At 43.4% G+C, this 121,896-nt stretch overlaps 1 protein-coding gene across 1 annotated transcript; it reads left to right on the top strand.

Annotated features, from left to right (window-relative positions):
* The first annotated feature begins 1,666 nt into the window (after nt 1–1,666).
* On the top strand, nt 1,667–116,576 carry LOC124801512 (caspase-1-like). The gene is made up of 5 exons (XM_047263079.1): nt 1,667–1,719; nt 64,999–65,267; nt 80,331–80,509; nt 91,415–91,556; nt 116,228–116,576. The coding sequence occupies exons 2-5, from the start codon at nt 65,000–65,002 to the stop codon at nt 116,497–116,499; spliced, it is 861 nt and encodes a 286-aa protein (XP_047119035.1). The 5' UTR covers nt 1,667–1,719; nt 64,999; the 3' UTR covers nt 116,500–116,576.
* The last annotated feature ends 5,320 nt before the right edge of the window (nt 116,577–121,896 follow it).

The raw sequence follows: 121,896 nt of genomic DNA, 5'->3' as shown, positions 1-121,896 counted from the left end.
AGCTTCGTCCTATAAATGATTAATAGGCATTAATTACCTTGACTGATGATACAACTGAGTCAATAAATTTTTTTAAGACTTGTCCAACACTTTTGATTTTGGGAATTGCGATATAGTCGTGCATAAGAAAAATATTAAGGAATAGTAGACACTACATGTTAATGATTGACAGAGTGCACCCATTCCATTTCGATCACATACCAACAGACACACTGAATTTGTATCATCCAGAATTTCCGACCTGGATTATAGATAAATTATGGCAAGATTCAGTTGGTTGTGTACAAATCAATAGTGCTCATTAACCTCTACAGAAATTAAAAGTAATTTACTCAGTGAGGCACCAGGGTAGAAAGCGTAAAGTATGTGGGATCCAGCTCATGAAACTGCGAAGCACACGCTACAGAACCAATTAAGTGCCGTAGATGAAATAAATTCACCGTACGTATAATTACCGCTTTAGATATTTAAAAATTAAGGAAGTAGTTTATCTGGCGTAATTCCGTTCACTGATGAGTTACAGAACCATTTCCTGGGAAAAGTCACAGCTACTAGACATAGCATTTTCGTATTACAGAAGCCTGATATTATCTGGCGTTTGATCATAATGCAGAATCTTCTACAAAAAGACCTTGCTATTTTGACAGTTGCTTCACAATAAATATATTTATGAGTTTTATCTCCCGTTACGAAAAATATCTATTTTTCCCGTATATAGAACAACGCGTAAAATAATAGTAGGACCAACCACTACAAAAAATGCAAGGTGTTAACATTCGTACAGATGGGCGGGAGCTATAAGGAAGCACATGTATTCAGCGACCTGCCAGAGCGTATTACATGTCTTACAGTTGGTGTGAAGTTTAGGACCGCAATAAACAACTGTATTTGGTGCAACTCATTATACTCTATTGAAATATAGAAATTAATAGTTTACATTATTTTATAATTAAACACTTGTGATACTTTAAAAAATACATTATAAGACACAATTTTAAGTCATTTCATTGTATTTCAGTTCAATAAAACGTACGTTTTCAATTTTTTTCTACACCTCACCTCTTCTTTCCACACCATACCACTTCGTGATCTTTGGAATACTAGTGTAACATAATAATGCTAATTTTTTACAACTGTCAGCACTGCGCCCGTATTTAAAAAGAAATTGATTTCGTCTAACAATCGATTTTTTTCTCTGCGGGGGCTTGAAGACTGGACGGATGAAGGGGTGGTACCGTGTCCGGGAAAACCAATGAAAGAGTTTTCGCAGTCTGGTTTTATCATCGAACGTCTCTGTCGAGTAAGGAAGTGACATTTGTGTGCTGTCTATCAAACTTGCATTTCATCAAATATCGTGAAGAATGAGTACGAGTATATTTTTGATTTACATACTTCATATTATCACGACCGGTATTTTTAATTTGTGTGACTTAGATAGCATCTGCTGGCCGTTTCGCACACCACACATAAGCACTCCCGAGCGTTTCTACGCCGTCAACAGGAAACTTCGCATCCTGAGTCAGCGGGCATTTTCTGTATTCTCCAAGACGGGAACTGGAAATCTGCTGCCGTCTGATTCGCGAACTCGACAACCAGTAATGAGTCGGGGACAAATGATACGTCATTCGCGGAACTCATGTCTCCTAGAATGAGATAACTTCTATCTTGTGCAAGTCGCAGCACCAGACACAGCCCAGACGCGACAGCGCTCTTAATAACGTAAGTACAGTGCATATTCTCATTTCTTTTTCGCTTGTATTATTCGTTTTCTCAAACTTGCTGAATGTTTTCTTGTGTACAACTCAATCTTGTGTGTAGAATTACATTGACGACAAATTCCAATAGGAAAAATATGTTCTCCAGAATTGGAAAAGGTCACTAAAATTCTTTTCTAGCAGAATATCAGAGACCGTACTGTGAGTTTCTACATTAAGACTTCCATGGGAGAAAAACGTCCTCCATTAATAGCAATGCGTGTTTTCTTTTAGTTATCAGTCTTCTGACTGGATTGATGCGACCCACCAAGAATTCCTCTTCTGCGCGAACCATTTCAAAGTAGTATTTCCATCGTACGTCCTCAATTATTTATTTTAGCCGCTCAGACATCTGCTGTATGTATTCCAATCTCTATCTTCCCCTGCAGACCTTACCCTCGACAGTCCCTCTAGACCTTAACAGATGTACTATCATGCTCTCTGCTTTTCATGTCAGTGTTTTCCATGTGTTCCTTTTTTCGCCGTTTCTGCGGACAACCTAATGACCTGTCTTTCAAGTCATCTGGTTTTCAATGTTATTCTGTAGCAACCCATCTCAAATACTTCGATTCTCTTCTTTTCCGATTTCTCCACAGTCTGTGTTTCACTACCACACAATGCTGTGCTCCAAACGTTCACTCTCAGCAATTTCTTCCTCTATTTAAAGCCTATGTTTCTTACAAGGGAACCTCCCCATCGCACCCCCCTCGATTGGGAACAAACTTGTTTCATTCAGAGACAAGGCTTGCTTTTGACAATCTTTGCCCTTAAGTTTGAATTCAGCATTACTCGGTACTGACAAAGATTTTTTTTAAGTAGTATTAGCTGTGCCTTGCGGACAGGTTAACTGATGATGAATTGGCCGATATGCATCTTGTACATGGGTTACGGACTGCTATGGGAGCGTACCACCAAGGCGCTATGCTCAACAGTGATGGCAACCGCATCGCCGTACTTTTCACCTACGGCAGTTACTTTGAGCTTTGTGTTGTGCACTACTGGCCATTAAAATTGCTACACCACGATGATGACGTGCTACAGACGCGAAATTTAACCGACAGGGAGATGATGCTGTGATGTGCAAATGATTAGCTTTTCAGAGCATTCACACAAGGTTGGCGCCGGAGGCGACACCTACAACGTGCTGACATGAGGAAAGTTTCCAACCGATTTCTCATACACAAACAGCAGTTTATCGGCGTTGGCTGGTGAAATGTTGTTGTGATGCCTCGTGTATGGAGGAGAAATGCGTACCACCACGTTTCCGACTTTGATTAAGGTCGGATTGTAGCCTATGGCGATTGCGGTTTATTGTATCGCGACATTGCTGCTCGCGTTGGTCAAGATCCAATGACTATTAGCAGAATATGGAATCGGTGGGTTCAGGAGGGTAATACGGAACGCCGTGCTGGATCCCAACGGCCTCGTATCACTAGCAGTCGAGATGACAGGCTTCTTACCCGCATGGCTGTAACGGATCGTGCAGCCACGTCTCGATCCCTGAGTCAACAGATGGTGACGTTTGCAAGACAACAACCATCTGCACGAACAGCTCGACGACGTTTGCAGCATCATGGACTATCAGCTCGGAGACCATGGCTGTGGTTACCCTTGACGCTGCATCACAGACAGGAGCACCTGAATGGTGTACTCAACGACGGATCTGGGTGCACGAATAGCAAAACTTCATTTTTTCGGATGAATCCAGGTTCTGTTTACAGCATCATGATGGTCGCATCCGTGTTTGAGGACATCGCGGTGAACGCAGATTGGAAACGTGTATTCGTCATCGCCATACTGGCGTATCACCCGGCGTGATGGTATGGGGTGCCATTGGTTACACGTCTCGGTCACCTCTTGTTCGCATTGGCGGCACTTTGAACAGTGGACGTTACATTTTAGATGTGTTACGACCCGTGGCTCTACCCTTCATTCGGTCCCTGTGAAACCCTACATTTCAGCAGGATAATGCACGACGACATGTTGCAGGTCCTGTATGAGCCTTTATGGATACAGAAAATGTCCGACTGTTGCCCTGGCCAACACGTTCTCCAGCTCTTTCACCAATTGAAAACATCTGGTCAATGGTGGAGCAACTGGCTCGTCACAATACGCCAGCCACTACTCTTGATGAGGTGGTTGTACTGGGTACTGATTTCTCAGTATCTATGCACCCGAATTGCGTGATAATGTAATGACGTGTCAGTTATAGCATATTATATTCTTCCAATGAATACCCGTTTATCATCTGCATTTCTACTTGTTGTAGCAATTTCAATGGCCAGTAGTGTATCTTTACCCGGCTGTTGGCTGCACAGCTAAATCGGACGATCCGGTACGTGGTTTCCCCTGATCAAACTTCTTTCGGAGGTGCCAGTAACATCCCCACTGCCCTCTGTCGCTATTGGAACGTAATCGCTCTTGGTCATTCTCGCCTTGTCGCTGACCTTTTGGCAGCTCTTGACTTCAGCCAAGCGTTCGATCGGATCGATCACGACTTCCTGAAAGGGGTGCTCTGCAATATGGGATACCCTGACACTACCGTCGAAGTCGTAATGCGTCTCCTTCGTGGAGGCACACCCGTGTTCTCTACAATGGCTGTCTCATACCTTCCCACTCTCAGCACTGTTGTATGCTTTCGCCGTGGAACCACTGCTCCGGGGTCTCCGTTAATGACTGTCTGGGACGTCTCGCGCTGACCATGTACTCAGTTGCACTCCTTGTGCGGACATTGTCATAATCATTCTTCGTAGCGGTGCTGAGATCACGGAGTTAACACCCACTGCCTTAACGTCGGAAAATCGAGATGCTGGGCTTCCTGCGGACGGTACTGTTACATTGCGTGAAGCTGCTACTGTCCGATGCTGAGGACTCGATTTCGCACGGGATCTGCGGCGCACTATTGCCCTCAACTGCCGTTGCCTAAACTATGAGCTGGGCTCGTAGATCATCGTTTATGCGCCTTCGATCTTCTTAAGCAGACACAGTATGTAAATGTATATTTGGCATCACGTATCCCCCACATGGCACAGGCACTTCCTATTCGGCAGTCTATGGCCCGCAACATGCTAGCGGTACTAGGCTCGTATGTTCAAGATACAGCACGGGACCCTCACCCTCCCACCGTGCAGGGGCTGTTTAGGTCTGTATCATGCCCCTGGCACAGCAATAGCCCTTTTAGTCAGCTCTCAGATGGCGCTATGGCACCGTTGCACGGCTAGTCTGCACGATACCTTACGGTCAATGCGAAGCGACTATGCCGGTCACACCTTCACAGGATTCATCTTGCAGACACTCCATTGTGATGCACTGGACACGGTCAAACATTGCCTGGTGTGCAGATCGCCGATGGGTGTGTGGTTCTTGATGCGACAGATGTTGTTCCTAATTACCCGAACGACTCCTCGTCAGATACCTGCTCGCGTCGTCCTCTTTCTGGGCTCGGCATGCTTCCCGAAAGCGAAGACTAGCTCCGTGAAGTTGATTTGCGGACTCGAGGTTTACAACTTGCTTACTGACGGCGAGAAAAATATTCTTGATTTTTGGCACTTCCTTAGTGAGCTCAATCTTGCAGTTATCCGCACTCTCAAATTCAGACAATTTCCATTTTTCTCGAATTTCATCAGTAGTGTCTTTCTTAACTTATCACACCGTTGGGGTGTTACTCCAATGAGGAGGCGATCCACGGCGTTTCCATTGTTAGAACTGCATATTCTCTGGCTATCGCCATGTTTAAAAAAATGTTGCTGTCGTGGTCTTCAGTCCTGAGACTGGTTTGATGCAGCTCTCCATGCTACTCTGTCCTGTCCAAGCTTCTTCATCTCCCAGTACCTACTGCAGCCTACATCCTTCTGAATCTGCTTAGTGTATTCATCTCTCGGTTTCCCTCTACGATTTATACCCTCCACGCTCCCCTCCAATGCTAAATTTGTGATCCCTTGATGCCTCAGAACATGTCCTACCAACCGATCCCTTCTTCCGGTCAAGTTGTGCCACAAACTCCTCTTCTCCCCAATTCTATTCAATAACCCCTCATTAGTTATGTGATCTACCCATTTAATCATCAGCATTCTTCTGTAGCACATCATTTCGAAAGCTTCTATTCTCGTCTAAACTATTTATCGTCCATGTTTCACTTCCACACATGGCTACACTCCATACAAATACTTTCAGAAATAACTTCCTGACACTTAAATCTATACTCGATGTTAACAAATTTCTCTTCTTCAGAAACGCTTTCCTTGCCATTGCCAGTCTACATTTTATATCCTCTCTACTTCGACCGTCATCAGTTATTTTGCTCCTCAAATAGCAAAACTCTTTTACTACTTCAAGTGTCTCATTTCCTAATCTAATTCCCTCAGCATCACCCGACTTAATTCGACTACATTCCATTATCCTCGTTTTGCTTTTGTTGATGTTCATCTTATATCCTCCTTTCAAGACATTGTACATTCCGTTCAACTGCTCTTCCAAGTCCTTTGCTGTCTCTGACAGAATTACAATGTCATCGGCGGATCTCAAAGTTTTTATTTCTTCTCCATGGATTTTAATACCTACTCCGAACTTTTCTTTTGTTTCCTTTACTGCTTGCTCAACATACAGATTGAATAGTATCGGGGAGAGGCTACAACCGTGTCTCACTCCCTTCCCAACTACTGCTTCCCTTTCATGTCCCTCGACTCTTATAACTGCCATCTGGTTTCTGTACAAATTGTAAATAGCCTTTCGCTCCCTGTATTTTACCCCTCCCACCTTTAGAATTTGAAAGAGAGTATTCCAGTCAACATTGTCAAAAGCTTTCTCCAAGTCTACAAATACTAGAAACGTAGGTTTCCCTTTCCTTAATCTTTCTTCTAAGATGAGTCGTAAGGTCGGTATTGCCTCACGTGTTCCAACATTTCTACGGAATCCAAACTGATCTTCCCCGAGGTCGGCTTCTACCAGTTTTTCCATTCTACATCTACATTTACATTTATACTCCGCAAGCCACCCAACGGTGTGTGGCGGAGGGCCTTTACGTGCCACTGTCATTACCTCCCTTTCCTGTTCCAGTCGCGTATGGTTCGCGGGAAGAACGACTGTCTGAAAGCCTCCGTGCGCGCTCTAATCCCTCTAATTTTACATTCGTGATCTCCTCGGGAGGTATAAGTAGGGGGAAGCAATATATTCGGTACCTCATCCAGAAACGCACCCTCTCGAAACCTGGCGAGCAAGCTACACCGCGATGCAGAGCGCCTCTCTTGCAGAGTCTGCCACTTGAGTTTATTAAACATCTCCGTAACGCTATCACGGTTACCAAATAACCCTGTGACGAAACGCGCCGCTTTTTTTTGGATCTTCTCTATCTCCTCCGTCAGACCGATCTGGTACGGATCCCACACTGATGAGCAATACTCAAGTATAGGTCGAACGAGTGTTTTGTAAGCCACCTCCTTTGTTGATGGACTACATTTTCTAAGCACTCTCCCAATGAATCTCAACCTGGTACCCGCCTTACCAACAATTAATTCTATATGATCATTCCACTTCAAATCGTTCCGCACGCATACTCCCAGATATTTTACAGAAGTAACTGCTACCAGTGTTTGTTCCGCTATCATATAATCATACAATAAAGGATCCGTCTTTCTATGTATTCGCAATACATTACATTTGTCTATGTTAAGGGTCAGTTGCCACTCCCTGCACCAAGTGCCTATCCGCTGCAGATCTTCCTGCATTTCGCTACAATTTTCTAATGCTGCAACTTCTCTGTATACTACAGCATCATCCGCGAAAAGCCGCATGGAACTTCCGACACTATCTACTAGGTCATTTATACACTCCTGGAAATGGAAAAAAGAACACATTGACACCGGTGTGTCAGACCCACCATATTTGCTCCGGACACTGCGAGAGGGCTGTACAACCAATGATCACACGCACGGCACAGCGGACACACCAGGAACCGCGGTGTTGGCCGTCGAATGGCGCTAGCTGCGCAGCATTTGTGCACCGCCGCAGTCAGTGTCAGCCAGTTTGCCGTGGCATACGGAGCTCCATCGCAGTCTTTAACACTGGTAGCATGCCGCGACAGCGTGGACGTGAACCGTATGTGCAGTTGACGGACTTTGAGCGAGGGCGTATAGTGGGCATGCGGGAGGCCGGGTGGACGTACCGCCGAATTGCTCAACACGTGGGGCGTGAGGTCTCCACAGTACATCGATGTTGTCGCCAGTAGTCGGCGGAAGGTGCACGTGCCCGTCGACCTGGGACCGGACCGCAGCGACGCACGGATGCACGCCAAGACCGTAGGATCCTACGCAGTGCCGCAGGGGACCGCACCGCCACTTCCCAGCAAATTAGGGACACTGTTGCTCCTGGGGTATCGGCGAGGACCATTCGCAACCGTCTCCATGAAGCTGGGCTACGGTCCCGCACACCGTTAGGCCGTCTTCCGCTCACGCCCCAACATCGTGCAGCCCGCCTCCAGTGGTGTCGCGACAGGCGTGAATGGAGGGACGAATGGAGACGTGTCGTCTTCAGCGATGAGAGTCGCTTCTGCCTTGGTGCCAATGATGGTCGTATGCGTGTTTGGCGCCGTGCAGGTGAGCGCCACAATCAGGACTGCATACAACCGAGGCACACAGGGCCAACACCCGGCATCATGGTGTGGGGAGCGATCTACTACACTGGCCGTACACCACTGGTGATCGTCGAGGGGACACTGAATAGTGCACGGTACATCCAAAGCGTCATCGAACCCATCGTTCTACCATTCCTAGACCGGCAAGGGAACTTGCTGTTCCAACAGGACAATGCACGTCCGCATGTATCCCGTGCCGCCCAACGTGCTCTAGAAGGTGTAAGTCAACTACCCTGGCCAGCAAGATCTCCGGATCTGTCCCCCATTGAGCATGTTTGGGACTGGATGAAGCGTCGTCTCACGCGGTCTGCACGTCCAGCACGAACGCTGGTCCAACTGAGGCGCCAGGTGGAAATGGCATGGCAAGCCGCTCCACAGGACTACATCCAGCATCTCTACGATCGTCTCCATGGGAGAATAGCAGCCTGCATTGCTGCGAAAGGTGGATATACACTGTACTAGTGCCGACATTGTGCATGCTCTGTTGCCTGTGTCTATGTGCCTGTGGTTCTGTCAGTGTGATCATGTGATGTATCTGACCCCAGGAATGTGTCAATAAAGTTTCCCCTTCCTGGGACAATGAATTCACGGTGTTCTTATTTCAATTTCCAGGAGTGTATATATTGTGAAAAGCAATGGTCCCATAACACTCCCCTGTGGCACGCCAGAGGTTACTATAACGTCTGTAGACGTCTCTCCATTGATAACAACATGCTGTGTTCTGTTTGCTAAAAGCTCTTCAATCCAGCCACACAGCTGGTCTGATATTCCGTAGGCTCTTACTTTGTTTATCAGGCGACAGTGCGGAACTGTATCGAACGCCTTCCGGAAGTCAAGAAAAATAGCATCTACCTGGGAGCCTGTATCTAATATTTTCTTGGTCTCATGAACAAATAAAGCGAGTTGGGTCTCACACGATCGCTGTTTCCGGAATCCATGTTGATTCCTACATAGTAGATTCTGGGTTTCCAAAAACGACATGATACTCGAGCAAAAAACATGTTCTAAAATTCTACAACAGATCGACGTCAGAGATATAGGTCTATAGTTTTGCGCATCTGCTCGACGGCCCTTCTTGAAGACTGGGACTATCTGTGCTCTTTTCCAATCATTTGGAACCCTCCGTTCCTCTAGCGACTTGCGGTACACGGCTGTTAGAAGGGGGGCAAGTTCTTTCGCGTACTCTGTGTAGAATCGAATTGGTATCCCGTCAGGTCCAGTGGACGTTCCTCTATTGAGTGATTCCAGTTGCTTTTCTATTCCTTGGACACTTATTTCGATGTCAGCCATTTTTTCGTTTGTGCGAGGATTTAGAGAAGGAACTGCAGTGCGGTCTTCCTCTGTGAAACAGCTTTGGAAAAAGGTGTTTAGTATTTCAGCTTTACGCGTGTCATCCTCTGTTTCAATGCCATCATCATCCCGTAGTGTCTGGATATGCTGTTTCGAGCCACTTACTGATTTAACGTAAGACCAGAACTTCCTAGGATTTTCTGTCGAGTCGGTACATAGAATTTTACTTTCGAATTCACTGAACGCTTCAAGCATAGCCCTCCTTACGCTAACTTTGACATCTTTTAGCTTCTGTTTGTCTGAGAGGTTTTGGCTGCGTTTAAACTTGGAGTGGAGCTCTCTTTGCTTTCGCAGTAGTTTCCTAACTTTGTTGTTGTACCACGTCTGTAAAGAATTCGCGTTAGTATTTGGCAGCCGTGACTTATTAAACTGATAGTTCGGTAATTTTCACATATATCAACACCTGCTTTCTTTGGGATTGGAATTATTAAATTCTTCTTAAAGTCTGAGGGTATTTCACCTGTCTCATACATCTTGCTCACCAGATGGTAGAGTTTCGTCAGGACATACAACAATGATAAAAACAAAGGATTTTAGTAAATAAAAGAACCAACCTTTGATTCTCTATGTACCTCTACTCCAGCATATTCGATTAGTAATCAAAACGTCCGCCGTTCGGGGTTGGAACCAACCCACCGCTTAAGTCCTGAATAAAAATTATCAGCAATGGCGGCTGAAGACTTCCGGCATCGAAGTCACCGTCATTCGGCTAACGGGATTGTCAAACGTGGCCGAGGAGCTGATTGAGGTTCTGGGCCTTGAGTGGATAACTACACCTAACGGCGGAAGAATCAGCAATGGTCAACGACATGAGGATGCAGACGGAAATGAGAACCACAGCATTAAAGACACATAAAGTGTATCCACGGGACACGTCTCCTGTAACTGAATAATTGAAATAATTGTCATGATGATCTCTCCATGGGCCTACGATTCCGGACTTGTCCCCTAATCGATAACCAAAGAAAAGGATAACGCTCTATGAATCGAGGCTTGGAATGTAAGGAGTTTGTACGTGGTAAGAGAACTAAAATATCTGAAAAGGGAAATGCTAAGACTCAATTTAGATATGGAGGGGATCAATGAAGTGAAATGGAAAGAAGACAAGGATTTCAGGTTAGATAAGTGTAGGGTAACATCAACAGAAGAAGAAAATAGTATAACCTTATGAATAGGGAGGTAGTGCATAGAGTGATTTACTGTGAACAGTTCAGTGATAGGGGTGCTGTCATCAGACTAGACGGCAAACAAACACAGATAATAAGAGTTTAGGTATTCGTGCCGTCGTCGCAAGCATAAGATGAAGAGACAGGGAAAGTATATGAGAATACTGAGCATAATATGAAAAGATAGAGAAACAATATGAGAAGATTTAGCAGGTGATTCAGTACGTAAAGAGAGATGAAAATTTAATAGTCATGGGGTATTGAAATACTGTTGTAGGGGAAGGAGTAGGTCAAAGTGTTACGGGGAGTATGGGCATGGTTGTAGGAATGAGAGAGGAGGAAGTATAATTGAGGTCTATAATAAATTTCAGCTAGTAATAGTGAATGTTCTGTTCAAGGATCACAAGAGGAGAAGGTATACTTGGAAATGGCCGGGTGGTACAGCTATATTGCAGTCACACTACAGCACGGTCGGGCAGATATTCCGAAGTCAGATACTGGATTGTAAAGCGTACCCAGGAGAAGATATTGACTGATGTAAAAATTTATTAGTGATGATGGGTAGGCTACATCTACATCTACATGAACACTCTTGCAAATCACATTTAAATGTCTGGCAGAGGTTTCATGGAGCCACATTCACAATTCTCAATTATTCCAACCTAGTAGAGTGTGCGAAAAGAACGAACACCTATATCTTTCTGTGCAAGCTCTGATTTCCCTTACTTTATCGTGGTGATCGTTTCTCCTTATATAGGTCGTTGTCAACAAAATATTTTCGAATTCGGAGGAGAAAGTTGGTGATTGGAATTTCGTGAAAAGATTCCGTCGCAACGGAAAACGCCTTTCTTTTAATGATATTCAGGGCAAATCCTGTATCATTTCAGCGACACTCTCTCCCATATTTCACGATAACACAAAACGTGCTGCCCTTCTTTGAACTTTTTCAATGTACTCCGTCATTCCTATCTCGTAAGGATCCCACACCGGTCAGCGGTATTCTAAAAGAGGACGGACAAGCGTAGTGTAAGCAGTCTCCTTAGCAGATCTGTTACATTTTCTACGTGTCCTGCCAATCAAACGCATTCTATGGTTAGCCTTTCCCACAATATTTTCTATGTGTTACTTCCAGTGTTTGTTGTTCGTAATTGCAGTTACTACGAACTGTGGCCTCTCTGACAGGAAATCACAAATCCAGTCACATAACTGAGACGATATTCCGTAAGCACGCAATTTTACTACAGGCCGCTTGTGTGGTACAGAGTCAAAAGCCTTCCGGAAATCCAGAAATACGTAACCAATCTGAAATCCCATGTCGATAGCACTCAACACTTCATGCGAACAAAGAGCTAATTGTGTTTCACAAGAACTATGTTTTCTAAACCCATGTAGACCGTTTTCCTCGAGGTAATTCATAATGTTCGAACACAATATATGTTCCAAAATCCTGCTGCATATCGACATCAATGATATGGGGCTGTAATTAAGTGGATTACTCCTACCACCTTTCTTGAATATTGGTGTGACCTGTGCAACTTTCCCGTCTTTGGGAACGGATCTTTCATCGAGGGAACGGTTGTATATGATTGTTAACTGTGGAGCTAATGCATCAGCATACTCTAAAAGAAACCTAATTGGTATACAGTCTGGACCAGAAGACTTGTTTTTATTAAGTGTTTTAAATTGCTTCACTACTCCGAGTATATTTACTCGTTATGCATGTTGGCAGCTGTTCTTGATGCGAATTCTGAAATATTTACTTCGTCTTCTTTTGTGAGGGCATTTAGGAAGGCTGTGTTTAGTAACTCTGCCTTGGCAGCACTGTCTTCGATAGTATCTCCATTGCTATTGAGCAGAGAAGGCATTGTTTCAAAAAATGGTTCAAATGGCTCTGAGCACTGTGGGACTTAATATCTGAGGTCATCAGTCCCCTAGAACTTAAATCTACTTAAACCTAATTAACCTAAGGACATCACACACATCCATGCCCGAGGCAAGATTCGAACCTGCGACTGTAACGGTGACGCGGTTCCAGACTGAAATGCCTAGAAACGCTCGGCCACCCCGGCCAGCCATTGATTGTTTCCTGCCGCTAACATACTTCACATGAAACCAGAATCTCTTTGGATTTTCTGCCAGGTTTAGAGAAAAATGTCGTTGTGGAAACTGTTATAAGCATGTCGCATTGAAGTCTGCCCTAAATTTCGAGCTTCTGTAAAAGATCGCCTATCTCGGGTATTTTGCGTCGATTTGAATTTGGCTTGTTTGTCTCGCTGTTTCTGCAACAGAGTTCTGACTCGTTTTGTGTACCAAGGAGAATCAGCTCCGCAGTTTGTTAATTAATTTGGTATAAATGTCTCAATTGCTGCCGATACTATTTCTTTGAAATAAAGCCACATCTGGTCTACACTTTATTATTAGTTTGGAATGAGTGGAGATTGTTTTTCAGGGAGGTGTCAAGTGAATATTTATCTGATTTTTTGAACAGGAATATATTTCGTTTATTTTTGGACGATTTGGCCGTTACAGTATTATCTCGCTATGACAACGCTGTGTTCACTAATCCCTGTATCCGTTTTGATGCTCGTTATTAACTCAGCATTATTTGTTGCTAAGAGGCCAAGTGCGTTTTCACAACGGTTTACTATTCGCGTAGAGTCATGAACTAACTGCTCAGAGAATGCGTTCAGCACAATTTCGGATGATGTTTTATGCGTACCTTCGGAATTAAACATGTATTTTCGCCAGCATATCGAGGGTGAAATAAAGTCGCCACCAACTACACTCCTGGAAATGGAAAAAAGAACACATTGACACCGGTGTGTCAGACCCACCATACTTGCTCCGGACACTGCGAGAGGGCTGTACAAGCAATGATCACACGCACGGCACAGTGGACACACCAGGAACCGCGGTGTTGGCCGTCGAATGGCGCTAGCTGCGCAGAATTTGTGCACCGCCGCCGTCAGTGTCAGCCAGTTTGCCGTGGCATACGGAGCTCCATCGCAGTCTTTAACACTGGTAGCATGCCGCGACACCGTGGACGTGAACCGTATGTGCAGTTGACGGACTTTGAGCGAGGGCGTATAGTGGGCATGCCGGTGGCCGGGTGGACGTACCGCCGAATTGCTCAACACGTGGGGCGTGAGGTCTCCACAGTACATCGATGTTGTCGCCAGTGGTCGGCGGAAGGTCCACGTGCCCGTCGACCTGGGACCGGACCGCAGCGACGCACGGATGCACGCCAAGACCGTAGGATCCTACGCAGTGCTGTAGGGGACCGCACCGCCACTTCCCAGCAAATTAGGGACACTGTTGCTCCTGGGGTATCGGCGAGGACCATTCGCAACCGTCACCATGAAGCTGGGCTACGGTCCCGCACACCGTTAGGCCGTCTTCCGCTCACGCCCCAACATCGTGCAGCCCGCCTCCAGTGGTGTCGCGACAGGCGTGAATGGAGGGACGAATGGAGACGTGTCGTCTTCAGCGATGAGAGTCGCTTCTGCCTTGGTGCCAATGATGGTCGTATGCGTGTTTGGCGCCGTGCAGGTGAGCGCCACAATCAGGACTGCATACGACCGAGGCACACAGGGCCAACACCCGGCATCATGGTGTGGGGAGCGATCTCCTACACTGGCCGTACACCACTGGTGATCGTCGAGGGGACACTGAATAGTGCACGGTACATCCAAACCGTCATCGAACCCATCGTTCTACCATTTCTAGACCGGCAAGGGAACTTGCTGTTCCAATAGGACAATGCACGTCCGCATGTATCCCGTGCCACCCAACGTGCTCTAGAAGGTGTAAGTCAACTACCCTGGCCAGCAAGATCTCCGGATCTGTCCCCCATTGAGCATGTTTGGGACTGGATGAAGCGTCGTCTCACGCGGTCTGCACGTCCAGCACGAACGCTGGTCCAACTGAGGCGCCAGGTGGAAATGGCATGGCAAGCCGTTCCACAGGACTACATCCAGCATCTCTACGATCGTCTCCATGGGAGAATAGCAGCCTGCATTGCTGCGAAAGGTGGATATACACTGTACTAGTGCCGACATTGTGCATGCTCTGTTGCCTGTGTCTATGTGCCTGTGGTTCTGTCAGTGTGATCATGTGATGTATCTGACCCAAGGAATGTGTGAATAAAGTTTCCCCTTTCTGGGACAATGAATTCACGGTGTTCTTATTTCAATTTCCAGGAGTGTATAATCGTATGAGTCGGGCACGTGTTTGACTCAAGTTTTCTTTGAATCTTTCAGCAACTGTATCATCTGAATTGGGAGGTCGGTAAAAGGATCCAATTATTATTTTAATCCGGTTGTCAACAATGACCTCTGCCCATACTAACTCACAGGAACTGTCTTCTTCAATTTCGCGACAAGTTAAACTACTTCTAACAGCGACAAACACAGCACCGCCCACAGTGTTTAGCCTATCCTTTCGGAACACCGTTAGGTTCTCCTCAGAATTTCGGCTGAGCTTATCTGCGGCTTTAGCCAGCTTTCAGTGCCTATAGCGATTTGAGCATCAGTGACTTTATCAGCGCTTGGAGCTCCGGTACTTTCCCAACACAGCTACGACAATTTACAAATGTTATACCGATTGTTCCTGTATCTACGTTCTTCCTGTGTTCGGCCTGCACCCTTTGTGACTGAAACCCTTCTTGTGTTTTCCGAGAACCTCTAACCTAAAAACACCGCCCAGTCCACGCCACACAGCCTCTGTTACTCGTGTAGCCGCCTTCTGCGTATAGCGGACTTCTGACCTATTCCACGGAACCCGAAACCCAACAACCCTTTGGCGCAAGTCGAGGAATCTGCTGCCTACACGGTCTGAGGCTCTGATTCAGACCCTCCGCTCGGCTCTGTACCAGAGGTCCGTAATCGGTCCTGTCGAGTATACTGCAAATGGTCAGCTCTTCTTTCATCTTGCAAGTAAGACTGGCAGCCTTTACCACTCCTGTTAGCCGCTCGAAACCAGAGAGAATCTCTGCTGATCTAAAGTGACACACATTATTGGTACCTACGTGAGCAACTACCTGCAGTTGGCTGCACCCTGTGCTCTTCATGGCATCTGTGAGAACCCATTCCACATCTGGAATGACTCCACATGGCTGAAGTTTGAGAGCCCAATCAGGAAGAATGAACGGGTAAAGGAGTGGGATAGGGAGATACGACTGAAGTTGTCTGAGACTGTAGATACTGCAAAAAGGAATATCTCAGTTCGCATTTCAGTTGAAGACGAATAGACAACTCTAAAAAGGGCCATCACAGAAGTTGGAAAGAAAAACCATAGTGTTTAAAAACAGTAGTTGGTTGCACAATGTTCTTTATTAACTCAAGAACGACGTGTTTCGCTCGGATAGGATATCGTCAGGTTATGTTAAAAATGTATTCATATATATGCACTATGTAAATACGGACGGGTCTCTGAGCCCCTTGCATTGTAGTCCATCAACAAAGGAGGTGGCTTACAAAACACTCGTTCGACCTATACCTGAGTATTGCTCATCAGTGTGGGATCCGTACCAGATCGGTCTGACGGAGGAGATAGAGAAGATCCAAAGAAGAGCGGCGCGTTTCGTCACAGGGTTATTTGGTAACCGTGATAGCGTTACGGAGATGTTTAATAAACTCAAGTGGCAGACTCTGCAAGAGAGGCGCTCTGCATCGCGGTGTAGCTTGCTCGCCAGGTTTCGAGAGGGTGCGTTTCTGGATGAGGTATCGAATATATTGCTTCCCCCTACTTATACCTCCCGAGGAGATCACGAATGTAAAATTAGAGAGATTAGAGCGCGCATGGAGGCTTTCAGACAGTTGTTCTTCCCGCGAACCATACGCGACTGGAACAGGAAAGGGAGGTAATGACAGTGGCACGTAAAGTGCCCTCCGCCACACACCGTTGGGTGGCTTGCGGAGTATCAATGTAGATGTAGATGTAGATGTAGATGTAGATGTACGGTTGTATTTACAGTTTGTGAGAGAGTTCCTGTTCTACGCTGCTACGCCTTTTGTCGTCTCCATGAGATTGCCTTTTAGTACGTCTTATGCGGTATCATGTCATCTTGACGAATGTTTTCTGGCAGAAAATTTCTGATTTTTTGACATAACATGAGGATCCCCTAACCGGGCGAAATGCGACGTCCTTGAATTAATAAAGAACGTTGTGCAACCTATGACTGTTTAGCAATATAAGGTTGCTGTACCACCACGCCAAGATTGAATGGAATAATTTTTAGAAAAAAATGTAGATTCAAAGAAGGTAATTGCAATGAAACCACAGATAACAGAAGAAATACTTCACTTGATCGATGAAAAAAGGAAGCACAAAAATGTTCAGGGGAATTCAGGAATACAGTAATACAAGTCACTTAGGAATGAAATAAATAGGTAGTGCAAAACAATCTTCGTTGTAATTAAAAGTAGGGATGGTACATTAACAGTGCAGTGCGAATTCCTTGTTAAATGCTGGGAAGAGAGCGGATATATGGAAAGAGTACATTGAAATCTTGTATGAGGGGGAAGACTTGTCTGATGGCGTGACGGAAGAAGAAGCAGGACAGTCGATATAGAAGACAGAGTATCAAGTGTTAATATCAGAATTTAAAAGAGCTTTGGAAGACTTAATATCGAATAAGGCGGAGGGGATGGGTAACATTCCATTACAATTTCAAAAATAATTAGATGAAGTGACAACAAAACGGATTTTCACGTTGGTGTGTAGCACGTATGAGCCTGGCGATATACCGTCCTACTTTCAAGAAACATCAACCTCACAATCCTGAAAATAGCAAGAGCCGAGAAGAGCAACAATTATCGTACAACCAGCTTAACAGATCATGCATGCAAATTGCAGACGAGAATAGTACACAGAAGAATGGAAAAGATAATTGAGTCTGCGTTAGATGCCGATCAGTTTGCCTTTATGAAAGGTAAAGGCACCAGAGAGGCAATTCTAACGTTGCTATGATAAAGGGAACAAGACTGAAGAGAAATCAAGATACTTGCAATGGATTTGTCGACCTGGAAAAAGCGTTCGACGATGGCAAATGGTGTAAGATGTTCGGAATTCAGAGAAGAATAGTGGGAAGCTATAGGAAAAGAATGGTAATATACAATACGTACTCGTACAAGAGCCAAGACGGAACAATAAGACTGGAGGGCAAAAACGATGTGCTCGAATTTAAAAGGGTGTAAGACAGTGACATAGCGTCTCGACCCTACGGTTCAGTCTGTACATCGAAAAAGCAATGATGGAAAGGGAAGGAAGGTTCAAGAGTGGAGTTAAAATTCAATGTGAAAGGATGACAAGATTCGCTGATGATATTGCTACCCTAAGTGAAAGTGAAGAAGAATTATAGGATCCGCTGAACGGAATGAACAGTTTAAGGATTATAAAATGTGGATGGATTAAGAGTAAATCGAAGAAAGGCAAAAGTAATGAGAATTAGTAGAAATGAGAACGGCGAGAAATTTAACGTCAGGACTGGTGATCACGGAGCACATGAAGCTAAGGAATTCTGCTTCCTACGCATCAAAATAACCAATGACAAACAGAGCAAGGAGGATAAAGAAAGCAGTCTAGCAATGACAAAAAGAGCATTCCCAACCAAGAGAAGTCTACTAATATCAAACATACTCCTTAATCTGAGGAAAAATTTTCTGATAATGTACATTTGGGCTGCAGCATTGTATGATGGTGAAACATGGACTGTGGGAAAACTGGAAACGAAGAGAAACGAAGCATCTGAGATGTTGTGCTACAGAAGAATGCTGAAAATTATTTGCACAGAAAAGGTAAGGTTCTCCGTAGATTAGTCGAGGAAAGGAATATATGTAAAACACTAACAGGAAGAAGGAACAGAATGGTAGGACAGCTACTAAGACATCAAGGAATAATTTTAATGGTACTAGAGGAAACTGTAGAGAGTAAAAGCTGTTGAGGAAACCAGAGATTGGAATACGTCCAGCAAATGCTTGAGGACAAATGTTGGAAGTGCTACTGCGAGAAGAATAACTTGCCTTTTTACTGCTGCGAAGGTTTTTCCTCATACAAACAAACCAAATACATCAGTATTTTCATGTTGTTACTCATTAACAAGCCAGCAGAAAATATCCGTGAACAGACTCCGAAGATTTGTCGGTAGAATTCAGTTCAACCAGGTAATTAATACGAAAACTGCGACTCGCCTACATTGCAGCTAAGCAGAGTGAGTATAAAGCTGGTAATGTCGTGCGACTAGCGGGAAGAATACTGATGCCGTGGGAACAGATTTTTCAAATTAGTAAAGTCTCGGTAGGGTCAATGTCTTTCCATCCAAACGGCGTCTGGTCTCGCAAACGTTTGTCTGTCTGGCGGAAGTTGCCATCTGTAATCAGCAGTGACGTCCCAACCCACTATGAATGCGTTCGTGCCCACTTGTCATGATAGGCAATTAATTCAAATAAAAAAGATCTGTCTCCGTGTTAACAGATGGGTTTACGCTGTCTGACATAGTTGCAACACGGATAGCTATGTTACTGTGTACATTGCTCAATAAAAAATTAGTTGTTAGTGTTCTGTACATCCAATAACGAAGAGGAAACTTTAGGGACATGGAATGAGGCAAGGTTCACGTTAAAGAAACGGATGAAACACTTAGAACTTTACTCCATGCACTGCACAAAACAATAAACTGTATCACACTGAAGAGCCAAAGAAACTGATATAGGCATGCGTATTCAAATACCGAGATATGTAAACGGGAAGAATACGGCGCTACGGTCGGCAATACCTATAGAAGGCAAAAAGTGTCTAGTGCAGTTGTTAGATCGGTTACTGCTGCTACAATGGCCATGAGCACTATGGGACTTAACATCTATGGTCATCAGTCCCCTAGAACTTAGAACTACTTAAACCTAACTAACCTAAGGACATCACACAACACCCAGTCATCACGAGGCAGAGAAAATCCCTGACCCCGCCGGGAATCGAACCCGGGAACCCAGGCGTGGGAAGCGAGAACGCTACCACACGACCACGAGCAGCGGACCAAAATTAAATATCTCGAAAACAAAGATCGATAGAGGAATGCAGTAAACGGTATGTTTATTGTGAAAGCTGTAAGAAGTTTATACAGCAGTTTGAAATAATAGTTACAAAAGCTGCTAACAAATGGCGCTGTAATCGCCATGCGTAATGCCTAGTATAAATAGAGATCCGAAGCCCAGAGCGATCAGTTCCACTATTGAAACGTGAAAGGAGGTTAGCGTACCGAAGGAAGAGATTAAAACCATGTACTCCATTAAACAACGCGTTTTTCAGGTGCTAGAGTACCACAGGTTAGAAGAGAGTCCTACGGCAACAAGGCGAAGTTTTCAAGCACGATTGAATGTTCCAAAAGGACCCGATGCGAAAACCATTCGTACGCTCTTCGCAAAATTTCAACGAACAGGCTGCGTAACTGATGATCTAGTGGGGCATGTTGGCCGCATGCAAACCGCAGTTACGCCTGAAAATATCGCCACAGTTTCTGGAATTATTCAGCGAAATCCAATGTCATCCGTCCGTAGAATTGCATCAGAGACTGGTTTGAAACGTTCCAGCACGCAGAAAATACTGAGAAAGAGTCTACAGATGTTTCCATTCAAAATTCAAACGCACCAGGCCATACCCGTACGAGCTCTGCAACAAGGGGTTGCCTTTGCTAATCAGATGCTCACAATGATTGATAGTGAAGGATTTGATGTTGGCTGCATCTGGTTTACAGATGAAGCACACTTCCACCTGAATGGTTACGTGAACTGGCTTTTTTTTGGTTCCGAAAAGCCATATTGGTGTGAAGCGAAACCCCTGTATTCTCCTAAAGTTACTGTGTGGGCTGCAGTATGCAGCAGAGGCATTATTGGCCCTTTTTCATTCGAGAAACGGTCTCTGGTGCACGTTACGTTGCTATTTTGGAACAATTTGTCGCCACACAGCAAGCGTTAGAGGATCGACCAGGTACTGAATGGTTTATGCAAGATGGAGCCCGACCACATCGGACCGAACAAGTGTTTCGCTTTCTTGAGGAATACTTCGGGAATCGAGTCATTGCTTTGGAATATCCCAAATTTACTGGTGCAGGCATGGATTGGCCTCCATATTCGCCGGATTTGACTCCCTGTGACTTTTTTATGGGGGGCACAGTGAAAGACATGGTCTACTCAAAGCATCCCGCCACGCTGGACGAGCTTGAATCGGCGATCTCTGTGGCATGTGAATCCATTTCGGTTGAGACACTACGAAATGTGATGGCGAATTTCATTCTTCGTTTGCGCCACCTCTGTAGTGCCAATGGTGAACATTTTGAAAACATTGTGATGTGATTGTTTGCAAAGATTGTTTTCATACGGTTATTTCAAAAAAATGGCTCTGAGCACTATGGGACTCAACTGCTGAGGTCATTAATCCCCTAGAACTTAGAACTAGTTAAACCTAACTGACCTAAGGACATCACAAACATCCATGCCCGAGGCAGGATTCGAACCTGCGACCATAGCGGTCTTGCGGTTCCAGACTGCAGCGCCTTTAACCGCACGGCCACTTCGGCCGGCACGGCTATTTCACTTATGTATGCTGATATGAGCTATACAGCGTACAGCGCCATCTGTTAGCAGCTTTTGTAACTATTATTTCAAACTGCTGTATAAACTTCTTACAGCTTTCACAATAAACATACCGTTTACTGCATTCCTCTATCGGTCTTTGTTTTCGAGATATTTAATTTTGAAATCAGGGAGTCATTTTCTGGACACCCTGTATCTGTTCTTTTGGACTTGTCTAGACACGTGTTCTGATCAGTGGCGGCTCGTGAGTGTACATTCTGGTTGTTTACAAGGTTTTAGATTCACATAAATATCGAGGTGCGGAATTAATAGCTGCTGCTGTATAACATATTTATACAACTACTATCAATGCCAATAATAATAATATGCATAATTTGTCTGAAAAATGCAAGAACTGTTTTTGTGGAATTTTGTTGTTTTGTATACAACTAAGTACAGTTTAGGGCGAGAACGAAATAATGTTTAAGCTTTCGCTACTCTCCGTTCTACATTTTTGTGTAGGCGGGAGTTCTCGTGCTTTTTTATTTTATTCTTTTTGACAAACACACAAGATCCCTACCTCATGTATTACTTAGCAAATTAACTTCCGGGCTGAAAATCAGACACACTCACGTTGCACCCACACAACAACTTAGGCTTATTACACACTTCTTTGTCAAATGTTCACTTGCAGCCACGCTTATTTGTTTTCGCCACTTTCTCAGACAGCGGATGTGGCTTAGGAGGGCCTAGTTCCTATGCGGCTAACTTTTGCTGGTAATTTACTTTTCTGTTAGCATTTTATTTATTATATTTTATTTATTTATTTATTTAAATTTGTGGTGAGCTTCTATGGGACCAAACTGCTGAGGTCATCGGTTCCTAGACTTACACACTACTTAATCTAAAATAGTACTGTATACCACCATGTCACATGACAAATTAGGCGCCAAGAACCATAAGGACACAAAGCACACCGTCGTCGACCCCACATTTAAGTGAATATCAGAGAAACCAATGGTACAGCTTTTAGCGAATGTTCATGTACACAATGTGAGGCTTCAGTACAGGTAAACCTGACCTACTATAAGATAAACAGATGTCACAAGCGTGGATAAATGCAACACTCTCACAATCGACGTAGTTGTGCTTTATGGTTCTCAGCGCCTCAAATGGATCACTGTGTCGTAAAACCCAAAACTTAATATATTATATCTCATTCAGAAGCTTACAAAATAGATTTTCCTATCAGTATAACTTGGAGCCCACCTTCCGACTAGCGAGGCGAGATGCCGCAGGGGCGCTCTCGGGCAAAGCTGGGCCCTCAACGCCACGTCCGAAAATCGAGAGGCCGAAACGGGCACACCTGCAAATTTAATCATGCATTCTTCCAATGAGACTGCATGCGCTATCCTCCCATGGTATTGTAATTCCGATGGTCAACAGTGTATTTTAATGAAATCTTGAAATACGGTATTTTTTATGACACCAGTAGTGAAAACCCTATTGACGTCTGCTTTGGGCAAGCTGTGTGTTTCTTCGCCCTGATTTTCACTTCCGTAGGATAGAGCTACAGGAGTTCCTCAGCGAGTCGTATTCCTAGCACGTGGATGGTAGTAAAGGGAGCGAAGCACACGACCTGCCGCGGCTGATGACGTGCGGGTTTCCGTTTCGGAACACTTACGGTTTCATGTAGGTTCTCGGTCTTATTTATTTATGGAACGCTGGAATTACCTGTAGCATTCTGCATACGTATGAACTGGTGCATTATTTGCTGAGGCGGGAAGTTCAGCTCTGAGAGTAGTTCCGTACGTGCTCAGTAAACGTACTTTTGTTGTGAAGTGTTACTTCATATTGACTTCAGCGTTCTCTCACCTGTTCCTCGATTCAGAAGTATACTGTGCCGCATTCGACACCACTACCTAAGTTGGCACTGCCACACCTGAGCCAGAGGTCGGTTACATTTCCTGGCGCCTTATGGGCTGATATCTCTCGTGCCGGAAGCCTTTATCTGCGTGCACTAGGGACATGGAAATGGTCTGTCAGTCGGCACGCGGATCCACGAAGAAAGGCAGTTACTCGATCGCTCTGTAGGAGCATGACCGAAAATTACGAATGCATCTAAATCAACAGCTGCATCAACATGGAATTTCTGCAAACCATAGTTAACGCCTTGCAGAGCGTTCATCGAACACCTTCACAACAATTCTCTGTTATTCCACTCTCGAACAGAGCGTGGAAAAAACGAACGCCTACATCCTTCCGTGTGAGCTCTGATTTCCCTTATTTTATTACGATGATCGTTTCTCCCTATGTATCTCGGCGTCAAGAATATACTCTCACATTCGGAGGAGAAAGATGGTGATCGGAATTTCGTGAGACGATCCTCCTCCAGCGACAAACGCTGTTGTTTGAATGATGCCCACCCCAAATCGTGTATCATGTCCGTGACATTCTCTCCCCATTCTTCGATACTATAAACCCGCTAACCTTCTTTGAATTTTCTCGATGTTCTTCGTTAATCCTACCTGGTAACGATCCCACACCGCACAGCACTACTCCAAAAGGGGACGGACAACCGTAGTGTAGGCAGTCTCTTCAGTGCATCTGTTGCATCTTCTAAGTGTTCTGTCAGCAAAACGAAGTCTTTCATTCGCCTTCTACACAAAATTTTCTGTATGTTCTTTCCAATTTAAGTTGTTCGGAATTGTCATTCCTAAGTACACTACTGGCCATTAAAATTTGCTACACCACGAAGATGACGTACTACAGACGCGTAATTTAACCGACAGGAAGAAGATGCTGTAATATGCAAATGATTAGCTTTTCAGAGCATTCACACAAGGTTGGCGGCGTTGGCGACACCTACAACGTGCTGACATGAGGAAAGTTTCCAACCGATTTCTCATACACAAACAGCAGTTGGCCGCCGTTGCCTGGTGAAACGTTATCATGATGCCTCGTGTAAGGAGGAGAAATGCGTACCATCACGTTTCCGACATTGATAAAGGTCGGATTGTAGCTTATCGCGATTGCGGTTTATCGAATCGCGACATTGCTTTTCGCGTTGGTTGAGATCCAATGACTGTTACCAGAATATGGAATCGGTGGGTCAGGGTAATACGGAACGCCATGCTGGATCCCAACGGCCTCGTATCACTAGCAGTCGAGATGACGGGCATCTTATCCGCATGTATGTAACGGATCGTGCAGCCACGCCTCGATCCCTGACTCAACAGATGGGGACGTTTGCAAGACGACAACCATCTACACGGACAGTTCGATGACGTTTGCAGTATCATGGACCATCAGTTCGGAGACCATGGCTGCGGTTACCCTTGTCGCTGCATCACAGACAGGAGCGCCTGCGATGGTGTACTCAACGACGAACCTGGATGCAGGAATGGCAAAACGTCATTTTTTCGGATGAATCCAGGTCCTGTTTACAGCATCATGATAGCCGCATCCGTGTCTGGCGACATCGCGGTGAACGCACATTGGAAGCGTGTGTTCGTCATCTCCATACTGGCGTATCACCCGGCGTGAGGGTCCGGGGTGCCATTGGTTACACTTCTGTCACCTCTTGCTCGCATTGACAGCACTTTGAACATGTGTTACAAACAGTGACTCTACCCTTCATCCGATCCGTGCGAAACCCTACATTTCAGCAGCATAATGCACGACCGCATGTTGCAGGCCCTGTACGGGCCTTTCTGGATACAGAAAATGTTCGACTGTTGCCCTGACCAGCACATTCTCCAGATCTCTCACCAATTGAAAACGGTTGGTCAATGGAGGCCGAGAAACTGGCTCTTCACAATACGCCAGTCACTACTCTTGATAAACTCTGGTATCGTGTTAAAGCTGCATCGGCAGCTGTACCTGTACACGTCATCCAAGCTCTGTTTGGCTCAATGCCCAGGCGTATCAAGGCCGTTATTACGGTCAGAGGTGGTTGTTCTGGGAACTGAATTCTCAGGATCTATGCACGCAAACTGAGTGAAAATATAATCACTTGTCAATTCTACTATAATATATTTGTCCAATGAATACCCATTTATCATCTAAATTTCTTTTTGATGTAGCAGTTTTAATGGCCAGTAGTGTATGTAGTTGGGTTATGGCCTTTAGAGGTGATTGATGTTCCGTAGAACAGAAGTTCAGCGGATTCCTTTTAGCACTCATGTGGATGACCTCGCACTTCTCATTATTTAGGTACGATTGACATTTTTCGCTCCATACAAATATTTAATTCGTTTTGCAATTAGTTACTATCTTCTGACGACCTGACTAGATGAGTCTGCAAACAACCTAAGACTGCTGCTCAGATTGTCTCCTAAATCGTTTATATAGTTATAGATAAGGAACGGTAGAAGCCTATAACACTACACTGGGGTGCGCTACAAATCACTTCTATTTTACTCGACGGCTTTCTGCCCGTAACTACTAATTGTGGCCCCTCTGACAGGAAACCACGAGTCCAGTCGCAGGACTGAGAGTATATGCCGTATATCTGATTACGTGCCGCTCGAGAGATACTGTGTCGATAAAAGCCTGCTTCATATCGACGTTAATGATATGGCGCTGTCATTTAGTGGATTACTCCCATTGCCTTTCTTGAATATTTGTGTGAGTTTGCAACTTTCCAGTCCTTGGGTACGGTTGTTTCTATGAGCGAGCGTTTATATATGAGCGTTAAATATGGAGCTATCGCATCAGCGTAGTCTGAAAGGAACGTAATTAGTATACAGTCTGGACCAGAAGGGTTTCTTTAATTAAGTGATTTAAGTGTCTTCACTACTCCGAGGATATCTGCTTCTAAGTTACTCATGTTGGCAGCTGTTCCTGATTCGAATTCTGGAATATTTATTTCGTCTTCTCTGGTGAAGGCATTTCGGAAGGCTGTGTTTAATAATTCTGCTTTGGCAGCACTGTTTCGATAGTATTTTCATTGCTATCGCGCAGAGAAGCCTTTGATTGTGTCTTGCCGCTATCATACTTCACTTACTACCAGAATGTCTTTGGAATTTCCGACAGATTTCGAGACAAGGTTTCGTTGTGGAAACAATGCAATTTGTTTATGGGACTAACCGCGCTCACCGAGCACTCGTGGGTCAGCTGTATTGTGCATTCTGGAGGTGGCGCACCCTGGGCTTACGGCGGTGGTTGTATTGTGTCAGAGCAAGTCGGAATCACGGAGAGAATTCTGGATGTGGTACACGTATGCTCAAAATGAAAACAGGTACTGTAGTTTGGTGTGGCTTTATCATCATTTTCTACTTACCACTTACAGACTGTGCGCCGATTGACTACGTTCAAGCCAGCCGGTCTGGACGAGCCGTTCTAGGTGCTACAGTCTGGAACCGCGCGACCGCTACGGTCGCAGGTTCGAATCCTGCCTCGGGCATGGATGTGTGTGATGTCCTTAGGTTAATTAGGTTTAAGTAGTTCTAAGTTCTGGGGGACTGATGACCTCAGATGTTAAGTCCCATAGCGCTCAGAGCCATTTGAACCATTTGAACTACGTTAAAACTATGCTCATGTATTTGGCCATACCCTGGGTTCGTGTGAGTCTGTACAAGGTCTAACTTTGTATTAGCGAACGGCGTTAACAGGCAGTTGTCCGAGTAACTTACTCTCTTTATATCCATCTGACTGCAAACTTCATATTTGTTGTATAGCGATGGGTTTTGTATGAGTACTGGTTATTGGTGCATAACCGGCATCTAGTACACCTACACTGTATGGCTGCGCTAAGAAGCGATGGTTTCCTGTTTCTAATACTAAGTTGTTTCAGAGTAGGCTGAGGCATTTCCTTGTATTTGTATAAGATGGAGTGGAGTGATGTTCGTACGCCGAAGTACATCTTACGACAGAAAGAGCGCCGGAGATCCAACGGGCTGTGCCAGGGAAGTTACCGTTGTCCTCATGGTTCTACGTAAATTTAGTTTTCGCACCAATCTGTTTGTGAATTGTTAAAGTGAGTATATGCCTTTCCAAAATACAGTTAAATAGAAATTTTATTGTATTTTAGAACAATGTAGTGTCAATTTTAATGAGTTAGATTAGAGAGCGTTTCTGTAAATATTTCATTTTCAAAGCTGAATAAGACTTGGAAGTACTTGTTCCACTGGTCGTTATGCTTATGCATAATTTCTTGTGATCGTAAATGCTGTAGAATTTTATTGAGTCAGAGTATTTAATACATTTTACTGTCCTCAATTTTATTTTAGTTTTTACGACAGGTTGACCGTTCAAACAAAACTGCATTTTTGTATTGACCTTGAATGAAGTTATTAATAGATGAATAGGTGTTCAAATGTTAACCTGAACTCAATCAATCGATTCCACCCTTTTATCCAGTCCACCCAATCCAGCACGCTACAATACGTGTCAGTTTTCCTGGTGAAAAATGAAGGCTAATAGTGAACAGACACGTCTTCTTAACTATGTCTTCGAGTATATTTTGATTTATTCCTGTCGGTGTGTACAGATTTGCCACAGTAGCTTTTTGAAATTTATAATGTAGGTCGAAAGGCAGAGGCGCAGAACACATGGCAAACTATTGCCGACCTATTTTGTGCTGGCATATCCTCTAGAGACCTAAAACTCCATTTACAAAGTAAAGTTACGTGAACAATCTTTAACGAGTTGGTTAACACCAGTAGTGAGAATACAGGGTGGTCCATTGATCGTGACCCGGAAAAATATCTCACGAAATAAGCATCAAACGAAAAAACTACAAAGAACGAAACTTGTCCAGCTTGAGGAGGGAAATCAGATGGCGCTATGGTTAGCCCGCTAGATTGCGCTACCATAGGTCAAACGGATATCAACTGCATTTTTTTAAATAGGAACCCCCATTTTTTATTGCATGTACATGTAGTACGTAAGGAAATATGAATGTTTTAGTTGGACCACTTTTTTCGCTTTGTGATGGACGGCGCTGTAATAGTAAAAAATGTATGGCTCACAATTTTAGACGAACGGTTGGTAACAGGTAGGTTTTTTAAATTAAAATACAGAACGAAGGTACGTTTGAACATTTTATTTCGGTTGTGAACTTATCATTTCTGAGAACGCTTGCTGTTACAGCGTGATTACCTCTAAATACAACATTAATGCAGTAAATGCCCAGAATGATGTCCGTCAACCTCAATGCATTTGGCAATACGCATAACGACATTCCTCTCAACAGCGAGTAGTTCGCCTTCCGTAATGTTCGCACATGCATTAACAATGCGCTGACGCATGTTGTCAGGCGTTGTCGGTGGATCACGATAGCAAATATCCTTGAACTTTCCCCACAGAAAGAAATCCGGGGACGTCAGATCCGGTGAACGTGCGGGCCATGGTCTGGTGCTTCGACGACCAATCCATCTGTCATGAAATATGCTATGCAATACCGCTTAAACCGCACGCGAGTTATATGCCGGACATCCATCATGTTGAAATACATCGTCATTTTGTCATGCAGTGAGACATCTTGTAGTAACAATGGTAGAACATGACGTCGGAAATCAGCATAAATTGCACCATTTAGATTGCCATCGTTAAAATGGGGGCCAATTATCTTTCCTCCCAAAATGCCGCACCATACATTAACCCGCCAAGGTCGCTAATGTTCCACTTGTCGCAGACATCGTGGATTTTCCGTTGCCCAATAGTGCATATTATGCCGGTTTACGTTACCGCTGTTGGCGAATGCGTGCAAAAAATCGTCATCGTCCCGTAATTTCTCTTGTGCCCAGTGGCAGAACTGTACACGACGTTCAAAGTCGTCGCCATGCAATTGATGGTGCATAGAAATATGGTACGGCTGCAGTCGATGTTGATGTAGTATTCTCATTCTCGCGCAATTTGTCTGCTACTGATGTGCGGATTAGCCGCGACAGCAGCTAAAACACCTACTTGGGCTTCATCATTTGTTGCAGGTTGTAGTTGACGTTTCACATGTGGCTGAACACTTCCTGTTTCCTTAAATAACGTAACTACCCAGCAAACGGTCCGGACACTTGGATGATGTCGTCCAGGATACCGAGCAGCACACATAGCACACGCCCGTTGGGCGTTTTGATCACAATAGCCGTACATCAACAGGATATGGACCTTTTCCGCAATCGGTAACTGGTCCATTTTAACACGGGTAATGTATCACGAAGCAAATACCGTCCGCACTGGCGGAAAGTTACGCGATACCACGTACGTACACGTTTGTGACTTACAGCGCCATCTATCAGAAAACGAAAAAAGTGGTCCAACTAAAATATTCATATTTCTTTACGTACTACACGAATATGTAATAAAAAATCGGTGTTCCTATTTAAAAAAAACACAGTTGGTATCCTTTTGACCAATGGCAGCGCCATCTAGCTGGCCAATCACAGCGCCATCTGGTTTTCCCCTTCAAGCTAGACGAGTTTCGTTCCATGTAGTTTTTTCGTTTGACGCTTATTTCATGAGATATTTGGTCCGGTCACTATCAATGGACCACCCTTTATATTCACGAATAACTTAGCTCCTTACACGTTTTTGCAGGTCCTGTATGTCCTGTATTATACGTGATGCAACCAGTTGCTTAAGGAACAGGTAAAGACACGGGTGAAAAATTAATTTTACGTTATTTTGATGCTATAACGTAACACACATCTCTTTTCATCGTGCGAAATGTACAAGATTGTTAAATGTTGCCACCTTAGTGTTACTTGGGAGAACAAAAGATGTTAAGTAATATTCTAAGATATAAAATTACACAAAATTACTTTGCAAATTAAAACACTTTCTTACCGAAGTAGGGTAAAAGAATGCTTTACATTCGGAGCACTTCTCATTTATCAGACTCGAACGGCCCAGTTCCCTGTACGATGATCTGCTTCTGTGTTTCGGTAGCGAGTTTTAACATGCGTAAAACACATTTGTACCTTTTGGCCAATTTTCCTCTTCCTCGGCGGTAGTATGTCCAATAATGGTGTTTCTTCTTTCATTTGTGACATTTTCTGTATTTCATAAATAACATGTTTTCTTTGTAAAGAGTCGGTGCAATGTCAAAGCGACATAAACGACCGCTTGGGGCAGCAAACTAAGAGGCGCGCGAAGTACGAAAGATTTAACGATTTTACCGATCACCCAGCTGAAGACAGCTAATGACGAAGGGATTGTGACAGGGGGGGGGGGGGGGCGTGAGGCGAAAAATTATGTGTTGCTTGTACGGAAAAATGTCTGGACCTAGGTTCTGTTCTTACACTAACTGTATGGTTCTGGAATGGCTATGTAATTACCCTTGTTCCCAGCGCATTTTCATCTAAGAAATAGTAACAAATGACATAGTAATTATGGAACCAGTCATGCATGTCTTAAAAACTAGAAAATGATGAAAACAGTAAAACTATAACGACTGTCAGTTTCTCATACGTCCGCCCCAGGTAAATGAGTGGTCAGCCGGCACAGACGCTCAGCGTGTTCGGTCAGAGGGTTAGCTGCCCTCTGTAATAAAAGAACTGAGTTAATCGATCAACAAAGAACTTAAACGATGTCTTAAGACGTCCGCCCCGAGCAGATGCAACGAACGAAACCAAACAAAATGAAATTAAAAAAAAAAGTGGTCAGCGCGACAGAATGTTAATCCCAAGGGCCCGGGTTCGATGCCCGGCTGGTTCGGAGATTTTCTCCGCCCAGGGACTGGGTGTTGTGTTGTCCTCATCATCATCATTTCATCCCCATCGACGCGCAAGTCGCCGAAGTGACGTCAAATCGAAAGACTTGCACCTGGCGAACGGTCTAGGCGACGGCAGGCCCTAGTCACACGACTTTTTTTTTTAGTTGCTCACATACGTATGAAATGTAGTGGCAGAGGCCCAACGTTTCAAATTTGATACTTCTAAAAAAAAAACACCATTTTTAGGAAGTAAAAGCAACTATCACTTCTTTTTTTTTATAGAATTGGAATCAGTGAACTGTTAACACCTGTTCAACACTGCCCGAGAAGGAAATAAACCTAAATCAACCACACTGATCCTTTCTTCGTAAAGTCATTTTCAACTATTGGAAAATCAATTGTTTCTGGTTGCTTTTCGCACATATTGTTGGCGTGAATATTCTTGGGAATGTATCGGATTTTAATGGGTGTGTCGTTGTATGATACAAGTTGTCTGTAGAGTGTATGATGACTTTTCTAGAAAGGAGTAACTCCTCTTTAGGAACGGTCGTGTTTCCCGGCAGCACGCTCCGTGTTCGATCGAGCTCGCTCCGTCTAGTCCTGAGACCCAGGTGGCAGTAGGTAACATAGCTCAGGTTGATGCCGTCGTTCTTGTTACCAGGAAAGACTTCCACAAAGTTCTGCATCTTGCCAACAGGTGATATGCGATCTACTAAAGACTTCCTAGGAAACACAACTCAGTACGCTATTGTTAGAGAACAGCTGTCGCCAGAATCTAAGGTGGTTGTAACTGGACTAAGTACTGTAACATCCAAACTCACGAAAAGTAAACCCAAAATACATCTACTTAAAAAAGCAGATAAAAATTCTCTTGAAATCTTCCTAAGGGACAGCCTCCAATCTGACTACGTAAGCGTAGACCAAGTGTGGTTTAATTTCGGGGAAATAGTATAGACGGAAATAGAGAGATATATACAAAATAAGAATAAAATTTTCACTCTACGGTGGAGTGTGCGCTGATACGAAACTTCCTGGCAGAATACGAGTAAAACTGTGTGCCGGGCCAAGACTCGAACTCGGGACATTTGCTCTTTGCGGACAAATAAGCACGAATCACTGGCCCACTTCCGCTAGTATCTCGTCTCCCAGCTTCAACAACTTCACAGAAGCTCTCCGGCGAACCTTGCAGAACTAGCACTCCTGGAAGAAAGTTTATAGAGGAGACATGGCATAGCCACAGCCCGGGCGATGCTTCCAGAATGATATTTTCACTCTGCACTGGAGTGTGCGCTGATATGAAACTTCCTGGCAGACTAAAACTGTGTGTACCGATGTTAAGTGGAGTTGACGGACAGGATTTATTTAGTTACGTATTACATAGACCATATTCAGGATGAACGCTATAATGTGAAAGTGTCAACTAATCAGACATAGAGCTCATACTTTAAAAAGTGAAGAAATTGTTTATGATGGCTATTTACAGTTTTTTTCTGCACAAATGGCTAGTTATTTCTATTCTAGAATTCCTCTGCGGTATAGTAAAAGTTTTTATAAGAAACATGATTAATCTAAAACAGAAAGCACTACTGTACCCTGTTTAATATTTTATTTCAAAGGGTAAGTTGTCAAAGAGTTTCATGGCTGCATATTTCAAGCACTTCTGTGCCAAAGTAAGATTCACTAGAAATGAGATAGATCATTTTTCCTAGTAGAGATGTACTTGTGAATATCTCTTTTACTCTCAAACTGAGATAGCTTTCTGATAGCAAATTTCGTAGATGAATAAATGTATTGTGGATTGTGTTAATATTCCCAGATGCTTAAAGGGATGCCGACAAGATTTACGTGTTTCAAATCCACATACAATTCTAATTACCTTCGTTTGTGTAATTAACACGTTTTGAAGTTACCCCAGAATATTATCCCCTAAGATATCAGTGAATGGAAATAAGTAAAATATATTAAAATATAGACTTACACATTCAAAATGTAGGCAATTTTCTCATGGCAAAAGTAACGGAACCTAAACATTTTAGTAGGTTTTCCATTGATCAGGAAGTTATTCACTTCCTCCCTTTAATTTCAAAAGAGAATATTTCATCTTTAGTGGATTAAATAAGATACAGAAATTGTAATAAATTTGCAGCTATTAGAAGAACTGGCCACAACCCCATATTCTGAGTTGCTTGCTAATTTGCAAACAGCTACACCCACTCTCATATTTAGTAGCAAAACCTCTGGTATACAACGGGCAATAACAAAAGATTTACTTTATATGCTCCTTGAAAGTTGTCTCTCTATTCCAAGCCTGCAAAACGTTGAAGTAGAATAATCTTACGCGAGGGGTCCCTTCGCATTTTTTCCACAACGGGCGTAATGCACATGCATTAATAGGTTCGGAACGCATTAATTGGCATCAATAAGAATTTTAAATATATATAGTTGTTCAGACTCCCCCTCCTCCTCCTTTTCGTTACAAGTTCCCTGAAATCCGTAAGGCCAAGCATGTGAATAGACAAGGAGAATATATCACCCCGTCTGCAGAATGTCGACCTCTACAATTGCTACTGCCTTCAGCATAATTATGCCTGTAGGTATAATTTCACTGTTTTTAATTATTACTTACGTTGCTAGTTCTCAAATTTTTTAGTTTCCATAATCAATGATTGTCTCTTCTTTTCATCGATTGACAGTCTGAAGATGATACAGCACAGGCTTACAAAGGCCGGTATTTAAATACTTGTTGATTTCAGTTATGCGGCTATTAGGTCGCAGTCTAAATCGTTTTTCTGTGCCTAACGCATTGTTTTCCCAGAGGATGTCTCCAACATTAGGAGACGAAATTTCAGGCCAAAAACATTCTTCGGGATCCTGTGTCCGCAGACCGTGGTCTAGTGGCTAGCATTGCTGCCTCTGGATTACGGGGTCCCCGGTTCGATTCCCGGCAGAGTTGGGGATTTTCTGTGCCTGGGGACTGGGCGTATGTGTTGTCATCATTTCATCATCATCATCATCATTCGTAACAGGGGCTAAATTGGACAGAGTAAAAATATTAGTCTACATCTACATCTACATCTACACAATTACTCCGCAATTCACATTTAAGTGCTTGGCAGAGGGTTCATCGAACCACAATCATACTATCTCTCTACCATTCGACTCCCGAACAGCGCGCGGGAAAAACGAACACCTAAACCTTTCTGTTCGAGCTCTGATTTCTCTTATTTTATTTTGATGATCATTCCTACCTATGTAGGTTGCGCTCAACAAAATATTTTCGCATTCGGAAGAGAAAGTTGGTGACTGAAATTTCGTAAATAGATCTCGCCGCGACGAAAAACGTCTTTGCTTTAATGACTTCCATCCCAACTCGCGTATCATATCTGCCACACTCTCTCCCCTATTACGTGATAATACAAAACGAGCTTCCCTTTTTTGCACCCTTTCGATGTCCTCCATCAATCCCACCTGTTAAGGATCCCACACCGCGGAGCAATATTCTAACAGAGGACGAACAAGTGTAGTGTAAGCTGTCTCTTTAGTGGACTTGTTACATCTTCTAAGTGTCCTGCCAATGAAACGCAACCTTTGGCTAGCCTTCCCAACAACATTATCTATGTGGTCTTTCCAACTGAAGTTGTTCGTAATTTTAACACCCAGATACTTAGTTGAATTGACAGCCTTGAGAATTGTACTATTTATCGAGTAATCGAATTCCAACGGATTTCTTTTGGAACTCATGTGGATCACCTCACACTTTTCGTTATTTAGCGTCAACTGCCACCTGCCACACCATACAGCAATCTTTTCTAAATCGCTGTGCAACTGATACTGGTCTTCGGATGACCTTACTAGACGGTAAATTACAGCATCATCTGCGAACAACCTAAGAGAACTGCTCAGATTGTCACCCAGGTCATTTATATAGATCAGGAACAGCAGAGGTTCCAGGACGCTTCCCTGGGGAACACCTGATATCACTTCAGTTTTACTCGATGATTTGCCGTCTATTACTACGAACTGCGGCCTTCCTGACAGGAAATCACGAATCCAGTCGCACAACTGAGACGATACCCCATAGGCGCGCAGCTTGATTAGAAGTCGCTTGTGAGGAACGGTGTCAAAAGCTTCCCGGAAATCTAGAAATATGGAATCAACTTGAGATCCCCTGTCGATAGCGGCCGTTACTTCGTGCGAATAAAGAGCTAGCTGCGTTGCACAAGAACGATGTTTTCTGAAACCACGCTGATTACGTGTCAATAGATGGTTCCCTTCGAGGTGATTCATAATGTTTGAATACAGTATATGCTCCAAAACCCTACTGCAAACCGACGTCAATGATATAGGTCTGTAGTTCGATGGATTACTCCTACTACCCTTCTTAAACACCGCTGCGGCCTGCGCAATTTTCCAATCTGTAGGTACAGATCAATCGGTGAGCGAGCGGTTGTATATGATTGCTAAGTAGGGAGCTATTGTTTCAGCGTAATCTGAAAGGAACGTAATCGGTATACAATCTGGACCTATGTGAAAAATTGGGACTTTGTACGGGCGCTGATGACGGCGCAGTCATCATTCGGGCTCCTGCCTAACGTCCATATAACTAAAATCAACAACTCTGAAGATGACCATTGGTTGATCGAAACCGGTTAGGCATTGTAAAATACTCACGTGGTTCTATAGAACGAAAATAATAAATAACTAAATAAATAAAACAACATATCCTTAAGGAAATCACAACGAAAGTGCTGACGTATTCGCTTCATCGTGAATGCGAAATCGGACAGTTCATAGTTAATTTCAGACATCATTCGTGTGAAACTACCGATGTATAAGGCCTGTTTGATTCGTCTAGCAAAATGGACCCAGTTATAACGTGTAAACTCGGCAGCGAAAAACAAGTTACGAAATTCGGATTTCGTCTTCTGGAAGTCATAGCGTGTAAGAGTTGTGTATGAAGCTGTTCACAGACGGTGTAGTTGTGACATAGTTACCCAGTTATGGCAAGATGCAAACAGACTGTAGATGGCTAACGTGTAGAGCAAGAGCGCACGTCCGACTTTTTAGACGGCAGAACACAACACAGTTTCCTTAAAACAACGATGTTATATAAAATTGAATGAGGTTTGTGATAAAAGTAATGAGACTGATTTTTAACCTACAAAAGTTTCAATTTTTTTCAAACAGCGTTGTTGTCCCTTTTGAAGCAGTTCCCTTCGGCAGCTGTACACCAGTGGTGTCACTGTTTCCAGCCATGGTAGCAGCGTTGAAAGACTTCAATTGGTATGGCCTTTAATATTCTGCTCATATCCTTTTCAATGTTTTCCAGAGTCCCCTAATGACGTTCTTTTAAGACATTTATCAATTTCGGGAAAATAAAAATTCACAATGAGTCACATAATGTGCATAGGGTGGCTGTGGAACAGCAGGAATGCCTTCCCAAACGAAAGATTCTGTTATTAAAGTGACAGTGTGACATGAGGCGGTTGTCGGCAATGTCTGGTCTGACTATATTCACCCTCTTGCTCAGCCTTTCAAGGACATCTTTGTAAAACACCTCGCTGACAGTTTGTTCTAGAGGAACAAATTCTTTTTGCGTGCTACCCATACTGCCAAAAAAGCAAGTCGGCAATGTTTTGATCTTTGAATTGCTCATTCGGGCTTTTTTCGGTCGAGGAGATGTCTCAGTGAGCCAAATCCTCACTTTGCCGTTTTGTTTTAGGATCATACCCAGACATCCAGGATTCATCACCTGTCACTACACGACTTAACCACTCGTGGTCATAGACAGTCTTCAAGAGGATCAACGCATACGTTTCTTCAATTGTGTTGCTCGCTTGTGAAGTTTTCGGCGTGTGCAAAACGTCGGTAGGAATTTTATGTAAGCTGAAAGTGCTTAAGTTTAACACGTCACGTATTATACTTATTGTTAAACGTCTGTCTAATCTCACAGTAGCAAGCCACCTTCGACGTTTTCGTCGGTTTTTGAAGTTGAAGACAGCGGCAAATCACAATCAATGCCTTCTCTGCGCAATAGTAATAGGGATACTATCGAAAAAAGTGCTGAAAAGCAGAGTTACTAAACACAGCCTTCTGAAATGCCTTCTCAAAAGAAGACGAAGTATATATTCCAGAATTCGAATCGAGAACAGCTGCCAACAAAAGCAACGTAGAAGTAAATTTCCTCGGAGTAGTGAAGCAACTAGCTTAATAAAAGCAAGTCTTCTGGTCCAGACTGTATACCAATTAGGTTCCTTTCAGAGGATGCTGATGCATTAGCTCCATACTTAACAATCGTATACAAGCGTTCGCTCGACGAAAGATCCGTATCCAAAGACTGGAAAGTTGCACAGGTCACAACAATATTCAGGAAAGGTAGTAGGAGTAATCCACTAAATTACAGCCCCATATCATTAATGTCGATATGCAGCAGGTTTTTGGAACATGTATTGTGTTCGAATATTAAGAATTACCTCGAGAAAACGGTCTATTGACACACAGTCAACACGGATTTAGAAAACATCATTCCTGTGAAACAAACTATCTCTTTATTCGCATGAAGTGTTGGGTGCTATTGACATGGGATTTCAGTTTGATTCCGTACTTTTGGATTTCCAGAATCCTTTTGACACTGTACCACACAAGCGGCTTGTAGTGAAATTGCATGCTTGTGGAATATCGTCTCAGTTATGTGACTGGATTCGTGATCTGCTGTCAGAAAGGTCACAGTTCGTAGTATCTGACGGAAAGTCATCGGGTAAAACGGAAGTGATTTCTGGCATTCCCCAAGGTAGTGTTACAGGTCCATTGCTGTTTCTTATCTACATAAACGATTTTGGAGACAATATGAGCAGCCGTCTTAAGTTGTTTGCAGATGACGCTGTCGTTTATCTAGTAATAAAGTCAACAGAAGATCAAAACAAATTGCAAAACGATTTAAAAATGGTATCTGTATGGTGCAAAAATTGGCATTTGACGCTAAATAACGAGAAGTGTGAGGTAATACACATGAGTGCTAAAAGGAATCCATCAAATTTCGGTTACTCGATAAATCAGTCAAATCCAAAGGCCGTAAATTCAACTAAATACCTAGGAATTACAATTACGAACAACTTAAACTGGAAGGAACACACAGAAAATGTTGTGGGGAAGGCTAACCAAAGATTGAGTTTTATTGGCAGGACACTTAGAAAATGTAACAGACCTTCTAAGGACACTGCCTACACTACGCTTATCCGTCCTCTTTTAGAATATCGCAGCGCGGTGTGGGAGCTTTACCAGACTACACTGATGGAATACATCATAAAAGTTCAAAGAAGGGCAGCACGTTTTGTGTTATCGTGAAATATGGGAGAGGGTGTCACTGAAATGGTGCAGGATTTGGCCTGCACATCATTAAAAGAAAGGCATAATTTGTTGCGACGGAATCTTCTCACGAAATTCCAATCACCAACTTCCTTCTCCGAAGCGAAAATACTTTGTTGACACCGACCTACATAGGGAGAAACGATCACCACGATAAAATAAGGGAAATCAGAGCTCTTAGGGAAAGATATAGGTGTTCGTTTTTTCCGGGCGCTATACGAGATTGGAATAATAGAGAATTGTGAAGGTGTTTCGATGAACCCTCTGCCAGTCATTTAAATGTGATTTGCAGGGTATTCATGTAGATGTAGATGTAGCCTGCCCTTCATCACTAATAAATTTTTAGATGAGTCTATATCTGCTTCTGGGTACGCTTTACAATCCAGTATCTGATTTCGTAATATCTGCCTGACCATGCTATAGTCTCTGCCTTACAAAAATAATTTGTGCCAGTGAAAAACTTAGCCGATAAAGAATGTACTCAATAGGTCATTTTCAACTTTCCGAAGGTCACGCTCATGGCAAGTTTAACTTAAAATTTTATTGCATAACGTTGCTCCACATTTCGCTCTTCCACTTTCATAAAACACAACAAACACACGACTTCAGTGATGGCGCTCTCAAAAATCACGTGATGGCTGTACGGAGCTGAAACTCGGACTGAGCATCTGGAAGGGTTGAACCCACCGGTCTACATAAACAGAACAACACGGCGTTGTCAGATCGCTTGCAGTGTTGTCAGTTTCATTGCTTTTCTCACACATCTCTTAAGTACGCCCATAGGCAGTTGAAGTATCACTCGAAAGTAAAATCAGTAGAAATACATAAAATTATCGGTCAATGGCGGGTCAGGTGTACAGTTTTACATTTCGGGCCACGAATGGGTTGTTTCTAGACACAGATTGTCGTTATTTGGGTGACAGCTTCTGAATAGAAATTGAGAATAATCGTATTTTAACAGAACCTCGACCGTCTGACTCATCGGACATAGAGGAACTATCTAATACAGCACACATGTAGGAAATCCATCCAGCCTATATAGAGTGGTCAGAAACAATCTGAAATTATTGTAAGGTCTTTGCAGCGTAGGTTGAGCTGAGAAATAATTGCTAACAAAAACACATAATTCGATACGTTCCCCAGTATCCGAGTTAGTTAGCATTGAAGTTAGCCAATCACGCCGTTTCGCACGTAAATTCAGACGGCCCGCCATATAAAGTGCCAGTTATTCTCATAGTGCAGATGATAAACAGCTCAGCCTTAGGGCCGGCCGGTGTGGCCGAGCAGTTCTAGGCGCTACAGTATGGAACCGCGCGACCGCTACGGTCGCAGGTTCGAATCCTGCTTCGGGCATGGATGTGTGCGATGTCCTTAGGTTAGTTAGGTTTAAGTACTTCTAAGCTCTAGGGGACTGATGACCTTAGAAATTAAGTCCCATAGTGCTCAGAGCCATTTGAACAATTTTTTTCAGCCTTAGGCTCGGGTTCAGTTTTTACTACCGTTCCGTGTCAAATTTTCGTATCGCTGTCTTATTCGGTTTTAGGAAACCAAACGAAGAACACATTTGGCGACACCATCTCTGGCGGATGGTTTGAAGATGTGCGCACAACGAGCTAACTGGCTAACTTCAATGGTTATTAACTCGAAAACGGTGCTACGTATCGAATTTTTTTCTTAACAATCATCTCCCAGCACCACTTACCTTGCAACACCCTCACAAGCTTTTCATACTGTTTCATTTCATCCTGCATAACTGTTCCAGTCGCGGGTACCCAGAAAGAATACTAAGCCTAGATCTTCTTAAGAAATACAACTATCAGCAGTTTCAGAAAACAAAAGCAAAGACGTAATCAATGGGGGCAATCGTTTTATACTATGAAAAGACATCCACTAAACAGACCACACCATTCCCAAAAATTTCAGTCAAGTATGAAACTCATATAAGCAATGTCTGGTACTGCGAGTGACACACTGATTCGTTCTGATATTTCTCAATCGTAAGTTGCGGCGTCAGTGCAGGGTATCCGATCGAATTACATTTTGTGAAAATAAGATGTAAATGAAGGATTTACTCTATCGACTTATGTTTAAATATCAAATACTACATGCTTGCATATACTGAGCAACATATTTTATTCAATATTTGTACCTGAAGGTCAGTAAAAGCCTTTCAGTACTTGAATTGCTACGACGAAGGGAATTCTGACACGGAATTTGAGGTGAAATAACTGTAGCAAGCACACCAAAGGAGTTGACCTACATACTGATGTAGCTCCAAAATTCCGAAGTGCGTGATCTCAATTCTTCACCAGATCAAAAGATTTGTTCTTTCACTTGACTTTCACTTATTACCTGTTGCACCAAATATTTCGTCTGTCAAATCTTCTTCACACTTATAAGCAGAGCTGAAACGCTGTTGTTTCAGCATTCATGTTTATCCGAAATACTGATCTATCTATAAATCGGCCACGCGGGCTAACAGCTCTCACCCGATTTACAAAGGTTGTATACACTCTGATGTCCATTATCTGCCGAGCAAAGCCTGCCGATCGAAAAATAGTTCATCTGCGACTAGCCGTAGTAAAAAGACTTCCAGCGTGATTTATGGATAGAGATGTTATTGTTGCTTAAACTATCAAGATTAACGGAAGAAACAGATAAGATACAAAGAAGAACTGTTCGTTTCATCACGGGTGTGTTAAGTCAGAGTGAACGTACGAAAGAAAACTAGAATGTGCGGTGCTGCTTAAAATCATGACGCGTCTTTCAAATCCTTACGCGTAATACTCAGAGCGTACGTTCCAAGAATACGTCTACGTCTATTTTCTGCAGTCCACCTTGTGGTGTGCTGCGGATGGTAGCACTATCAGTTGCCCTTTCCTGTCCCACTCACGTAGGGCCCGCGGGAAAACCTATTGTTGTTAGGGCTTCATATGAGCTTGAATCCGTTGAATTTACCTTCATGGTCTTTTCGCGAAATGCACTGATGATCCAAAACATTATGACCAGCTGCTTAAAAGCTTCTTGGTTCACCTCTGGAACACAATTCGGCAGTGATTCTGTGCACCATTGATTCGAGAAGTACTGTATAGGTTTCCAGGGGTTTGTGGCACCAAATGCCTGTGCACAGGTCACACACTTCCCGTAATTTAAGGGCGGTTGGTTTGTTGGGTTCCATCGGATTCAGATTAGCCGAATGTCATGGCCAAGACATCAACGTTAGTTCACTATCGCGCGCCTCAAACTATTGCAGCGAGATTCTTGCCTTGTGACACGGACAGTTATCGTGCTAGAAGATGCTATCGTTGATGAGGAAGACATCAAGCATAAAGGTTTCTCGTGGTCCCTAATAATGTTCACGTAGTCCATAATTGTCATGGTGTCTTCGATTACTACCACAGGTTCCGTTGAAGCCAGAGTGAATATCTCCATAACGTAATATTGCTCCCATCGGCCTGCGCCCGTGGCATGCTGCATGTTTCGAGCGGATGTCGCCTGGATGACGGTGTATCTGGACACTAGCATCGAGCTGCTTTAATAAAAAGCATGATTCATCCGAGCAGGCGACACGATTCCATTGTTCCGCGGTCCAGGCTTGAAGATGCCGTGCCCACAGCAATCGTAACTGACGATCCTGTTGGGTCAACATGGGAACATGAAGGGGTCCTCTACTGTCGAACACCATGTTCAACACTGTACGCTGAAGTTCGTGCTCCAAAACACCTGTGCCTGCGACAGCACTGTGTTCCGTTGTCAGATCAGCCGCAGATCGCCGCCTATCCTGGTTTAGAGAGCACGCAAGCCTCCGATCCCTGTGTTCTGTGATGACGTATGGGCCTCCTACTTCATGTCGCCTGTTCATGGTTTCTACATTCTTTAACCACTTTCCGAAGATGATCACGACAGTAGCACGCGAACGGCCGACCAGCTTCCCCGTTTTCGAGATGCTCGCTCACAGGCACCGGGCCACAACAATTCGGCTTTTATCAAAGTCACTTAAGTCGGCGGATTTCTCATTATCATCTCTAGAATAACACCCCATTCGTCTTTCCTCCGCTCATATACACTATGTGATCAAAAGTATCTGGACACCTGGCAGAAAAAGACAAGCTTGTGACGCCCTCCATGTCGACCGGGGTGGCCGAGCGGTTCTAGGCGCTACAGAATGGAACCGCGAGACCACTACGGTCGCAGGTTCGAATACTGCCTCCGGCATGGATGTGTGTGATGTGTTTATGTTAGTTAGGTTTAAGTAGTTCTAAGTTCTAGGGGACTGATGACCTCAGAAGTTAAGTCCCATAGTGCTCAGAGACATTTGACGCCCCCCATTGATAATGCTGGAATTCAGTATGATGTTAGCCCACCCTGAGCCTTGATGACAGCTTCCAATCTCGCAGGCATATGTTCAATTAGGTGCTGGAAGGTTTTTAGGGGAATGGCAGCCCAATCTGAGGAGAGGTATCGATGTCGGTCTGTGAGGCATGGGCCGGTCACTGGGGCGGAGTGGTTCTAGGCGCTTCAGTCCGGAACCGCGCTGCTCCTACGGTCGCAGGTTCGAATCCTGCCTCGGTCATGGATGTGTGTGATATAATTAGCTTAGTTAGGTTTAATTAGTTCTAAGTCTAGGGAACTGATGACCTCAGATGTTAAGTCCCATAGTGCTCAGAACCATTTGAACCATCTTTGGTGCGGCCTTGCAAAAGTTCGGCGCTCCAAAACATCCCAAAGATGCTCTATAGGATTCAGGTCAGGACTCTGTGCAGGTCAGTCCATTACAGGAATGTTATTGTTATGTAACCACTCCGCCACAGGCCGTGGATTATGTACAGATGCTCGATCGTGTTGAAAGATGCAACCGCCATCCCCGAATTGCTCTTCAACAGTGGGAAGCAAGAAGGTGTTTAAAACATCAATGTAGACCTGTGCTGTGACAGTGACACGCAAAACAACAGGGGGTGCAAGCCCCCTCAATGAAAAACACGACCACATCATAACACCATCGCCTCCGAATTTTACTGTTGGCACTACACATGCTGACAGATGGCTTTCACCGGGCATTCACCACACCCACACCCTGCCATCGATCCCCACATTGTGTACCGTGATTTGTCACTCCACGCAACGTTTTTCCACTGTTCACTCGTCCAATGTTTACGCTCCTTACATCAAGCGAGGCGTCGTGTGGCATTTACCGGCGTGATGTGTGGCCTATGAGCAGCCGCTCGATCATGAAATCCAAGTTTTCTCACCTCCCACCTAACTTTCGTAGTACTTGCAGTGGATTCTGACTCAGTTCGGAATTCCTGTGTGATGATCTGGCTACATGTTTGACTATTACACATTACGGCGCTCTTCAACTGTCTGCGGTCTGTCAGTCAACAGACGAGGTCAGCCTGTACGCTTTTGTGCTGTACACGTCCTTTCACGTTTCCACTTCACTATCACTTCGGACTCAGTGGACCTAGGGATGTTTGGGAGTGTGGAAATCTGGCGTACAGACGTGTGACGCAAATGACACACAATCACCTGACCACGTTCGAAATCCGGAGTTCCGCGGAGCTCTCCATTCTGCTCTGTCACGATGTGTTATGACTACTGAGGACGCCGATGTGGAGTACCTGGCAGTAGGTGGCAGCAAAATCGCCTAATATGAAAAACGTATGTTTTTGGGTGTGTCCGGATACTTTTAATCACATAGTGTACTTCTCTTACCACTTCAGGCGCCTTCAGCGCCACCAGACAGCTATGTGTTTGTTGTCAATTCTAAGAAGGTACGAATTTTAACAGTAAACCATACCTGATGATAAAAGTCACTCTTGTAGCGGCTGTCATTGGAAATGAATGAGCAACTCCGTGATCTTTTCACACTTACTGGATGAATCTGTTAAGAAATGCGATGCACTTCGTTGAATCTTCTATGTCAGTCCTATCTGATACAGTCCCAGATTGATATGCAATATTTAAATATCGTTCGTAGCAGGGCATCCTGAGATACCTCTTTCCTGTTGATTCTTCCAATGACTCAGTTTGGCATCTGCCTTATGTTAGTTAGTTTTACGTGGTCGTGCCACTTTAAATCGCTCCGTACTCGTAGACCTAGGTATTCAAACGAAGTGACTGCGTCATGATTATTCTGCTATCTCGTAACCATGTAATAATGGGTCTTCCCACCTATTTATGCACATTAAGCCATTGTTGAGGATCAGCTACCAATCCCTACACCAAGCGTCAATCCTCTATATGTTTTCCTGAATTTCAATACCATACAGTCCTCGAGGTTTGAGGCTTCATCCGCAAGCAGCCTCATGGAATTTACAAACTTATCCACTTAATCATTTATATACATTGTGTAAAGTAATAGTTCTCTGAAACCACCTTCGTGTGTGCCCAAAGTTACTTCTAGGTCTGAAGATCTCTCGCCGTTAAGAATGACACGCAGTACACCCTCGTATTTTGCTCACTAAGCAGCAGTGGGGAACTGTACTGAACGCCTTTCGGAACCCAGGAATGGCAGCATCAACTTGGGCGCCTGTTCTACTACTTTCCGAGTCTCGCTAACGAACAGAGCGAACTGGGTTTCACAAGATCGTTGTTTGCGCCCTCCGTGTTGATTCTTACAGAAGAGGTTTTCTGTTTCCAGAAGTACCATAATGCCTGACCATAAAACATGTCCCCAAATTCAGCAAAAATCTGATGTCAACAATATATGACTACTGTTTTGTACGTCTGTTCAACTATCCTCCTTGAAAATGTAAATGATCTGCGCATTTTTTTCCAGTCACTAGGAAATTTTCGCTCCTCCACTGACCTATGGTGTACTGCTGCTACAAGACGAGTAAGTTCTTTGGCGTACTATATGCAGAAGCGTATGACATCAGATTCTGTAGCCTTTCCTCTGCTGAGCGTTTCCAGTCAAATCTAGATATGATCTACAAGCTTGCTTCCATCAGGAACTGCGTGCTCTACGGCCGTATTAATAAGATCCAACATAGGAGGAAGGGTAGCATTGGTCGTAATAAAAAAAAATTAAAAAAAAAACAGGTTACCGTGAACGACGTGAGATGTTGTTGTTGTTGTATTCTTCCGTCCTGAGACTGGTTTGATGCAGCTCTTCATGCTACTCACGTGAGATAGGACGTTCATATTCGCAGGACACTTATAATAGCATGTTCTGTAGATATGATTAGCATTTGAACCGTGTCGGCCTGAGGGTTCAAGGACAACACCGATTCGTGAAGTAACGCCGCCTACCGGTAAAATATGTTTGCGACTCTCGTTGTCGCTATAATCCGAAGGTAATGGATCAGTGTGAGTTGAGCACACGTGCACGATGCCTCGCCGCAGACGTATCCGCGATCCGTACCGTCGAATCAGTGAGACTGAAAGAGGACACATTACTGGCGTGAGGGAATGTGATGCATCCATCCGGAAAATTGCTGCTCGTGTGGGACGAAGTGTTTCAGCAGTGCAACGGGTGTATGCAGAGTGGTTCACGGAAGATGGTACAACACGACGAGATGGGCCAGGTCACACCAACCAGACCACACCCCGAGAAGATCGACACCTCGTCCGAATGACATTGCAGGATAGATCTTCTTTCTCTGCCGCTCTGACGCAACAGTGGAACACTGTAATACATCGTAAACTATCAGGGGTCACAAACCGTCGCCCTCTATTACGACTTCGTCCACTTCTCAACCTACCATTGACGAATGTACAGAAACATGCTAAATGACAATGGTATATAACGACGTCACACGTGACAGGAATGACATCATATAGTTGAAGATAGTAACTGTTCTCGAAAGAACAGGTACCATTGATCATCGTGCCGCTTCTCTAAAATAAATGATAATTAATTGAAACCCTCAGCTGCCGACAGGTTTTGTTGATACATCTCGATGGGGACAGCTGAAAATGCGTGCCCCGACCGGAACTCGAACCCGGGATCTCCTGCTTACATGACCGACGCTCTTTCCATCTGAGCCCCCGAGGACACAGATGAATAGCGCGACTGCAGGGACTTATCCCTTGCACGCATCCCGTGAGACCCACATTCCCAGCTGTTCACAATCTACATACGTAATGTTCCTAACTGATATATTGGCCCTCCACTCATTTTTTCAATTTAATACTGTCAAGACCCGCCACTTTTTCGACCAAGTTTTAATCTGACATTTGGCATTACATTGTATTTTAAATTGTTTTCTAAGAGTGATGATTCTTCACGCGGAAATTGTATTTCAGTCTTATTTGAAGATATATCAAAAAAACTTATGATCTGACTTTTGAAAGCCATTAGTAACAAAAGATTTTGGCACAGTTAAAACACATTGAACCTTAGCGAATTTCTTTTCACAGCTACTGTAAATACGATTTGTACTGTTATCTTACCCATGGTTAGTAAAATCCCAGACATATCAGCCTGATAATTTAATTCATAAGAAAACTTTTTGTAAGTTATAAGTGCAGTAAGAAAGCTTTTTCATTTAGTCTGTTTGTCATCTTGCAAAGAGAACTGATATTTTTCGGAAATTACTTTTTGTTCTATGCTCTTAAAAGTTGTTGGTTCTTTCATACACTGCCTGAAGGTTCAGAATGGCTTTTACGTGACTAGGTTACAATCCCATTTCTTCACAACGCATGTTATAAATAATTACTGTACATTTGTATAATAATTTTCCTCTTACGTCTTTGTACTTTGTGACAGCATTGCATACTTGACCTAGGAAAAATCTGACAACCCGTTGACTTATTACAACGGATGTAGATTTCAACTGCAGCATAGTCATATTTAGTGCATACCTTAAAATGACTTCCATATTATTATACTACATCCTCGTACAAAATACAGAAAAAATATATAACCAAAAGAACTGGTGGCTTGCCCACGTGGGTATACACTGCTGAGCCAAAACATTATGACCACTAGCTTAATATCTTGTTTGCCCGTCTTTGGAACAAAATGTATCACTGATTCTGTGTAGCAGGGATCCGATAGTTTGTTGGTAGGTTTGTGAAGGTATGTGGCGTTAGAACTCTACGCACAGGTCATGCAATTCGTGTAGATTAGGTGCCGCTAATTGCATACGCGGTGATCGCACCCGATAGTGACCCAAATGGGTTCGATAGGACTTATATGAGACGAATTTGGTCACCGAGATATCAACGTGAGTTCACTGTTAAGCTCCTCAAACCACAGTGGAACGGTTCTGGCCCCCAGACATGGACAATTTTAAGGCTGAAAGATGACATCGCTGTAAAAATTGTTTTCCATCACTACGGTTCCGAGAGTACAGAAAATGGGAATAGAGATCAACATAAACATTATTTCCACCCTTTTTGAAACCTTTTTGAAAACCACACATTGCATATTGTACCACCATACAGCGAGACGTTCAGAGGTAGTGGTCCAGACTGCTGTACACACTGGTCCTCTAACACCCAGTAGCACGTCCTCTTGCATTGATGCATGCCTGTATTCGTAGTGGCATACTATCCACAAGCTCATCGAGGCACTGGTGGTCCAGATCGTCCCACTCCTCAACGGCGACTCGACGTAGATCCATCAGAGTGGTTGGTCGGTCACTTGGTCACTTCGTCCATAAACAGCCCTTTTCAATCTATTCCAGGCATGTTCGACAGCGTTTATGTCTGGAGAACATGCTGGCCACTCTAGTCGAGCGATGTCGTTATCCTGAAAAAAGTCATTATTAATAAGATGTGCACGATGGGCGCGCGAATTGTCGTCCATGAGGACGAATGCCTCGCCAATATGCTGCCGATATGGTTGCACCGTCGATGGCATTCAGGTATTGTACAGCCGTTACGGCGTCTTCCATGACCACCAGCGGCTTACGTTGGCCCCACATAATGCCACCCCAAAACAGCAGGGAACCTCCACCTTCCTGTACTCGCTGGACAGTGTATCTAAGGCGTTCAGCCTGATCGGGTTGCCTCCAAACACGTCTCAGACGATAGTCTGGTTGAAGGCAAATGCGACAGTCATCGGTGAAGAGAACCTGATTCCAATCCTGAGCGGTCCATTCCGCATGTTTTTGGGACCATCTGCACCGCGCTGCATGGTGTCGTGGTTGCAAAGACGGACCTCACCGTGGACGTCGGGGGTGAAGTTGCGCATTATGCAGCCTATAGTTCACAGTTTGAGTCGTAAGACAACGTCCTGTGGCTGCACGAAAAGCATTATTCAACATGGTGACGTTGCTGTCAGCCATAATCCGTAGGTAGCGGTCATCCACTGCAGTAGTAGCCCTTGAGCGGCCTCCGCGAGGCATGTCATCGACAGTTCCTGTCTCTCTGTATTTCCTCTATGTCCAAACAACATCGCTTTGGTTCACTCCGAGACGCCTGGACACTTCCCTTGTTGAGAGCCCTTCCTGGCACAAAGTAACATTGTGCACTCGATCGAACCGCAGTATTGACCGTCTAGGCGTGGTTGAAGTACAGGAAACAAGAGCAGTGTACCCCCTTCCTGGTGGAATGACTGGAACTGATCGGCTGGCGGACCCCATCCGTCTAATAGGCGCTGCTCATGCATGGTTGTTTACATCTTTGGGCGGGTTTAGTGACATCTCTGAACAGTCAAATGGACTGTGTCTGTCATACAATATCCACAGTCAACGTCTATCTTCAGGAGTTCTGGGAACTGGGGTATGCAAAACTGTTTTGATGTGTGTATAAAGGGATACAGGTGGTTCGCAGCTGTCAGCGTGTTTTCGATTACTACCACACTTTCCATACAAGCGCAGGTGACTGTCTTCCGTAGCGTAATACCGCTCTCACCAGCTTGCGCCCGTGGCGTCGCCGTTCACCTCGATGACGGCATTGGTACAGCCGCGCATCGGCCTAGTGCAGGAAAAATGTGCTCACCTGAAGAACTCATACATTTTCATTGATCGACGGTCGACTCCCGATGTTCCCGTGCCCACTGCAATCGTAACTGACGGTGTCCTTGGGTCAACCTGTGAACACGTAGGGGTGGTCTGCTTTGGAGTTTCCGAAATTCCTTCACCAGGGAAGACGAATGGAATATTCCAGAATTTGAAACACGAACAGCTGCTAGCATGAGTTTCTTAGAAGTAGATACCTTAGTGGTTGCGAAGCAACTCAGATCGCTTGATACGGGCAAGTCTTCAGGTCCAGATTGTATACCGATTAGGTTCCTTTCAGATTACGCTGATGAAATAGCTCCCTACTTAGCAATCATATACAACCACTCGCTCACCGATAGATCTGTACCTACAGATTGGAAAATTGCGCAGGTCGCACCAGTGTTTAAGAAGAGTAGTAGGAGTAATTCATCGAACTACAGACCTATATCATTGACGTCGGTTTGCAGTAGGGTTTTGGAGCATATACTGTATTCAAACATTATGAATCACCTCGAAGGGAACGATCTATTGATGAACTAATGGCCGCTATCGACAGGGGATCTCAAGTTGATTCCGTATTTCTAGATTTCCGGAAAGCTTTTTACACCGTTCCTCACAAGCGACTTCTAATCAAGCTGCGGGCCTATGGGGTATCGTCTCAGTTGTGCGACTGGATTTGTGATTTCCTGTCAGGAAGGTTGCAGTTCGTAGTAATAGACGGCAAATCATCGAGTAAAACTGAAGTGATATCAGGTGTTCCCCAGGGAAGCGTCCTGGGAACTCTGCTGTTCCTGATCTATATAAATGACCTGGCTGACAATCTGAGCAGTTCTATTAGGTTGTTCGCAGATGATGCTGTAATTTACCGTCTAGTAAGGTCATCCGAAGACCAGTATCAGTTGCAAAGCGATTTAAAAAAAGATTGCTGTATGGTGTGGCAGGTGGCAGTTGATGATAAATAACGAAAAGTGTGAGGTGATCCACATGAGTTCCAAAAGAAATCCGTTGGAATTCGATTACTCGATAAATAGTACAGTTCTCAAGGCTATCAATTCAAGTAAGTACCTGGGTGTTAAAATTACGAACAACTTCAGTTGGAAAGACCACATAGATAATATTGTGGGGAAGGCGAACCAAAGGTTGCGTTTCATTGGCAGGACACTTAGAAGATGAAACAAGTCCACTAAAGAGACAGCTTACACTACACTCGTTCGTCCTCTGTTAGAATATTGCTGCGTAGTGTGGGATCCTTACCAGGTGGGACTGACGGAGGACATCGAAATGGTGCAAAAAAGGGCAGCTCGTTTTGTATTATCACTTAACAGGGGAGAGAGTGTGGCAGATACGATACGCGAGTTGGGATGGAAGTCATTAAAGCAAAGACGTTTCTCGTCGCGGCGAGATCTATTTACGAAATTTCAGTCACCAACTTTCTCTTCCGAATGCGAAAATATTTTTTTGAGCCCAACCTACATAGGTTGTCAAAGTCACTTATCTCAATGGACTTCGCCATTTGCAGCCAATATCTTCGGTATGGTGATCCCCCGTCCGTGTTTGCTCCAGTTATACACTTTTGTTACCGTGTCACTTGCCAACATCGCGTTGGGAAGTAGTCATAACGTTTAGGCTTATCGGTTTTATCGCATCTTATCTTACGTAGTATACTGGTTTAGCTACTTTACTTATGAGTCTATTTATCACACCTGTTTTGCTCTTCTGGCGGTTTTAACCTTCTTGGCTTGTCCCATTGCGCCCTTTTATCTTTTTCGCTTTCACACTGCAAGCTTACACTCTCATTCTTTCTTATGCTCTAGGATGGTGGATTTTGAGCCAGTGTGACAGTGTAATGAAAACCACTCTCGTCCATCGTTGTCCTTCATTGAACTGCTCTACATGCTGCAGTAACCGTGACACATTGTTGGCTCCGGTATCTGAATAAAATGACAGAAATTTTGAAAATAAAAATTAGTAAATCAGTATGGTTCTTTTCTGATTGAGCAACTGAACAACGATCATTGTTGACGGTGGCACGCATTCTCTCTATTGCATCTGATACACATGTAAAAAGACTGCGCGGCCAGAGTGGCCGAGCGATTCTTGGCGCTACAGTCAGGAACCGTGCGACCGCTACGGTCACAGGTTCGAATCCTGCTTCGAGCATGGAAGTGTGTCCTTAGGTCAGTTAGGTTTAAGTAGTTCTAAGTTCTAGGGGACTGATGACCTCAGATGTTAAGTCCCAAAGTGCTCAGAGCCATTTTGTAAAAAGACTCCAATGATTTCAAAATAAAGCTGGCTCCTGAAGTTTTTATCATTTACGAATCGTCGTAATTTAACACCACCATCATTTCTGTGTGTGGGGCCTGTATCTTACAAAAGCGAGAGCAGTAGACTCGCAGTTCGCAGACAGTGGCCAGATCAAATGTAGTTTACGCTTGCTCAGAATTATATAAGCCACTGTTAAATGATCCGCAAATAATATAAGGAATGCGCTTTGCTTACAGCAATGGCGGAACACAAATTTCATTCTGCATATTAGTCTCTTTACCATGATCTGATGACCTCACAGTTACAGGTTTTCTGAAACAAATATTAGAAAAAATTATAAAGCAAGTATCAGTTAATAATTACAGGGAGTACATATCCTTTTAAATGGAACATAAATATAACCCATTGTGACAGATTTAATTCTAAATCAAACTAATTCCATTACAGAGAGACTTAACATAAAATATGTCTTTTCAGTTCGATGGAGACAACAGAAACGAGTATAGTTTGTTGAGAGGAGCTTGGCTTCCAGCTTACGTTTTGCAATAAAGCACTTGAAAATACAATTCCTCCGATTCGTTTCAGGCATAGGCTGATTTCACTGTTATTGCTTATATGAATTCACAGCTCATAAACATTTTATTATATTTTTTATAGACCACATGAAACATTTCCTTACGGAAAGAGCGCACATTCGCACAAGAAAATCAATCTGCAATATTTTTTTATATTTAAAAGTGATGATTTTCTTAAAGCAATCCTTTAGCTGATGCACTGAAATGTGCCCTGCCTGCACTTCAGTATATCGATCTGGCCAACGGATTAGGTCAGGTTCTAACGTTGGTTTACAAATGTTATATTCGGCGCTGGCAATAATTCCAGAGGTACTTCTGGACTGTGCAACTGTGGTTGCGTGACTACTGTAATTTCTGCTGGTAGATGGAAGATTGGTCCTGTTATATAGCATCTAGACCTGCTGATTGATAAGCCACTACCCTTCAGTTGAATCCATCTGGCCTCCGTGAGCTTGCACTGCTCGTAACAACTAGTCAATACTACCATGTCACCACAAGTATAGCAAATCCAATGAAAAGCTGCTTGCTGGAAATGCACTTTAGGTTCCACGATATCCCTCACACTATCTTGTCCATTCTGTTTGGCTAAGAACAACTGTAACACGCATGTGCTCAAGCTAATTTGTTTAACTCTTGTCGGACCTACCGTGATCTTCCCCCTTCAACGATCTGTAGCTCCTTCGTCGTTATTGTGTACTTGCAGCCATCTTCCGATGTTAGTAATGTTCCACGGATTTCAATCTACACGAACTCCTCAAGGGCTGCCCCCCTGACTGGGTATGTGTGAATGGCGTAACACTTCAGCTGTATATGTCTTCCTGTTACTATAAATCGAAAGTGAACTCACAATCGTGCCCGGTCAGTTTTCGCTTTTAGTGATGCTATGCGGGGATAGAAGGGCACGTTGTGTCTACTGGGTTCCATAATCAGGTATAACTCAGGCGGCAGCTTTCTCCATGCTGTCTATAACACTCACAAGTACTGTTCAGACGACAGAAAATTAGCACCCAGTTATCCATGAAACACACGATGTATATCTTCTTCCAAGTTTAAGACTACCCCTCATGTGCCCCATAAGCTATCTGATAATACTTGTAATAGCCTCCTCACTACAATTAGCTTGCGCATTACTTCTACTCATGCTTGCAGCACTCACAAAATCCGATTTATCGTGTCCTCCGGTTTCCTAGCGTAATCTATTACACTACTTGACGATTTCCGTAATCACCATGTGTTGTCAAGCATTTCACTCTCACTGTCTTTGTAACCTGCCACGGTTCTGGCTACTTATTTCCCTCCGCCAGTCTACTTACTGCTCGCACAGTTTTTCGTTTCATTCTCTAATATCACCCTCGCATGTGTATGGATAGTGAGAATATCCTAGCAGTATTCTTGCAAATCCTAAGATGCAATGAGAGAAGAAAGTTAGATTTACTCCAATAAATGTAACTGTGAAATGGATTTTTGATCATGTATTACTTACGGTTACTCCTGTAAATACACCTAAACCTGCGTACATTACACTTAGTGCCTCGCAGAGGGTCACCGAACCACCTTCGCGATAATTCGGTTTTATTCTACCCTCGAACAGTGTGCAGAAAAAACGAACATCTATTTCTTTCCATGCGAGCTCTGATTTTACTCACTTTGTTGTGGTCACCGTTTCTTCCTACGTAGGTCGGCGCCAATAAAATATTTTCACATTCGGAGGAGACAATTGGTGATAGAAATTTCGGAAAAATTCCCACCGCAACCAGAAACGCCTTTGTTTTATTGATGTCCACCCCACATCCTGTTTCATTTCCGTCACGTTCTCTCCCCTATTTCTCGATAATACAAAACGTGTAGCCCTTCTTTGAACTTCTTCGATGTATTCAGTTAGCCTTTTCTGGTAAGGATCCGAGACCACGCAGCACTATTCCAAAAGAAAACGGACAAGCGTAGCGTAGGCACTCTCTTTAGTACATCTGTTGCATCTTCCAAGTGTTCTGCCAATAAAATACAGTGTTTGGTTCGCCTTCCCCACATTTTCTGTGTGTTCTTTCCAATTTAAGTTGTTCGCAATTGCAATTCTTAGATATTCAGTTGCATTTACGGGCTTCATATTTAAATGATTTATCGTGTAACCGAAGTTAAGCGGATTTCTTTTAGTACTCATGTGGATGACCTCACAATTTTCATTATTGGGCTCAATTGCCAATTTTCACACCATACAGATAACTTTTCTAAATTGTTTTGTAGTTTGTTTGAATCTCTTGATGACTTTATTAGACAATACACGACAGTGTCATCTGCAAACAACCTAAGACTGCTGCTGTTCAGATCGTCTCCTAAATTGTTTGTATAGATAAGGAACAGCAGAAGCCTATGACACTACGTTGAGGAACGCCAGAAATCACTTCTCTGGTACTTGATAACTTTCCATCCATTACTACGAACTGTAGCCTCTCTGACAGGAAATCACGAACAATTTGAAATCCCTTGTCAGTAGCATTCAATACTTCGTTTGAGTAAAGAGCTAGTGGTGTTCCACAAGAAAGTTGTTTCTAAATCGGTGTTGACTGTGTCTCGCTTGACTGTTTCCTCGAGGTAATTCATAATGTTTGATCACGATACATGTTCCAAAATCCTGATGCATATCGATGTTAATGATGTGGATCTGCAATTGAGTGGATTACTCCTATTGCTTTTCTTGAATGTTGGTGTGACCTGTGCAACTTTCCAGTCTTTGGGTACGAATCTTTCTACGAGCGAGAGGTTGTATACGAGTGTTAAGTACGGAGCTATTGAATCAGCGTAGTCTGAAAGAAGCATAATTAGTATACAGTCTGGATAGGAAGACTTGCTTTTATTAAGTGATGTAAGTTGCTTCACTACTTCGAAGATATCTACTTCTAAGTTACTCATGTTGCCAGCTGTTGTTGATTCGAATTGGGAAATATTTACTTCGTCTATTTTGGTGCAGCAATGTCAGAAGTCTGTGTTCAGTAACTTTGCTTTAGTAGCACTGCTATCGATAGTATTTCCGTTGCTATCACGCAGAGATGGCATTGATTGTGTCTTGCTGCTAGAATACTTTACATACCAGCACAGTCTCTTTGGATTTTGTGCCATGTTTCGAGAGATAGTTTCGTTGTGGAAACTGTTATAAGCATCTCGCATTGAAGTCTGCTCTAAATTGCGAGCTTGTGTAAAAGATGCCAATCTTGGGTATTTTGCTTTCGCCTACATTTGACATATTGTTTTCGTTGTTTCTGAAACAGTGTTCTGGCCTGTTTTGTGTACCACGGGGAATCAGCTCCGTCTATTCTTAATTTATTTCGTACAACTCTCTCAATTGCTGTCGACACTGTTCCTCTGAATCTAAGTCACGTCTGCTCTACACTTATATTGTTAATTTAGAAGGAGTGGAGATTGTCTCTCAGGAAGGCGTCAAGCGAATTTTTGTCTGCTTTTTTGAATAAATGTATTTTTAGTTTATTTTTGGAGGATTTGAGAGTTATGATATTCAGTGTCGCTACGGCAAACCCGTGTTCACGAATCGCATTACTCACTTTGATGCTCATTAGCTCAGGACTGTTTGTTGCTAAGTGGTCAAGTGTGTTTTCACATCTGTTTTCTGTTCCAGTAGGTTCATGAACTAATTGTTCGAAATAATTTTCAGACAATACGTTTAGCACAAAATGCGTATATGTGGATTTAAACATGTATTTTCGACAACATATCGAGGGAAAATTTGAAGTCACCATCAACTTTGATTGAATAGGTCAGGTATGTGTTTGAAATTAGAGTCAAGTTTTCTTTCAACCTTTCAACAATTGTATCATTTGATTTGGGAGGTCGGTGAAATGATCCAATTATTATTTTATTCCGGATGAAAGGAATGACCTCTACCTATACGAACTCACAGGAACTATCTACTTCCATTTCGCTACAAGATAAACTCCTTCAAAAAGGACCAAAGACGCCACTGCTGTCTTTAGCCTAGCCTTTCTGAACACCATTAGGTCCCTCGCAAAAATTTCGGCTTAACTTATCTCCGGACTTAGCCAGCTTTCAGAGCCTATAACGAAATGAGCACCAGTGCTTTCTATTAGCGTTCGGAGCTCTGGCACTTTCCGAGAGCAGTTAAGACAGTTTACAACTGTTATACCGATTGTTCCTAGATCTAAGTTCTTCCTGCGTTCGACTTGCACCCATTGAGACTGAAGCCTTTCTATGTTTCCCCCAGACCCTCTAGCCTAAGAAACCGTCAAGTCCACGGCACTAACCCCCGTTACACGTGTAGCCACCTCCTGCGTGTAATGGACTACTGACTTATTTAGCAGAACCCGAAACCCCACCACCCTTCGGCGCAAATCGAGGAATGTGCAGCCTACACGATGACAGAACCATCTGCGCCCCTGAGTCAGACCTTCCACTTGGCTCAGTACGAGAGGTCCACAATCGGCCCTCTCAACTATGTCACAAATGGAAAGATCTGCTTTCATCTCGCAAGCAAGACTGGCAGCCTTTATTACTTCTGATAGGCATTCGAAACCAGAGACAATCTCTTCCGATCATTGGTACCGACGTGAGCCACCACCTGCAGGTGGCTGCATCCTGTGCTCTTCGTGGCATCTGGAAGGATCCATTCCACATCTGGATTGACTCCACCCGGTATGCACACAGAGTTCACACTGGTTTTTTTCCAATCCTTAGCAGCCATTTATCTGATGGACCCCATAACACGCCTAACATTGGAGCTCCCAACTATCAATAATCCCACCCCCTGTGACTGCCCGGGTCTCGCAGGCTGAGAGGTTTCCTCTGGAAAAGGACAGGCGACTGCATCTGGCTGAGCGACAGTGTCAGCCACAGACAGCACCTGGAACCTGGTCGTCAGACTAACCAGGGAGTCCTTACTATCCACCCCCTGGGAAGTCTTTCACTGCCTGCCACGCCCCAAGGCGACCTCCCACTCGACCACAGGTGAGGGGGTCAACATTAATGCGAGCAGTAACAGGGCTGGGCACCAGTGCGGACCCATCGGCAGACTCCACCCGGTATGCACACCGAGTTCACACTGATTTTCTTCCCCTCTTAATAGCCATTTCCCTTTTTGACCCCATAACGCACCTAACGAACTATCAGTTTAATAAGTCACAGCTGCAAAATACTAACGCGAATTCTTTACAGACGAATGAAAAACTGGTAGAAGCCGACCTCGGCGAAGATCAGTTTGGATTCCGAGAAATGTTGGAACACGTGAGGCAATACTGACCTTACGACTTATCTTAGAAGAAAGATTAAGAAAAGGCAAACCTACGTTTCTGGCATTTGTAGACTTAGAGAAAGCTTTTGACAATGTTAACTGGAATACTCTCTTTCAAATTCTGAAGGTGGCAGGGGTAAAATACAGGGAGCGAAAGGCTATTTACAATTTGTACAAAAACCAGATGGCAGTTATAAGAGTCGAGGGGCCATGAAAGGGAAGCAGTGGTTGGGAAAGGAGTGAGACAGGGTTGTAGCCTTTCCCCAATGTTATTCAATCTGTATATTGAGCAAGCAGTAAAGGAAACAAAAGAAAAATTCGGAGTAGGTATTAAAATTCATGGAGAAGAAGTAAAAACTTTGAGGTTCGCCGATGACATTGTAATTCTGTCAGAGACAGCAAAGGACTTGGAAGAGCAGTTGAACGGAATGGACAGTGTCTTGAAAGGAGGATATAAGATGAACATCAACAAAAGCAAAACGAGGATAATGGAATGTAGTCAAATTAAGTCAGGTGATGCTGAGGGAATTAGGTTAGGAAATGAGACACTTAAAGTAGTAAAGGAGTTTTGCTATTTAGGGAGTAAAATAACCGATGATGGTCGAAGTAGAGAGGATATAAAATGTAAACTGGCAATGGCAAGGAAAGCGTTTCTCAAGAAGAGAAATTTGTTAACATCGAGTATAGATTTAAGTGTCAGGAAGTCGTTTCTGAAAGTATTTGTATGGAGTGTAACCATGTATGGAAGTGAAACATGGACGATAACTGGTTTGGACAAGAAGAGAATAGAAGCTTTCGAAATGTGGTGCTACAGAAGAATGCTGAAGATAAGGTGTGTAGATCACGTAACTAATGAGGAGGTGTTGAATAGGATTGGGGAGAAGAGAAGTTTGTGGTACAACTTGACTGGAAGAAGGGATCGGTTGGTAGGACATGTTTTGAGGCATCGAGGGATCACAAATTTAGCATTGGAGGGCGCCGTGGAGGGTAAAAATCGTAGAGGGAGACCAAGAGATGAATACACTAAGCAGATTCAGAAGGATGTAGGTTGCAGTAGGTACTGGGAGATGAAGAAGCTTGCACAGGATAGAGTAGCATGGAGAGCTGCATCAAACCAGTCTCAGGACTGAAGACCACAACAACAACAACAACGCGCCTAACATTGGAGCTCCCAGCTATCAATAATCCCACCCCCTGTGACTGCCTGGGTCTTGCAGGCTGAGAGGATTCCTCTGGAAAAGGACAGGTTACTGCATCTGGCTAAGCGACAGTGTCAGCTACAGACAGCACCTGGAACCTGGTCGTCAGACTAACCAGGGAGTCCTTACTTTCCGCCCCCTGGGGAGTCTTTCACTGCCTGCCACGCCAGAAGGCGACCTCCCACTCGACCACTGGTGAGGGTCAACCTCAATGCAAGCAGTAACAGGGCTGGCCACTGGTGCGGACCCATCAGCAAACTCCCGAGTCATGTTGGACGTCCGTTGGATCCCCACAGCTGGGCCACAACAGTGGTGGCCATTCACTGGAGCCTCAAGCTGTGTAAATGAAGCCATACCATCTCAAAAACCGTTTTGTAGATTTTGCCCACAGCATCCCACCGTCCCCTCTTCCATGTGTACGCGCCACAACTTCCACTACCCATCTTATTTGTTCCTGTAGTTGCTCATAGGATGTATGCAGCTTACTACACCCGATTCAGCACCCCTTGCCAAAGTCAGTTGAGTACTTTTCCCAAAGTTCTCACGTTATTCCGCATTTCCCTTCCGTTAAAAATCACCTTCAGCGCCACTGATGCCTAGTAAATATGATGAAATGCATACTGCAACAGGGGCTAATGTCACTCTTCCCCCCCCCCCCCCCCCTCAGAAGGCAACTGCTGCTAGAAATCCCATTAAATATAACAAAAATAACGAAAAAAGTATTTGTGTTAAAATAAGTAATTCACTACAATCTTATATACGAGGTAATATATAAATATAAGAAACGAAATCTGTAACAAACCCCCTCATATCCTTGATCTTAATATATATGGTACTTCCTGCATAGGCTCAACCACATTTTCTTGTCTCTTCCTCTTATTCCTTCTCCTCATGTTATTCTCTGACTCTGCCATAAAAACTCTTGGAACTGAGTTCAGACTATTTCGAAAAGGTCGTAGATGTTCAAAATACCCTTCTTCTCGTTAACTAATGCTTTAGGTTGACTCGTGAAGTAGCCTTCACCACCTGATACCTTGTGATGAACTTCTTCATCCTCTCCTTCAGCCTGTGAGGAGCGGATAACATCACCCAGTGCCCTAAGTTAAGCTGCAGTGAATTGCCATATGTTTCACTGATTCCTCCTGCTTCTCTCAAGCCTTCTAATTCGTCTTCTGTACTCGTTCTCATTCTTCTTGTATTTTATTCTTCGTGTTTATGAAATCGAATGATGATGCTACTGCCCGTACATCAAATCATATGGGGATAACCGAGCATTCGCGTGTACTTTTCAGTTATACACGAACCTAAGATATGTATCCAAATCAAATCGCTGTGATGTGGCATCACATAGGACCAGCATTTTTCTGATTGTTCTATGAACCCACTACATTCTGTCCTTAGCCTTTGGATGAAGAGGACTAGTTCTTAACTTCTTCACATGCAACAACCAACGCAGCTCCTTCAATAAGACCAACACGAAATTCGTGCCATGGTTGTGGTCAGTGTACTTGGATCTCCAAACTCAATTATCCAGTTGTTAGCCATTGCTTGTGTTGGTGTCACTGACAACATACCGAGGAAAATGATTTATCATTGTTAATACAAATCAGTTTCTTGCTGGTATATGATTTAATGGTTCCAGTACATCGATCCTAGGCAGTTTAGTTGATTTTGATGCCTTCAGTACCCTCTGCAATGGCACTTCCCTGCGATTCAAATCTGTTCGCTGCACACTCTCCAAGCAGTTCCTCATAGATGGATCCACATCTGGGTGATTTCATCTCAAATCATACAGCTCATGTCAACTCATGGTCATGAATTTCTCTGAAAAAATATATATTAGACCTCTATATCGTTAAGTGTTAAAAAATAAAATATATTCGTTTTATCCTAATTTTCGTAAATGTTATGACCTTTTGAAGAATGTTTATTTTGTAAATTACTCTTAAAACAGTAGAGAACAAAAAAAAAACAACTAATGAACCAAAAGTACTGGGGGCATGGCAGATGTTTTGCTATAAAGCTCCCTGTTAGTGTGTTGAAATTTATTTAACCCATATACCTAAAGGGGTCCTTTAACTTACAAATTTAAGACGAAAAACGAAATTTAAATTATTTTTTCCAATTAAAAACTTTTTCTTCTAATTTAGAAATTCACAGAACGCTAACTTTTCTGATATATTACCAGATACTACTGACGTAATTATAAACAGTATCTTCCCTGCTCCACCTGTCTGTATTATGTAAATATTTATTACTAAAAATGTAAAAAATTGCATTTTTACGAGTTTTTACGAATTATTTACTAGAAAATCCATATCCGAAAACTTTTGAGAATTACGCTAAATATTATTTGGTTAATATGTTAGTAGTCAATGCAAACCAGTAGGCAATATTTTTCTGTGCAAAGTGTTAAAAAATTTTCAATATTCTGCATAATTCGCAACACTGAATTTCTAGTGTAAAATATGCATGTTGGTAACACTGTTTCCAGCGCTCTTCTGTTTATAACAAACGATTGAGAACTTGCACATGAATCGTTATGCATTGAGTTTTGTGTTTGTTTTGAACTTTTTGTTAGATACAGTGTCAGTGAGAAAATACAGTAGTGAAAGAGTGAAATGTATCGACTATGAAAAAAGACACAGGAAGGTGGTGTTTAAGAAAAGTGAAAAACGCTTCACAATTGTTGGAAATGTGTCAGAGGTATTGCAGAAATATCTTGGTCCTCAAGTAACGGTATTATCATTACATCAATCGTGCAGGAATTGCTACACTCATCACAAGAAGAAATTCAGTGACGACTCACCTGGACGACCCCCATCACCCAAATGTGTAACTGAAGAAGACATTGCAGATGTTTATATTTCTGGGTGTGAAGTTGTTGATGTGTTGAATGTTAACGTTTCTACTCTAGCTCCAACGATATCCCTCCTTAAAGGTCCAGGAAAGATAAGATGCACAAGAAGAACACGGTATGTAAAAAGAAAAGTGCAAGAAAGTGAAACAACTTTGAACAGGCAACATTTTCAAAACTTTCTGAAGTGTATAATGTAGATGCACTTGGTGCAGACCCTGAATATAGTGATATGTGCACGAAATGTGATGTGTGGTTTCAAAACCTAAATACTTCTATCCCAGAAGCCACTTGTACTGAGAAGGTACAGTTACTGACACTGATACCAGGTAGCTACTCTAAGCAGTAGATACAGAAATACATAGCCACTTCCTCACATTATTTGATTTCAAAAGCTTGTAAAATAAGCAATGAGAAAGGTATTAGGGCATGCCCATATTCTAACTGTGGGAATCCGTTGCAAGACGAAATGTTTACTGTTGCTCTGGAATATTACCTAAGTGATGACAAAGATTGCAACAGGCGAGGTAGTAACCAGGCATATGTTATCTCTGTTAGTGAAAATGGTGAAGAAGTTAAAAAGGTAAAAAGACATATGACAAGATGATTCAGAAAAGCATATCTCTTAATAAAAAAAGGAGAACCCAAATTTGAAAATTGGTCTCACAGATTTCTACTCCTTATTACCAACATGAGTAAAATGATAGGCAGTGAAAGAAGTATGCACATTTATTTACTGCACTAATTGGAAACTTATTTCTTTCGCCGTAAGTAATGTCGCAGAAAAATAGCACACAGAGATGGACCTGACGCTTATATGTATATGTGAAGAGCCGCAAGATAAATGATGGTTTCAGGAGTACGTAATGTGTCCTGGTGCTTAAGTGATGACTGTTGAAGCATTACATCTTCAGGATCCTGTCAATGACGTAACTTATGCACTCTGGGAGAGAGGAGAGTTGGTGAAGCAGACAGTAGGACGAGATAAGTTTGTTACAGAGGTTAAGCATTGTGTTGTGAAAGGAATAGCTCATCATCATTTTTGGGGGATTCAGAGACAGATCATAGCAGAAATAAAATCAGCCACATCCCAGAATACTAATACATTAATTCTTCATTTCGACTTTGCTGAGAATTGGTCTGTTGCTCAGAACGAAATTCAAAGTTACCAGTGGCACACATCACAGGTATCAATATATTCACGTGTTGCTCACTTCCTTGGAATATCACACTGTTTTGCTATTGTCAGTGACGATCTCATTCATGACAGTGCACATGATGCTACGCTGTCAGCGTGATAATTGATGACACAGTGCGGCGGCGCGGTTCTTTCCGTCCCTTTACGACGGACCTGCACCTACCTGTGAACATTGTCTCAACAGATCATCAGAAGGGAAGCCGAGTGAAACCTACTGTACTTCGACGTGAACCGGGCTGCAATTAAGGTCACTAATCTACGTTTCGGGAGAAACACGAAATGAAAGGTTGGAAATTTCGTCCCCAATTAATATATTCTGAAACTTAGGTGAACAAGTATCACTGCCAAGCCTGTGCTAGTCTTAACACAGTCACTCACAACCCCTTTCACTCACGTTAGCAAGTTTATGGCGTTGCGTTTCCCGAAAACGTAATAGCTACAAAAATCCTGATTGTTTTTGATTGATAATGCTCGCCAAATATTAAGTCTGTCGGTTCCAAAAGCAGTCACAGTTTTTAGCCACCGACCTGCTCAATACGCCACGCGGAATATATGTCTTTTCTCGTCACAAAATTCACTTAAAAATTCCGAAATTTCTACACATACATCGGAATAATTATGCCGTCACTTTCTAACACTTTTGATGTATGAAACACTGCTAGATCCGGCAACTTATCATTTCCATCGGAACTACTACTGCACACGTCCGATATCTTTCATGGCTACGCTTCCACTCTTGTCTAGAATACTCTAGGTCTTCTCTATCAGCAGAGAAATGCGCGCGAAGAATACTGCTTTACCATTGGTCAGTTTACTCAACAGCCAATAGCAAAACAACACTCTCCCGCGTCAGTCGGCGCTTTTCACCCATAGCCAATCGCAAAATAGTAAACCTCACGACTGAACTTTTTACCGACGTAATTATCTAATATGCTGAAGTTTTGCTTATGCATAAAGTTATTTACTGTTGTTATTTATACCTGAATTAACTTTCCCTTTACCATAAACTTACTTTACAAATCTATTCTACAAAAATCCTCTTTGTCCATATCCATACTTCTTCGAAATGTTCCCACACTATATCCTACTACATAACTTGTTAAACAATTATCTTCATATTAACCTTAAACCACACTAACGCATCATTCATATTGCTAAAACACATTTATAACATTTTACATACACAAAAAGAAATAATAACACTTTATGAAAATACTAGAACAGTTTATGAAAAACATTCTATTCTTTAGTGCATTCTACTGGGCACAATCGAAACTAAAATCACATTCCCCCTATCCAATATTGTCCTCTATCGGCTGATACATAAACTACGTGCGCGTCTAGTCTCGCATCACCATCTGTCACTATCCAACTCTGAGACACATCTCCAACTTAACCGCCTCCAAGGCAAGATCGTTATACGCCGCTACGCCTCAATAGCATCTAGAGGCCATGCAACAAGATTTAGTCTCCAGCATGAGGCTGTTGATGCTTGATTTGTACGCCCCATATCAACATTAGTAACAAACATGAAACTCTGAATTCGACGTTGTTTTCGTCAGTGATGAGTCTCACACTAATTATTTGGCATTCGTAAATAAGTAGCCAGACAACTTCATCATCGACCTAAATTCACAACGTGTAACTGTGCACAATCGCGAGCTGAAATAATTGGTCCACGGTTATTTGAAGAAAACGAACGGGCAGCTTCGGTGACTTCTGATAGTTATGTCCACATGATTCAGGAGCTTTTCCTGCCAACACTCAACGAAACACGCGTGGAAGATGCATGGTTCCAGCCGGACTGTGTCATGGGACACACAGCATGTGTATCAATGACTGTTTTGCGATAACTCTTCCCAGGACATCTCATTTTCTTGGGGAGGAATCTCCACTCGCCACCATGATCGCCAGATGTAGCCCCCTACGACTGGCTATTTAAAATAATTTGTTTAGAACGATTGCCCTAGGACCCTAGCCTCCTGGAGAACAACATTCCTGAAGCTGACGCCAACATATCCGTCGATATGCTGGGAAGAGTTGAACGAAACTTCCTATGATAGTTCAGTTAAAGCAGAGTATTGGCAATAATGGAAACCTTCTGCCCCACATCGTCTTGAGAACTCTGTAAATACAAAAGCTGGATGTTGTCCTTGGTGCTGTTCAAATAATTAAATACACATCTACGTTACTTTTATTTGAATGGATTTCTAAAAAGATCAAGTTGCTTTGCTCTACAATGTACAGTCACTGAATGACACCCAATTGGTTGCAGAATGATGCAAGCGCTGCCGAACCCTGGCGTCTCGAAAGACGACGAGGAGTACTTCATGCGCAATACTAAGCGTGGTTTGGCTCTCGTCTTCAACCATTATGAGTTCTCCATCCGTGAGTTCAAAGACGGCGAGTTGTACAGGCCGCCGAGAAGGGAAGGAACCAGCCGAGACAAAGACGCAGTCTTGAAGACTTTCAGGAAACTCGGCTTCGAAATCAAACCTCACGACGATAAGCGTTACGAGGAAATAAAGGAGATACTGGCAGAAGGTAAGTAAACATTTTCAGCAACATCTTAAATAATTGTTGTTGTTGTTGTGGTCTTCAGTCCTGAGACTGGTTTGATGCAGCTCTCCATGCTACTCTATCCTGTGCAAGCTTCTTCATCTCCCAGTACCTACTGCAACCTACATCCTTCTGAATCTGCTTGGTGTATTCATCTCTTGGTCTCCCTCTACGATTTTTACACTCCACGCTGCCCTCCAATGCTAAATTGGTGATTCCTTGATGCCTCAACACATGTCCTACCAACCGGTCTCTTCTTCTTGTCAAGTTGTACCACAAACTTCTCCTCTCCCTAATCCTATTCAATACCTCCTCATTAGTTACGTGATCTACCCATCTAATCTTCAGCATTCTTCCGTAGCACCACATTTCGAAAGCTTCTATTCTCTTCCTTTCCAAACTATTTATCGTCCATGTTTCACTTCCATACATGGCTACACTCCATACAAATACTTTCAGAAATGACACTTAAATCTATACTCGATGTTAACAAATTTCTCTTCTTCAGAAACTCTTTCCTTGCTATTGCCAGTCTACATTTTATATCCTCTCTACTTCGACCATCATCAGTTATTTTGCTCCCCAAATAGCAAAACTCCTTTACTACTTTAAGCGTCTCATTTCCTAATCTAATACCCTCACCATCTCCCGACTTAATTCGACTACATTCCATTATCCTCGTTTTGCTTTTGTTGATGTTCTTCTTATACCCTCCTTTCAAGACGCTATCCATTCCGTTCACCTGCTCTTCCAAGTCCTTTGCTGTCTCTGACAGAATTACAATGTCATCGGCGAACCTCAAGGTTTTTATTTCTTCTCCATGGATTTTATTACCTACTCCGAATTTTTCTTTTGTTTCCTTCACTGCTTTCTCAATATACAGATTGAATAACATCGCGGATAGGCTACAACCCTGTCTCATTCCCTTCCCAACCACTGCTTCCCTTTCATGCCCTTCAACTCTTATAACTGCCATTTGGTTTCTGTACAAATTGTAAATAGCCTTTTGTTCCCTGTATTTTACCCCTGCCACCTTCAGAATTTGAAAGAGAGTATTCCAGTCAACATTGTCAAAAGAAGTCTACAAATGCTAGAAACGTAGGTTTGCCTTTCCTTAATCTAGCTTCCAAGATAAGTCGTAGGGTCAGTATTGCATCACGTGTTCCAACATTTCTACGGAATCCAAACTGATCTTCCCCGAGGTCGGCTTCAACTAGTTTTTTCCATTCGTCTGTAAAGAATTCGCGTTAGTATTTTGCAGCCGTGACTTATTAAACTGATAGTTCGGTAATTTTCACATCTGTCAACAACTGCTTTCTTTGGGATTGGAATTATTATATTCTTCTTGAAGTCTGTGGGTATTTCGCCTGTCTCATACATGTTGCTCACCAGATGGTAGAGTTTTGTCAGGACTGGCTCCCCCAAGGCTGTCAGTAGTTCTAATGGAATGTTATCTACTCCCGGGGCCTTGTTTCGACTCAGGTTTTTCAGTGCTCTGTCAAACTCTTCACGCAGTATCGTATCTCCCATTTCAGCTTCGTCTACATCCTCTTCCATTTCCATAATATTGTCCTCAAATACATCGTTCTTATATAGACCCTCTATATACTCCTTCCACCGTTCTGCTTTCCCTTCTTTGCTTAGAACTGGGTTTCCGTCTGAGGTCTAGATATTCATACAAGTGGTTCTCTTTTCTCCAAAGGTCTCTTTAATTTTCCTGTAGGCAGTATCTATCTTACCCCTAGTGAGATAAGCCTCTACTTCCTTACATTCGTCCTCTAGCCACTCCTGCTTAGCCATTTTGCACTTCCTGTCGATCTCATTTTTGAGACGTTAAATATTTAAAAATAAAAATTTACGCATCTTTTCGAATATTGGGTTGGCAGTGATAACTTTAAAAGTGACCGTAACAGTTTCAAGACAAATGTTGATTTCTTTTATGTTGGAAATGAAGAGCTTCACCTTCGCCGGCAGAGTAAGAGCGTTAAATGGCATCGTTAGTGAAACGACTACATAAAAAAGGAGAGAGAGGTAATGTAGACAATTATGAAATAAAATCTTTGAATCCAGTGTTTTCGAAAGTTTTTGACACACGACGCATAAGGGACGAATGCCACATCTCAGGACACGTAATTTATTGGCAGGCTGGAAGTTTACCTTCGAGGAATTAGCATTTACAGGAAAAGGAATTTGATGTTTTGAGTGTAAGGCATTACCAGGGCAGCACAGGAGGACAGAAGTTATTGTCTTTGATGTAACAAAGGCCTTTGTAGCGAAACAATTTTGCATAAATTGGAATATCGTAGGATAACGGAAAAACTTCGGCAATAGCTCAGATATGGGAAGAAGAAAGCAGAAAGTTCTCCTCCAGTTTAACAAACAGGGAATAAGTTTGAATATGTAAAGTGGAAAGTTGCCACAGGTTCTGTTACAGTCCGTTTTGTTAAAATAATTGTATCAATGATCTACTACTGAACCTGAGAGATGGTTCGAAACACTTTCCCTTTGCAGATGACACAATTGTTAGATGGGGAACAATATGTAAAAGATCTAAGCTGCTTACACTACGCTTGTCGCCCTCTTCTGGAGTGCTGCTGTGCGGTGTGGGATCCGCATCAGATGTGATTGATTGAGGACATCGAAAAAGTTAAAGAAGAGCAGACCATTTTGTATTACCACGAAACAGGGGAGAGAGTGTCACGGATATGATACACGAATTGGAATGGTTGTCATTAAAACAAAGGCGTTTTTCGCTGAGGCAGGAACTTCTGACGAAATTTCAATAACCACCTTTCTCCTCAGTGAAAATATTTTGTTGGTGCCCACCTACGTAGGAAGAAATGATCATCATAATAAAATAAGAGAAATCAGAGGTGGCACGGAAAGATTTAACTATTCGTTTTTCTCGCGCACTGTTCTAGAATAGAACAGCAGAGAAGTAGCTTAATGGTGGTTCGATGAACCTCCTGCCAGACGCTTAATTGTGAATTGCACAGTAATCGTGTGGATGTAGATGTAGAGCTATCTAAGAGGTTAGTCAATAACATTAGCAGGTGGCTTCCAGAGAGTAAATTAACGTCGAACTGCAACAAAAAGCAATGCTCTTCACTCCTGTAAGAGCTGAAATGTGTTGTCCCATGGTGGTCACACAGTAAAGTCTCGTATTTTAAATATTTGTGACTACGGTTAGACGAAAAGCTTTCTTGTATCACGTAAAAGAGTTTGTGCTACAGCTGAATACCGGTACTGCTATTTTCATGGTAAGAATAATCTCCACCGTCTCTGAAGGCTTCTTTACTTTGCTTACATTCACTCCATTATCTGTTACTATATTCGTACCCCAGAAGACGGCTTTCCGACAAATCTGCAGCGTCAGTTAGCGAGAATCATGTGGGCTAAGCCTACCACGAAATGCCCTCTTTCCTCTCCACTTTCTGCTTTCAAAATAAAAATTCCTAAAAGTAGAAAAATCCAGGATAGAATAATGACAGTATTATGAAAAGGATAAATTGCTACTCGCCTTATAGTGGAGATGCTGAGTTGCAGACACACGCATCAAAAAGGCCGCTAAACAAGTAAGTTTTCGGCCAAAAGGCCTTCTTCTGAAATAGACGAAATACGCACACAAACACGCACACACACACAAACACACACACACACACACACACACACAACTCACAAACACACACACATACACACGTTACCACTGTCCCGAGGTGTTTGTGTGAATGTGTGTGTGTGTGTGTGTGTGTGTGTGTGTGTGTGTGTGTATTTGTGTTCGTTTTGTACTTCAGCAGAAGAAGGTCGTTTGGCCGAAAGCTTGCTTGTTTAGTGGTTTTTGTTGTGCCTGTTTGCGACTCAACATCTCCATTCTATGGTGAGTAGCAATTTATCCTTTTCATAATACTACATGTGCTAAGTAATTTACTTCCTGCAGTGCCAACTAACACTTTTCTGTGCTAAGGTTTATGTTTGCTGATCATATTCCCTTTAACACGAGCGTACACGCCCCTCTGTATCTCTAGCAATCACAAGGATCTCGTACAGATAAACGATACAGTACTTTAAATTTAATCCACTCCACACTCCATCCATCAAACGCTGAAATGTGGATAGTGCGTACTTCATGTTAAACAGCATATGCCGACACTGGTAATGACCTCAAGGTTCAATGCTGTTTTCAGCTAATGATATCCACTCCTTAGATCTATAGTGAAAATATACCTACAATGCCACAAATTGTCCAGTATTTCTGTTATATTCAGGATTGGGTATATGTCTGTAATTGAAGACCATTGAGGCATCTATAGCCACAGCTAAACCTCTGCTCCTTCGTTTCATTCACTCTCTTTTCTCGTTTGGTACTACCACTACAAGATCACCTCATGAACTGTAGTTTCCTCAATGTTGCCATTACACAGTTGCTGGTTAATAGGCTCCATCATTATGTGATGCGTCGCAGACTACACCAGTGATTCACACCAGTTGGTATTCTGTGTTGCGTCACTGTAGGTGGTACTCTTTTCGTTACCTTTAAATGTTTCACCTTCTCACATAATGCAGTTACGCCGATGGTTATCTTATAGGTAGGCTTCAAATTCATCCTGTCTAGATCATCTTCATCTAGAACATCTAAACCGGTGACCAACAATGCTGTAGGTAACTCTGTGTCTTCATACACGAAATTATCAATGCTGAAGTGCACTATCTGCTTACTGTCTACCTCTTGTACAAGTAAAATGTTTTTGTGTTTTATCCAATTCATTATTTTCGAACAGTGATTCAACTACAATAGCACATTTACTGGTAGATCTGTTACTACTTTCATCTGTAGTAGGTTCCCTGTACCTTGTGGTATGCTATCACATGAACTGATCATTAATGCTTTTGCACGTAGTTCAATCGGTTCATTATACTGGAAAGATGAGACTTGTAGCAGTATGTCGCTGACAACACTTTCCCCAGACAGAACTATGTTTCATGGAGAGTAGTTTTAGCGTGGTGCTTATACAGAAAACCCAACGAAGGATATGCAGTAACTGTCATCTGCACTATATGTAACCTCCACATTCTTCCAAAGTGGCTTTGCTCCCGCCTGAAAACCTAATACTGCAATACCACCGAATGCACGTCATTACCCTCTATTCTACATAATCTATACTGTGAAGGGTTTAATATCCTCTTTCCTATGGGGTGCAAACTTAATACAGACATGTACACCGCTGTGTATGATAGGCCTTTGTGCTTCCCTTCCATCCAATACTCTGCTAACATTCACTGAGAGTGCTGCCTAGTGGACCTGGGTCTTCCATTCTCATTTAATGGTTGGCTATTTCTGTTTAATACCGTTCTGTTATCCTTCCTATTTTTCTACAGTCTTGTTCTTAATGTCCAACTTTCCCACATTTTCTACATTGTGGATAAAGACAATCTCATTGTATGTGGCCCGATACTCTACAATGGTAGCATTTGATGTCAACGGAAAAAATGATTCTCTGACTAGCCATCTGTTTCTTCTAAATCCGTTGCTGTGCCATTGGCTCCACCTAATTCTTTCACAGATTCTGCTCTTACCTTCCTTGACACAATGGGTGGCAATGCATCTAATACCCTGTGCGCTGCTTCTTGTAGAAGGATCTTATTTGTGTTGTAACTCTCCTTTAACTCACAGGGCCGGCCGTTGTAGCCGAGCGGTTCTATGCGCTTCAGTCTGGAACCGCGAGACCGCTACGGTCGCAGGTTCTAATCCTGCATTGGGCATGGATGTGTGTGATGTCCTTAGGTTAGTTAGGTTTAAGTAGTTCTACGTTCTAGGGGACTGATGACCTCAGATGTTAAGTCCCATAGTGCTCACAGCCAACTTACAGATATTAATACTGAGTCTTCTTATTCTCTCAGTAAAACTGTTGATAGATTCGCCCCGCTTCTGTGACATACCATTTAACTGATTACACTGGTGCGTAAAGCTTTTCTTTCTTCTATGCTGCTGTAATGAACATCCCTCAGAACATGAAACGTCTGAGCGTTCCTCAGTTCCTCGTGGTACATCACATAAGTTTACACATCCCCTGTTAAACATAGTTTGGCCCTTCGTAACAATTGTTCATCAGTCCAAGAACAGTAGCTTTGCGACTATCAACAGATTTTCACTAATACTAACGCATCGTCTCCTATCCTGTCCAGGAAAGGATTAACAAGGCTAACAGCACTATCATCTAGGATGGTCACCGATAAACTGGACGGAAACCCTCCTCCTACAAAGCATCCAACTGCAGATATGTTTCATCTGCTCTCATTTGAACTACTTGGTATAGTCATATTTCAACAAGTTCCTGAGTGGTACCCACCTGTGCCTTTGATTTATACATACTGTATCTAAACCACTGATACAACCGCAATAGGACAAACACAGGGACTCTTAACCTTAGCACTACTGTAACAATTCTTGGCATGCCCTGATTTTTGCACCTGTACACTCGTCACGCTCCTGGCGTAATGCCCATACCTTCTGCACTTGAAGCGCATTACAGGTGATGACTGAGTACAGGGGGCACTAACACAAGTAAATTACATTTCGTACATGGAACAGGGCGCATGTCTGCTTAAGTCTCGTGCATTTCCTCTGAACTGTCCAAGACAATGCCCTCAGTAACTCTCATAATTTACTGTAAACCCAGTCCTCCAATCCAATCTAACCAACATCGCACAATATTTGAAGATAGAACAGCCACTGACCCCACTGCGCCATTGATGTTGTATGCTGGCCCAAGACGTAGCTCAGTTTCACTGGTCGCTTCTGACAGCAGTTATTACATGTCAGGGAAGTCCAGGTATGTTGTTGTGGTCTTCAGTCCTGAGACATTTGATGCAGCTCTCCATGCTACTCTATCCTGTGCAAGCTTCTTCATCTCCCAGTACCTACTGCAGCCTACATCCTTCTGAATCTGCTTAATGTATTGATCTCTCGGTTTCCCTCTACGATTTTTACCCTCCACGCTCCCCTCCAATGCTAAATTTGTGATCCCTTGATGACTCAGAACATGTCCTACCAACCGGTCCCTTCTTTTTGTCAAGTAGTGCCACAAACTCCTCTTCCCCCCAATTCTATTCAATACCTCCTCATTAGTTACGTGATCTACCCATCTAATCTTCAGCATTCTTGTGTAGCACCACATTTCAAAAGCTTCTATTCTCTTCTTGTCCAAACTATTTATCGTCCATGTTTCACTTCCATACATGGGTACACTCCATACAAATACACTCCTGGAAATTGAAATAAGAACACCGTGAATTCATTGTCCCAGGAAGGGGAAACTTTATTGACACATTCCTGGGGTCAGATACATCACATGATCACACTGACAGAACCACAGGCACATAGACACAGGCAACAGAGCATGCACAATGTCGGCACTAGTACAGTGTATATCCACCTTTCGCAGCAATGCAGGCTGCTATTCTCCCATGGAGACGATCGTAGAGATGCTGGATGTAGTCCTGTGGAACGGCTTGCCATGCCATTTCCACCTGGCGCCTCAGTTGGACCAGCGTTCGTGCTGGACGTGCAGACCGCGTGAGACGACGCTTCATCCAGTCCCAAATATGCTCAATGGGGGACAGATCTGGAGATCTTGCTGGCCAGGGTAGTTGACTTACACCTTCTAGAGCACGTTGGGTGGCACGCGATACATGCGGACGTGCATTGTCCTGTTGGAACAGCAAGTTCCCTTGCCGGTCTAGGAATGGTAGAACGATGGGTTCGATGACGGTTTGGATGTACCGTGCACTATTCAGTGTCCCCTCGACGATCACCAGTGGTGTACGGCCAGTGTAGGAGATCGCTCCCCACACCATGATGCCGGGTGTTGGCCCTGTGTGCCTCGGTCGTATGCAGTCCTGATTGTGGCGCTCACCTGCACGGCGCCAAACACGCATACGACCATCATTGGCACCAAGGCAGAAGCGACTCTCATCGCTGAAGACGACACGTCTCCATTCGTCCCTCCATTCACGCCTGTCGCGACACCACTGAGGGCGGGCTGCACGATGTTAGGGCGTGAGCGGAAGACGGCGTAACGGTGTGCGGGACCGTAGCCCAGCTTCATGGAGACGGTTGCGAATGGTCCTCGCCGATACCCCAGGAGCAACAGTGTCCCTAATTTGCTGGGAAGTAGCGGTGCGGTCCCCTACGGCACTGCGTAGGATCCTACGGTCTTGGCGTGCATCCGTGCGTTGCTGCGGTCCGGTGTCAGGTCGACGGGCACGTGCACCTTCCGCCGACCACTGGCGACAACATCGATGTACTGTGGAGACCTCACGCCCCACGTGTTGAGCAATTCGGCGGTACGTCCACCCGGCCTCCCGCATGCCCACTATACGCCCTCGCTGAAAGTCCGTCAACTGCACATACGGTTCACGTCCACGCTGTCGCGGCATGCTACCAGTGTTAAAGACTGCGATGGAGCTCCGTATTCCACGGCAAACTGGCTGACACTGACGGCGGCGGTGCACAAATGCTGCGCAGCTAGCGCCATTCGACGGCCAACACCGCGGTTCCTGCTGTGTCCGCTGTGCCGTGCGTGTGATCATTGCTTGTACAGCCCTCTCGCAGTGTCCGGAGCAAGTATGGTGGGTCTGACACACCGGTGTCAATGGGTTCTTTTTTCCATTTCCAAGAGTGTACTTTCAGAAACGACTTCCTGACACTTAAATCTATACTCGATGTTAACAAATTTCTCTTCTTCAGAAACGGTTTCCTTGCCATTGCCAATCTAAATTTTATATCCTCTCTATTTCGACCATCATCAGCTATTTTGCTCTCCAAATAGCAAAACTCCTTTACTACTTTAAGTGTCTCACTTCCTAATCTAATTCCCTCTGCGTCACCCAACTTAATTCAACTACATTCCACTATCCTCGTTTTGCTTTTGTTGATGTTCATCTTATACCCTCCTTTCAAGACACTGTCCATTCCATTCAACTGCTCTTCCAAGTCCTTTGCTGTCGCTGACAGAATTACAATGTCATCGGTGAACCTCAAAGTTTTTATTTCTTCTCCATGGATTTTAATACCTACTCCGAACTTTTCTTTTGTTTCCTTTACTGCTTGCTCAATATTCAGATTGAATAGCATCGGGAAGAGGCTACAACCCTGTCTCACTCCCTTTCCAACCACTGCTTCCCTTTCACGTCCCTCGACTCTTATAACTGCCATCTGGTTTCTGTACAAATTGTAAATAGCTTTTCGCTCCCTGTATTTTACCCCTGCCACCTTCAGAATATTCCGATATATTGGCCGTAATTCGTCAACGTGGTGTCACAGGAACGTTGACTGAGCAGCAGGTATGAAGAACCTGTTCCTCATCCATCATGGTATCATAAGTGCAGTGTTAACGACAACATCTCACATTCAGTATAATTCATAAAGTGGCTGAAGACAGCTCCTCAGAGGCATGCGACGTCCCTGGGTGCTGCTGGCCCCAAAAAAGCACGCATCAGCATCTGGCGGCAAACGGCGTTAGGACGCCACGCCGATAACGCGGCCACTTTTTTATGGATAATGCGGAAGGTCCATGAAGAGCTAAAAGGTATCCCAACAGATGGCGTCGAGCAATGTGCAAACAGTTATTATTGGAAGGACACTGATACTCCATGCAGAAGATAAAAAGCAAACCTCCAGTAGGACGAATGCACGAAATAGGTTATCTTGCAGCTGTTTCTCATGACTCACAACTTAGCTCCAGAGAAACTGCGAGTGCCTCTGGAATAAGTCAGCCTACGATTGTTCACACTTTGTGTGGAAACAACTTCCAGCCACATCATGAGCCACTTCACCAGCAGAAAACCAGCGGAACTGCAGAATACACATGGAATTCTCCCGTTCGGTTCTGTTGCAACACCAGGACAGTAGCTTCTTTCTTCAAAGAATTCTCTTCTACATCTACATCCATACTCCGCAAGCCATCTGACGGTGTGTGGCGGAGGGTAACTTGAGTACCTCTATCGGTTCTCCCTTCTATTCCAGTCTCGTATTGTTCGTGGAAAGAAGGATTGTCGATATGCCTCCGTGTGGGCTCTAATCTCTCTGATTTTATCCCCATGGCCTCTTTCAGAGATATACGTAAGAGGGAGCAATATACTGCTTGACTCCTCGGTCAAGGTATGTTCTCGAAACTGCAACAAAAGCCCGTACCGAGCTAGTACGCGTCTCTCCTGCAGAGTCTTCCACTGGAGTTTATCTATCATCTCCGTAACGCTTTCGTAACTACTAAATGATCCTGTAACGAAGCGCGCTGCTCTCCGTTGGATCTTCTCTATCTCTTCTATCAACACTATCTGGTACGCATCCCACACTGCTGAGCAGTATTCAAGCAGTGGGCGAACAAGCGTATTGTAACCTACTTCCTTTGTTTTCGGATTGCATTTCCTTAGGATTCTTCCAATAAATATCAGTCTGGCATCTGCTTTACCGACGATCAACTTTATATGATCATTCAATTTTAAATCACTCCTAATGCGTACTCTCAGATAATTTAAGGAATTAACTGCTTCAAGTTGTTGACCTGCTATATTGTAGCTAAATGATAAGAGATCTTTCTTTCTATGTATTCGCCACATTACACTTGTCTACATTGAGATTCAATTGCCATTCCCTGTACCATGCGTCAAGTTGTTGCAGATCCTCTTGCATTTCAGTACAATTTTCCATTGTTACAACCTCTCGATGTACCACAGCATCATCCGCAAAAAGCATCAATGAACTTCCGATGTTATCCACAAGGTCATTTATATATATTGTGAATAGCAATTGTCCTACGACACTCCTCTGCGGCACACCTGAAATCACTCTTACTTCGGAAGACTTCTCTCCATTGAGAATGACATGCTGCTTTCTGTTATCTAGGAACTCTTCAATCCAATCACACAATTGGTGTGATCGTCCATACGCTCTTACTTTGTTCATTAAACGACTGTGAGGAACCGTATCGAACGCCTTGCGGAAGACTAGGAACACGGCATCTACCGGGACATGAAAGGGAAGCAGCAGTTGAGAAGGGAGTGAGACAGGGTTGTAGCCTCTCCCCGATGTTATTCAATCTGTATATTGAGCAAGCAGTAAAGGAAACAAAAGAAAAATGCGGAGTAGGTATTAAAATCCAGGGAGAAGGACAGCAAAGGACATGGAAGAGCAGTTGAACGGAATGGACAGTGTCTTGAAAGGAGGATACAAGATGAACATCAACAAAAGCAAAACGAGGATCACGGAATGTAGTTGAATTAAGTCGTGTGATGCTAATTAGATTAGGAAATGAGACACTTAAAGTAGTAAAGGAGTTTTGCTATTTGGGGAGCAAAAACTGATGATGGTCGAAGTAGAGAAGATATAAAATGTACACTGGCAATGGCAAGAAAAGCGTTTCTGAAGAAGAGAAATTTGTTAACATCGAGTATAGATTTAAGTGTCAGGAAGTCGTTTCTGAACGAATTTGTATGGAGTGTAGGCATGTATGGAAGGGAAACATGGACGATAAATAATTTGGACAAGAAGAGAATAGAAGCTTTCAAAATGTGGTACTACAGAATAATGCTGAAGATTAGATGGGTAGATCACATAACTAATGAGGAGGTATTGAACAGAATTGGGGAGAAGGGGAGTTTGTGGCACAACTTGACAAAAAGAAGGGACCGGTTGGTAGGACATGTTCTGAGGCATCAACGGATCACAAATTTAGCATTGGAGGGCATTGTGGAGGGTAAAAATGATAGAGGGAGACCAAGAGATGAATACACTAAGCAGATTCAGAAGGACGTAGGTTGCAGTAGGTACTGGGAGATGAAGAAGCTTGCACAGGATAGAATAGCATGGAGAGCTGCATCAAACCAGTCTCAGGACTGAAGACCACAACAACAACAACCTGGGAACCCGTTTCTATGGCCCTCTGAGTCTCGTGGACGAATAGCGCGAGCTGGGTTTCACACGATCGTCTTTTTCGAAACCCATGCTGATTCCTACAGAGTAGATTTCTAGTCTCCAGAAAAGTCATTATATTCGAACATAATACGTGTTCCAAAATTCTACAGCTGTCGACGTTGGAGATATAGGTCTATAGTTCTGCACATCTATTTCACGTCCGTCTTGAAAACGGGGATGACCAGTGGCCTTTTCCAATCTTTTGGAACGCTACGCTGTTCTAGAGACCTTCGGTCCACCGCTGCAAGAAGAGGGGCAAGTTTCTTGGCGTACTCTGTGTAAAATCTAACTAGTATGCCATCAGGTCCAGCGGCCTTACCTCTTTTGGACGATTTTAATTGTTTCTCTATCCCTCTGTCGTCTATATCTATATCTACCATTTTGTCTTCTGTGCGACTATCTAGAGAAGGAACTACAGTGCAGTCTTCCTCTGTGAAACTGCTTTGGAAAAAGACATGTAGTATTTCGGCCTTTAGTCAGTCATCCTCTGTTTCAGTACCATTTTGGTCACAGAGTGTCTGGACATTTTGTTTTGATCCATCTACAGCTTTGACATAAGGCCAACATTTCTTATACCAGTCTCCAACAGCGTGCTGCAAAAACTAACTCCTATGTCTTTCCGTGCGAGCTAGGATTTCCTTTATTTTATTACGATGATCATTTCTCCCTATGTAGGTCGGCATCGACAAAATATTTTCCCATTCGGAAGGGAATGTTGACTATTGAAATTTCGTGAGAAGTTCCCGCCGCAAATAGAAACGCCTTTGTTGTTACGCTGTCCGCCCTGTATCATGTCAGTGACACTCTCTCACCTACTTCTCGATAATACAAAACGTGCTGCCCTTCTTTGAACTTTCTCGATTTACTCCGTTAATCTTACCTGTTAAGTATCCCACACCACGCAGTAATACTCGTAAAGAGGACGGACAAGCGTAGTGTAGGCAGTCTATTTAGAAGATCTGTTGCATCTTCTAAGTGTTCTACCAATAAAACGCAGTCTTTCGCTCACCTTGCCGACAGTATTTATCTAAACTAGTCGACAGATTTTGGAAAGTGGAACGCCGTCAAATGTCTCGTTTACAACTACGGTACCAGCGACAGAAAATACAGGGTGTCTGAAAAGTCTTTCTCTGATTACATTAACTGATAACTCAGGCTAGAAGTAAGACACAAACATGAAACTGGTGTCTAATTGTTTACAAACTATCGAAGTTTTTTACGCACATCAGTAAACTTCCACGTGAGCACCCTTGGTAACACGTAGCACATTTAGGCGATTTTTAATTTCCGTCCACACATTAGCCAAGATCACAGGAGGGATCGATTCAACGACTGTGGTTATCCGTTGCCGCAGGGTTTCAAGATCGGGTACACGTGTTCGGTAGACCTCGTCTTTGACATAACCCCATAAAAAGAAGTCTAGTGGGGTTAGGTCAGGAGAGCGTGGAGGCCAAACCGTTGACCCATCACGACCAATCCATCGCCCAGGAAAGGTCATATCGAGATAGGCACGGACGTCCAAACCCCAATGAAGCGGTGCACCGTCTTGCTGAAACAAGACATCGTGGTGATACTGAAGCAGCTGAGGAACAGCATACAGTAGCAACATGTCCAGATACACTGCAGATGTGATGGTAGCCTCAGCGAAGAAAAATGGCCAGATAATTCGATCGTGCAATAGCGCACACCAAACATTCACCTTCGGACTGCCTCTGGTGCACTCCATGACCTCGCCAGGGGGTTGCGAACCCCAAATGCGCACATTATGGCGATTCACTAATCCACTGACAAAAAAGGTCGCTTCGTCGGAAAAGGCAATTCGTCTGAGATAACCAACATCGTCCTCAATACGTGATAGCATTTCGACCGCAAAGTCATATCGACGTGTACTGTCATTGGGCAACAAGGCCTGAACGATTTGCACTTTGTATGCACGAAACAATAAACGTTTGTGTAAAATGTCATGGAGAGAGCTTTTTGGCATCTGTAATTGACGTGAGGCCCTGTACACCGATTTCTTCGGACTTCGAAGAAAAGACTGCCTTACAGCTTCCACCCTGTCTGCTGAGGTTCTTGGTCGACCAGACCTCGGAAGGTCAGGAACTGATCCTCTGTTCTTGAACTTTTCATATCAGGCTTTAATGCTCTTGACATCAGAAGGATTCCTTCCAAATGTTGCCCGGAAGTGTCTCTTTACTGTTGTTGGTGATCGTGTCTCATGTTACCACAGAATACACTGTGCCTTCTCCTGATTGGTTAACTTGGCTTCGCCGGCCGAAGTGGCCGTGCGGTTAAGGGCGCTGCAGTCTGGAACCGCAAGACCGCTACGGTCGCAGGTTCGAATCCTGCCTCGGACATGGATGTTTGTCATGTCCTTAGATTAGTTAGGTTTAACTAGTTCTAAGTTCTACGGGACTAATGACCTCAGCAGTTGAGTCCCATAGTGCTTAGAGCCATTTGAACCATTAACTTGGCTTCTTGGGCACTGCACCTCATCCACTACTTACGTACTGCGAACCTAAAACAGTAAAAAAAAAAAAAAAAAAACTTTGATAGTTGTAAACAATTCGACACAAGTTTCATATTTGTATCTTACTTCTAGCCTGAGTTATCAATTTATGTAATCAGGGAAAGTCTTTTCGGACACCCTGTAGTATACTCCTATTTGAAAACGAGAAATTGTAATTAATACATTTATGGAATGGCATTGTACGTCATTTAGCGAGGACTCTTCATCGTTTGAAAACATTATTACGGGCCGGCCGCGGTGGTCTAGCGGTTCTAGGCGCGCAGTCCGGAACCGCGCGACTGCTACGGTCACAGGTTCGAATCCTGCCTCGGGCATGGATGTGTGTGATGTCCTTAGGTTAGTTAGGTTTAATTAGTTCTAAGTTCTAGGGGACTGATGACCTCAGCAGTTAAGTCGCATGGTGCTCAGAGCCATTATTACGGTATCTTCAGGAACAAACAGGTGAAGAGCTTAGCTGCATAGCCTTGTATACCAGTCGCAAATAAAAATAGAGCAAGCCATTGTGTGAGGCAACGGTTGTGACAGCGTGGTCGTTGCGTGGTTCCAGCGGCTCAACAGGACCACAGCGAGCACGACTGCCTGGCGGTGATCGTGCTGACGCACGGCGAGCGCGGCGGCAGGCTGGATGCGAAGGACAGGGACTACGACGCCAGGAGGCTGTGGGAGCCCTTCATAGCCACCAGCTGTCCCACTCTCGCTGGCAAGCCCAAGCTCTTCTTCATTCAGGTAGGCTGGCCCGTCAGCTCCGTTTACTTCCATTATTTATGTCGTACTACAAACAATATTATCAGTAAATAATGCACACTGATAAGACAGGAACATTATGGCCACCGACCTACTATCGATATAAACCCGTCCAGGTGACAGCAGCGCCACCTAGCGAGGAATTACTGTTAATCAAACACACGCACGGTGCATTTACACTACTGGCCATTAAAATTGCTACACCACGAAGATAATGTGCAACAAACGAGAAATTTAAGCGACAGGAAGAAGACGCTGTGATATACAAACGATTAGCTTTTCAGAGCATTCACACAAGGTTGGCGCCAGTGGCGACAGCTACAACGTGCTGATATGAGGAAACTTTCCAACCGATTTCTCATACACAAACAGCAGTTGAGCGGCATTGCCTGGTCAAACGTTGTCGTGATGCCTCGTGCAAGGAGGAGAAATGCGTACCATCAGGTTTCCGGCTTCGATAAAGATCGGATTGTAGCCTATCGCGATTGCGGTTTATCGTATCGCGACATTGCTGATCGCGTTGGTCGAGATCCAATGACTGTTAGCAGAACATGGAATCGGTGGGTTCAGCAGGGTAATACGGAACGCCGTGCAGGATCCCAACGGCCTGGTATCACTAGCAGTTGAGATGACAGGCATCTTATCCGCATGGCTGTAACGGATCGTGCAGCCACGTCTCGATCCCTGAGTCAACAGATGGGGACGTTTGCAAGACAACAACCATCTGCACGAACAGTTCGACGACGTTTGCAGCAGCACGGACTATCAGCTCGGAGACCATGGCTGCGGTTACCCTGGACGCTGAGTCACACACAGGAGCGCCTGCAATGGTGTACTCAACGACGAACCTGGGTGCACGAATGGCAAAACGTCATTTTTCCGGATGAATCCAGGTTCTGTTTACAGTATCATGATGGTCGCATCCGTGTTTGGCGACAACGCGGTGAACGCACATTGGAAGTGTGTATTCGTCATCGTCATACTTGCGCATCGCCTGGCGTGATGGTATAGGGTGCCAGTGGTTACACGCCTCGGTCACCTCTTGTTCGCATTGACGGCACTTTGAACAGTGGACGTTACATTTCAGATGTGGCCCTACCCTTCATTCGATCCCTGTCAAACCCTACATTTCAGCTGGATAATGCACGAACGCATGTTTCAGATCCTGTACGGGCCTTTCTGGATACAGAACATGTTCGACTACTGCCCTGGCCAGCACATTCTCCAGATCTCTCACCAATTGAAAACGTCTGAACAATGGTGGTCGAGCAACTGGCTTGTCACAATACGCCAGTCACTATTCTTGATGAACTGTGGTATCGTGTTGAAGCTGTATGGGCAGCTGTACCTGTACACGGCATCCAAGCTCTGTTTGACTCAATGCCCAGGCGTATCAAGGCCGTTATTACGGCCAGAGGTGGTTGTACTGGGTACTGATTTCTCAGGATCTATGCACCCAAATTGCGTGAAAATGTAATCACGTGTCAGTTCTAGTATAATATATTTGTCCAATGAATACCCATTTATCATCTGCAATTCTTCTTGGTGTAGCAATTTTAATGGCCAGTAGTGTACTATCAGTGAGCATGCTGCCCGTGTGCAGAAATGGGGAAGGCAGGCCTTCTATCTTAGTTTGATAGAGGGCAGATCGTGATGGCGCGGAGGCTCGGCACGACCATTTCGAAAACGGCACGACTTTTCGGGTGTTCGAGGAGTGCTGTGCTGAGTGTCTTCCACACGTGGCCAAACTAGGGTGCAACCACGTCCAAGCGTCGTCGGGTTGGGCGGCCACCCCTCATTACAGATGTCGGACGTCGTAGGCTGGACAGACTGGTAAAACAGGACAGGAGGCGAACTACGGCGCAACTGACATCAGACTTTAATGCTGGATGGAGTGCAAGTGTGTCTGAACACACTCCTAACGATGGGCCCCCACTGCCGACAACCCATGCATGTGCCAATGTTGACACCTCAACATCGGCAACTACGACTAAAATAGGCACGTGACCATCAGCACTGGCCATTGGCGCAGTGGCAGAGCGTTGCATGGTCAGATGAATTCCGATACTGAACCGTAATTTTACTTTCAAAACCTTTTCTTAAAGAATTACTTTATTTACTGGCGATTCATCAAGAACATTGACACATTTAATCACACTAGGTGAGCGTCGAAGTAGTTGCCATAAAGTAACTGATGGAAAATTTACCTTTAACAGATGTGATTTTATTCCTAAAAGCTTTTCAAAACAAATTTAAAATTATAAGCAGAAAAGCACACTCGAATTATCAAATCACAATTTAATAAATGTGAATTTTATTCCTAAAGGCCTTTTCAAAACAGACATAAAATTATAAGCAGAAAAGCACCCTCGAAATATCAAGTTACAGTTTTATTTTGAGGCAAGAACAATATTAACATTAGGAGCCCTCGGGCTGAGAAGCTTGCCTGCTCCCTCTCAACATGGCCGTAGTCATGACTGCTCACAACAACCTCTCAAAGAGTACACTGGTGCAAATCTGCAACACACCAGATTACTTTAAACAAAAATTTTAACAACTCATACAAACATGTAAACTATGCACCCCGTAAGAGGAATGGAAATGGTACAACCCATAAATTATTTGCCAATGAAAGTGCAATTTTTAAAAATTGTTTTAGGACTATTACGGTGGAAGGGTGGCAAGCTTATAACCTAAAATGACTATTTAAATAAAACCCATAAAATGCAGACTTACATAAAATGTACAACATGCTCTACGTTACACATATACCACCTCGGAAGATGATAAACAAGATAGAAACATATTTCAAGAATTCGGCCTTTAAGCAATAATATCGTTAACACCGAATCCGACAAACATGACAGAGGCAGTTATTAACGCACGGCAGACCGACAGACAGGCACTAACTGCCTAACTAATGCCGACGAGAGACAAACAAGCAAGCTCGGGACGAGAGACTGACCAAGATCACAAGTAGAATTTTACAAGTAAATGAAACAATATATCCGCAATCAGTTAACTTCTAATAAACGGCGATGTATAGCGAAGACCTGCCGCAGCACCCTCAAACATTCTCCCGAACCGTCCGCTGCCAGCCGCTTCAACGGAAGCAGGAAGGCGCGCCGATCTCCTGTCTCACGGCGTTAAAACTCTTACCGGCCAGACTGATGTCGTAGGTTAGCCCCTGTCGCTCTCGTGCCGGCCGCGAAACCCCTACGTCACGCTATACGGCGCGGCCCACTGGACTCACGTGGCGACCTCACATGCGCCGACGCTCCAGGCGGACAAGTCATCTCGTGTCTCTGTACGCGACCGACCAACTGATTGATCCAACCGCCAATGACCATTGCCTGAGCAAACTCGAGCAGACTGGCGGCTTAACACATGCTAGCACACCGGACGACCGACGGACACTGACTGCTGGCCCAAACTGACCTGGCTGACCAACTGCCCAGACTCGCCCCCCTCCTAGTGCCTGCTTTTTATCCAGACATACTAGAACTCCAAATGACGAACAGACACTAACTGCCACACACTGAGCCGCATGACCAACTGACCAGACTCGTCGAGACTGAGAGACTGCCCCTCTACCGAGTTTTTTTTTTGTTTCTTTGTTGTGACTTCATTCCCCTGCTCCATAAGGGCAGGGGAGGGCTGTCAGCGGCACAATCTGCCACTCTTCAGCCGAGTGACATGACAACTTAAAATAAGAATAAAATGTTACATACGTAAGGCGATAAAAAAGGGGAACTTAAAACAGAATAATAGGAGAAAATGGAGGTAAAAATAGACTGACATGGAGACGGTCATGGAGGACAGTTAAAAAAGTCACCAGAATGTTAAAAAACACAGGTGGCGACTCTTAAAACACAGAGAAGACACTGAATGGACATGCACAGGTTAAAAGTCGGCCACAGTATTAAAAACACTCTAGAACAACAAACTTAAAACCCACTTGGAGCACACACAACGAAGAATATAAAACTGCCAGGTGGAACCTGCCGAGGGAAAGGTCAGAGAGGATGAAAAAGGAGGGGAGAGCAAGGGGCAGCAGGGGAAGCGGCGGGATGAAGAGTGGAGGGGCATCAGTGGGTACACGAAGAGGCAGGAGACACGTGGGGCGGGAGATGAAGAGGGAAGACAGGGCAGGAGGGGGTGCAGAGACACTGAAAGGGGGCACAACAGAGAGAGGGGAGTAGGAGGGGGGAGGGGGACTCTACCGAGCTCACAGCGCCCCTTAAATGCACGTGAACAGGCAACTTTTCCCTTTTCCCACCAGAGGGGCACACCAAAGCTGCGACTGCCACAGCGGCGCCACCGCCAGAAACGGAAGGCGACTGCTTTACACTACGCGCTGCGGCGCGCTCTTCAAAACAGCAAATTTTACTATGGCTCAAATACATTCTTCATGAAGCCGATGGGAGGGCGCGAATCCGTCGTCTCCCAGGAGAACAGCTACTTCACACCTGTACTGCGGGACAGAGACAGACTGGCGGCGGCTCCATTATGCTCTGGGGAACATTCACATGGGCATCCATTGGTCCAGCAGAGCTTTGCAAGGCACCATGACGGCCAAGCAGTATCGTACACTGAATGCAGACCGCGTACACCCCTTCAAGATGATCTTGTTTCCCGAAGGCAATGGCATTTTTCAACAAGATAATGCGCCATGCCACAAGGCCAGGAGTGTGATGGATCGGTTCGAGAAAGACACTGATGAACTCCAAGTGATGTGCTGGCCTTCAACTCGCCGTAGGAATCCGTCTTGGATGTGACTGAACGTCGTGTCCGAGCCCATCGTCCATCTCCCCGGAATTTACGGGAATTAGGTGATTTGTACGTGCAAATGTGGTGCCAACTTCCTCCAGAGACCTACCAAGGCTACATTGTAGCGACTAATCGCTGCTCTTATCCATGCCAAAGGTGGACATACAGTTACTAGGTAGGTGGTCGTCATCTTCTGGCTATTCAGTGTATACAGCCAAGTGGTTGAATGATGTTCATTCGTAATAGGCCTTGTCCAGGTTTCAGTACTACTAGATATATCTCCTTCAGAATGAATGAAATCTTCAATAGTGTTTTAAACATTTTTTTCTTTATTATTAATATTTGAGGTACTGACATGGGAAACGTAGTAAGTCAAAACAAATCATTTTTCAGATTTGTTATCGAAAAGGAAGTGAGACATGTCGCCAGTGGCACAGAAGAAGCAGAATGTCGAAGTTGTCAGCCGTTGCGTTCTTACGAACGATGCGAGATGGCACTTGTTACACAAAGTGAGCTGGCGTGGGTTTGGAAGTAAGCCAAGAAGCCACAGGGATACCAGCGTTTACTCTGTAACCAACCGTTCATTACTGTGTTATTGAATCGATAGTAACGTTGCTTGGAGTTGTTAGAACGACAAAATGACTCCCAAACTTGTTCCATTCACGTATCTCTGATTGTGTGGTGTGCAAAATGCGCGGGCCAAAATAAAAAGTGGATGGTTTTGACGGGTTTAACCTACTCAGTGGACAACAGTATGGTTGAAAATGTCAATTTGTGATTTCTAGTATCGGAGTATTCGTAGATGCCTTGTCTCCCAGATTTCGGAATAATAGAGAAGAGAAGAGAAAGAATATTTCACAACCAATGACTCCTCACACAATAGCTGATATGATTAGAGGAGCACAGCATATACAGCAATTCAATGTTGTAAAGATGTCGGAGGAACATTTCTATGATTTCGCCTCGGCATGCGGTATATTATTGCATGCAGAACTAGTTAAGGTCAGTTCTGCTTCTTGGAATAGAATTGTGAGGGAGAAGCTGTTCATTGTACGAATAAAAGATTCATACAATGAAATGTAACGATGGGGGGGGGGGGGGGGGGTGGGAGCACGAAATTTTGAACAAGGGTAAATTCAGCTAGAATTAAAAAAAAACTTCTTGGCGATTTTGGACTACATGGAGGTCAAATATCGCGCATTTCACCACAATATTTGTACACCATAATTATATTTCTTATAAAAATGTGCAGCTTGCTGTAAATATATAACCATTTGGTAAATACAACTTCATTTTTCATAATGTCAAACCAGTGTTTTGCTTCTCCTCTCAAATTTGCCTTCATGAGTTACTCCCTTCCCCATGTCAACGACTCGAGAAGAAAATCTAAATAAGATGAAAGAATAATAAACATAAATGTGAGATATACACAATGAATTAGAAAAATTTTAAGGCGAAAATAAAATGGAAGTTTTTGTACATACGAGACATGACTTCCTTCGCTTTCAGTTAAAAACAGTTGCCATAAAATGTAAAAAACAGACACACGGCAAAATTACATTGAAAAACATATTTAATAACCTTGGTGGGGAACACTGATGTTAAGAAGAAACACGTCTGTGGCACTAAAGCTGAAGGACCTGCCCTGGTGTGGGTAGTCTAATGTTGAATCGGAATGGCTGGTCGTCAAGGAGGGCACAACGGAGGTAGTATATACATGGAGGAAAGCGATAATCGCTCAGCCGTATGAAACACGTAACTGAAGCGGTAATACAACAGTGTGACATACATATTCAGGTCTTAAATAGAAAAAAATTGTACGTAGTCTAAAGGCATGGACATTGTAAAAGAGAATCATCATCATCAGTTATCTGCTATATTAGCAGGTCCTTTGCCTCTCCATTTTCTGCGATCCATTGCTTTCTTCTTAAGGCTGCTGTATGTTGTACCGTCCATCATGTCATCCAGTATATGGAATCTCTTCCTTCCTCGCTTCCTTTTCTCTTCTACATAACCTTCTAAAACTGTTTTTATCAGTCCGTCATTCTTTCTTAATATATGCCCAATACAATTTCTTTTTCTTTTCTTTATTACATCTAGTAACTGTCTTTTCTCTCCCACTCTTCTCAGTACCTCAGCACTCCATACAAGACATTTTATGAGTCTCTTTCTGAGTTCTCTGTCCAGGCCGCTGCAGAAGATTCTCCTTTTCTTATAAAACGCCTCTATTGCCAATACTATCGTTGTTTTAATTTCTGTGGTGCACTTCCAGTCGGTGTCTATCCTGCTTGCAAGATACTTAAAATTTTTCACCTGTTCTAGTGTTTCTCCATTCAGCATAATTTTTATTTACTTATTTCCTTCTAGTGCCAATACTTATGTTTTATTTGTGTTAATTTTCATTCCATATTTTTTTCCGTTAGTTGCAATGGTGTCCACCAAATCCTGTGGCTAGAAGGACCACGTCATCAGCAAAGCTCAAACACCCTACTCTTCTTCCTCCAATTTCTACTCCTTTGTCATCTAATGAGCATTGGTCAATCATATTTTCCAAGTAGAGGTTGAAAAGAGTAGGTGATAAACAGCATCCTTGTCTTACTCCTTTTCCTAGTTTGATCCAGTTTGTACTTTCTCCTCTCACTTTAACTGAAACTTTTTGATTAAGATATAACGAGTTTATAAGTCTTCTGGTTTTCCAGTCCACTCCCTTTCCCTCATTATAGTAGCCAGCTTGTCCCAAACCAAAAGAGAATACAAAACGAATAAAATAATTTCCTTTAAAATGACTACGACAATATGTAGCACAAACGAATAAAATGATTAATTGCAAAAATATGTGCTGAGGCAAAATAAGAAACTTAAACAAGGTATTGTTATGTGCAAAGAAGAAAAATATTCTTGTGTTTACATGTATAACCAGAATCCCGCACCGTCTGCATTCTAGCGGTAAGGAAATACAGGGACCGCTAAGTAAAGTTTTTTTTTGCAAACCTTTATTTGTGATGAAAGCAATGTTGCGTCCACATTTCTAAACCAACAGATGCTGAATCATGTGCGATAATAAAGTGCGTTGGTCCCGCTCTGAACCTCCTGCAAGCAGTTATTTGCCTTGGCGTTCAAAATGGCTCTGAGCACTATGGGACTTAACTTCTGAGGTCATCAGTCCTCTAGAACCTAGGACTACTTAAACCTAACTAATCTAAGGACATCACACACACCCATTCCCGAGGCAAGATTCGAACTCTCGACCGTAGCAGTCGCGCGGTTCCAGACTATAGCGCCTAAAACCTCTCGGCCAACCCGGCCGGCACATTGACGTTCATTGATAGAGTTGTTGGTTGTCCACATAAGGGATAACGTGTCAGATTCTGTTCTGAATTGGGGAGGGATCTGGTGATCTTGCTGGCGAAGGTAGAGCTTGACAAGCACGAAGAAAAAACGAGAAACTCTTGCTGTGTGCGGGCGGGCTTTATCTTGCTGAAACGTAAACCCAGGATGGCTTTCCACGAGCGGCAACTAAACGGGGCATACAATGTTGTCGACGTACCGCGGTGCTTTAAGAGTGCCGCGAATGACAACCAACGGGGCCCTGCTATGAAGTGAAGTGGCTCCCCAGACTTTCACTCTTGGCTGACAGTCAGTTCGAAGCGAGACTGATCAATGAAGAATTTTTTTTGAGTCATCAGTCCTCTGACTGGTTTCATGCGATTGACACGAATTCCTCTACTGTGCCAATCTCTTAGTCTCAATTATGTACTCCATATCCTCAATTATTTGCTGAATGGATTCCAATCTCTTTCTTCTTCTAAAGGTTTTACACTCTCAGCTATCTCCAGTAGCATGGAAGTTATTCCCTGATGTCTTAACAGATGTCCTGCCACCCTGTCTACATCTATATCTACATCTACATCCATACTCCGCAAGCCACCTGACGGTGTGTGGCGGATGCTACCATGAGTACCTCTATCGGTTCTCCCTTCTATTCCAGTCTCGTATTGTTCATGGAAAGGAGGATTGTCAGTATTCCTCTGTGTGGGCTCTAATCTCTCTGATTTTATCCTCATGGTCTCTTTGAGAGATATACGTAGGAGGGAGCAATATACTGCTTGACTCCTCGGTGAAGGTATGTTCTCAAAACTTCAACAAAAGCCCGTACCGAGCTACTGAGCGTCTCTCCTGCAGAGTCTTCCACTGGAGTTTATCTATCATCTCCGTAACGCTTTCGCGATTGCTAAATAATCCGGTAACGAAGCGCGCTGCTCTCCGTTGGATCTTCTCTATCTCTTCTATCAACACTATCTGGTACGGATCCCACACTGCTGAGCAGTATTCAAGCAGTGGGCGAACAGGCGTACTGTAACCAACTTCCTTTGTTTTCGGATTGCATTTCCTTAGGATTCTTCCAATGAATCTCATTCTGGCATCTGCTTTACCGACGATCAACTTTATATGATCATTCCATTTTAAATCACTCCTAATGCGTACTCTCAGATAATTTATGGAATTAACTGCTTCCAGTTGTTGACCTGCTATATTGTAGCTAAATGATAAAGGATCTTTCTTTCTATGTATTCGTAGCACATTACACTTGTGTACATTGAGATTCAATTGCCATTCCCTGCACCATGCGTCAATTCGCTGCAGATCCTCCTGCATTTCAGTACAATTTTTCATTGTTACAACCTCTCGATATACCACAGCATCATCCGCAAAAAGCCTCAGTGAACTTCCGATGTCATCCACAAGGTCATTTATGTATATTGTGAACAGCAATGGTCCTACGACACTCCCCTGCGGCACACCTGAAATCACTCTTACTTCGGAAGTCTTCTCTCCATTGAGAAAAACATGCTGTGTTCTGTTATCTAGAAACTCTTCAATCCAATCACACAATTGGTCTGATAGTCCATATGCTCTTACTTTGTTCATTAAACGACTGTGGGGAACTGTATCGAACGCCTTGCGGAAGTCAAGAAACACGGCATCTACCTGGGAACCCGTGTCTATGGCCCTCTGAGTCTCTTGGACGAATAGCGCGAGCTGGGTTTCACACGATCGTCTTTTTCGAAACCCATGCTGATTCGTACAGAGTAGATTTCTAGTCTCCAGAAAAGTCATTATACTCGAACATAATACGTGTTCCAAAAATCTACAACTGATCGACGTTAGAGTTATAGGTCTATAGTTCTGCACATCTATTCCACGTCCCTTCTTCAAAACGGGGGTGACCTGTGCCCTTTTCCAATCCTTTGGAACGCTGCGCTGTTCTAGAGACTTACGGTACACCGCTGCAAGAAGGGGGGCAAGTTCCTTCGCGTACTCTGTGTAAAATCGAACTGGTATCCCATCAGGTCCAGCGGCCTTTCCTCTTTTGAGCGATTTTAATTGTTTTTCTATCGCTCTGTCATCTCTTCTTTTTCGTAGTGTTTTCCATCTATTCCTCTCCTCACCGATTCTGTGCAGATCCTCATATTGCATACATTATCAGTCAACCTAATCTTCAACAGTCTTCTCTAGCATCACATATCAAACGCTTCGATTCCTTTCTGTTCTGATTTTCCCACAGCCGATGTTTCACTACCATACAATGCCGTCCTCCCAACGTAAATTTTCAGAATTTTTTTCCTGAAATTTTGACATTTGTTTGATATTAGCAGTCTTTTCTTGCCCAGGATGGCCCTTTTTGCCAGTTCTAATCTGTTTCTTATATTCTCTTTGTCCGTCATGGGTTAGTTTGCTCCAAGGTAGCAGAATTCCTTAACTTCATCTACTTCGTGATCATCGACCCTGATGTTAAGTTTCTCACTGCTCTCATTTCTGCTACTCCTCATTACTTTCGTCTTTCTTCGATATGCTCTCAATCCAAATTCTGGACTCATTTAGACTGTTCATTCCATTCAGCAGATCGTGTAATTCTTCTTCACTTTCGTTGAGGACAGCATTGACATCAGCGAATGTTATCGTTGATGTCCTTTCTCCTTGAACTTAAATCCCACTCTTGAACGTTTCTTCTATTGTGGCTAAGTACCCTCTGTCAACCACTTTACAGTGTTGTCCAGGTAATACATACAGATGCAGATGTAGATACATGGTTGAGATACGATCTGTTTATTGCAGGCGTGCAAAGGTCGAACCAGGGACCCTGGCGCCATTGTCCGAAACTGCATCGGTGACTCAACAGATGCTGCTGCAGTTATCCCAGCCAGCTTCCAGGTGCCATCGTTCGCTGACTTCCTCATCGCCTACTCCACATTCGAAGGTGTGGTACAATGTCAACTACCAGAACATCTCCAGAATGAGATTTTCACTCTGCAGCGGAGTGTGCGCTGATATGAAACTTCCTGGCAGATTAAAACTGTGTGCCCGACCGAGACTCGAACTCGGGACCTTTGCCTTTCGCGGGCAAGTGCTCTACCATCTGAGCTACCGAAGCACGACTCACGCCCGGTACTCACAGCTTTACTTCTGCCAGTATCTCGTCTCCTACCTTCCAAACTTTACAGAAGCTCTCCTGCGAACCTTGCAGAACTAGCACTCCTGAAAGAAAGGATATAGCAGAGACATGGCTTAGCCACAGCCTGGGGGATGTTTCCAGAATGAGATTTTCACTCTGCAGCGGAGTGTGCGCTGATATGAAACTTCCTGGCAGATTAAAACTGTGTGCCCGACCGAGACTCGAACTCGGGACATTTGCCTTTCGCGGGCAAGTGCTCTACCATCTGAGCTACCGAAGCACGACTCACGCCCGGTACTCACAGCTTTACTTCTGCCAGTATCTCGTCTCCTACCTTCCAAACTTTACAGAAGCTCTCCTGCGAACCTTGCAGAACTAGCACTCCTGAAAGAAAGGATATAGCGGAGACATGGCTTAGCCACAGCCTGGGGGATGTTTCCAGAATGAGATTTTCACTCTGCAGCGGAGTGTGCGCTGATATGAAACTTCCTGGCAGATTAAAACTGTGTGCCCGACCGAGACTCGAACTCGGGACCTTTGCCTTTCGCGGGCAAGTGCTCTACCATCTGAGCTACCGAAGCACGACTCACGCCCGGTACTCACAGCTTTACTTCTGCCAGTATCTCGTCTCCTACCTTCCAAACTTTACTGCCAGGAAGTTTCATATCAGCGCACACTCCGCTGCAGAGTGAAAATCTCATTCTGGAAACATCCCCCAGGCTGTGGCTAAGCCATGTCTCCGCTATATCCTTTCTTTCAGGAGTGCTAGTTCTGCAAGGTTCGCAGGAGAGCTTCTGTAAAGTTTGGAAGGTAGGAGACGAGATACTGGCAGAAGTAAAGCTGTGAGTACCGGGCGTGAGTCGTGCTTCGGTAGCTCAGATGGTAGAGCACTTGCCCGCGAAAGGCAAAGGTCCCGAGTTCGAGTCTCGGTCGGGCACACAGTTTTAATCTGCCAGGAAGTTTCATATCAGCGCACACTCCGCTGCAGAGTGAAAATCTCATTCTGGAAACATCCCCCAGGCTGTGGCTAAGCCATGTCTCCGCTATATCCTTTCTTTCAGGAGTGCTAGTTCTGCAAGGTTCGCAGGAGAGCTTCTGTAAAGTTTGGAAGGTAGGAGACGAGATACTGGCAGAAGTAAAGCTGTGAGTACCGGGCGTGAGTCGTGCTTCGGTAGCTCAGATGGTAGAGCACTTGCCCGCGAAAGGCAAAGGTCCCGAGTTCGAGTCTCGGTCGGGCACACAGTTTTAATCTGCCAGGAAGTTTCATATCAGCGCACACTCCGCTGCAGAGTGAAAATCTCATTCTGGAAACATCCCCCAGGCTGTGGCTAAGCCATGTCTCCGCTATATCCTTTCTTTCAGGAGTGCTAGTTCTGCAAGGTTCGCAGGAGAGCTTCTGTAAAGTTTGGAAGGTAGGAGACGAGATACTGGCAGAAGTAAAGCTGTGAGTACCGGGCGTGAGTTGTGCTTCGGTAGCTCAGATGGTAGAGCACTTGCCCGCGAAAGGCAAAGGTCCCGAGTTCGAGTCTCGGTCGGGCACACAGTTTTAATCTGCCAGGAAGTTTCATATCAGCGCACACTCCGCTGCAGAGTGAAAATCTCATTCTGGAAACATCCCCCAGGCTGTGGCTAAGCCATGTCTCCGCTATATCCTTTCTTTCAGGAGTGCTAGTTCTGCAAGGTTCGCAGGAGAGCTTCTGTAAAGTTTGGAAGGTAGGAGACGAGATACTGGCAGAAGTAAAGCTGTGAGTACCGGGCGTGAGTCGTGCTTCGGTAGCTCAGATGGTAGAGCACTTGCCCGCGAAAGGCAAAGGTCCCGAGTTCGAGTCTCGGTCGGGCACACAGTTTTAATCTGCCAGGAAGTTTCATACCAGAACATCTGTTCTTTTTTTTAATTTTTATTAAGAGTAATCAGTTTACCAAACATACATCTATTCTATGCAGCTCAATTCTGCCCATCTATAAATGCTACGCGAATGATAGAACTTAAAAAAATTTTTTGCGTCTGTACTGCTGAGAATTTGAACAGGTAAAAACACATTCATGAACTCCCACAACAACTTTGTTCAGCAGCATTTGTACATCGAATCATTGCAAATCTTTGGGAGTGGCAAATCAGGAGGGTAACATACGAGGGCTATTCACAAAGTACATTACGTTTTCGTTTGTGTCCGTTAGGGGCGGGGCTAGCGCGGCCATCTTGGTGTCATGGCATTCCGCCGCTCAGTCGGCATCCTGCCGTGCTAGTGAGAGGTTCGTTCTGTACTCTGTTGAGTTACTGTGACAGTTTGAAATGTCAGTGTTAATTGAAAATGCCACGAAGTGTGAAGTGCGTGCTGTAATAAGGTTTCTGACTGCAAAAAACTGTACACCGATAGAAATCTATCGGCAGCTTTGTGAAGTGTATGGGGACAACATAATCACTGAAGGTGGAGTGCGTCAGTGGGTCATAAAATTTAAAAATGGCTGAACTAACGTTCACGACGAAGAGCGAAGTGGAAGACCCAGCATAGTGACTGCCGAACTTGTCGAAAAAGTCGATGCCGCGGTCCGTGAAATCCGTAATTTCACAATAACGGAACTCTCTATGAGTTTCCACAAATTTCACGAAGTTTGTTGCACGAAATCATTACCGAAAAGCTACGTTACCACAAGTTTTGTGAAAGATGGATACCAAAAATCTTGACAGAGATTCATAAAAGTCAGCGAATGGCTGCAGCGTTAACGTTTTTGGGCGCTTACGAGAAACATGGCGACTCATTCTTCGATCGCATCGTTACTAGTGACGAAACATGGGTTAAGCATGTGAACTGCGAGACAAAATTGCAGTCAATGCGGTGGGGGCACGCAAATTCCCCCCAAAAACCCAAGAAATGCATGCAGACAATGTCGGCAAGGAAGGTGATGGCGACTGTCTTTTGGTACAGAAAAGGTGTGATTTGGTGGATTTCCTCGAAAGAGGCACTACAATAAACTCTCAAAGGTATTGCCAAACTCTGCACAACCTCAGAAGAGCAATACAAAACAAGCGCAGGGGAAAGCTGGGCTCAAAGATGTTGCTGATTCACGACAACGCCTGGGCCCACACGGCAAATGCCACTTGTGAAGTTCTCGAATCTTTTAAGTGGGAGTTGTTTCCTCATCCGCCGAACAGTCCCGACCTGGCACTGAGCGACTTCCACTTATTCCCAGAAATGAAGAAGTGGTTGGCTATGCAGCGTTTTGATGACGCCGCACAGCTTCAAGAAGAGGTAACCACGTGGTTGAAGGCGCAGGCGGCCGAATTTTACGACGAAGGAATTTCCAAGCTCGTCCATCGATACTATAAGTGCCTTAATTTAAATGGCAACTATGTAGAAAAGTAGTATTTAAGTGTGGCTTTCATCTGTATATAATAAAAAAATTTCCAATATTTTATTTATTTTTAATTACAAAACCTAATGTACTTTGTGGATAGCCCTCGTATAATGCGTATTTAAGTAGCTGTACGCCCTTCTCGGTTGCCAGAATGTAGTGAAGTTGGGTGTGCTCTTTCTCCGCGTATTCACTGCTGTGGTTCAAGGTGGTTACTATTCAGAGGTATTTTTTCCTGCAAACGTCACTTAGAAATATAGGCGACGTAATTGTTTGTTAAAAGGTTCTATCTGGGCTCGCGCGGAATTAATCTAATGGGAGGAGGCATCTACCTGTTGCAGAAAATTCTTTCCGTCATAGTTTACTGTACCTGTGAATCCGTATATCGACTGTCTGAGCTCTTTGCTCCAATGATGTTCCACAGCTTATGTTTCTAAACCGAGTTATTATTAATGAAATTTTTAATTATAAAAGTTTCATTATTCATGGTCTTGTTTGTTAGTATCTTTGTAAAATTGAAAGGATGTGACTTCATAACTTGAAATTACTTTTAACTCGTTAAAATCATTCGAGGCACATTTTAGTTTACGCAAGATCACTGCTTCAGAGGTTCATTAATACTTTTGTGATGCTTTTACTAACAAAAGTTTAAAATTCAACAGAGCAGTTTTCCTTCGCCACACAATTAAAAAAAAAAAATGTTGTGACTCGACTTCATTGTGTTCTTCTCATTGAATCACACACAGTACATGACAAAAGTTTCTGCCGCAGTCAACGATAACATGTTCGATGCTGTGAATGGGTCGGCAGATGGACGTATATACAGTTACAATGAAACGTTTTCCTTTTTAAAATATGTACACTAGTTAAGGGACAGCGACCCAGGCGAATTCTGGCGCATCTACATTTGTGGGCTCGCTGTCGGCTGGTAGATTTTCAGCGATCGTCGCTCTCAGGCCAGTTACGAACGAAGTACGGTATACGACGCTGCTCTCCACTGTCCCCACCTGGCGCCATGAAACAGAAAACACGAAACAGAAAACGATTACGTACTTCAGTTAATTGTTTCGGAGTTAAAACATTACAAACCTCACAGAGAAAGAAAGAAACTTACCTAATTGTCGCACTGTTGAACATGGAGCTCCGTAGCAGACCGAATGTATGAATTCCCCACCGTTACTGGTTAAAAGGTAAAAAAAAAAAAAAAATCTGTTCATTTATGCAGAAATTTGGTTCGGAACATATACACAGTGACGTTGCCCAAGCGGAGCACAAAATAAGTAAATAAATAAATGGACAAGTAATTTGTCGTCAGGTTTTTGAAGGTCTATTTGTTGGCTGGTTCAATGCTGAAATTTGTTAAACTTACGTCAGAGAAGCACTCGACCCAAAGGACAGGAAAGAAGGCGCAAAAATATTATAGTTCAAGAATGCATTTGCAGATGATCAAAAAATTGAAAAGACTAACAAAAATTAAGAACCTATTAGGGAGGTGGTTCTTGATCAAACTGAAGGACTTAAAGAAAACGTAGAAAATCTTCCACATAATTGCTATGCAAAAGAAGATAGTGTATTAGTTGAAGAAAGAGCAAATGAAGAAGAATCCAATGAAAGTAGTAGTAATATTGTCTTTTCTGACATCTGTCAGTGACCTTTGAATGTCTTGGAAATCTAACAGTTGAGTCATCAAAATAATGACAAAAAACTTAAAAAGAAATATCAGCCACAGCGTGAGAATGTTTATAGGACTTGGCTGGCACATTCAACTAAAAATCACAGTTTATCTATTATTGTTGCAGTCTCTTTACCACAGGCACGAGTTTGAACAACGCATATACTCGTAAATTTGTTAAAAGTTTTCAAGCCCCACTAGAAATCTGCCAACCCTCTGCCTCGTACCTGCGTCCATTGTGTCCCGCCCTAGCTGCATCCGGACCGTCCCAATCACCTTGCTCTACCTGTTCCCTGGGCGCGGCCGAACTCCGCCCGCACAGTCCCATCTGCCTATTAGTTTCGCTCTAGTTTTCGTAGACTTCACATCGTGCCATTGGATCTTACCATCTCAATAGTTGTGATATGGAAGTTTCAACGACAATTCGTGGTAAGCCTAGTCGCCGCTATCAAGGTTATTCTTACACGGAAGCATAGCCGCGGAAAGCTTAAATCCAAGAATTCTACAGTGCTCTTTTCGCACCAGCATCAATATGGAGCTCTGGATGACGCAAGGTTGGAAGTACAGAGGACTCTGAACCAGGCAAAAAGAGGGCACGAGAGGAAAATACGTTTATTTCTAAAATCTATTCAGAGGAGTTAGGTAGCTTGCATAATCGAGGGTACGACTTTGTGACAGAAATGCCAGAGCAGCGAACAACGAAGAGGGCGGGCAAAGTCACAGGGAAGTGAGAGGGATCCAGAGACAAGAGAAGAGACTGAACTTAAAGCAGAGCTATTAACTATGGATGATGACAGCAGTGTCCTGTTAAGCGACGATAAATCAGGAGACAGGATAATAGTTTCTTGTGGAAGAGCAGGGAGAGAGGCTCTAAGAAGTAAACGAGACTTTTTTTATGGATGGCACGTTCAAGTGCTGTAGCAAACAGTTTTCACAGATATACAGGGTGTTACAAAAACGTATCGCCAAACTTTCAGGAAACATTCCTCACACACAAATAAAGAAAAGATGTTATGTGGACATGTGTTCGAAAACGCTTAATTTCCATGTTAGAGCTCATTTTAATTTCGTCAGTATGTACTGTACTTCCTCGATTCACCGCCAGTTGGCCCAATTGAGGGAAGGTAATGTTGACTTCGGTGCTTGTGTTGACATGCGACTCATTGCTCTACAGTACTAGCATCAAGCACATCAGTACGTAGCATCAACAGGTTAGTGTTCATCACGATCGTGGTTTTGCAGTCAGTGTAATGTTTACAAATGCGGAGTTGGCAGACGCCCATTTGATGTATGGATTAGCACGGGGCAATAGCCGTGGCGCTTTACGTTTGTATCGAGACAGATTTCCATAACAAAGGTGTCCCGACAGGAAGACGTTCGAAGCAATTGATCGGCGTCTTAGGGAGCACGGAACATTCCAGCCTATGACTCGCTACTGGGGAAGAGGACACCTCCAATGGACGAGGCAATTCTTCGTGCAGTCGACGATAACCCTAATGTCAGCGTCAGAGAAGTTGCTGCTGTACAAGGTAACGTTGATCACGTCACTGTATGGAGAGTGCTACGGGAGAACCAGTTGTTTCCGTAGCATGTACAGCGTGTGCAGGCACTATCAGCAGCTGATTGGCCTCCACGGGTACACTTCTGCGAATGGTTCATCCAACAATGTGTCAATCCTCATTTCAGTGCAAATGTTCTCTTTGCGGGTGAGGCTTCATTCCAACGTGATCAAATAGTAAATTTTCACAATCAACTTGTGTGGGCTGGCGAGAATCCGCACGCAATTGTGCAATCACGTCATCAACACAGATTTTCTGTGAACGTTTGGGCAGGCATTGTTGGTGATGTCTTGATTGGGCCACATGTTCTTCCACTTACACTCAATGGAGCACGTTATCATGATTTCATACGGGATACTGTACCTGTGCTGCTAGAACATGTGTCTTTACAAGTACGTCACAAGTGGTTCAAGGACGATGGAGCTCCTGCACATTTCAGTCGAAGTGTTCGTACGCTTCTCAACAACATATTCGGTGACCGATGGATTGGTAGAGGCGGACCAATTGCATAGCCTCCACGCTCTCCTGACCTCAACCCTCTTGACTTTCATTTATGGGGGCATTTGAAAGCTCTTGTCTACGCAACCCCGTTACCAAATGTAGAGACTCTTCATGCTCATATTGTGGACGGCTGTGATACAATACGCCATTCTCCAGGGCTGCATCAGCGCATCAGGGATTCCATGCGATGGAGGGTGGATGCATGTATCCTCGCTAACGGAGGACATTTTAAACATTTCCTGTAACAAAGTGTTTGAAGTCACGCTGGTACCTTCTGTTGCTGTGTGTTTCCATTCCATGATTAATGTGATTGGAAGAGAAGTAATAAAATGAGCTCTAACATGCAAAGTAAGCGTTTCTGGACACATGTCCACATAACATATTTTCTTTCTTTGTGTGTGAGGAATGTTTCCTGAAAGTTTGGCCGTACCTTTTTGCAACACCCTGTATACAGTTCATGCAGATTTTGGAAGTAATAAAAATGAGACTAATATCGAACCAGTTGCATTTGCATCTTTACCAAATAAAAGGAGAGAGACATACATCCGACTTTTCAGAAATGTGCTGGAAAATATTCCAGAATGGAACCCTGCAGGTGTGACTGTAGATTTTGAGTCAGGAGCGATTTCTGCAATTATACATACGTTACCAACTTCCTCAGTGCATGGACGCTATTTCTACATGAGAAAGTCTTTCTGGAGGAAAGTACAGGATCTTGGACTCACTCGAGAATATAAAGAAAATGAGGAAGTGAGACAACAAGTTCGCACGTGTGCTGCACTGCCGTTTCTACGGCCTGAAGATGTATGTGATGGCAGGCTGGAGATACATTCAAAGGCAGCGGATGTTCCTAGGCTTTCTGATTTTTTCGACTATTTTGTAGAGAGGTGGTTGGAAAATGAAGAAAACCCTATCAGCCTTTGGAGCTGCTACAAACGGCTCCATCGAACAACTGACCACCCCTGCGTGTTCATATTACGATTGCAGTGGGCGCGCAAACATCGGGGCTCGACCGTCGATCAATGTAAACGTGTCGACTCTTCTGGTGAATCACATTTTTGCTACACTAGGTCGATGGCCGCCCCCACAGACGCCGTCATCGAGATGAACGGCGCTCGAAACGTCCAGCGCGCCACGGACGCAGGCTGGTGGGATCAATATTATGCTACGGGAGACATTCTTCTGCGCTTGCATAGGACCTGTGGTAGTAACTGAAGACCCGCTGATAGCTGCGGACCACCCGCATCCCTTTATATCTTCCCCAACGGCGGTGTCATCTTTCATTAATATAATTGTCCTCAGTGGTTTGAGGAGTTTAAGACTGAACTCACGTTGAAATTTCGCCGATCAAATTCGCCTGATGTAAATCCTATGGAATCCATTTGGGTCCGCATCGGGTGCCATCGCCGCGTACTCAGATAACAGGCTCGTAATTTATTCGAATTACATGACCTTCGCGTCGACATCTAATGCCACATATCTCCATAATCCTATCAACAAACTGTCTGATCTCTGATACGCAGAATCAATGGTGTATTTCATTACAAAGATGGACAAACAAGCTGTTAAGCGGGTGGTCATAATACTTTAGCTCATCAGTGTAAAATATAGACTGGCATTGCCAAAAAAATCGGTTCTGGAGGAGAGAAGTATGTTTGCATCCAATATAGCTTTAAGTGTCAGGAATTCTTTTCTGAAGGTACTAGTCTGAAGCTTGCCCTTGTATGGAAGTGAAACGTAGACGATGAGCAGCTCAGGCAATAAGAGAAGAGCTTTTGAAATGTGGTGCTATAAAAGAAAGACGAAGATTAAATGGGTAGGTCGTGTAACCAATGAGAAGGTACTGCATAGAATTGGAGAGAAAAGATATTTGTGGCGTAACTTGACTAAAGAAAGGAATCGGTTGATAAGGCGCATTTTGAACCATCAAGGAGTCATCAATTTAATACTGAAAGGAAGTGTGGGGGCTAAAATCTGTAAAGGGAGACCAAGAGATGATTACAGTAAGCAGGTTCAAAAGGATGTAAGTTGTAATAGTTAATTGGAGATGAAGGGGCTTGCACGGAATAGAATAGCTTGGAGAATTGTACAAACCAGTCTTTAGACTGAAGACCGTAACAACAACGTTTAGTTTGTTTCTAATGTTCAATTGTCATTTCACGTTTTAATGGAGTCCAATAATGGTAGTAGCCGAAACTAGTTATTACGGAAACTAAAATTTCTATCCTGATGGAACGTTTTGACAAAAAGTACAAAAAGTGATCGCGGGATCTTACTAATACTTTACGTATTTGACTGATGGAAGCAATAAGATGGGTATGGTGAGAAATAAGTAGATGCTGAGGGTAGTGGGAGAGCAAGACAACTACTGAGTGTAATTAAAAGAATGAAAAGAGCCTTAGAAAGGTGTGTGGAAGGTGAGTTGAAGGGTGAAGAGATTTCTAATCCTGGACGGTGTGGAGGACGGCGGAACGTACATAAGCATGAAGAAGAACCGCCTGAGACGCAGATGAGAAATACCTGTTAATGTAGTAGTTAATGTCTGATAATACTGATGATGACTTTTCTCATAAAATGTAGAGTTAGTGTTACGTTAGAAGAGCGAGTATATGTTATTATTTCTCTAATCTCAAAAGCAAATTCCAGCTATGCACAACAATGAAAGATGCTTTCTTATATTATGAAATGAGTAGTAGAGATACTATTATTATTGATATTCGGTTATACCTATTTCTTTACACAATTGTATGATATGCCGCAATATAGTTCTTTAACTTCATGTTATTATCAGTTGTTAGTCTAGAACCGGTAGGAGCATTAACAGAAACATGACCGGGACTGATCATTTCAGTGGAGGTGTATTCGCATATTACATCACTCCAAACGGAATAAGACAATGAAGCAATAAAAGAAGGAAGTAATTGAAACTTTGATTGACCAGGTTATTTTTTGTAACTCTTTATAGTTAACAATGAACAACTTAAAAAAAGTTACGATTTGTAGAATGGGTTTGATTTCATTGGTCCATCATTTGACAGGCCTCTTAGCGATGGACACTTTTATTGTTCCATCATATGACAGGCTTTATAGTGAGGAACACATTCATTGGACTGTCAGATGATGGCCATTGCTGCGAGGGAACGCTTTTGTGATCTGTGATATTATGCGTTTCATAGTGATGGCTGTTGTGTACATAGTTCCGCGTAGTCAGCGTGTACACATCTTTCCCACTAGAGCACGCCCCGCTAAGCACAACAGCGAAGGCGCAGCGCTCGTCGGTTTCCGCACTACGAGATGGCGCTGCCATAGAGACAGACCAAATTCTGCTTCCGCCAATCCGCGTATTAATATGTAACGCAGCCAATGAGATTGCTGCTAACATAGCACCTTTTCGCCTCGTGGATCACACTCGCGCAATGATTCATGAACACGCGTGGTATTATAATGAGTGTACAGACCTCCGATTAGTCAGTCTGTACAAGTTCTACATTTGTCTGTACCAGTCTATAGTCAAGTTTCAGTCTGGGCCCAATAAAATTACCATATTCCTGTACATCGCCATGAAGATAAATGTATAGACACTTTTGTCAAGTATCAGAGATATATGTGAGAATAAGATTAACGTACCAATACCAAAGGAACTTCAGACTGTCAATTGTAAATAGCATCCAGAACCAAGTTAAGTAATTTTTAAGCTTTTTATTATTTTAATAAATGTGGGTGAAAATTAAGCAAGTTCTTTTTAAAGTTGGTCACCGTCAATCTGCTACTCTAAGCATGCAAGAGGCATTTCTATCGTCTGATCTAATGGCAGAAGATAAACACTCCACGATAAGACCACGAGACATATTGCTGATATTCACCTACTTCGTAAGTGCGACAAGTCAAATAATCTGATGGTGTGTGTACTGAAGGTCTTACAGTACGCTCAACACAATGCCACACTGTGATGAATCCACAGTTAAATGTGTCTTGTAATGGGGGCACTCTTTTCTTGGCACATAGTGAGGACACACTTTCATTGGTATGCCAAAATACAGAACTCGCAGCAAGAGGACACTGACATCAGTCCATTAATGACACTTCTCACAGTGTGAGTGTGTGTATGCGTTCTTAAGGGAACAAACTACAGAGGTCATCGGTCCCTAGACTTACACACTATTTAAACTAACTTAAACTAACCAATTCTAAGAACAACACACACGCCCGTGCCCGAGGGAGGACTCCAACCTCCAGTGGGAGTGGCTGTTTCTCATAGTGAGGGCACACTTTCGTTTGTCGTATGACCGCCCTCACAACAAAGTAATACTTTCATTCTTCTGTGATACTATGAACCTCGCAGTGATCAGTCCTTGTACTGAGTGCGTTTGGTGATTGATTTGATTTGCACAGGGAGACAAAAACAACAGTGGTCAAGCCTATTGTTGCCCACCTGTGATACCAGCAACGCTAACCAGTAGCCTAAATATGTAGTAGGAAACCCTTTAGTAGTTCCTTATTGGACACTATTTCTTCAAGACTTAATGACACGAATATCCTGTGTCTTTGGACGTCTAACGCTTCTCATTACAAGCTCAGGTGTGTCGCGATTTCATCCCTCTCATCACAATGTTTACACTTAGGGGCTTCTTTCTCCATAGTAATAGTATCTTGGTGTTTCTCAAAGTTCTCATGGCCAGTCATTACTTATACGTTGTCCAAGTCCGGGATTACAGAACTTCTCGTGAAACTTGCCTTTGGCTTCATTAACTTGCCAAGTTTTTGCTTTTGGATCATCAATATTCTACATGTTGCCTCCTGATCCAGCTACATAGTTTTGATTTTACCGTTGCGTTAGTATGGTTAGGGTAGGTTCTGGTGCAATAAATGTATCGTCACACCTGTCTTGGCCAGCTTATCAGCTTGTCCGTTGCCAGTTGTTCCTGAGTGACCAGGGATCCACAGCAGTTTTATTCTGGTGTTTTCACCTGGTCTCACAAGGGCATCTTGGCATTCTACTATGATCTTTGATATCATTGCAAGGGATGATAGAGATTTCATAGATGCTTGACTGGCTGAAGATGCTACGAGCCTTTAAGCATCTACGCTAGTTCTCCTCAAATGGTTCAATTGGCTCTGAGCACTATGGGACTTAACTTCTGAGGCCATCAGTCCCCTAGAACTTAGAACTACTTAAACCTAACTAACCTAAGGACATCACACACACCCATGCCCCAGGCAGGATTCGAACCTGCGACCGTAGCGGTCGCGCGGTTCCAGACTACAGCGTCTAGAACCGCTCGACCACCCAGGCCGGCCAGCGCAGAGTCCCAGATGATCGGAGAAAAGCGCAAGTGACTCCTCTATACAAAAAGGGCAAAACCACGGACCCGCCAAATTAAAGAGCAATACCCCTAACATCGATTTGCTGCAGAATTCTTGAACAGATTCTCAGTTCGAATATAATAAATCTTATAACCGCAAATCAGCATGGTTTTAGAAAGCGCCTCTAGTGCGAAACTCAGGTTGCCCTGTACCGCGAGTTAGGGATGCCGCGGTGCCCCATTGGAGCTGTTAACGAAGGTACGAGCATATGGAATAAGTTCACAGTTACATGAGTGACTCGAAGGCTTCTTAAGTAATCGAGCTCAGTATGTTGTCTTCGACGGCGAGTGTTCAACAGACATTAGGGTATCGTCAGGAGTGCCCCAGGGAAGTGTTCAAATTGGCTCAAATGGCTCTGAGCACTATGAGACTTAACTGCTGAGGTCATGAGTCCCCTAGCACTTAGAACTACTTAAACCTAATTAACCTAAGGACATCACAAACATCCATGCCCGAGGCAGGATTCGAACCTGCGACCGTAGCGCCAGGGAAGCGTGGTTGGATCGATATTATTCTCTATGATTTGGTGGACGGGGTGGGCAATAATGTGCGGCTGTTTGCTAATGATGCTGTCGTCTTCAGTAAGCCAACGAAGTCAAATGACTGTGGGAGGATTCAAGATGGCTTAGACCAAATTTATGGTTGACATGATGAATGGCAGCTCGATCTAAATGTAGAAAAAATCGTAAGTTTTGCGAATGAGTAGGAAACAAATATTCGGATAAGGCATTAATAGAGTGCTGCTCGACACTGTAACATCGTTTAAATATCTACGCGTAATGTTTCAAAGTGATGTGAAATGGAACGTGCATGTGAGGATTGTGGTAGGAAATTTCCACAGAAACCAGATGGCAGTTATAAGAGTCGAGGGGCATGAAAGGGAAGCAGTGGTTGGGGAAGGAGTGAGGCAGAGTTGTAGCCTCTCCCCGATGTTATTCAATCTGTATATTGAGCAAGCAGTAAAGGAAACAAAAGAAAAATTCGGTGTAGGAATTAAAATCCATGGAGAAGAAATAAAAACTTCGAAGTTCGCTGACGTCATTGTAATTCTGTCAGAGACAGCAAAGGACTTGGAAGAGCAGTTGATCGGAGTGGACAGTGTCTTGAAAGGAGGATATAAGATGAACATCAACAAAAGCAAAACGAGGATAATGGAATGCAGTCGAATTAAGTGGGATGATGCTGAGGGAATTAGAGTAGGAAATGAGACACTTAAAGTAGTAAAGGAGTTTTGCTATTTGGGGAGCCAAATAACTGATGATGGTCGAAGTATGGAGGATATAAAATGTAGACTGGCAATGGCAAGGAAAGCGTTTCTGAAGAAGACATATTTCCTAACATCGAGTATAGATTTAAGTGGCAGGAAGTCGTTTCTGAAAGTATTTGTATGGAGTGTAGCAATGTATGGAAGTGAAACGTGGACGATAAATAGTTTGGACAAGAAGAGAATAGAAGCTTTTGAAATGTGGTGCTACAGAAGAATGCTGAAGATTAGATGGGTAGATCACATAACTAATGAGGAGGTACTGAATAGAACTGGAGAGAAGTTTGTGGCACAACTTGACTGGAAGAAGGGATCGGCTGGTAGGGCATATTCTGAGGCATCAAGTGATCACCAAGTTAGTATTGGAGGGCAGCGTGGAGGGTAAAAATCGTAGAGAGAGGCCAAGAGATGAATACACTAAACAGGTTCAGAAGGATGTAGGTTGCAGTAGGTAGTAGGAGATGAAGAACCTTGCACAGGATAGAGTAGCATGGAGAGCTGGATCAAACCAGTCTCTGGACTGTAGACCACAACAACAACAACAGGTTCGAATAACATTAAAGTGTCACGGACAAGCTTCAGAAACTCAAATGGCAATCCCTGGAGGGAAGGTGACATTCTTTTCGAGGAACACTACTAAGAAAATTTACAGAACCAGCCTTTGAAGTTGACTGCAGAACGATTCTACTGCAGCGAACATACACTGCGCGTAAGGACCACGAAGATAAGATACTAGCAATTAGGGCTCGTACGGAGCCATATACACAGTTGTTTCCCCTCTCTCCATTTGCGAGTGGAAGAGGAAAGTTCATGACTAGTAGTGTTACGGTGTACCCTCCGCCACGTGCATTAAATTGAAGTGGTGTGTATTTATGTAGATAAAAATGTAGGTGTTGCATGATCAGCTGCTACTTCCCTAACCATTCCTATATTTATCATAGTCATTATATTTCTGTAGATTGTGGATATCTTGAGGGTATCTAGTTACTTAGACTTTTTTTTAACATTTATGTCCCCACCGCTGCCTCCATTGTAACCCAAAGGTGTAATGCGCATGTCCGGCTTGGCCTCCAATCAAGCAGTGGGCGTGCTGCTAATTCCTCCTGTTATGGATAAGCAAGCCAATCTCCTTAGCACCCACCCTCTGTTCACTTCATTCCACCATTCTGTAACCCCATATGTTAGCCTGGGTCCGACTACAGTGGTATATATTCAGTACAAACTCCCTGAGTTTGGACACCAGTTTTTACCACAGGCCCTTCTAATTCCCATACGAGTACCTTTTGCCTTGGAACATATATTCTTGAGGTGAGGGATCCATCACAGTTTCGCATCCATGGTTGCCCGTAGATACTTCACTACCCTCTTTGCTTGTAAAGTTTCGTCGAGAAGCTTGAGGTTCCATTACGTGAACTGGAATGCTGTCTCGTAAATGGTACTACGACAGTTTTCTTGGGACTGACCTTTAGATCCTGTTTTCCACCCCTGTTTTGCACAATATTCAGTGCGCCTTATGCCACTCTTCGAACAATATTAACAAATTAGCCAAGTATTACTATGAGTAAATCGTCTGTGTATCCTTGGTAAAATATCCTCCGATATGTGACTTTCCAATCAGTTCATTTTCTGCTACGTTCCACAGGAGTGGGAAGAAAACACTTGTCGTGGACACCCTATGATAGTGATGATCACCATTTTCTCATTCATCATGGAGGCTTATACCTTTCTTCTACTCAGTATGGTCTTAATCCACCGGCATATGGTAGTCTCAGTACCATGCTCTTATGCAGCTTGATTCGAAGATAACATTGCTAAAAGCTCCCTCAATATGCAGGAAGATGGAGAGAGCAATGCCTCAAAGTGTGCAACTTTTCCTGCCTTTTTCTGCCTTCGTACGATTTGCGTGGTTCAGACGCACTTTGGTTTCCATGTAGAGGGACCTAACTTAAATCTCTTTTCCTAACATACACATTAACCTGTACTTCTAATCTCTTTAAAATAAAGGAAGCCAAATTGATTGGTCTCGTATCCTTAGCCTTCGTATGATCAGTTCTCCATGGCTTCGAAATGAAAGCAACCTTCTCTGTTCTCTGACGGTATATTTTTTACTGGAAGAGATATATAGTCTCTTGTTTGACTCTATGGCTATCCTCGTCCAGAGCGTGCGTGAATTTGTGGCGTCTTTGAGCTGTTATATCTAGAGCAGAAATAATTTTACGAGCGGTATTCAGGCAGAAAATGTTAGGCAAAAGGGCTAAAATATTGACACCCGAAAAACTTTCAATGTTTGGCTCCTTGTAGGCCTGTCTCAGGCACTACAGGTACGACGAACGTAAAACTTGGGTAGTAGCAATCTAACAACACAAGGTTCGCAAATACAAAGTTTCATTTAAGCATCACTTTCCAGTACTGAATACGTTGAGCGTAAAGTCGAAGATTGTGTAAAAATTTTAAAGCTGTAGTATTTTCGATCTGATTTTGCAAAAAACAGTTTTCTATAAAACTCTCCAAATTGGGCTCATTAGAAATAGTATGATGTGAATCGCAAAACAGACTGTGTTTGATTATCCAACGCGGTCTAACAATGCCATATAATTTGGACCAAAGTTGGTTGTGAAATTACGGCAAGAAAAAATATAAATTTCGGATTCTTATATATCTTAGAACAAACTACGCTGAATACGTGCTCGGTAGCACAAGGATGTAGAGTACAAAATTTAATTCCCCTACTATTTCAATAATCCACAAATTCGTCGAAAACATGTCAATTTTTGTGAAACTGTAAAAATAGGGTATATTCGACCAGGCCCATTTGTAACAATATGTTTTAATCCACCGCAGAACAGCGGGTGTAATTTCCAATATGAACTAACAATGTTACACAAATCGAGGCAAAGTATCCGGGAAATCAGTTAGAGAATAAAGTTTTAACTTTGACTTCTTACGTCTTGTTGAAATTTTGGATACAACAACTTAGCATCATTAGGTTTTCCTATATGAAGTATCGTCCCCGTACCGTTTTCCAAATTTCTACTAAATCAGTTCAAGTTTGATTTACGTAAAAACTGCAAAAATAGATCACATTCAGTTTGCTTTTTGAAAATTTGTTTTGCTCTCCACAAACTCGCACGTCAAGTCAAACAAATGACTGTACCTGGCCAATATTGTTTGGAAGAACGTTAAACTTCATCAGTGTTCACTGGGGACATGTGCGACCGTTAACATAAAATTTCATCGAACTCCCTGATGATCGAGAAGTATGTGAAAAGACTGATTATATTGATTTCAGTAACTGTCTCCTCACGTAACGTGTACTGTAGGTAACCTATTCAGTTGCTGAGCGAAACTGACTGGTGGATGGCCCCGTGTTGCGCATGTCAACAGTTTCGTGAAATAAACCATTAATCTACATGAAATGCAAAATTTAGAGTAAAAAAATGAATCTAACTAAATGACCAACGAAACTCATTGTGGGCTCAATGAAAACTATATAACTAAAACTCAGTACTTCAGCGCATTATGAACGTTGTGTGAGATGAAGTGCAATGTTTGACTTGGAATATACACAAAAACAAATTACTGCTATCCTTAGAAGAAAATACTTGTATGAAATTACCAATACTGTTCACTGAAACTTACTCTGCTCGCTAGCACGACATCTGAGAATCCCGACTACCCACTGTTAGCTCAAGAATGCAACGTGAGATCTGCTCTTAAATAAAAGTGACTTACCTCTTGCTCAGCATGCTGGTTTTGTGTCCAGAGTACTGACGTTCTCGAAAGCAAATACAACTCAGCAGATGAAACAGCTAAAGACAAGTAATCTACCCCAAATATGCTTTTTCAGAAACAATCTGTGTCTTCGTCTGGCGTAAGGTGCAATGCACACACTTCAGAATTCAAAACCTTACTGTGAATCATGGAGGTGGGTTTCACTTTAAAGAAAATCGTTCTCAAGAAATCGAGCTCTACGAACTAGCAGCTCCGTCATAAATTACGTTGAGAAGTATCTACCTTTCATTTCTTGATGGTGACTAGTTTCATACACCTGTGTCCATTTTCAAACCATCCGTGCTATCCGACCGCTGTGGCCGAGCGGTTCTAGGCGCTTCAGTCCGGAACCGCGCTGCTGCTACGGCCACAGGTCCGAATCCTGCCTCGGGCATGGATGTGTGTGATGTCCATAAGTTAGTTGGATTGAAGTAGTTCTAAGTCTAGGGGACTGATGACCTCAGATGTTAAGTCCCATAGTGCTTAGAGCCATTTGAACCATTTGAACCATCCGTGCTGTAAGTGTGACAAATACAGGCGATAGTCCACGAACAGAAACTGCCCCTGCAGTATTCGAAGTGGTATATGGCCGACTTAACAGCAGCAAAATACGGTACGTACTTTGCTGTTGACGGAAAAAACAGCTATTATGACGGAGCTACAACTGTTTACGACAAATCAGACTCTAATTATTGACGGAAAGAGTGTACGACATAAAAAGATTCTAACAATTACCAAATTCTCTCATTACAAAGAAACTAAAAACACATATTTAAAATTTCTTCAAAGTTCTTGCCATCAATGTAAATAACAGCCAGCCCGGCTAGCCGCGCGGTCTAACGCGCTGCTTCCCGAGCGGGAAGGCGTGCCGGTCTACATCTGCATCTACATTTCTACTCCGCAAGCCTCCCAACGGTGTGTGGCGGAGGGCACTTTACGCGCCACTGTCATTAGCTCCCTTTTCTGTTCCAGTCGCGTATGGTTCGCGGGAAGAACGACTGCCGGAAAGCCTCCGTGCGCGCTCGAATCTCTCTAATTTTACATTCGTGATCTCCTCGGGAGGTATAAGTAGGGGGAAGCAATATATTCGATACCTCATCCAAAACGCACCCTCCACGAATCCGGCCCGCGGATTAGTGTCGAGGTCCGGTGTGCCGGCCGGCCTGTGGATGGTTTTTAAGGCGTTTTTCCATCTGCCTCGGCGAATACGAGTTGATTCTCCTTATTCTGCCTCAGTTACGCTATGTCGGCTATTGCTGCGTAAACACTGCTCCGCGTACGCCTACACCATAATTACTCTACCACGCAAACATTTGGGGTTACACGTGTCTGGTATGAGAGGTTCCAGGGGGGGGAGTCCAACCGCACAATAACCCTGCGTTCGGCATGGGGGGGCGGTGGGGTGGATGTTCTGCTGTGGGCTGTTGTGGGGTTGTGAACCACTGAGGGATACGGCTGGACGAAGCCTCTCCGTCATTTCTAGGTCCCCAGTTTCATACACAATATAAATAACAAGAAAGTATTATAAATATGTTTTTATCTTCATAAGAAAGTATTCCAGGTATTTTCTCCGATATTCCAAAATAAAAGATATCTTTCTCTGAAACATTCAACTTGCGACGACTGCGATTATACACTGTGACTAAGTATCGCCAAAATACCCGAGAAGTACCGTGTTAAGTAATGCAGTCAAAATCAAGTCGTATCTAAATAGACGTTTCTCCAAATTTTACTTCCCAACACAATATCTGACCGTGCACTTATCCCAGTTTAGCATAGAATAACCACATTAAATAAGATTTAATGACATTGACCAAAGAAAAAAAAAATTGCTTCTAACATCAATAGACAAAAGAATACCAAAGTTGAGTGACGAAACCACAATTTTACACGACTTTCATTCAAAGTAATCGCAATCCATGTGGTTTGACAGCTACCCACCATTGAATTACCCACTATAGAATGTTAGCACCAGTAGCAAGCGACCTTCACAGTTATTGGTCGACGTTTAAGAAATTAATGGTGGGGGCCCTTGTCCAATTAGCAAAACATTACAGTACCTCTGGTAAATGTTACGGCACGCGAATTTAGACACATACCCCCCAAAAGTTATAAAAAATATCCATGCAGCGGCAGCGGATTCAAAATGTAAAAAAATGGAAATAATTAAAAGGGAAATGGCTACTGCTAATCAAAGTCAACAATGTCTGCATAGAACGCTCCACTACGCGGAGAACACTTTTATTCTAAAGAAGACAAACGTTATGCGAATGTCAGCCAAAAACAAAAGAAATTACAAATTAAAATTGTTTGCAATAATTTTGAGTCTTCGAGAGGAGAGCGCTGCTTTTAAATCTTACCTTGTGTGTTGTGACGATGGTCGCGATATCGACGGCAGCTGGCTGTTCCTGGCGAAACGCTGAGATCTGCTCCCACGGTCGTGTGATTGCTGCTGATGATTTTTGCTCGTAATCGGGCGGGCGGTGGTATTCGTTAAGCTGCAAATCTGATTACAGTGGCGTTTTGCAGGCCATAGGCTGGTCGATGTAATTGTTGTTACAGATGTCCGTATGTGCACAGTTTTAATGTTTCTGGCGCACACAATTTAAGTTTATTCAAGCCACACACAGTTTATAAAACTTGCCGACCGCGAATTCTGTAGAAAATCAATTCGTATTATGAGTGCAGCAATCGCGAAAAACCGTCCTGGGCTGGAATGTACTCCCACAGAATAGACAGTTCGCCTAAGTTCAGAACGACCATTACTGATTTACCAGAAGTATTGTAATGTTTTGCTACTTGGACAAGGGCGCCCGCCATAAATACATAAGTTCACAGTACTTGAGTGTACGAAAACACAGTCAAAATACAAGCGCAGTTCAATTCATAGTCACAGAGCTACAATACCGTCCATTCTCGGTTGCATTATCATAGTTACTTCCTCTCACGGCACAGTCTCAGTGTTTACTTCGCCCAGTTTCTACTCTCACTATTATCATATCACGTCCTGGCATAAAACAGTCATTAAAAACGTACATCGCTTGCCACTAAACTCAATCTTCACCAGCTCGTAAAAGTCACGACTCCCACAGTAAAACATGTGTCCGCCTCTCTAGCTACCCAGCAACACACCCCCGCTTTGTTCGATCGACTATCGATATTGCTCTCTCTCAATACTCTCGCCCGCAGTTTATACAACATCAAAGTAAATTACGTATATCTTTACACAACTATTTTCTACCAAACTTATTACAGTAAACGATAAACAAAAAAATTAAAGCTTTCCACAATCAATAAACTCTAAACATATTTATCTACTTACAAAAAAGAAATAATTTCCAGTTACATATTACATCTAGAAAACAACTTTTATCTCTATATTACAGGACAAACGAAAAATGCGCTACAACATCGAAGAGATATGAACAGACGGAAAAAAGGAAAAAGAAAAAAACATGGTAAATACATATCTATCGCAAATAACGATGTCTTCACAAACTGCTCGCTACTATGCCGCAAATAAGAAGTACGTCAATCACAGATAAAATTAAACACAGAGACAAGGATCTTATTCGCAACTCATGGAGTTCGCTCATTCGTCTTTGTCCTAGCACTGGAAAGGTGAATTATTTACAACAGCAGAAAAAATATGAGAACGTTACAACTTTCATTGATCCCTCATATGACAGGCTGTGTATCGAAGGCATGCTTACATTGATCGGTGGTTTTACAGGCCTTGCGCTGAGTACACACTTTGAGGCACCTTATCTACCGTTTGAGGGCTCTAGTGTGGGCATGCTTTCATTGGTCTGTTGAATTACCGGTCCAATAGTGAAGGCATACTTTCGTTTGTCTGTGATGTTATGCACCTTGTGATTTCTGTGATCCATCACAACACGCCTCGTGGTGATGGCGCACCTACATTGGCCTGGGTTATGATGGGCTTTATATCGAGGACATTCTTTCATTTGTCCATCAGACGATGGGCTATATGGGGTGGGTGCGCACTTTCTGCAAAACTTCACGCGCGCACTTTGCTCCATACTTCTCGGAGGTACCCAAAACCGCACCACGTTTCACTTAGCATTGCAGTACGGCATTTTTCGGTCGACACAATTATCTGAGTTCGGCAAAATCGTAGTGTCAGCCTTGTTCACCCTTCGCTACTTGGTCGTGGTATGAAGGACGTTCACAGGTCCAGTGATTGCACAAAAAAAGGAAGTCTAGCGATCTATCGTCAGAAGCCTTTCAAACGAATAGGAACGACAGAAGAGAGGGATGAGAATTCTCAGTTCCCATAACTGACGGGTACTGCACATGTGCTATGAAACGGTGTGACAGTTCTTTGCAGCAAAAATGTAAATGCTTAGTAGACAATGAAAGAACAAAAACTTACAACAGTCTACAGACTGGAGTCATTGTTCTGCACATAAAGAAGCGCTTTGTGATGAACTTGCATGCATGGAGCATTTGAAGAAGTTGGAGATATGAACAGTAAAATTTCTGAAGTCACACTCATTATTCCACCGTCAGCTGCAATTGTTTTTAATGAAACTGAATGAAAATTATGGAGGCTCCATATTTTACTGAAAAGTATGTTCCAAGAGGCACACTTGGAGCGATTTTCCGATTTAGAAGCCCCTATTGATAATTTTATTAAGGAAAAAGGATTGCAGGAAAGAAAATTAGAACATCCGAACTGGATTGGAGACTTCAGATTTTAAGTGGACTTGACTGCACACTGCCTACAGTAAACTATTGCAAGGTGACTTCTCTCTAATTTGATGGGGATGCATTTAAAAAAAAACCGTCTCGCAGAACGGACACATTCTGACAAAGACAGACCTCTCCCCTAAGACCGTTGGCATTAAGGAACGCGAGGTTCGAAGAATTTATTGTGACCTTGAAAGAATTTTAAGGATAGTTTCCTAAACGTTTTGAGGACACTGGTCTTTTATCTGGTTTCAAGCTGTTTTCTGGACCGTTGCTGTTCCAGTTGAAAGCGCCCCTGTGGGTGTTCAGATGCAACTGTTTGATCTGCGAGGTAATTCCGGTTTTGAAGACAAATATCCTTAATTTTAACATCGTTTAGAGCCTCTACATTGTTTTCTTGAGGCAGAGTTTCCACGTCTCCATAATGGGGCTGCAAATGTGCTATAATATTTGGATCAAAACATGTGTATGAAAAACGTATTTTCGATTATGACACCAAATAAATCACCATTACATGGCAACCTGAGTGCGAAAATCTGTGATATTGTCTGAGTCTTTCCGTAAGCCGACAGTTCGTATCAGAAAAAAAATATCTGATGTCTTCAGCGCGCCAAAAATAATTAAATAACACTGAAAATTTAATTTTTGTAACTATGTCGTTGAGAAATGTGAGATATAAAAGCAAGTCGTATGCAGTGCGACTGGACTGCCATTCAAATTGACTTCTTCGCTGTTTCCCCCCTTTCCCCCTCCTAGCGATCAGACAGCGTAGCGTGGTGGTGTGGGAAATGTGCCGGCCAGGTTGAGAACTGTGGCACTCCTGTCAGGGCACGGGGCGTGAGCCGGGTTCTTTGCCGCGCTGGGTTAAAAGTTACGTACAGTGCCTCTCATAAGTTTTGGGACAAACATTGTTCACAGTGTGTCTGGGTATGAAAGAATTTAGGGTAGTTAATACTGAAATAAAGATGTACGTCGGCAAGTCGTACATTTGACTATGGGCGATGGAAAGTGCAATCACGTATATTTGCTTGCTTACAGCAGAAAAAGGCCCATTTCTTACTGCGTGTTATGAAACTCTGTACTTCAAAAGTTTTGGGACAAATGTTGGCAACAGTGCCAGTGTGCATATCTCTGTTATTCGTTACTTCCTGCGATGTCGAGAGCTCAAAGGAAACACAAGTGTGTTTGTACAAAATGGTACGTAGAGGTAAAAACAGCACTTTTGAACAGTTACTAATATTCCACGTCGAAAAGGAAACAACGTGCCAAGAAATACCAACGTTACTGTATGTGAGGAAAATTACTACAGGGAAGATCGTCCGTCGATATAAATATGAAGACAGGACAGAAAATCTCCCACGGACAGGCCGTCCAACGATATTTGTGAGGAGAGAAGAGAGGGCAATAGTGCTGAAGGTTAAGCAAGATCCACGAATCACAGCTACACAAATTGCCATTGAGGCTGAGGAAGACTTTGGAGAGATGGCCAGTCCTAGCAAAATCAGACGACTACTGTACAGAGAAAATTACCAGGGGCGAATTGCAAGAAGGAAGCCTTATATCAGTCTTGCCAGTAGGAAGAAGAGGCTGCTATTGGCAAGGAAACACATCAACAAGATCATGGAGAGGTGGAATCAAGTAATATTTTTGGATGAATCAAAAGTTTAACATGTCGGGACCCGATGGACGAATAACGGTCCGGCGGCAGCCCAACAAAGAGCTGCAAGGAAAAACTGTGCAATCCACAGTGAAATATGGCAGGTGCCAGTTATAGTTTGGAGTTGTATGTCGGCCCAGGGAGTGAGTGAGCTGGTCTTCATTGACGTAACAATGGATAAAGATGTATACCTGCAGATTCTAAGGAACAATTTGAAGAAGAACGCAGAAAATATGGGAACTGGAAACTGTTTCAAATTTTATAAGGACAACGACCCCAAACATACCGCCTATATTTGTACGGTTGTGGCTCCTGTACGACTGTCCGAAAGATGTCATCCTCCTCCACAAAGTCCGGACACGAATCCTATAGGTAATTTATGGGATGCTTTAGAAAGAAATATTGGAAAAGTCGCCCTACGGTCCTAACAAGACGCCAGGAGAAGACTGCAAGAAGAATGGAAAAATCTGAGTATTTTGTGGGTCATTAAATGATGTAAAATGTGCAATTTACTGCTCTGTCAATTTCATTCTGTCTTTCTTTTGAAATAGCAATAATATGTTTAAGTAGCGTGACACGCACCTGCCTCACGCTTACGTCGGTGATTTTGTGATGTCGCAGGTCTGTACTCCTTCCGCCATCCCACTAAAGGCTCGTGGTTCATCCAGACGCTGTGTACTCAGCTGGGAAAGCACGCGGGCGACAAGGACGTTGTGTCACTGCTAACCGACGTGAACCGCATCGTGGGCCAGGAGTTCCGCTCCAGCGACCCGTCCGAGCCGTGTATGGACGGCTTGGTGCAGGGCCCCTGCTTCATCTCCTCCCTCACACGCCGGGTACACCTGTGGCCGCCTGTTGCAGCTGCCCCGGACGCCTTGCCTAATGTGGAATAACTCCAACTTCCATCTTTTCTTTCATCTGATTTTCTTGGAACTAAGTCTTTAACTTAAATAAAACCTTCTGATTATATTGTCATGGTGTAATTGTTCCAATATTTCGGTTGCTTTTGCTGATGGATGTGCAAAAAACTGGTGATTTCTCATACTGGGGAACAATCAAGAATGGGGTGCCGCAAGGTTCGGTCCTGGGTCCTCTGCTGTTCTTAATGTATATTAATGACTTGCCATTCTATATTCACGAAGATGCAAAGCTGGTACTTTTTGCCGATGATACAAGTATAGCTATCACACCCGACAGACAATAATTAACTGGTGAAATTGTAAACAATGTTTTCCAGAAAATCATTAAGTGGTTGTCTGCAAATGGGCTCTCATTAAACTTTGACAAAACGCAGTACATACAGTTCCACACAGTAAATGGAATGACACCATTAATAAATATAGACTTCGATCAGAAATCGTTAGCTAAGGTAGAATATTCAAAATTTCTAGGTGTATGCATTGATGAGGGGTTGAACTGGAAAAGGCACATTGAGGATCTGCTGAAACGTTTGAGTTCAGCTACTTATCCTATTAGGGTCATTGCAAATTTTGGCGATGTACATCTCAGTAAATTAGCTTACCACTCCTATTTTCATTCTCTGCTTTCGTATAGCATCATGTTCTGGGGTAATTCATCATTGAGTAAAAGAGTGTTCATTGCACAAAAGTGTGTAATCAGAATAATTGCTGGAGCTCATCCAAGAACATCCTGCAGACACTTATTTAAAGAGCTAGAGATTTTCACTGTAGCCTCACAAGATATACAGGGCTATTACAAATGATTGAAGCGATTTCATAAATTCACTATAGCTCCATTCATTGACATATGGTCACGACACACTACAGATACGTAGAAAAACTAATAAAGTTTTGTTAGGCTGAAGCCGCACTTCAGGTTTCTGCCGCCAGAGCGGTCGAGAGCGCAGTGAGACAAAATGGCGGCAGGAGCCGAGAAAGCGTATGTCGTGCTTGAAATGCACTCACATCAGTCAGTCATAACAGTACAACGACACTTCAGGACGAAGTTCAACAAAGATCCACCAACTGCTAACTCCATTCGGCGATGGTATGCGCAGCTGAAAGCTTCTGGATGCCACTGTAAGGGGAAATCAACGGGTCGGCCTGCAGTGAGCGAAGAAACGGTTGAACGCGTGCGGGCAAGTTTCACGCGTAGCCTGCGGAAGTCGACGAATAAAGCAAGCAAGGAGCTAAACGTACCACAGCCGACGGTTTGGAAAATCTTACGGAAAAGGCTAAAGCAGAAGCCTTACCGTTTACAATTGCTACAAGCCCTGACACCCGATGACAAAGTCAAACGCTTTGAATTTTCGGCGCGGTTGCAACAGCTCATGGAAGAGGATGCGTTCAGTGCGAAACTTGTTTTCAGTGATGAAGCAACATTTTTTCTTAATGGTGAAGTGATCAGACACAATGTGCGAATCTGGGTGGTAGAGAATCCTCACATCCTCACGCATTCGTGCAGCAAATTCGCAGTTCACCAAAAGTTAACGTGTTTTGTGCAGTCTCACGATTTAAAGTTTACAGCCCCTTTTTCTTCTGCGAAAAAAACGTTACAGGACACGTGTATCTGGACATGCTGGAAAACTGGCTCATGCCACAACTAGAGACCGACAGCGCCAACTTCATCTTTCAACAGGATGGTGCTCCACCGCACTTCCATCATGATGTTCGGCATTTCTTAAACAGGAGATTGGAAAACCGATGGATCGGTCGTGGTGGAGATCATGATCAGCAATTCATGTCATGGCCTCCACGCTCTCCCGACTTAACCCCATGCGATTTCTTTCTGTGGGCTTATGTGAAAGATTCAGTGTTTAAACCTCCTCTACCAAGAAACGTGCCAGAACAGCGAGCTCGCATCAACGATGCTTTCGAACTCATTGATGGGGACATGCTGCGCCGAGTGTGGGAGGAACTTGATTATCGGCTTGATGTCTGCCGAATCACTAAAGGGGCACATATCGAACATTTGTGAATGCCTAAAAAAACTTTTTGAGTTTTTGTATGTGTGTGCAAAGCATTGTGAAAATATCTCGAATAATAAAGTTATTGTAGAGCTGTGAAATCGCTTCAATCATTTGTAATAACCCTGTATATTCATTTATGAAATTTGTTATTAACAATCCGAACGAATTCAAAAGTAATAGCAGTGTACTTGGCTACAACACCAGGAGAAAGGATGATCCTCACTACTCAATGTCAAATCTAACTTTGGCTCAGAAGGTGGTAAATTATGCTGCCACAGAAGTCTTGGGTCACTTCCCTAATACCATCAAAAGCCTGACAGATATAGCATTTAAAAGGAAATTAAAAGAATTTCTTAATGGCACCTCCTTCTACTCGTTAGACGAATTTTTGGATATAGTAAGTGGGTAATTTCCCCAATCCCCACAAAAAAATTAAAATTAAAAATAATAAGTGTCATGTAATATTTTGTGTAATGTAATATCTGGTATAGACGTCTTTTATTAACCTGACACGTTTCACATCATTACGAAGTGCCATATTCATGATCTATGGAACAAGTATTAATCTAATGTAATCTGATCTATATAAATGATAATGTCTGGTTTGAATTATTCTGCTTTACGAACTTATGTGACTACATTGATCAATTATTCAACCAACTCGTCATTTTGAATTCCAGTTCAGTCACAATCCTGCAATGCATTGCCTGCAGTACCACTTTCTCATCAATATCATTCAGAAATTTGATTTGGTTTAGTATATCCTACAACTTAAAATCTTCAATACTTATTCTTGACTGTCATGTAAAATCCTTTTATTTCAAAAAGATAGTTTATTACTAAAATAAACTCAAAATTACGATGTATTTTACAAAAAAAAAAGTGTGTGAAATCTTATGGGACTTAACTGCTAAGGTCATCTGTCCCTAAGCTTACACATTACTTAACCTAAATTATCCTAAAGACAAACACACACACACCCATGCCCGAGGGAGGACTCGAACCTCCGCCGGGACCAGCCGCACAGTCCATGACTGCAGCGCCTGAGACCGCTCGGCTAATCCCGCGCGGCGACGTATTTTACAGTTCGTAGTGGTTTTACCACAGGAATTAAAGGTCTGGGAGAGGAAATAAAATCTTTTAGGTTCCCCGAAATCGTTATCAGTCTGTTAGAGACGGCGAAGGGATCTGGAAGAGAATTTGAATGGAATTAACACTAAAATACGTTCAGTCTGTTGATGGCCATTTATCATTCCTTCTATGTTTTTGGTTGGTGCATAAATTCGTAAAGTTTTGTTCTGCATGTTGGTTTCATGGTTGCTATGTAATTATTTATCAATTGGCATTTCTTATTTGTAGTTCACTGTTGCTATTTCAGTTTACATATTGTCATTCTGTCATTCGGAGTAGTCAGGGGAACTACGGAGGTTAGACAATGGAGTGCCAAGTGGAGAAATTGGAACACCTCCGACATATTCTTCTGTTTGAGTTCAATAGAGGGATGACAGCAGCAGAGGCAGCCAGAAAGATTTGCGCTGCGCATGGGGATAATACCTGGTGATAGTGTACGGCAATAAAATGGTTTTCTCGAATTAAGGAGGATCGTTTTGACATTTGAGACTTTCCACCTTCAGGGTTTGACGAAGATCGTTTAAGCACATTAACTTAATCTACGGTGATACACATCAATGTACTCTAGAACTGCAAAATGTGATGAACAGTGATCATTCCACCATCGTGTGACTTTTGCTTGCGATGGGGAAGGTTCAAAAACCGGGTGTATAGGTATCGCATGCTCTAAGCCAAAATCACAAAAAATCGTTGGTTGCCTTGAGTGCATCTCTACTTGTTCGTCATCAACTGGCTTGTCAATAACACCGACCATCCCTATCCTGTATCGTTACTGGTGATGGGGAACTTAATCTTTACGCTAGCGCAAGGAAGAGAAAGGAATGGTTGAGGACAATCCGGTTGCTGTGACCGAGCGGTTCTAGGCGCTTCAGTCTGGAACCGCGCTGCTGCTACGGTCGCAGGTTCGAATCCTGCCTCGGGCATGGATGAGTGTGATGTCCTTAGGTCAGTTAGGTTTAAGTAGTTCTAAGTTCTAGGAGACTGATGACCTCAGATGTTAAGTCCCATAGTGCTCAGAGCCATCTGAACCATTTGTTGAGGACAAACAAACCAGCAACTCCGCCCACAGAGACCTGCGCGCATCTACGAAAGATAGTTTTATGCATCTGGTGGAAAAGCGACAGCGCAGTGTACTACGAATTGCTTTCACGAGGTGTAACCATCATAGCTGACATTTATTGTCAACAACTGAGACGTCTTGCTGACACAGCCCAAGAACAACGACCAGTATGACTGCGTAAAGTGAAGCTACTCCACGATAACGCCCATTCTGCTAGACTGACAAAAACCCCAAGGAGCTGTGTTGGGAAGTCATTCCACACCCACCTTCTTCAGCCGATCTTGCGCCCTCGGGTTTTCATCTTTTCCGGTCTCTATCGAACATCTTTCAAAAAATTTCCTTTCCAAATCAAAATGGGCTGGACGAGATCATCGCTTCGTAACCATTTGATTTCTTCAGTTGTAGAATCGAAATATACCGCAGCGTTGGCAGTCTGTTGTAGATAGTGATGGAGAATATATTATTAATCACTAAAGTCTCTGTTATGTTTATTGGTTGTGTTTATTAATAAGATGGAAAAACTCAACGAATTTACACACCAATCCAATAAGACACAACAATCAACAGGATTGAGGCAGGGTAGCTTCCCCCGATATATGGTGTGGATTCCGTTAACTTCCAGTAACTGCGGTTGTCGTCTGACCATTGGTGGGCTTGTTACTGGAAGTTACGGGATCCGATTGATTTTGGCCCCGCTGCACTCGACTTTGTGAGTTGCACATGCCGATGTAACACGTTTTTCAAACACAGGCGTTATACAGCCAACCGGTTACAAATAACTGTGGTACAATTGATCTACGCTTCGACACATACTCGTCGCGCATGCTGTAAAGCATTTTATTTTATTTTTGACTTGAGAACAGCTGCTCTAAATTCTGGCCATTCCTTCTCGCAATGTAATTTTACGATTTCTCAAAATTTCATTCTGATGAAGACATCCTTAGTAGGTATCAAAACCTAGGTCAGATGTACAAAAGAGTTATTTGTAACCGGTTGGCTGTATAATACCTATGTCTGAAAATTGTATACGGTTACAGAGAAACAACCATGTTTGAAATAGAAAGTTGTATTGTTTCAATTTGAAGGCTGTGTTGTGGTTCGTAGTTTGGTGGCGGATAACGTTTGGGGCCTGAAGATGACGGTTTTCGGCGTCGAAACTGGTAGCATGTT

The sequence above is a fragment of the Schistocerca piceifrons genome, chromosome 1, assembly GCF_021461385.2.
Source record: "Schistocerca piceifrons isolate TAMUIC-IGC-003096 chromosome 1, iqSchPice1.1, whole genome shotgun sequence".
NCBI classification, from domain to species: Eukaryota; Metazoa; Arthropoda; class Insecta; order Orthoptera; family Acrididae; genus Schistocerca; species Schistocerca piceifrons.
This window is presented reverse-complemented; position numbering and strand designations above follow the sequence as displayed.

Bases quoted from the DNA above. Each gene is read 5' to 3' on its own strand.
- LOC124801512 (XM_047263079.1), top strand. From the start codon at position 65,000: ATGATGCAAGCGCTGCCGAACCCTGGCGTCTCGAAAGACGACGAGGAG. The intron at 65,268-80,330 runs GTAAGTAAACAT...GCGTGGTTCCAG, and splicing joins AAAGGAGATACTGGCAGAAG to CGGCTCAACAGGACCACAGC. The intron at 91,557-116,227 runs GTGTGGTACAAT...GTGATGTCGCAG, and splicing joins CGCCTACTCCACATTCGAAG to GTCTGTACTCCTTCCGCCAT.